The following is a 144,179-nucleotide window of genomic DNA, read 5'->3' as shown; positions in this document are numbered from 1 at the left end:
CTACAAAGTATTTCGTTGTGATAGAGAGCAAGCGAGTAGGCTCTCTGGAGGTGTCGCGATAATAGGGGAAAATGGTGCTGCTACTTATGAAATCAGGCTTCAAACGAAATCTGAAGCTGCAGCAGTGACCGTCCTTGATTTTAAAACAATTAGAATATGTACTGTGCATCTGGAACCACATCTAAATGTTACACTTCATGCTTTAGAAGCACTTCTTAAACAACTAGCAGAGCCATATTTAGTAGTAGGGGATTTTAATGCACGCTCATCTTTTTGGGGGAGTGACCAAACAGACACTAGAGGCCGTATCCTAGAAGATTTTATTTTATCAAATAATGTCTGCCTGCTCAATAAAGGAAAGCACACATATTGCTCTCCGAGCTCAGGAAAAATGAGCTGCTTGCATTTATTTTTTAGTTCTCCATCACTTTTTACAGATTTTAAATGGAATGTTGTTGACAACCCTTACGGAAATGATCACCTTCCTGTAAAAATTAACTTATCATCCCCCCCACAAATCATCCCAAGCAAACCACGTCGTTGGAAGCTACACTTAGCAAGCAGGGCACTATTTCAAGAACAGGCCAGCCTGGAAAAAGTTTTCTCAAGTAATCTAAATGTCGATGATCAAAACAAACTGTTCACAACCTGTATTAGTAATGCCACGCGGCTAGCTATTCCTCAGTCCTCGGCAGTGGTTCGACATAATAAAAAAATCTGGTACACACAAGAATGTAGGGAAACAAAAAAGAAACAAAACAAAGTCTGCGGCATTTTCCGTAGATACCCAACCCATGATAATTTTGTAAATTTTAAAAAGGCGAAAGCCAACGCACGCCGCATCCGTCGAGATGCTGAGAAAACTTCCTGGAAGAACTACATATCATCTATCAACAGCTTAACCACATCCAAAAAATGTGGGAACAAGTCCATAAATTAAATGGCAGCTTCTCCCCTTTCACAATCCCGTTTTTAACAGCTCCTGGGCACACAAACAAGTATAGAGGAACAGGCTGACGTGTTAGGGGAACATTTTTCTAATGTTTCAAGTTCCTCACACTACACTCAATCGTTCCTGAAGCACAAACATACAACCGAAAAACAAAAACTTCCTTCAAGTGGCTGTGCAAATGAGCCCTATAATTCATTAATCACATTTCACGAAATCCAAAAAGTACTGTCTGCAGGTAAACAGACGGCACCCGGCCCTGATGAAATACACTATGAAATGCTGGCTCACCTCCCAGACGCTGCTGTGAACGCACTTTTACAATTCTTCAACAAAATATGGGTATCGGGAAAAATACCGGAAGCTTGGAAAAAAGCCGTGATTGTACCGTTTCTGAAGCCTGCAAAGCCACCAACCAGCCCTGGCAGTTACAGGCCTATAGCTCTCACAAGTTGTCTCGCAAAATCATTTGAAAGTATCCTGAACATGAGGCTGATGTTCACTCTTGAATCACGTGAACTCCTTGACATCCACCAGTGTGGATTTAAAAAACGGGTTCAACAACTGTTCATCTCGTCCGCCTAGAAAATACCGCCCGAGAAGCATTCATAGACAAGCAACACTCCTTAGCAGTCTTTTTCGATATCGATAAGCCTTACGATACCACCTGGAGGTTTGGTATTCTCCGCGACCTAGCAGAACTTGATATTTGTGGCAGGATGCTGAACTGCCTGAAAGATTTCATGTCGGACCGTTCATTTCACGTGCGCCTGGGTGCAACCGTTTCGAAGAAATTCGTCCAGGAGAATGGAGTGCCGCAGAATTGTATTTTAAGTACAACACTTTTCATAGTAAAAATGAACTCCATAGCGAAAATCGTTCCTAGGTCCATTATGTATTCTGTATATGTCGATGACCTTCAAATAGCATGCACATCCTCCAGCTTACCAACATGCGAGAGACAGATACAACTTACATTGAATAAACTCGCGATCTGGGCAGACAAAAATGGGTCTAAGTGTTCACCCTAAAAAACAGTTGCTGTCCTCTTCTCACTCAAAAGAAGCCTGCAGGTCGACCCCACCCTACACCTAAATGAAACCATACTTCCAGTAAAGAATGAACAAAAATTTCTAGGTATAACTTTCGATCAATGCTCACATTCCTGCCACACATAACCACGCTCAAAAAGAAAGCTTCCCAGTCACTACATATACTCAAAGTACTGCCATAGAAACATCCGGGTCTGGTAGAACATGCCTCCTACACATTTACCGTTATTTAGTACGTTCCTCCTTAGATTATGGCTGCCTAGTGTATGGTTCAGCAAGGCCGACATACCTAAAGAATTTAGACCCACTACATAACTCAGGCTTGCGTATTTCATGCGGTGCATACCGAACGTCCCCTATAACTAGCCTTTACGTAGAAACAAACGAGCCCCCACTAGAAACTAGAAGAGCCGCTCTAACCTGTGCATATATCCTTAAGGTACAATCTCTACCAAAACACATTTGCGATCCCCTTGTAACAAAATGCCCTGCACGAGTAATTTTCAACAAGAAACCACAAACTACAAGACCACTGCTCCAGCGATTTGAAGAGATGTGTCGGAATCTTGGCATAGTGGACACATTACCTGGCATTACCCACAGACAAAATCAACTACCCCATCGTTCATCTCTCCGACCGCTTGCGATCTCACTTTACCACAGTTCCGTAAAGCACAAACTCCGCCACAACACATAATTCAGGAATTCCTGGCACTAGAAGAAAAATACAGCAGCTTCACAAACTTATATACTGATGATTCGAAAACGAATGAACATGTTGGAAGCGCAGTTGTACAAGAGAACTGGGAAGGAACAGTAAGACTTCCGCAGTGTACATCCATCTTCACTGCTGAATGTTACGCCATTGCCATAGCCATAGCGAAAATAGTAAAGGAGAACCTCGGAAATTGCATTATATACACAGACTCCCTAAGTGAACTCAGAGCTCTTCATGAGAGAAATGGTCACGCCATTAGTAGGAGACATTATACACAATTTAATAAAAGCCACCACACAAGGACTGAACATTAAATTATGCTGGGTTCCGAGCCACGTCGGAATTAGTAGCAATGAGAGAGCAGACGCATGCGCGGCACAGGCCCGGCACAAACAATTCACAAAAATAAATATACCACCTAACGACTGCATAAAGTTAATACATTAAAAACTAACGAAAAAATGGCAGTCTGCTTGGAACAATGAAGTAAACAAGAAATTACACTTGTTAAAACCCATGTTAGGCGAATGGAAATCTTGCACACACCAGGAACGTTTCAAAGAAGTGATTCTATGCCGTCTTCGCATAGAACATACACACCTAACACACAACTTCCTTCTAACAAAGCAAAACAAACCCCAATGTGAATTATGTGGAGATTAACTAACACTAAACCACCTCTTATTTTCATGCAGAAAACTTGAACCACTGAGGAAGAAGTTTTTTACCATATTTTACAATGAACACGTTCCTTTTCACCCAGCTTTGTTTTTAGGAGAAGATGCGCTTGTTGATGTATCATGTGTATTTAGCTTTTTAAAAGAAGCAGGTGTTCTTACCAAACTTTAAAACCTCGAAGAGTGCTTAACTACACATTACAGAACACCTCTTCCACCTTCTCTTTTCTGAGAAGAAGGCCGAGGTCTTCGGTTAATTTGTTGGGACCCTCCAGGCTCTTGCCCAGACAAGGACTCACTGAGGTGTCCCAACGTTTTAAAGAATATATACCTAGTGTTTGGCGCGTGATAGCCTTAGCTGCTTATGTGCCATTAAACTCAACTCAACTCAACACAACTTATTTAGGCTTGGAGCGGAACAGGGTCTCCTATCACGGCAAGCGCTGAAGCCTGAATGCCTCGTGGTTCTGGCATCTCTGTGATGTCGCCGCACACCAGCCCGAAAGCTAAAAAAATGACGGATGTCGAAAGGCCTTTGCTTTGTGCCACTATGCGTGCCATCGCGGTGGAGAGACAGCAATGTATGATTTCATTTTTTCCCGAAAGAAGCAGGCGCCACGCATTGGAGAATGACTTGGATAAGAAACTTCCGCATCGGGAAAAGGTAACTGACACTATGCTCGTTTGTTCAAAGCACTTCGCTTGGGACGACTCCTTTCGTCTTGGATAGGAGACGATTGCTTAATTTTTGTTTATTTTAAAAAGCGCGATGACGTTTCAAATCGCGGAGTGTTCTTTAGTTATAGGCAGGCGCCTTAATACATAATAGTGATGTATGCCTAAGCTTCATTTCATTTTGTTCGCATATAGTTTTCTGCCTCGGCATTAGTGTTACTAATGCTTTAAGCAGCCAGAAACTATTCTCGCTAATGTTTTTTTTTTTTTGTCTGCAGGCAGGGTAGCAGGAATGATAATGCCTCGCAAGGCCTCAAGTTGATAATGACACAGGCCTAATGGTGAGAGCAGAATGTGCCGCTCTTTCTTGTTCAACGCGATGAGTAGTCAGTTTATTTACTCGCAAGAAATTTGGAAGCAAGTGCAAACAGCAGTCGTTCCAGCTTTGTAGCGTTCTACTTGCAAGCAGCGCCTTAGTTTTCTTTCAGATACTGTGTACATTGCTAAATTGCATTACAGCTGGTTGAGTTCATCTCATGCATTTACAGTAATGGAAGTGGCTTTTCTCAAAAGAAAGCCTCGGTACATTTTTGAAAGCTGCCGGAATGAAGTTAATTTTGTCAGATTGGTTGTTCTTCACTTGCCACGTTTCACCTATGTTTGAGGATCCCTATGCGTGGCAGGAGTCTGTTGTGTTCCCAAGCCCTGGCCCTATTTCGAACGCTTCTTACTGCGACCATAAACAAGTGCCAGACATCGGATCCAGGCATCGTTATCGCGCGTTTCAGCTAACTATATTAAGAAAGGTGCATCCCGACTCAGGAACGGAACACTCATTTGTTCTATCCCGAGACACACTGACTAAATAGCATTACAGTTTTCTACTTCGTTCTATCAGTGCAGAATATCTGTGTTGAATTTCCTAAACCACAGCAAACGTTACGTTCTATTTATTACGAGTTGCTATATGTGATAATTAAAACACGAGTCACAGAACACAGTTGCCTATGAAGGTCGAAAATAGTCAAGTATGATACCTGTACCGTTGGAGCAACGCCACGAACAAGCGATTGCACCTTTCGGACAGGCTCTCTACGCACAAACGCCTTATTTTTTTTACCTCCAGCATGCTTGAAAGGCTCCTTTCCTTGTCTTACAAAAATTTGATGCGGCTCGCTGGGCAGGCCAGGCGTTTACACGCACACTGCAACTCATTCCACGGTTTCGTCGCTGAAAACTTGAGACTGATTTAAACAAGGTGCTTTGGACTAAAGACCCTTCCGACTTCTACTAAACACCTTGATTCGACACCATAAGCTAGAAACTTGAGCGCAGCACCAAGCGGAAGAGCCGCCGTGAACCTGGATGTCGTAGCCACTTTTGTTTATTTGAACAGTGTTGCCAGCAGAAGTCACGGATTCTGGATTTGCCAATAGTGAGCATTGGTTCTGGTAGAAGCCTTTTTGTTGATGGTTTAGCATGCGTAGACTGAAAAGGGAATCTATGATCGTAGACAGAGAAATAGGCAGGCGCTGCTCATGTTAGTGCTGATTGCCTAAAATAAACACTGCGACCAGACGCGGGAAGCGAACGCCGGAAGAAGGTCAAGCTATTTGTGCCACTTTGTAGGCCCATAAGTTAGCAGCGATGGGCATTCAATACAGATGTCTGTGAGAACACTATTATCCGATAGGTTATGGGATAACAGTGAGAATTAACATACTGCTTTAAATATCCGAACCTAAGTAAGATTATTTCTTCCACTTTAACCTTAAAAGTCATTTATTGAAAGAAAAAAAATTCACGCGGGACCAATGTCACTTTGAATGTCGACGTTAATGCAATTCGCATAAAAGCATTGTAGCGAGGCACTGTACTGCCGCCGCAGACGAGCGACGTCACCATATCGCTGCGAACCACAATGCCGAATGTTACCACGACGCAGTATATGTTCATGCAATCACTGTTACCTAGCTGAAACGCCGTAGTATCCCCAGTATCCTGGATATAACTTCATGGTAAATCTAGCGCTCACAAAGAACCAAAGACGCAAAGGAAGGCCTTTGTCTGCCATAGTTTACCTTAAATCACTAACTCGCCCAGTTTTCACTTCTGCAACCTCATTGCAATGGCAATTCATCAAGTTGCCGTGCTCTCCTCGGAGGTGCCTGCTGAGAATGTAGTGGCATTGTTTTAGTATATGGAAAGCTACTTACCCCTCGTATCACCTGCATAACCGTTCTGAAGGATTGGCCAACAATGGACACATACCAATATCACATACGCAGTTCCGAAGTTGTCTCTAGGGGCACATAGCGAGCGATGCATACCCAATGACTCAAGTTGTCTTGAGTCATAATAAGCCTTTAACTTTTTCGCATATTCTCGGGCGAAAATTCATTAAATTCATTTGGCCCTAATTCAGTGTGAGGGGTGGTATAAATATGGAGTAAAATGTTTAACGTGTGGGAAACGGTGCTGTCTATAGCACGCGCTTTTAAGGTTTGCAAGTTTTTGCGACTGGAAAACGAGGCCTTTGCACGTTGTCTCAGTTAAGGTATCTTGTCTATGAAAAAAAAAGTGTGTTGGAGAAATAGTCGCCCTACCGCCGTGTGGAAGGATATTTATGCCTATTATAAAGATTTAAGGGAAAATGAAAACATTCGCCGGCGATTACGACTCTGCCTCATTGGAAATTCGAGAACAGCCTATAGATGTTTTTATTTTGCGATATATTGGCTGGCGCAGACATTGTCTCGTGTGTCCCAATGTAAACGGAGCGAAGAGTGACGCGACTGCATCGTTAATCGGAAGATGGCGAGAGGCAGCACGTGGGCGACGCGTGGGCGACGCGTGGATGCGATTCACAGCAGCCGCCGAGGACAGACCTCTACTCATGCAGCGGTTTGTTTCCGATGTGTAGTTCGACACGCTCACCGCATGCCATCGGTGAACAGACGACGGCTCGCTACTCTGGCGTCATTTCTTGGCGGTCGTCGCCGGAGAGCCCGTCTTGCGCGGAACTATGCTTTTCTTCTCACGCTTTCCCCATAACCCCGTCCTCCGCTTTCCGCCTCATGGTTCTGCTGCGCCCTGCTCCTCCGCTTTCCTCCTCGGGATCTCTTCGCCGTCGCCGTCTTTCATGCGCCGCTGCGCTCCGCGTTCGCTCCTTCATCTTTCCCTGTGCGCGTTCGCTCGGTTACGACGAGGGATGGCGCTGAGGGACGACAATGACGCTAAACGTAGCAGCGGGTGCTAAGAGCAGCGCTTTAAAGTATTCGGGAACGGTTTTGCGACCGTTATGGTGTGAACATACCTAGCTGGCATCATCCTCTACTGCGGCGACATCACGATTTCCCATTAGGCTGATGCATCCTTCATGTGCACAGGGAGCATTTCAGATAACAGATGTGATTTGAAATCAACGCCACAAATAGGCTACCCCGACTTGTCATAAAAGCTTGCTACACGCACTCTCGTGTGCTTCCTATCTCAACATACAGTAAAAATACGGACGCGAGAGCTCTGAAAACTTAAACTGATTTAGTGGCTATAAAAAGGCAAAGAGACAGCCTGAGTCACTTTTGTTTACTACAAAGTAAAAGGAATCAGTTCAAACTTCAATATGAACGTAGTTTTTATTATTAGAACAAGACACAGTGTTGGGATGACCGTACATCAATATTAATGTAGGCTCAAGTTTCTCACCTAAAATAAAATACTGCAAGATGTTTTCGTAGTATATGACTTATGAGTGCTGGCGGGTATTATATAAAATTTTCACAATATTGGGCACTGATTTTTTTTTAGAACGTCAATGTTTCAAATATCCCTGTTTGTCATTTTGCAATTTTTTTTAAACGGAATAAATACAAGGTGCAGTCGCATACATTTTATGTTTTGTTTGTGAAAAAAACAATCTGGGGATTTGTCAGAGAAACTTTTTCATCAAAGATGGTCCAGCTTTATTGCTCCGAAAAGCCTCTGATTTCGGGGTCAGTCATAGGCTCCAGCACAATAGTTTGGCAATTTCTTCAAGAACAGGATGCAGCTGATATAAATTTAAGTTCGCGTGGGCCATTAGCACTCGTTGTGCAGATTTACCGAAAAATATTTGGTAGGGTACAATGGGTCAATTTTTGAGTGATAGGCCTTCGAATTTGTAAAATTGGCTAGTCGTTAAAGCACTCTTTTCTACCTTTATTGAAATAGGAATTATTTTTCAAAAAATCCGTGCTTTGTTTCGCAAAGCGAAGGTTGATTCCTTTCTATACAGACATTCTCCCACTTCACATTGACACGTGTACTTGTCTTTATCGGGCGACACGTTTTGCCGCCTAACAAATGTTATCGCACAGCGCGGGACGCGCATGCATGTATCCGAAGTTTCTGGAAAGTTATCGATGCTTCTATCCGCTGTCTGTTGTCGCCGAACCTTGTATTATCTGATTTCATCGCTTGACATGGATGGTGTAGATCTTTGTAGAAGGCATGCGGGTCCCAACGTTTAGTCTGGAACATTCGACGACTGCTGTATAAAAGCCGACGCGCTTGACCCGCTGATGAGATTTTCGACGATCGCCGACCGTGTTCGCCACTATCGTTGTGCTATAAGTGTAGCCTCTTTTGTGGCCACAGGTTCGCCCAATAAAAGTTAGTTTTGTGTTCCACAGTATTGCTACTGTGTTCTTTGACGACACGACCACGTGACATCTGGTGGAGGTGCTTTACCTTCATGTACCGGACGCCCCCGACAAGCCGTAACTCAAGCCCAGACCGCAAAGACAACACCAGCGCCGTCCCGGAAGATGGAGCAAGCCGCCGTCCTCAACAGCTGCCCCCGGAGCGCGGACAGTTACCTGAGACCAAGAAGATTGTGCCCAAGGCCACTCCAATGGCAGCCCCAGCGTCCCCCATCGTGCTGCAGCAGCCCAGGGAACCACCGACGTTCCGCGGTTCCACATTTGAGGACCCGGAAAGCTGGCTGGAAACGTATGAGAGGGTCGCTAAATTTAACAGCTGGGCAAACGAGGACAAGCTGCGACATGTTTATTTCGCATTGGAGGACGCCGCCAGGACGTGGTTCGAGAATCGAGAAGCCACCTTGACGACGTGGGACCTGTTCCGAAGCGGCTTTCTGCAAACATTTACAAGCGTCGTGCGAAAAGAGTGAGCCCAAGCTCTACTGGAGACCAGAGCGCAGCTGCCGAATGAGACGATCGCGATCTTCACTGAGGAAATAAACCGTCTGTTCCGTCACGCCGACCCGGAAATGTCCGAGGAGAAGAAAGTCCGCCTGCTGATGCGTGGTGTAAAGGAGGAACTTTTCGGCGCAATGATACGAAGCCCACCGACGACCGTAGAAGAGTTCCTTCGCGAGGCCACGAGCATTGAGAAGACACTCGAAATGCGGAACCGGCAATTCAACCGCCGCACGAGCTCGACAAACTACGCCGGAGTTCAGTCACTGGCCACCGACGACCTGCGCGAGACCATCAGGGCAGTCGTACGAGAGGAGCTTCAAAGGATCTTCCCTTCATCGCAACCTCAAGTGGCCACAGTCGCCGAAATTGTCAAAGAAGTTCAGCGATCGCTCGGAGTTCCCGAGTTACAACCACAATCATCGCAGCCCCAGCCAGAAGCGATGACCTACGCCGCCGTCGCCCGCCGTCAAGGTCCCCCTCCACGACCGCGGCAGGGCCCTGCAACGCCGCAATTCCGTCGACCACCGCCGCCGCCGCCAGCGCGACCACCCAGCGCAGCTACCCGAGAAAGACAGACATTTGGCAAGCCCCCGACCACCGCCCGCTCTGCTATCACTGCGGAGAAGCCGGCCATGTGTATCGCCGATGCCCATACCGCGACTTGGGACTGAGAGGGTTCGCCGTCAACGCGCCGCGTCCACAGCTTGGAGAGCGCCCACGTGACATCGCCGACTACCTCGCCGCTACTAAATGGAGCCCTCGACGACCGTCCCGTTCGCCGTCACCAGGCCGCTACCTGTCGCCGCAGCGCCGACCATACATCGGCCCAGCCCGGGGCCGCTCTGCGAGCCCATATCCGGAAAACTAAAAGCAGCAACCGATGGAGGTGCGGTTGCTGTTCGTCGAACTGACGAAGATCCTCCGCCGCCGACGAAGACGACAAAGAAACCATCTCGACGACCTAATGACGACACGCCGCCGTCCCGAAGAAGTCGGGAAGCCAAGACTACACCCACGAAAGACGACTTGACGACGCGACGTTCCAGCTTCAGTTCAACACGACGCAGCCGTGATCCGACGCCAAGACCCAACTGCAACGCCACACAAAGAACCACCGACCTCGACGTGCTTCTCGACGGCCACGCAGTCACTGCCTTAGTCGACACAGGGGCCGATTACTCCGTAATGAGTGGACACATCGCCGCCCAGTTGAAGAAGGTGAAGACTGCATGGGAGGGTCCCCAAATTCGGACCGCTGGAGGACACCTCATTACGCCAATTGGAATCTGCACGGCAAGAATTACCGTTCATGACCGGACTTACCCTGCCACCTTCGTTATCCTCCAACACTGTTCGCGAGACGTCATTCTCGGAATGGACTTCCTGAACCAACACAGCGCAATCATCCACCTGAAGTCAAAGTCCATAACGCTGTCGGAAGATCGAGCGATACCGCCGGAGAGCTCTAGTAGTCACCATGCCTTAAGTGTGCTCGAAAGTCAAGTCAGCATCCCGCCTCGCTCCAGCATTGTCATTTCTGTAGGCACCAAAACGCCTGCCGACGTAGAAGGCGTCATCGAGGGTGACCAACGTCTACTGCTAGACCGTGAAATTTGCGTCGCAAGAGGGATCGCTCGACTGCATGGAGGAAAAACTGAAGTCTTGCTGACAAACTTCAGCCAGGAGTTCAAGCACATCAACAAGGGCGCGACGATCGCGTACATCGAGCAAATTCTGCAAACCAGTAATGCGTTTGTCCTCTCGGATTCCGCCGCATCTACCCCGACGACCATAATTCCCGAACCAGACTACGACATTAATCCAAGTCTCCCCGTGATTAAGCAACAGCAGCTCAGAAGTCTGCTCCGACGATACAAAGGCTGCTTTTCGATGTCATCGAGGATTCGACAAACACCAGTCGCCAAGCATCGCATAATCACTGAGGAGTACGCTCGACCACTCCGCCAGAGCCCTTACCGAGTTTCGCCGCGAGAACGCGAAGATATAAGAGAACAAGTCGACGAAATGCTGCGCGACGACATCATCCAGCCGTCGAAAAGCCCGTGGGCATCCCCTGTTGTCTTGGTGAAGAAAAAGGACGGCACCTTATGTTTCTGCGTCGATTATCGTCGACTGAACAAAATCACAAAGAAGGATGTATACCCCCTATCACGGATAGACGACGCATTAGATCGGCTCTGCAACGCAAAATACTTCTCGTCGATGGATCTCAAGTCTGGCTACTGGCAAATAGAAGTCGACGAGAGAGATCGCGAAAAGACCGCCTTCATCACGCCAGATGGCCTCTATGAGTTCAAGGTCATGTCATTCAGACTCTGCTCGGCGCCTGCAACATTCCAGCGCGTCATGGACACGGTGTTAGCAGGATTGAAGTTGCAAACCTGTCTTGTTTACTTGGATGACGTCGTCGTCTTCGCCGAAAATTTCGACGATCACCTTAGGCGGCTTGCGACAGTACTAGAGGCCATCAAGTCATCAGGGCTCACTCTGAAGCCAGAAAAGTGCCGCTTCGCTTACGATGAGCTTCTGTTCCTAGGCCACGTCATCAGCAAGTCTGGAGTTCAGCCCGACCCGCAGAAGACAGCTGCCATTGCAAAGTTCCCGCAGCCCATCGACAAGAAGGCAGTGCGTGGATTTCTTGGCATGTGTGCCTACTACAGGCGATTTGTCAAGGACTTTTCACGTATCGCTGAGCCGCTGACAGAGCTAACAAAATGTGACGTCGAGTTCAAGTGCGAAACGCCGCAGGCCGACGCATTTCAAGAACTCAAACGACGCATGCAGTCGCCGCCCGTACTTGCGCACTTCGACGAGCATGCCGATACCGAAATCCACACTTACGCCAGTAGCTTAGGCCTCGGTGCCGTGCTAGTCCAGAGAAAAGATGGTCATGAACACGTGATAGCTTACGCTAGCCGGTCGTTGTCAAAAGCGGAAGGCAATTATTCTACAACCGAAAAGGAATGCCTCGCCATCGTTTGGGCTACAGCGAAATTTCGCCCGTACCTATATGGCAGGCCATTCAAAGTCGTCAGCGACCATCACGCTTTGTGTTGGCTAGCGAATTTAAAGGATCCTTCAGGACGGCTGGCGCGGTGGAGCCTAAGACTGCAAGAATATGATATCACTGTAACCTATAAGTCCGGACGAAAACACTCTGATGCCGATTGCCTATCACGCGCCCCCATTGACTCGCCGCCGCAAGATGACGAAGATGACGACGCCTTCCTCGGCATTTTAAGCGCAGAAGACTTCGCTGAACAGCAGCGAGCAGACCCGGAGTTGAAAAACCTCATCGAGTATTTGGAAGGGCACACCGACGTTGTCCCTAGGGCATTTAAGCGAGGATTATCTTCGTTCTCGCTTCAAAACAACCTACTCGTAAAGAATAACTTCTCACTAGTGCGCGCCAACTACCTTCTTGTTGTCCCGTCAGGACTGCGTCCAGAAGTATTGCACGCCCTACACGACGATCCAACCGCTGGGCACCTTGGATTATCCCGAACGCTGTCGAGGATACAGGAAAGGTATTGGCTGCGCCTGACCGCCGACGTCGCCCGTTATGTCAGAACATGCAGAGACTGTCAGCGACGCAAGACACCACCGACAAGACCAGCCGGATTACTACAGCCAATCGAGCCTCCTTGCCGACCATTCCAGCAGATCGGGATGGACTTGTTGGGACCCTTTCCGACGTCAACAACCGGAAATAAGTGGATCGTCGTGGCGACAGACTACCTCACCCGCTTCGCTGAAACTAAAGCACTGCCGAAAGGTAGCGCCGCCGAAGTAGCGAAATTCTTTGTCGAAAATATCCTGCTGCGACATGGCGCCCCAGAAGTCCTCATCACCGACAGAGGAACGGCCTTTACAGCGGAGCTCACCCAGGCCATTCTGCAATACAGTCAGACAAGGCACAGGAGGACAACTGCCTACCACCCACAGACGAATGGTCTTACGGAGCGGCTGAATAAGACCCTCGCCGACATGCTAGCAATGTACGTCGACGTCGAACACAAGACCTGGGATGCCGTCCTGCCGTACGTAACATTCGCTTACAACGCGGCGGTGCAAGAAACAACACAGATCACGCCGTTCAAGTTGGTTTACGGCAGGAACCCGACGACGACGCTCGACGCCATGCTGCCGCACGTAACTGACGAAGAGAATCTTGACGTCGCTACCTATCTCCAGCGCGCCGAAGAAGCCCGACAGCTCGCCCGCCTGCGAATCAAGAACCAGCAGAGGACCGACAGCCGACACTACAACCTCCGACGACGCTTCGTCGAGTACCAGCCCGGCGACCGTGTTTGGGTATGGACCCCAATACGCCGACGAGGACTGAGTGAGAAACTATTGCGACGCTATTTTGGACACTACAAGGTCATCCGACGTATTGGCGCACTGGACTATGAGGTCGTGCCAGACGGCATTTCCCATTGACAGCGACGTCGCGCACGACCTGAAGTGGTCCACGTGGTGCGTCTTAAACCGTTTTCCGGACTCTAACAAACTTTCCTTATTATTTTTTTTTTTGCTACGAGTGCTTATTTATTACTTTCGTTTGTTCGTAGCATCGGGTCGATGCTTTTTAAGAGGGGGGTATTGACACGTGTACTTGTCTTTATCGGGCGACACGTTTTGCCGCCTAACAAATGTTATCGCATAGCGCGGGAAGCGCATGCATGTATCCGAAGTTTCTGGAAAGTTATCGATGCTTCTATCCGCTGTCTGTTGTCACCGAACCTTGTGTTATCTGATTTCATCGCTTGACACGAATGGTGTAGATCTTTGTAGAAGGCATGTGGGTCCCAACGTTTAGTCTGGAATATTCGACGACTGCTGTATAAAAGCCGACGCGCTTGACCCGCTGATGAGATTTTCGACGATCGCCGACCGTGTTCGCCACTATCGTTGTGCTATAAGTGTAGCCTCTTTTGTGGGCACAGGTTCGCCCAATAAAAGTTAGTTTTGTGTTCCACAGTATTGCTACTGTGTTCTTTGACGTCACGACCACATGACAATATAAAAATTTCGTGGAAACCTAAAAATAGTCGGGAGCCCCCTTAGCCTGTCCTCGTCTGAACACATTCATATTTGAAAATAAGCTTGAGAGCACTGCAATTCAGACGCTCACACGCACGTTCCGTGTGCGTGAGTACAAATTCCGCGGTTTTTCTTCAGTGCTCAGAAGTAAGAACTACGTAAAACATAACGATTACGAAAAGCATGTAGGTTGATCCAAATAGGTGGTGAAATTTCGGGCGAGAGGTGTTTTAGAACCACTTGTGACCGACATCAGCAAAGGCAAATATGGATGCACTGATTGAAGCGTGACTGTGTGAGGAGAGAACAAGCGTTCGAAAAGAATAAAAAAAATTAATTAGAAAGAGCCACAGTTTGATTTCATTCAAAAGAAATAAGATTACTAATCAACATTTGGCAATCTATGTATACGTGTGGCGAGGAAGGATAAGTCAACTCTGTTTGTCAGCGCTCGCTTTTAAATGTGGTATTCACGTCACTATCAAATGCAATGCAATGCTGCACATGAAGGCGTGCATCTAAACTTCACCTGCTAATATACACCAATGTTGGGCTGTATCGAAGATAATCGACGAGACATGTAGCTTAGAAATTATATTAGATACTCCTTGGGGATCTTGTATCTGTATTATTATAAGTCTGCCAAGACGTGTATCAGTCTCTCTATTGCCGATACAAGAAAGGATGTATTTTATCAAAACTGAGAGTTGGGCGAGTTGGTGCGGTTCCATCTTTACAAAAACTGCGCGAAAGAGAGGTTGACGAGCGCCTATGCTTTATCGTTTCTCTCTCACCTGTCTATGTATTTCTTGCGTAGTTGTTAAGATGAAAGAATGTACCGTGTACCTTGACATACAAGATAGTGGATATTGCAACATCACCGTATGAAACTATAAACATTGCCTGAACTCAGCTTCTCAAGCTGATACTCCGGCCACTAAGCCGCCTGAATAAAACTGAAGGCAGCGACTTTCCGCCAGATCCATCCAGTGAGGGCAAGCGATGAGATCTGCGCGTCCCTATTGATGGGGCAGAATTACAATACTGCTCTCAATGACAGGCCACAAAACAAATTGCGCGCCTTTTTCAACAATAATGACGTAACTTCCGTTTGTAACGGAAACGGCATGCTATTTTTGGTCCGCCGGAACTGGCGCCTTAACTTAGCCTTAGCTTAAGATATCGACTGTGAAGAAAATGCTTTGGTGTGCAGTCCACCGCTGGAAAAGTAAATGACACCGGTTCAATGCCTGGTTGAGGCGCGTCTGCTCTTCATTAATCTTTTATAGATTTTATTCTATTTTAACAACACTACAACAATGATTACTGCGAAGCAAGCAACGCATCTGAAAAATTTGTAGCAGTTGCCAGCGTAAAAGGAAAGAGGGATCAGCCCGTTCATACGCGACCAAGAATACACCGGCAAAACTACGACTAATGCAGTTGAGGAGAGACAGTGCTAATACATGCCTTCAACTACGGCCTAAAAGCTTTGGTAGTTGAACTTGTGAAGCAGCTTTGCTCTCACAAGCTGTGCCTTCGTACTGTAGGGCCGCTGCGCTCGAAGTACAGACATCTAAATGTAACTGGGCACGTCAAAACCGAAGGGTCCACATCACCGTCGGGGCTGACATCCGGCAGGTCAGCTTCGTCGCCGTCGACGGCGGTCTCACCCGCCGAGGGAAACCACAGGTAGCGGTGCGCATCCGGCAACGAACACTGGAGCCGTGGTAACCACGGGGTCTCGGCTCGGGCGGGAGTCATGTCGGCCTTTTCAGGTATTTCCGGCTGCTCGGCGTGTTCCTCGCCTACCGCAGAGTGTTCCTGCCTGTCGAACGAGGCCTGACTGTCCCCGGGTAGCATATCCGCTTCCACTGCGGCGCTTGGCGCTGTAGGGGTGTCGTAAGTGCTGTCTGGATAGTCTTCTCGTGGTTGTCCATCCAGCAAGCATAATGTTCTGAAAACTACGGGTGGGGAACCTTGGGATCCGTCACTCCCAAGCTGGCTAAGAAGGTCCAGGTCTTCGAAGTCTGGCTTGAATAAATCTTGTAGGTCGCCGTGAGGAGCTGGTGACCAGGCGACTGAGGTGGGTCTTGACAGATTCCAGGCTGACTGTGCGAAGCCCGAGTGAAAGATCACGGTGCCGTCGCTTCGTATGTGGGCGTTCGGTCCCGTCTGCTCCAGTTCCGTGGCCTTTTGGAAAATGCTTTTAAGGAGGACAGAACGTAGTAGACATCGGCGCTGTTCACCGAGCCCGTCTATCTTACTCTGAGTGAACGCGAGGAACAAACCGGCATTTAAGCCTGAAGTCAGGTCCCATTCGACCATGGTTTTCACCTACAACAGCACCGTTAACGGGCCGTGAGCGTGACAGTCTCGTTACGGGCGTCTGACTAGCGAAGATCTTTCGGAAGCTTGGATGCAGGTTCTACCATCACTCTTACTTACGTAGGTGGCATCTGCCTTTTCCACGCACGTGCTTAATTCTATTTTGTGATGTTAGCTCCCGTTTATAAGAAAGGTTGTCACTGCTAGCTCCTTGGGAAAGGGAAACGTTGGAAGCGTGCAGGTTGGATCAGCAAAATTGAGGCCAGTGCCAGAAGTGTCACGCGCAGTGCAACTCAGCTCGATATCGTGCATTGTTTTCATATAGCTAAAGAAGAGAAAGAGCGAAGCAGTGCATTGCAGGAACTATATGGCGCAGAATGCTGCCTACGAACCATAAGTCTCACGTGGCTTCAGGATTTGACAATCGAGCAGATAAGAACAGGGCGATCGCAAACATGTCGTTTCAACAATTGCCTTAAGCGGTCAATCTTATTTGGTGCTGCAATTGCTGACTTTGTGAATAAATTATTTATCGGGGCTGTGGTGAGGCTTGTGCTACTTTTCTTTCACTCCGGCGCACTAGGGCTATTTTTCATGTTGTGGCAAACTTTTCGTGCTGTAATTTTGTTTAAGCGCTGCGGTGTCGAATTTGCCGACGGTAAAGGGGCAAAGGAAATAACAACCATGTGCGGGTTTTACATGACTTACGTAGCTACTCCTCTTATGCGAGTGGGAGTGCTGTGATGGTCTTATACTCCAAGTATTTTGGCCTAATAGAATTCCTGTGAAAACTTGCCCACTCGTTTGTGGGTCCAGCCCAATTGTTCCAACAGCAACTAACAAGCGAAAAAGTCTACTGAAAGTGGGCCTCCTATGCTTGTGCTCCATCAGAGCGCTCAATGCCGGAACAGCCGTGATTGATGTGTCGGCTCCTGCAGGTGCCCATAGGTGCCCATAAATAGGGGCTTTAGGTGCCCAGCGCTGACAGCGTCACCGGGAGAAATTAATGCAGAAGCTCGCTTATTGTCACCATTTTCCAATATTATGGCAATATAAGGAACGAGAAATAGGGAGAAGCGGCAGCAGCTGGCTGAAGTTGTGCTTCTGTGCTATGTGTTACAATACTTCCACAAGTTACAGGCTATAAATTAATTAAAAAACTCCATTGGGCGGTTTTCTAGATGTCTACTGCAAGTGTCTTAATCTTTTCCTTAATTTCTTGCACAAGTTACGCCAGAATATTTAATGTATTTTTAGAAACATGACAGAATGGACAAATCTAGCGCTGCCCAGCAGTACGAGCAGATGTTCGCGAAAGAGATGCAGGCTCTAAGCGCTGCTTGAAACAATTTTGAAGACTATTTACAGTGGCTGTACAAGTAAAGGTGGTTATGTACCAAAATATTTTATTCAACAAGATAAACTTGGTTCAAGTTCAAGTCCGTGAAGTGCGCTGAGCAGATTTTCGTTGAGCAACGTCATAAGCTCCGGCCTCCTAGCGTAGTCTAGAGAGGCTTTCCCTCGGCAGAAACAGTGAGCGACAACCATCGGTTGCAGCGAGATTGAGTTTTCAAGAATCCTCTGTCGGCAAAGCTGGTTCGTTTACGTGCTTTTTCACGTGGGGCTTTCGGAGTGACTACGTCGCCTCGTGTGTAGAAAGCTTACGAAGCGCATTTTCCTGCCGAGCTGAAGCTTCCTTATATTTGTGGTTTTCATACATCTCGTCTTCGTCATTCTTTGGCTCTACTTGTTTTTTGGGTCGCCGCAGTGTAAACACTCTTGGCAGTGTCGGAGGTCATGGATGCAACTTCTGAGAGGGGCACCACAGTGTTTTAATATCGCCTTTCGCGTCTGTTGTACGTGCGTCGCCTTGCGACTTCACAGTCACGACGACATTCGTCACCATGGTACTGTCTGATAGAATAGACGTCTAATTATCGCCAGAGGGGCTCTCACTTTTATCCCATGTCTGGGGCTTAGGTGTAGAAGACTGATTTTTATTTCCACTATCGACAGAAACATGCATCGGTCTCCTCTTCAGCGACGGCGGGATCCCAAGTTCAGCTGGCGCGCTGGGAGCGTTATTTGAGCACCCCAACGATCACTGATTCCTGCAGAAGTTGTAGGAAATCGAAGACGCGTAATAGCCACTGTCGCATAGGAACAATCTCCCGTTTTGCGACGTCACGTGGGGTCTCAGGTCCCCTGTGTTACTCCGTACAGTTTTTGAAATCCTCGTAAGCGTGAGCTGAGAGCTGAGAGACAAGTGATGTGCATAGTACTGGACCAGTTGGACAATCGTCCACTTTCAGAACTGCAAGCTTTAGGCCAATGCTCCGAAAGAACATCCGCGTTGAAGGCCTTACTCGCGCTATTAAGGTTCTTGCGGTCCACGGGGCTTCACGACAGACTCTAAGAATGCCGCCCCCTACCACTCTGTAGTGCACGCACTTTGTTCGTGCTTGTCTCCCTTTCTTTCTATCTCCCCCTTCTACTCTGTTTCTCTTTTTATCCCCCTTAACCCTTCCCCCTGCGCAGGGTATCCAACCGGAACTACCTCTGGTTAACCTCCCTGCCTTTCTCTGCATTATTTTCTCTCTCTCTCTCTCTCGTAAGCGTGCTTGTTGTGCGTTATGAAGTCAGGCAGTGTTCAAAAGGCATTGTCGCAGCACGAACGAGAGGTACCTATCTTTTGATGAGAGCTGATGTGACACTTCTACTTGAACACACGTCCCGCAGGGCACCAGATTAGCGCGTCTGTTATCCACGTGGCTTTCTTAAAATGCGCAAGCATTTCTATGCTTACACAACGAGGAAACCCGTCTGTCCGTCATGTAAGACGAGATCGCTTTCAAGATGGGGCTCGCGCGTCTAGCTTCAAGGCGAATTAAGCGGCGAGAACGCGGCGCACATGAAGCTATCAGCACTCGGCGCACTGTGACCCCATTTCAGATCGCTTTTTATGTATGGTCCGCGCGGCCGCGCCATACACAGCCGCCTAAGTGATGGGAACAGAGCACGCAGCTGTCGCCGGTGTACAGCTGATTACGGGTCGACAAGGATTGATAAAACGCTAAAGGGCGACAATTGCTTACAATAATCGTAGCGTCATCAGCATTCTGGGTGTCGCCACCTGCAGTAGTTTGCTTGCGTCATCAAATCACCGTGCGCCGCCATCCGCAGCAGTTCGTGTCGCCACAGTGCTGTCCTTTATACTGGCCGGATCAAGTTTCATAACATTCATAATGACACCGGGCTGCATGGAGGTGAAGAAGTGGCACAACGCTTACGCATATAGACACCTCCCAGAGGAGTTACTGTGCGAATTCTTTTTTTACCAAATTTTTTCCCCTCAATTTACAAGGCAAGCAGATCATGGACATAGGGCCATCCACATGGAAGGCCCGAATCGCTGCGCATACTGCGGACAATTGTAACACCATCAAAATGACTGCGTCAACGGCCCCCATTGCCCGCCGTGCTTGCTTAGTGGCTATGGAGTTGGGCTGTTAAGCACAACCTCGCGGGATCGAATCCTGGCTACGGCGGCCACAATTCAATGGGGGCGAAATGCGAAAACACCCGTGCGCTTAGGTTTAGGCGCGCGATAAAGAGCCCCAGGTGGTCTGAATTTCCGGGGTCCCCCACTGCGGCATGCCTCATAATCAGATCCTGGTTTTGGCATGTAAAACGCCTTGATTTATTTTTAATAAACCGAAAACTAGAAGACCGATCAAGACAAAATCCACTCCGTGATGTTCTGGAAATGCCCTGTGGTGGTGTACCCTGTTTATATCGGCGCAAGGGCCAGTAATTGTCAAACAGTGCCAAGAAATGGTGCGAGGTACTCGGTTGTGCTTGCAACGACAAACTGTATGGATGTAACTTTGATGTATAGTAGCCTAAAGTATTCGGTGTAAAATGCTTAAGATATAATGTATATGTAATAAAATTGTGACATGTAATGTCAGCTATGAGTGTAAAATATATGTTCCGAAGTGATTATAAGATTAAAATTTAAGAATACTCAGGTAGCACTATAATACCACCTTTTTATGTAAGGGCAGAGAAGCACGTGCTCTAAATATTACAATCACAGCAGTAGTCTCCGATAAGTGTCTGTGCTAAGGATCATTTGTGTGTATAAGATGTAGTAATGCAACATCATTTAAAAAGGCTAAAATTGATTGGCTATCCAAAAGCAGGTCATTGCCAAGGAATATTGCTGGATGAAGTGGAGTTTGCTGACAGTATGGTAAACGAAAGTGTTTTTTCTTTAAGCTTCTATTTCACGACATTCCAGCAATACGTGCAGGCAGTCATCGCAGGTGAACCGAAACCGGTATGTACAGTAAGTGTGCCCGATTCTTAGTCGACACAGGATTACATCGGTTCATCCTGCTTTATTGCGATAACCATTGTATGGACACTGCAGGCGCACTTCTATCATCGTCGTCGGCGTCGCCGTGAAGTTTCGTATAAAGCTCAAGGGCGATAAAATCGTCCCCACGCGCCGTATGGTGTATATGCAAGTGAAAGCGTGCGAGGGTGAGCCGGCGAACGCGGCTCAATGTCGCGTGCGCGACCGATGAAGGCGGGGCAGAAGCGCGCCCTCTTCTGTCACGTGCGAGGCAAGGGCGTGAGGGGAGGTAGGGGGGTTCTCCGGCGGCTGCTGCTGATGGCGCGGCCCTGCGGGCGCCGCATCTTGAAAGCGATTTGCGACGTGGCCAAAATGCGCGCCCGCGCGGGCCTCACCTTCAAAGCGATCTGAGATGTTTGCAGAGTGCGCGTTGTCGCGGTAGCTTCGCATGCACTGTGCTTCCTACTTTTCGTCTGCGTTGAAGTGAGAGATCCACGGAGGTCAATTAGCTCGCTGCTGCTGCCGCGATTCCTATCTCCAGCGTTTTAACAGCGGGTTTCCGCGGTCATCGAGCGAGACACACTCGTGTTTACGTGTGCGCGCATGACACCATGCTTGGTAATTTAGTTAGTAGGCGACTGTCTAGAATTTTATAAGACCAATAAGACTACTATCCTTACTTCCTGTAGCTATCTATTAATTAGCTATCGCGATCGATGCTTCGTCTTTTGACCGACACTGCGACCTTTTGTTATGGGTGGCGAATCCCCTCCCTTAACTGTGGTTTGAATACATGCAGGTTATTAGATGTTTCAGCGTCCCATGAGAACTGCCAATAGCTTCTAAGCTCTTTCCGTAAGAAAGGCTTCAAGTCTATGGCACGGAGAGCTACAGAGTTGATGACGACGAGGGAATGACAATAATGAAAATACCGCGATGGCATCAAAATGACGGCATGACGACGAAGCGACAATGATAAAATGATGACGAAGGCATACCGAGCACGCATAAGGACACAAAAGGACGAAGGCATAAGGAAACTAAAACCCCAACGATGGAATAACGACGTCGTAACGACCATAATGGCAGACGACTGCATGAGGGCCGTGGTATGGCAACGGCCATGTGGGGACGACGGCGCGCTAAAGATGGCGTAGGTGCACTGATGTGGCGACGGTGGTAGGGCAATGGCGTAACCACAACTGCGTGACGACAATGGGATGACAACGCTTGAGTGCCGATGACGTAGAACGATGTTTGTGTGGCGACGATGACGCGACGACCATGGAATGATGCCGATGGTGTGACGATGACAGCATGATGATAACGTAATTCCGATGGTATGACGGCGACGTTATGGCGACGATAGTTTGACGAAGGAAATGACTGAGCTGGAATGACGGCATGGTCGCAAAGGCATAACGGCTATGGAATGACAACCTCGGAAGATCCTACGGCAAAAATGACAACAATGAAATGGCCACTACAGCATGATGGAAACCCTGTGATGAGGAGGCTGCGACGCAATAGAGTCATGACGATGGAATGGCGACAATGACTCGACAGCGAAGGAATGTTAACAATGGCCCGAAAGGCGATGAAATAACGACGGCGTGTTCCTGCTCACTTCCGTACTCACGCGCGTAATTTGCCGCAGCGGGCTGCATTAATTCGCGCTATATCTGGCGCTTGCTTTCCCTACATCGGTACCGGCCAGTCGGGCCACTCTAATTTTCACTATATCCGGCGTTTGTTTTCACAATGTTCGGTTTCGGTGAATCGTAATACACTGTGGCCAGAAGCTAACATAGATGAGAGTGGTGCGAAGGCAACGGCGTGATGACGACATTACTTTTAGTATCACCCACGTATTCGGCCAGAGTTAATCGCCCAAACAGCAGCCAGCAGCAGCAGTAGCGTAGCGGTAAAATCGAAGAGGCAAGATAAGCTTCGCTTTAACGCTTTCAAAGTTGATCCGTCACACCATTGTGCGCCTACAAGCTTGCATCTTGCTTGTTTTCCTTCGAGCAACAATTCATCTGCCACAGAATTTCGAGAAGTTGCGCACGCACAGACGTTTCCGATCTCCTGAGGGCATCTGTACTTGATCTTGCCGCTCCCTATACAACAAGAGCCGCCCTCTTTGTAAATTTTGCGACTAGCGGTGGGCCGGACACGGGTTATGCACTTTAGCAGCAGCGGCAGTGGTGAAGGGACCAACCTATTTTTTTGACAATCGCCACTTTACAGAGCTGCAGCCTACGCCTAGCTCCCTTTTCCCTCGAGCAAAAAGTTGATCGGCCACAGAATTTCGAGACTTCAGCATGTGCCTGGTTTGTTTTCCTTCAACCAAAAGTGGTTCGGCCACAGTGTTTCGTGGAGCCATGCACGCGCAACCGCTTCCGGTGCCCCCTGGGCAGTGACAGACGTCCCCTGTGCGAACTTTGTGACCGGTGGTGGGTCGACACACTGGTTACCGTGGCGGTAGCGGCCGGGGTGAAAGGACCAACCTAATTCTTCACATCGCCACTTTCCAGGTAAGTGCGGTTTTGCACTTACGTAAACAGCAGAGGGCTGCGTGCAACACTCCAAAAGATGACAGGACAGCGAAAGTTGCGTCACACGTTGCACTGAACAAAGATCCCCTTTGCAGTAAACAAACTTTTTGCAAAATAATTTTCTCTGGTGTCTGAGAAGCATAGCTGATAACCGCAGTATACTTTCTAAACTTTTTTTTTTTTTTGCTAATTCAGTGTTTATTCCACACACACTCACCTTCCCTCATAGATTTGCGGTAGGATGCCTCGCCCCGTCCCCCATTTCTGGTAAATATATACAAATTGGGTAACAGCAATCTTTCTGCACATTGGGAAAAGTAGCTCCTAAAGGCAGCGTAACACTTGCGAACACGTGCTTCACGAACTTTTTACAAAAGCTGTATTTGATCCACGAGCAATTAACTTCGGACACACATTTGCCGTATTGGTCTGGCCATGTTTACCAAGCTTCATATTGTTGGCGTTTGTAGTCAGTTCGCAGCGGCTTGCAATATTTGGCGCAGATCGGTAGAAATGTAGGCTCTGGAGCAATTGATTACACATTTCATTGCAAATAATCTGTACAACGAAAGCACTTTTAATTTAGTCTACATATGAGGCTTAAGACGCCCTTTATTTTCGCCAGCCGTTAGCCCTGTGCAACAAAAAGCTCCCACGATACGCGGAAAAATAGCGTAAAATGATAACATGACGCTTTGAAGCACGTGTTCACGAAATTAATTACAGAAGTTGTGTTTATTAAACAGGCAGTTCACTTCGCACCAAAATTTGTCGTACTTTTCTCCGAATGTCTGTTAACTTTGACCTTGGTTGTGTTTTTGGTTGTGTCAGGGCAGAGAATTCAATCTTGCTCTGGACATAAAACACACTCGCATCTCTCCGAAGACCATGCATACGTTATTTATTGCAAAAGCAAGATTTATCTCATCCACATCGAATTTCACGTGCCCATACGTAGCCTTTACGTTTACTAAACAGAAACAAAATGCCTTGTTTAATTCAACGAGGATACCGAGTGAACATCGTGTAACGCATGGAAATATTGAAGCAACGTGGGTTCATACAATATTTGTCACTCCTAATAAAGGCAGGTACCTTAAAATTTCACGAAACGTCGCAATAAAGATGCCTTCCATTTCTACTGAACAGGTTGTGTAAGATGGTATTCTTTCGGGACACAGTGAAACGCAGCCGATAATGGCAGCGTGATACTTGCGTACATGTAAGCGCCTCTTTTTTTCTCAGAAACTGTATTTGACCCACACGCATTCAACTTCACACACAGATTTGCCATAGAGGTCCACCTGTTCCTGCTAAGCTTTATATCTTGGCGGTATTCAAGTTGTGCCGCGGCTGCGTGCAAAAGTTTCCGTCGCTTGTGGAAGTCAATTACATATGCTCTGAATACGCAATATATTGCAAAACAAATGAGAAACCGAAACACTGCCAATTTTCCTGACACATGATCCACAACGTGGCCCTTATTTTTGCTTAATATACACTTTGTGTAACGCAGAGTGTCGTGTTTAAGCAACGAAAAACACCGCATTCAACGCTTGGGCGTCAGCCGAAGCCAACAGGAAACAGCCGCCTTTTCATTTATTTATTTATTTATCATACCCTCAAGGTACAGTTGTACATTGCAGAGGGGAAGGGCAAAGTAAATACAGAGGCAAATCACAAAATAAGGAAGGAAGGCAAACAACATGGCAAAAAACATCGTATACAAAATAATAAGAATGGTAAATAGAAACTGGTGAGCGTGGCAAAAATACATGGCGTAACAAAAACAGAAAGGAAAGAACATACGATATAAAAACACAAGTCATAACTTGAAATTATGGCATAAAAGCAGTTATTATACAGAACAAGCAAACGCAACAATAATTTATAGCATGACGCTTTGAAGTGTGCTTTTAAAGCTATTGGTGTCAGTTATGCTTGTAAGTAATGCGGGTAAGTTATTCCAATCTTTGCTCGTTTGGGGAAGAAAAGAATATGAAAAGCCGACGGTGTTGCAGTGCGGAATGTTTACCTTTTGGCGGTGGTGAATGCGAGATGAAATGAATGGTGGTGGTTGAACAAAGATAGAACGTAAATATGTGTTGTGGTAGTAGATTTCATGGAAAAGACATATGCGAGATAGTTTTCTACGGGTTGGTAACAGGTTCATAGTGCACGTGATAGTATATATGCATGTGCATGTACGTCATGCATGTGTACAACATGCTGAAAGAATGAAAGCACATAGTTAAAAGAAGCCCGCTGTGCATTACGTACAGAAATACCGTAATGCTTTGGTTTTGTTACTTCCCGAGCAAATTGTGTAGCGTATTAACCTGGGATTACGGTCAATAGGACAATATGTTTCTCTTACAGGTTTAGAGGACTTGTGAGGCTGCGCACGTCAGCCCATTTGTTTATTACGCGCGGGCGTTATTAGCGATGATAGTTTTTTTTGGCAGTTTTCTCCGCGAATCCGACAGTTTTCTGGACGCTAGACGGTCAAAGGATATGGTGTGGAAGTCAAAATACGAGCTACCGTATAAGGATCCAGAAGAATGTTGCTGGGCTAGTCGTTTCATATTGCTTAGTAGGCGAAAAACATTGTCGCTTAGCGCAAACAAGAAAAAGATTGAAGGGGACCAGGGGAGCGGCAACTTTCTGTTCATTCAAATTTCGAGTGATTATTCTCGAATAAGCAATCGAAAGCTGGCGCTTGCCTGGTCCCCTTCCGCCTTTTCGTGTTGGAACTAAGCGACCATTATTTTTATGGTCTACGAAACAATACCGTAAAGGAACCCGCGCATTGCCAAGTGCGGTTTATTACCCTGCCACAAATAAGCACAGAGCACTTTGAATTGTATAATTTCGTTTTACTGAAAAAAATTTAAGAAAGGAACATAATAGCATTGCACGTGAAATAAAAAAAATGTACAGTAGATTTCCAAATGCGAATTAAATGAGAGCTGTGGTAGGAAGCTTCGTTCATGTCTAGCGAACGCATCACCAACCACCGCAACATTGCATGCGCGCGCAGGCAGCGAGGCGCAGAGGCGACGCGCGAAATCCGGAATACATTGAAAGGGGCATGAATGCTACTCGAAATACCATTTTCTTTCATACATGCCCCGACTGAACAAAACTGTGACGCCAGTGCTTTTCCCTCCTGTTTTCATGTAGCATATACTGTTTTCCTGCTGCAGGTGGAATGCTGTAAAATTATGGCCATTGTTAGATGCAACTTCCTACCCAAAAAATGTTTAGATTAAATGTCCCGGCATAGCTCGCAGTGATCCTTTTAAACTGTAGTGTGTGGAAAACTAAACAGGCATAGTGTGCAAAATGAGTAAAAAAATACAAAGCTCTGTCATGGCTCCACTTGCCAAGATATGTGGATGTACCTGAAGTTATCTGATATATTATAAACATGACCAGTACGGAAAATTCATAGATAACAGCATTCTACAAGCCTTAATCACGTTGTGCGAAAACTTTCATTAAGGTATGACAATTTTAAATATACTAATTAGTGCGTCAAAATAGTAAAGATCACGCAAGATCGATAAAGGAGAAAAGTGCATTGGAAAGTTTGAAAACTTTTTCTCATCAGTGCTGGCACAAATGCACAAACTTGGGCCATAACGTTCATCAGAACTTGCAAAAGTGTGAGAAGTCACTAAAACTTTCCAGCACTATAAGTTGTGCCTTCACTGACCTTGCGAACAGACTTTCAGGCACACTATGATTTTACCGCACCATGACGGTCTGCTCTGGGTTTTGTTGCGAGGTGACCAGATATCCTCTTAATACGCATCTCATCACTCGAGTTACTGAAGGTAACTAGTCCTTCAGATGGGAGTATGCCCAGCGCATCCAAGACACTCAAAATTACCATGGCCCTTATTATACCACATAATTACAATCGATGAGGCGGTTTCAATTACTCTTAGTGAGACAAACTTTGTTTTTGTGGAGTGTAGCCACATCTTGCTGTTCGGCGATTCAGACGCATTCTGGGTTTCCCTTGAATGCACTGAGCAAGAAGCTTTTTATCTGTAAGCCGTTTATAAATAGGCATAATAGCCAATCCCTGTTCTTCTGTCAGAAGGGCGATGTGGCATGATGCAGGTTCACCTAGTGCTTCAGCACGTTTATGCTTGCACCAGGAATCTGAACTTACTGGGCAGTACTTCACTGCCAGTGTTCTCTGGTGAACAGGAGTGAAAGTACGATGCTCATATCGCAAACGGGGCGCTTGCGCATAGAGTTGTAAGGGCGACTCGTGCCCCGCTTCGACTGCTACTTCTCCGCGCCTGCTCTCGGCAAGCGCTGGAGAGCGCTTCCGTTTTTATCCCTCGCCAACTCTGCCTGCTGCTCGATGGGTAACCAGCAAGCAGAATTTTTTATTTTCTGCTTGCTAATTACCGTGGAGCAGCAGGCAGAGTGGCGTCGAGACAAAAACGGAAGTGCTCTCCAGGGCTGAGACCACCAAGGAAAACTGCCGGACCGTTCTTATTAATAAAGTTTCATTCTTTTCCATTAAGCTAGTCATATGTGTTTCCCATACTGCTCGCAGCAACTGGCTACTTTTCATAACAGACAAGGCAATTGAAGCCCGATGCAGCAAGCATACCAAGCTTGCCCTTCCAACCATAAAATGTCAGCCTATTCAACAAGCGGGAGGCAGAGTTGGTTGGTATCAGTTGCTTCACAATGGGAAAAAAAATTTTAAAAAGCCGGAAGGGACAGCGCTCGCTAGCGCGCCGAGCACTGGGGCCGACATGGAGGAAAGAAACTGGGGCGGAGAAGTAACACACGACGCGGGGCACGAACCGGCCTTATGAATCTCTGCGCATGCTCTGCTTCCAAATATCGGTGGCCGTTAGCGCTCCGCAGACTGCTGAGCCCAATAATGAGCCGATTTGAAATATGTTTGCGGCAGAACACTCCCTCGAGGACACGTAACAACTTCCAGCGTATAAACAAAATTGGCTATGGGGCTTGGTGAGGGTCCCTCTAAGGTGGACATGGCGAGCGTCTGGCTGTGCCCAGTATCTTCTCGTCACACTTCTCGTTAATTCCGACAGGAGGCCCGTGTTGTCCGGTGTAGAGAACGGCACAACAGTTTGCAGGCCATTGCTGAGGGCGCGCCTTGCTTCAGCATCGGTCGTCTCATTACCATTGAGCCCACAGTGTCCCAAGGTACATTGGAACACTATTCGGTGGTTTTTGTTTTTTTGACCGCATGGAAGGAGCTCGATGATCTGCAGTGCCAGAGCCTGGTAGGCGGTGTGGTGCAGGAAGCATATCGAAATTTGCTGCGGGTTTCGAGTCCATGAAGATGCACCACGCTTGAGGTCGTTCCCCGCAGATGTGGCGAATCGTTTCCCGAATGGCCACAAACTCTGTAGTGTTTGGTGTAGATTTATGGTATAAAAAGGAATCTTCGAGTCCTCCGCTGGGCGGGTATAACCACGGCTGCTATCGATGCCTTTGGTGACGCGGATCCGTCAGTCTACACATGAACATAGGTCTGGTGTTCTGACCAGATCTATGCCAGAGCAAATTACTGCAGTCCGCTAACGGGAACCAATCATTTCTTTGGTATGCCGGGGACATGAAGGCACACTGAAGGTTGAACCAATCACTCATGGTGGCTTTACAGGTAGACATGTAAGGAAGGTTAAAACAAAGCGAAAGAATGGCCAGGCTTAGCTTGGTTAAGCCAAGAATGCGTTGCATATTACGCGGTGTTTTTTTTTGAGGGCGAGGTATTGCTTGGCGGCATTCGATTTTCTCGGCGATTCTTGGTTGCACGCTCCTTTTCAAGTCGCTGCTGTCACTGTTCGGGAGTTTCTTGTGCACGCATCTGCGCTTGGTAGCATTCCGCCGTTCCGAACTAGTAGAAGCACTGTCGGGTAAACTCACAACTTCTTCCTTCACTTCCACCGTTGCTTCAGTAGAGGAACGTTGCCGCCGAGCTGCATACTGAGCGCGCCGTTTAGCGAGTCGTTCTTCCCGTTCTTCTTCTGTCTCCGTGGCCCGCTGAAGCTTTCGCTTTGCGCTCTGTCGAACTGCTTTACCCGTGGGCGGCATCTGGTTGTAAGACTGTCCCGGCGAAGGAGCGCAGCTCTTTTATACATATGCCGCGACGTCAATCATAGCGCAGCGCCCCTAGCGGGAGGAGCGGGAGTCAGGTGGTGGCTGCGGCCGCGCGCGACCGCGCGAGTTGGGGCCCAGCTTTTCCTCCGGCTGTCGTGACGTCACGTCACGTGGTTGCGCTAAAGGTCAATGGTGGCTGCCCGGCCACGCCCAAGGGCTGAACCGAGTGATTGCAATATGCAACGCATAAAAACAACCAGAAGCGGAAGGAACGCAGCACACACCACAAGCGCATAACCTGTTGTTATGTGGGGTAGATGGTGGCGGATTGAACTTGTGAAACCGCTGTCCGGCCACTCATGCAGAATCGACGTCAATGGATGGCGATGGTGTCATGTGAGTAAACGTAGATACACACGAAAGGTTTCGTGGGACATGTATAACGATATTGGGCAGACGCGAGTTTTTCAATTGTGCCTTTGTTGGAGGCACGCCGTAGCAAGCCAAGGCATATTTTGAGTACCTGCACTTGAACGCTCTCTAATGTCCATAAACAGGAAATTCTCAAGTGGGAGAGTATCGGGAGGCTGTAGCGAATGTGGCTTATGAATAGACTGGTAAAGCCGTAGTCAACGTTAGTAACGTTGGCCGTAGTAAACAGCCCCCCATGGGGTCCGACTTCCCGTCTGCTACGAAGCGAAGAACATGGCAAAGAAAAGTTAGCTTTTGCTTCAGCATATTAACGTGCCTCCACCTTGGCAAAACCGCGGTCAATGATGATGCCGAAGAATCTGTAGTGGGAAACAAAGTATCACAACGCCGTTAATCGAGATCTGTCTGCTGCTCAACATGGGACGCTTTCGCCCGTTATATTTTGTGAATACATCAAATTCATATTACATATTGCATCAAATACATATTCTCGCGCCCACGTTTTGCCCGACATCAGCGGACTTCCATTCAATTTTTAGTTCATAATTGGAACCGGTTTTTTATACTTGAAAATGAGATTTCTTGTGGAAAAAAAAAACGTTTAAGTATTTTTTTTCTTTGCTTGCGTTTTATGCAGGAGATGATATTTTGCATATATATTGCAAATAGAGCGTTCTACGTTTGACGCCTGTTTCCAGTTTCTGTGTGAAGCAGAAATCGCGCCAAAACGCACCAAGGTTACCGAATTTTTCTGATTAGGGCCATGTTTGGAATTTTTTTACATTTTTGTAGTATATGGCCAGCAGAAAAACGCATGGAAATAATTTACTGTGAAGGGTATAAAAATTTGCAGAAATGTTTTTCGACGTGACGCTTTCAGTTTGCATTTAGTTCGGCCTTAAAATTGGAAAATATTGTAAGAAATAGGAGACCGCTCGCGCCGCCATCTTCAAATATTTTTTTAGCTGCCTGGGAACGCTTTCGGGGAATAAAATTTTCGGTATCATGCAGTATGACTGTCCCTACATGACATATAAATACCAGACAAAACAAAAGTATTAGGAGGACATGCATGTTCGATATCTCGTGCAGCTATCCGTAAGATAATTCTGCCGAAATGCATGTACATGTACTCGCACTTTACGTGTGTGCCAGCTCTGCATGTAATAATAATGATTGATCTAGAAGCCACATCTCATGTTCATCAGGTTGCAGTAAATGCCATCGAGAGATACTTATCAAAAATTTACTGCATGGAGGTCGTCTTGGCAGCACCATTGATGGTATTTTTAGACTTTATTTTCCTAGTGGCTTTCGCCACTAGGAAAACAATATTTTAGAATTAGAAAGCATCTTGGAAAAAATACGCATCTCATTGAAATCTTTACTACTATGTAAGCACACACAACATAAGTGTATCTAAGCGCATCTCTGCCCTGTATTTAACCCTGCTTCATTCCCAATCCCTATCATCAGGCAGGCTCCCTAACGAGAGGAAAAAAAGCAAGGTCGTTCCAGTCTACAAATCGGGTAACCGTAATTCACCCTTAAATTATCGTCCAATATCCATAATTGGTATCCCTTGCAAAATAATGGAACACGTCATATACTCGCACGTAATGAATTTCCTAGACAGTAATAACTTTTTCATCCGTCGCAACATGCCTTCCGTAAAGAGCTGCCATGTGACACTCAATTAGCCACATTTCTTCATGGCCTACATCAAATCTCGATACAAACACTGTGACCGATATAATTTTTCTTGGCTTTGCAAAGGCGTTCGATTAAGTAGCTCATCAACGCTTATTATTAAAGCTTTCTCGCTTGAACTTCCACCCCAATGTCCTAATATGGATAAAAGAATTTCTTAGTAACCGATCACAGTCCGTCGGTGTTAACAATACTACCTCAGAATTTCTTCCCGTAACATCAGGCGTACCCCAAGGTTCAGTCTTAGGTCCCCTCCTTTTCCTAATATACATTAACGATCTTCCATTGCATGTTTCCTCTCAGATTCGTATGTTTGCTGATGATTGCGTTGCCTATCGACCTATCATTAATAGTGACTGCATTTATCCTAAAAATGACCTGAACAACATTACAACCTGATGGGATCAATGGTTAATGGTACTAAACAATAATAAATGTAAATCTATGTCAATATACCGCAGCCGTAATCGACATGACTTTCTCTACACAATTAATGACATCCCAATCGACACTGTAAACTTTATTAAGTACCTGGGTATTGCGATCACGCATGATTTAAACTGGTGCTCGCATATGACTAACAACATATCATCTGCTAAGAAAACCTTTGGATTTCTGAAACGCAACCTCCGCAATGCTCCTCGACAGGTAAAACTACTAGCATATAAAACACTGGTTAGGCCAAAACTCGAATACGCGTCACCCATATGGCATCCTCACCAGAATTACCTCAACAACGCATTAGAATCTATACAGAACCGCGCCGTAAGATACATTCACTCGACATACTCTTGATATCAGCGTATCACCATAAAAAGTAGATTCTGGTTTGGACACACTATAGCGCTGCATCACCGTATTGCGAGCTTATCATTATTTCATAATTTCTACACCAGCTGGCTTCACTACGCACCTGACATTGTACCACCTTCTCGCATGTCGCGGCGCACAGGCCACCCACTAAATGTTGCTCGCCCTAGCGCGCGCACTGTCCCCTGCTCGTCATCATTCTTTCATCGTACAGCTAAAGACTGGAACGGCCTTCCCCACCACGTCGCTGCCATCACCACCACCTCATCTGCCTTCGTGGAAGAAGTAACGAGTATTCTGTCTGTAAAATAACATAGTGGGCAACCTCCTGTATTTTTGTACCACCCACCCCTTATACCCCGCAAGCGGTCTTTAATGTAATGAAATGAAATGAAACACCCGAAACTGTGCAAGCCTAGCCTACACAATAATACACAAGACTCCCACGACCATTGAACATATTCAACGCAACAGAATATAGCTTTCCGCGCTTACTTTTTGTTCAATCAATAAATATAACCTCTCCCCACTTCAAAATCTAGTTCATATGGGTTCTCTGAAATACCGCAAATTCCGTGTTATTTGCAGACTAATTCGCTTATTAGTGAATGACCTAGTTTGGATTATTTTGCTGACAAAGTGTATATCTTAAAACAATTTATCTACGAGCCTGATCATTACGAATAGGAATAGAAAACATTCGCTTGTATTTATTAAAATCTCTTGTAGTTAACTTCTTGCTGGTTTCTGTTCGACCAAATTCTTAAATCCTTTCGTGCAATATTACATTTGGCAATCTGCATCACTCAGGAGCCTGTGTTGATAAAAGTCGTGATAGTCTATTGGGTGATTATGATTACTTTGCAGCTGGACTTGTCGTGCCGAATGGTTGATTTGCGGAGGCTTAGTGATACTGTCATTTCACAGCCCGTTCCAGTGTACGCTTGCTTGGGGTGCTTTCCTTTGTTTATTGGATTTATAATAGTACCACGGACACACCGATATGCAATTCTAAACTATTTAGGTTCTACTTCAAATGGACTTAAGCTAACTACATGGTTTCTCTCCCCGAGCACCTATCGAAACGTTGCTTAAAGTAATAATGTTAGCATATTTTATGCTTAGGTAATCGTTGCAGTATTTCATTAAGTACATTTCCAGTGTCAGTAACTCTGTGTGGGCACTGGCTTTTACAAAGTTTGCACACAGATCTGGCAGACCTGTAGCTAAATGTCAGATTATCAACGATTTCCACTCACTATTGCCACACTCGAGGACAGCTCCACAGAAGATCAAACAACAGAAAAATTCTCATGCGTATGTGAAGCTCTGCTTGTTTTCCTGACGCAAGTGTCGTTTGCTGATCGACTAGGAATAATCGACTCAACGAACCTCCCCTCGAATTTCGCACCGAGCGTACGCTTGTGCTGGTGGTGTCTTGGCAAGGAAGGGTAGCTGGTTTCCGAGAACGAAGTTGGTGTTGAAGAAGGTGCACTTGCCCCTGGCGCAGTAAGAAAAGTGTAAGCCAAGCACCAGAGATGGCAGGGACACTTCTGCTGTCGGCGTCTCGCCAGATGGGTGGACATGAAGCGCTCCGTCGCCTCATATGAGAACACTTCTCTACGAGGCTGTTAAGAAAAATAGAACCATTACCCTTTCTGTAGTTCCGCAGTTTCTGTAATCTCGAATGACACTTCGTTTTGCCGTCTAGCACTCCGCCGCCATTGTGACACTCAGCGAAGCGAAGTATACTCGCTCGAAGCGCCACAATATTTCCTTGTCTGACTGGGGTATAAAATTGCATGGTACTGAATCAAATTCACACTATGTCAACCCACATAACTGGGACTAATTCATACAAAAGGCTGTGTAGATGTCAGAAGGTAATGTCATAATGACAGGCGTATGTGCCATTATTTATAAGGTTTTGCGTTTATGCACACAATTTATTTGCCACGACTATGCAATCTGAATTTGACATTTCGAATATTTGCACACCCATAGCAATGCGATCATACGTGTAACTGAGATATGACATACTTCTACTTTATGTAAGCGACGTCGTCCATGGATGCCACGTGCATTTCGTATACGCGTTGACACGCCGCCTCTTCTCACTAGCTTTCTCTCCCTCGTGGAGACGTGGAGGAATGCCCTAGCAGAATACCCTCCTGGCAAAGCCAGAGGCACGTTTCAGGACGTGCTGCATTTTCAAAGAAAATTTGTCGCAGAACATAATCGCCCCAGCATTGCACATTGTTCTTGTTACGGTAGTGATCAAACGGTACGTGCTGTAAGAACTACTGCAGTGAAAGCAGAGTGATTCAAAAAGTTGCAGTATGCGGGAGATTGCACACGCCTACCACGGCACAACGAAACATGAACGCTGGCCAGGCATGCTCGACCGGTACATTTAATTTGCATTTATCCCACAAATCGTTTGATGCCCAAGAACAACTTTCTCCGAAAAATGCGCGAGTTCGCGCGCACACGCGCGCCTTAGTCGGGCCATGCTGCGCACCGGACGAAGCACGCATGCTGGCAGCGGCTCGCAATGCCGCCTAGCTGCAGGCATTCTAAATCGCAGCGCGGCTTTTCTTACTACGCTGATGCAAATATTTAAAAATCTAAAACGTCATTAGCAAGACAGCCAGCAAAGCCACGTACACGCGCACTATACACGCGATAACATGCACACGGTTAAATCAAGAGATTTCGGAAGCGCTGATGCCCGTGCCTATGTTCGACATATGCTGTGTAGTTGGATCAACAAATGATATACAAAAAATTCCCTTACTTTGATGTCGGCTATCTTATCTTCAGCTTCAGGGGTTGTGATGTCATTGTTACCGATGTAGACCGCAATAAAATATAGCCCCGGACTCAGCCGCTCCATTCATTCCATTAAAGCTGGGTCGTGTGCACACCGAAAACTTAATGTGCACGCGGCATAGTTGAGCCCTAGCTATAACCGATGCTCGTTGAAAAATTCCAGCTGGCTATCGCCAATGAGGTAGCCATAGAACATCTCGATTAGCACCCGCCATCACGTGCTCTCTGTAGTGGAATGGCTTGCAGCAAGTAGTGGTGCAAGCCATCCTGGTCCTGCAGTGTGAACCAAAATGTTTATTTCAGCTATTGTGCCATTTTGCCTCTTTCGGTATGTTTTCAAACATGTGAAGGAAATGGAGGAGCAGCAATTCACTCCTTGACAGCTCATGCCCATGTGTGGGAGGGCATTGTAATGAATTGCTCTGGGTCAGCGGTGTGGCGCAGATTTCCAGCTGGCCTGAAGTCCTTATTTCTTCATTATTTCGTTAGTATTCATTATTGATGCATAGTGGCTCTCAGCTAACAATACATGAATCTCAACCAAATACGTACTTCAATTACCACTTCAGGAGAAACACTACATCAGTGAATACTGACAAAGTATTCGGCCAAAACTATTAATAATTTCGCGATAACTTGCCGTCTAGCAGTAAGCTGCTGAAGTGACACTCGGCGAGGCGATGTGCACCCACTCGACCGACGTGACACAAAATTTAATTGTGTGACTGGGGTATGATATCGCAGAATACTGGATCAAAGTTGCACTAAATCGTCCCACATAGGTTTATGAAATACCATGCGCCAACTTGCCCAACTGACCACTTTTATAAGTATGATTATTACAAAAGAAAATGAAGGTCAATTTACATTTCTTTTAATTTGGAGCCCAAAACCGAACTGCGTTATGGTTTTCGGTGGTGTTACGGTTTCCTTGCTCTTTTGTTCCGATTTTCAGAAAGCACAGGAAAAAGCCACCGCTTGTTCTCCGTGGCTGACGAGCCACTCCTGGTCTTTTCTACCTTGTTTAGCTTCTTGTGGAACTTCTCTCGCATATTGCCCTCTCTATTTGCGCTCGGCACCTTTTAGGACAGTAAGATAAGAAATGATTAAGTGAAACGAGCACACCACAGCCAATCCAACAAGAGTTTAAGGTCAAGCAGAAATAACGCATGTGTCGTGCGCAGTCTGTTCGAGTGGAGATCGCGAAAACGAAGCGTGCCGCCGCAAGGTCACCTCAAAGTATTCAATTTCCTACGTGTACTCCATCACATGATTACCAATCACCAAGCATGTACACTAGCGCATGAACCTTCTACGTGCCGACGACGGTCTGAGTCGGCTACATGGCAGCCACATATAATGATTCGATGTTTCACTCGTACTGCCCATTAATACAGAAGCACAACTCAGTGGCTTTGTTATGCTATTATGTATACAACCGTGCCACTGCATGGCCGCCTTGGTTGGATGTCAGGTGGGCGCTCTTGCACACGGGTTTTCACCTTTGTACACGGCCTCGCTCACCTTTCGAGGTTATTTTGTTATGTGTGCAAATAGCCATGATAATAATAGAAAAAAGAATTATTACTGTTATCATTTTCTACACTATCCTTGTTCGTGGCACTGAGGTACAGATGTTACGCTACGACACAACACGGAATCACTGGCGTAGGAAAGAGCGCTAACATCAAAGTGGCCGATTTGTTCCGGGCAAGGCCTAGCCCGTGGCTTTTAAAAGCTGCCTCTTCATTACTTTCGCGGGCTGCCAAAGAAACTCGTTGCAACTGAATGATCCGTGCCGGCGAAGAATTTTGTTGCCCGCTGTGAAAACAAATCCTGCTCGACGTACCCCTTCAAACATGCGCATGCAAAGTGCAAGTACATAGAAACACATTCATGGAAACATTTCTATACTATTTCTAGAAGAATCTCATTTTCTATTTTAGGAAGGCTGCACCGTATGTGTGCGCGCACATCACAAGTACGCGCCCCACATACACATAGGGTCGCTGCGTGCAAGGTTCTCACGAACACGCGCTTGTGATAATTAAATTGGAGTAATCAATGAGCTCCGTAGAAGGCATGCACATGTCTTCATTATAACCCTGCCCTTAATAAGTGGTTCAGATTTCCATGGTTACCCGCGAAGGCATGTTTCATTCCGATCGCGTCCCACGTGAGTGACCGTTTACTTTGTCTTTGTAATCAACATGCATGTTGTTGAACAAGTGAGCCTGTGACCGCGAGATGAAAATTAATTTTCTATGAGGTCGTTGGTCCAAAGTTAAAAGATTTGAGCAGTCTCCCGTGTCTGCACGATGGGCGTTTCGCTCTCCCAAAAGTGGCCACAATCACCCATCTTCCGACTCGGCAGTTCTCCAGGCTCTGGGAAGCCTGCAGAAATGGTCCTAAAAAATATACCAATTTTACCTCCAACTAGACGGAGCTGCCCATTTTTTCGCTGTCACCGATGTCCAGGCAACAGTTGGGACATGGACGTATGCAACTGAGGAGTTGATTTATCTTTTCTGCATGGTAAGAGCTCATACAGTCAGCTCTTCTGCGAATATGACACCGATTATTTAATTTACTGATGCTTTCACTTCAGTTATGTCAAAGAGAAGATGAGTCATAATATGGTGCAGATGAAACCTTCCTGGGCCTTCTCTCAATGCACTTGCAATCCACAATCAGAAACACACTATCAGTGAGTAGAACATACGGCCTGAAATTACCTCCTTTATATGTTATGGCCATTTTACTTAAATTGAAGACCTTACCAAACTGCGCTCAGTAGAAGTAGTTGCCGAAAAATAGGAACAGCTTTTATCTCACAACCGCAACTTTTAAAGACTTGATAATGGAAACTTTTCAGAGTGTACGAAAAATTTGGACTGACGACCGACGCTACGGGGGCCTGTGTAATCTGAGCAAACTGGGCTTTGTCACCCTCCTGCAAAGCAGGTTGCGTCAAAGCTGGTGAGGAAAGCACAACTTTAGGAAAGTGGTTGGCCTAAGAGCTGTTTGGACATTCTGAAGCATGGCTGTCACAATCTGGCACCACTTATTCTTCCTGAAACAGCATGAAAAATTACCTGGGGGAGCACTTGACACATAATAGTAGTAACGTTGCAGTCAACCGAACAAAGGGCAGGCTACATGACTGCGCCAGGGTTCAGCTCCACAGCATAGACTGACTGTGCAACCCAAATTTAAGCTGGAGGAAGGAAAATATTCAAAGGAATAAAAGGCATGTTGGTCCCCGAAGAGCTAACACCACTGCTATTGCTGCAATGTGCTAAAGCAGCACCCCCCTCCCCCCCAAAGGATATGTAAAGGAGTCTCAACAGAGTAGCACAAATAAAAGCGACCCCAGGAACCCCTCTTCCTAATGCTGCAATATAAAGAAAGCAAAACACATGCAAAGAAAGAAGGAAAGCACAATTCAAATAATTATCAGCATGCATAGGACATCGGGCCTCGGCACAGCCGCCACCGCCATTCTCTTCAGTGCAGCTCATACTACCTCATGAGTGAACCTTGCGCAAGCTGAGAGCAAACGACTCGGCATACCCACCCCATTAACTGTGGTGGATTTACTTGTGAATAGTGGATCAAATGCTTCGGGGAATGACGTGATATTGGCTCAAGGGTGCCTGTAGCTGCGATGAGCTCCTATAGGAGCACTTGTGTGCCAAGGACGCACAGGTGTTGGTGTTCTTTAAACAAACGGCGTTTGAACGCTTTCGAGTGCTCACCACGGCGCGTCTAGAGTGGACAGTTTTCTGCTTTTTCACTCCAGCTCCGCCTCTGCGCCAGCCATGATCGGATACCAAAAATACCGCGAAGAAGTCTCACGTCTGACACGTTCAGAGAGGTGCCTGTCAGGTTAGCGGTCAGACCAGGGTGGTCGAGCCCGAATGAGAGCAGCATGCCATAGGCCTCATATTTTGTAGGAAATTTGTTCGAATCGCTGTCTATATAGTTGTGGAATTTGTACGGCTGCCATCTGGAGGCTCGTCGAGTGAAGGCTGAGAGTGCACCCATGAACCCTACCGAGCCTACTCTTGGGCGAGGGTCTCTCGGTACATGTCTTGTCTACGGAGGCCTTTTATTGCGTCTAGGGAGCGGCGTGTGCAAGTCACCGCCAGGGCAGCGTTGATGAGGCCCTCCCCTGGCAGAAGCGTCACCTCTGTCTCTGCTAATATCCTCATTTGTGCCTCGGTCCACGGTCGGTAAGAGCTGTTTATCGGCACTTCTGAGGACTTCTCTATTTCTTTGCCAAACTTAACCGCAATGACCCTCATCAGGCGGACCACTAGCTTGAGTATGAGAGACGGCAGACAGTCCCCCGGATACAGGAGACATCCTGGCACTGCTTTCAATCGAAGCGTTGTCAGCAGTCGTGACCTCTGTAGGGCCAGAGAGAACATCAGTAGCCAGCCCAGGCGGCAGGTCCCCAAGGGAGCATAGGCCTTCCTGCACTGGAGTGCGGTCCTCTTCCCCCTGAAGGGCTACGGAATCACCTCCCCCCATAAAGCCGGAGGGGGGTTCTGGTGTGGCGAGCGACGTTGATCGGGGTGTGGGCCAACAGATCCCAAGCTCTCCCCTTCCTGCAGAGGGTGGCGAGTGCCAATGTGTTGTGCTCCATTCCGGTGGCGTCGGGCCTGAATCGGCCCTCGTCCCAGTGGGTGGTAACTGGGGAAGCCCCTGAAAGTCTTGCACTGCCACCTTTTTGATCTTGCGAGCCTTTGTTGGCACCCTGGCATCACCGGCAGGGGGTCCCTCTCCATGGATTGACGACTCTACGAAATGACGGTCTCAGGGGCGGGTGTAGGCTCATCTTCGCCGGACGAAGAGGTGGACGAGGAGGAAAGCGAAGTCACAAGGACCTCAGTGGAGCACTTAGTGGGGGCTTGCCGTGCAGCCCTGGGCGCCGACCCACACAAAGGTGGCCACATCCCAGGTAGTCCACCGCCCCTAGAGCCTTACGCAGCGCCAGGTGTGACAATCTGCCCTAATTCAGACTGCATCTCCTCATATCGAGCCGAGGCCACAAGAGCGGCCATTTACCATGAGGTCCTGCCCAGTATCCATGCTAGTCCGATAGCTGGTGGCAGATTTGCCCAGTCTAATCCTGACAGACGCAACGAGGTGAATTTTTTGTGTGCTCCAATGAGGCGGTGAGCGTTTAGCTGAAAGATTAGACCTTGGTTAATTTTTTTAGGTGTGTCCGAATTGTTTCGCTGGTCTGTACGATCTCGAGAAATCTGTTCGATGTTTCTGCTCTTGTGACTTTTAGAAGGCGAGCACTTAAGTGGTGCGAGGTGAGGATTTAGCTAATATTGAGCGTTCTTCGGAACCCCTCGAAAGAGGTGGCCGTGGTGTAGCGGGGTGATTTACCACCATCCCAGCGACTGTGGCGTAGCTGAGCTCGAGGACACAGGTTCGATCCCAGCGGTGGCGGACACATTTCGATAGGGGCGAATTTCGCTACATATCCTTTACTTGGGTTCCGGTGCACGTTAAAAAAAAACCTAGGTGGTCAAAATTATTTCGGAGCCCGCAATTCGACATTTCTTGTAATCCAACCGTGACTTTGAGACGTGAAACCCTGGAATTTAAAGGGGGGATGGCTGTGAAATAAATGATAAATATTTGCATAAGTTTTGTGCGCTACTTACCACGTAAATAAGGGAAGCAAATTGTGAAGGCTCAATCGCTCAATCGGTCGGTTGCTTCTGCACATGGCTGTGCTGCCAAGCATATTCTGAAAATGAAATGTTAGACTGCCAGTGTTGCAGCAGGTCACAAACCATTTTCATGCATTCTGCGTGTAAGAAAGGGCACACCGATGCTGGATCCTTCCTTCCAAACTCTCTCGATACCATTTAAAGAATATCGATACAGTACAACTTTAATTTATCGGAAAAAATTCAACAGTATTCTTGCCATTGAACTGCCCGGCACAAAAAAAAAATGGTGGGGTTTTACGTGCCAAAACCACTTTATGATTACGAGGCACGCCGTAGTGGGGGACTCCGGAAATTTCAACCACCAGGGGTTCTTTAACGTGCACCTAAATCTAAGTACACGGGTGTTTTCGTATTTCGCCCCCATCGAAATGCGGCCGCCGTGGCCCGGATTCGATCCCGCGACCTCGTGCTCAGCAGCCTAACACCATAGCCACTGAGCAACCACGGCGGGTTGCCCGGCGCAAACATGTGTGCTTCGGAGATTTAACTGTGGCCTTATTCGAGAAGAAAGGCCTCTTATAGTTCTGGCAGTCCTTGTACACAATCAGGCCATGCAGTAATATATTTCAATTTAAAACAGGAGGGGTCATAGCACAGTTGTGTTACCTGTGGCTGGCAGATTAATAAAATGGCACACTCGTGCTACAGGTTATCCTTAAAGAAAGGTCCGTCCATAGTATTCTACATTTGTATGTTATTGCCTCTGTGCGGTACATACATACCTTAAACAGAAATGGAGAACTGAACGTTAAAAAAATTTCGCAGCCACAGATGTGGAACAGATGTCTTTGCACCAGCCATGAAGATGCCTAAAAATACAAAGTACATGTGCCTTTAGCTGTTTTCTTTGCTACCGTCTGCCATATAATATTGCATCCTACGGCCCGCACTCATAGTGCTTACATATTTCCTTTCAACTACTGGCTGTCTATAGCGAAGAGTACATAACAGTTAAGTTTCGCAAGGCTTGTAGGAGCCACTTGGTAATGGTAGCGATGCAGTGAACAGAACAAACTACTAAGCGAACAAAGCGTAAGGTTGAATTAGCTGTAATTCGCAAACTGGCCCTTCAACCTAAAGTTCAGCTGGAGTGGCTAACGTAATCAAGGGAAAAATAGGGCCCGTTAGTCCGTGATGTTCGAGGACCCGTGCTATTGCTGTAATGTGCAAAAGCAAGACCCCTGAAATACGCAAGCTGGGACTTAATATCGCGGCGCTTCATTGCATCGAGGTAATTTGATAAGATTCGCACTGCGCGCAACAACCGCAAACAGATGTCGCTGTGGACCATTTTGAGAACCGAACTGACTTGGTTGGTAGCAGCATATGGACTACATTTTGATCGCTCCTCGTGGCTGCTCACTACATAAAAAACTGCTGCCATGCTTTGTGCTTTTTGTTCACTTACCTATTTATGAGTACATTAGCGCTAGTCACGGCAAACAAAAATTTTCTGCCAGTGAACGAGCAGCTGCTCGCGCTGTTTTTGCATGCAGCAGTGCGCAGCCCAAATGAGTCGGCCTTTTTTCTTCTTTGTGGGAGTTCAGCTTAACGTCGCAGCTCGTGAATGTGTTAACTCAGTAACGCAGCGACAGGTGGCACTCAAATGCACGGTCAGGCGTTTCGCGGGCTCTCGATTAGGGGCCGAGGCTTCCGAATGGAGGGCGAGAAGTAACCGCTGAGATATGACTCTACTGCCAGCCAAACGAAAGCTTTTATCGGCGGGGTATAGCCACTGGATTATGGTTGTCGGCGCATGTAAGTGAACAAATGTCGTGTACATTGGTAAATTGAAGACGACATATGCCTGTTGTTCCTGAGAGACGGTTTAAAAACGGAAGCTATATTTCGATTACCTAGGGTGAAGTTTTAGTGTACGCGAAATTCTGAGGTGACAGACCTAACAACGATAACATATGGGAGTTATCGGATGATAGGCTGATATTTTATAGGGACACGAAAATTCGATGTCCCCTAGAATTCACTGTTCTATGGCTTCGTATGACGGAAAGTCGCTATTGCTGTTATTTGGCCCACGTTTATACATTGTATTTCATTTCTCACTGGTGCGTCAAGGCAATGCAGTCCGCGGCTGGCATTACGGGGCAGAAGGCAAGCACAATTCTTTTTCTTTTTTCTTGGCTGCGCCAGAGTTCTCGCATACGTAAGTGCATAATACATGCAAGAAGTTTACAGGGTGTTTAAGCACACACATAGATGTACCTAATAGCAGACCTAAAAGAGTAAGATCAAACATTGCTGACCGGTATAACTAGAGTGCACCATGTTAAAGCACTCTTCACCTATTGAATCCCAGCGGCACATTTAATAATGTGTTTAGCAAGCAAATCCTCTCCGTAAAACACTGTGGTGTTACTTTATTGCAAAGGTACAGCGCAACACTGATGAAGACTAGTTCACACGTACTGGCGGACAGACTGTTTCTCCTGGGTCGTCCGTGTGTTGCGCTGCATCATCGTTTAAGAATGTTTACACATATCACCCAGCAACAAATTTTATTCAGCTTGTAGCGGACACCTATTTTTATTGGCACCGGCTGCAGCGAGGACGACGACAAAGGCACAGGAGAGTGTTCAATGCGTGCCATGCTTTCAAACGCCATGTATCACAGTGACACACTGGAGAACATATGTGCATATTTTAAATACATATTTTGTCCATGTATCGCATCGTGACTGAGTGCCTCAATCCATGTCTTCTACAAGCTCTGTTTTCGCGGTGCTGAACCTTCAGTGTCTCTGCCACTATACGTAATTCTAGAGTCGACAATGATCAGATGCCTCGGAGCCAAGGATATCAACTACTCACGTCCAAGCGGCGCGAGCAGTGTATATGGTACTTTTTCTAAAAGCGGGGTGAAATATCTATTTCAAGCTATGCGAACTTTCCGCTCACGAATTTAATCAGTATTAGTGTGTTTCGCTCTTCGTTCTTTATTTGGCAAATATTTTGAAGCAGTGGCTTGTCACGTTTTTGACTTGGCAAATTTCCTCGGTGTGGTCACTAACTGATTGTTTTCTGCTTAACCGCTCGCGAGTGTGCTCAGTTCCGACAAATTTGTTCTTGGTGTGCGCAATAATTGAAACGTAGCTGCTTTGTACATTGTAATGCCTAGTAGCAGTGATGTATTATTGCTACGAGCTCGCCTACTCTGGTAGGCCGCCACGAAACATTCAGCTTAGACCATTCGTGTGCTCGCCGTGTGAACCGTCACTTATTGTGAGTATATGGTGCGCATATATTCAAGTGTGCGCCCGTTCCCTTATTGACACGTTGGCGATAGAGTAGGCATAAGCATCCGTGTCAGTTGGGGTAGATATCTGAAGATACTGTGCGCGAAACTTACTATGACAGGAAGCGGTGTTACCCTCTTTGTCATCGTTTAACGAGCGGCACTCGCTCTGGCCGACGTTCCGGGGCTGAAGCACTTTCTTTGAAGGTTAGAGACACAAAGCTTGCGGATGAGCAAATTTCTGTATCCTCGAGGAAAGCCGTACATCTCGAAGTGCCCGTGACACGTACGGGCACTTGCAGCAGTGGTCCGCGAACTTGGGCGCACAGAATCATTCGATTTCTTAGTGTGCCAGTGGCTATTTTTGCAACGGACTGATGCACACGTCTTCAATCCACATGATTCAATCCAGCATGATTGGAGCAAAGTGTGCGAGCGAAAATTCAGTTGCATTCCGGACTGCTGATCGCATGGAAGCGAGGTGGAAGCGGTATTGGTTTCCTATTCGTGCGCTGTCACTGACGCCACGTGCACCGCGCCGCCGAAAGCGCCATCTCGTTTCGCTAGAACAAATTGCTCTGCGAGAAGGTACAATTTACAAACTGGGCAATGATACGTGTGACAGTGGTGGCTGCCAAAACTTGTTATTGTTCTTGGGCCAGACACTGGCTCACATCCACTACGGAGGATTAACCAGGAAGGAGAAAGTTTCGGATGTATTATTCTTAGAATTATGACAAAACTGGTTTCAGTTCTTCCATACAATTCGTCTTGTTGGGGAAGAATAACCACTGTTGTTGCCACTCCCCACTGCTTCGCATCAAAATATATTGAGGACAACGATGCAAAATAACAAAAGTGAATAAGCAAGAGGTGGACCTGCATATAAAATATCATCCGAATACGCCTCTTAACGCTTCCAGTGCTTTCGGCCTAAAAAAATAGCTATTATGATTGTTGAAATTGAGGGCAAATCGAAGCACAATATCCCTCAGCTAGTGAGCACTTGTGCTTAAGTCGCACTGCAAAAAGGATTTACCTCTAGTTAATCCTGTCATTTTGTTTTACTTAGACCTTAGACGGCTTAGACCGCATCATCTTGTGTTCTATGAGATAACTGCTTATAAAGCAGCTGTTCGTGTGGAAAAAGTGTTCTTTTTATTGTATTACTAGTCTAACTTATTAGCTGTCGCTTATAATTATACCGGAAAAGTGAAGTGAAATATTAATATGGTCGTGCTGATTGGCCGGCGAGTTTCACAATAAAAATGTATTTGTAAGTTGTGTTCAGCTTGCAACTGCCGTCGCAACTCGTTAATTACAAAGCTGCCCCAAACAGGCATTGTAGAGTGGCCTAAGTTGCGAATGGGGAGGAACAACGTGTGCGGTGGCTCCTTCCAGTCACCGATTAATATCACGACAAATGCAACCATCTTCGACTCTTCCCTGGGCCCGGTCAAGTACACCAATTACAGTGAACCTATGGGGAATGCCGTCTTTGAAAACAACGGGCACACAGGTACGTTGTGCGTCGCCATTTGAGCTGACTTGTATGTATCGGCGGGGCTCTGAATTACGAGCGATTTCCTGCCGTTGCTAGCGCTTTCCATTCAAAACACTTTATAACCCTCATTAAGAGCACCCACCAGCAATTATTACTGGCAGGTGTATTACTGTGGTAGGTGATGGTGGTATTACTTAGTGACCGAAGTTACGAAGTACGTTGATGGCACTGCTCCTTAAGGCGTTGGCGTGACAAGAGTTCATTTGAAAGACGCGCACACTGAGTGGGTTTATGGCGTAGCCATGCAAACAATCGGTTTGCCGTCTCTGAGGACCGCTTGTGACGTAGGTGCGATTCCGCTCACTATCGCAGAAATTTGAGGGATCTTTTTTCGTCACTGTAAAGCTGCACATTCCTAGTCCCACATACCTAGCTACCCAAGCTGGCATCAAAGATGTTGATTGAAAAAAGGTACACATCAAATAGCACATACCGAGTGAAACAAGAAGGCGTCAAAGAGGTTCATTGAAGACCAAGTCTGCGTCAAAGACTTTTTCCGAACAGCGGTACTTACCCAGGCCCGCATCTACAGTGGCCCATATTTACGCGAAAGAGGTTGGTTGAAGAGCGGTACATTGCCGCATACTGAGTGAACCAAGCGGGTCCACGGTTGATTTCGAACCCCGCTCCCTTAGTTCAGCAGCCCGATGCGCTACCCGCTCAGTCACATACTACGCAGTGACCCCATACCCAGGAATTACGAGTACATTTTCTTCAGCTTTCTTTTTTCGCCACCACGGGGCGCATCAACCTCAGAAAAGTCGGAATTCCCGCCATGAGCTATGCCACGACTCACAACTAAAAAAAAAAAAATATAACAGGCATACTGTGAGACTGTCGCCTAACCTTGGTACTTAGAAATGAGTATGCTTATGTATCAGACCTATCGAGAATACAACCAGCTGCTTGCTAGATTGGCAACGAATCGAGGATCTTCCGGGACGTCTGGCCAGACAGGTCGCGGCGTTCCGGATTAGGTATCTGGCCGAGATAATTGTTTCCGCGCAGTTCGCGTTCAATATTTCGTTTTTCCTGAGTGCTTTTCTCTTTTATTTGTGCAACTCTGCGGCCATGGGTTTGCGTGTATACAGGGTTTCCCACCTACCATGCACTAAGATTTAAAAATATGGAAATGCCACGTAGCTGGTAAGAACGAAGGCAATATTGTTTGCCGTCGCTTGCGGATACTCAAATTTCTCGCTTTCCGCCTAATTACATAATTATTCATATTTAATTATTAATCAACCTCTCAAATGTTATATTTAAATGAAAAGTGTCAATGAGAACATTGTAGAGCGAGGTGAAAAACTCCTGATATAGTTTTCTTTTGTGAAAAGTGTTTTTCCGAGCGTGAAAGAAACCCGCGAATATACGCAAAATTTCCGCGCGACTTGACGCTCGAGGCACTTTGCATGCATTCGCGGTCTTCGTCGGCTCAGTCGCATCCTCGAAAAAAAAACGAAATAAAAAACGAAGACTGCCAAGTCATTTTCGAACGACGAGTTGCAGTTCCTAACTTTACGAGAGATGACTCGCGCCACGCACTGTGTTTTGTCTTGAAGCTGTGATCATTTCTTTTTGATGCGAAAGCATCAGATATTGAGCGGACAGACGGCGTCAGTCGTCTGGAGAAGCGAAACGGCACCTAAATTTCCGTCAGCTGTTACGACACATCACGAGCGCACCTCGGCGGAGTTCCCATTGGCGGCGACTCCATGTCACGAACGTGGCTCGACAAAGCACAGCAGGCAGAAAGGCACGCCCGCTGCTACGATAGCGCGCCAGACGTTGCGTTAGCGAGAGGGCATCGCCGTGACGCTACGTCTCCCTCACTCTCGCAAGCTCAAGCCAGTGTTGTCACTGCCCTTCAGTAAGGCTAAATCTAAACTACCCAAGCGTCTCAACGCGCTCGTTTTCCCGCGAGGAGTTCACAACTCGAAGGACCGCTCAGCGGTGCGCAAGTGAACACTAATGCTTTCGCATTCACAATACATCACAATTGCTTAGGTGTCCTCAGACTTTTTTAAACGGTATTTACATTCGTTCTGCAACATACCTTACACGATTGAGACAGATTTAAGAGAACTCACACGCATACTCGTTTATCTTTATCCGGTGACTACGTTTCACCGGATAACAAATGTGGAAGGTTATCACTCCGCTCAAGACCAGCTTTTTCGTACCAGAAGTTTCTCGAATGTGAATGATAGTTCTACCTGTAGGCTATATTATCGCCGAGCGTCGTGTAATCGAATTCTCTGCAGGTGGTAAATACTGGTGTACATTGCAGAACTTGCGCGAGAACAAGCGATTACGCTGGACATTCGTTGAGCCGTGTGTAAATAGTCGACGCTTCTGATGCGCAGATCCGATTTTCGACGATCGCCGACTGTGGTCGCCACTAATGTTGTGCTTCGAGCGTTTGCCCAATGAAAAAAATTTACCCACGATTACGATACTCGCGAATGCGAAATTTCAGCGCAGCGGTATACGGGCTTTCCTTTCGCAATATATATGGAGGCATCGCACCGATCGCCGCACCGACTGGCAGACCCGTCACGTGCGGCGCTATACAATTCGAACCGGCCACACAGTTGCCTCTTCCTGGCAACTGGAGCTCATCCAACCGTAAGCTTTATCGGGAAACGCTTGCGGCGAACGCTCCGTGAGAAGGCGAGCTCTCGATCTGGTTATTATATTTTTCGATCCCCCCCCCCCCCCCCCCCCTCGGCCGGCGCCGCCGCTGCCGCAGCAAAAGGCGTGATTTCTGGTTTTTTAAGATTTTATGTTTTGAGGCCTCGCGGGTCTGAAAATGCGTTGTCCAGCGTTATCGAAAAATTGACCGTCCGGCGTTATGGCACCGAATTTGATGGTGCCACCCACAACCTTTTATTGGTTGTAGTCGGACACACGAACTTTGGTGCCACGTAAAACACTCATGCTCAGCACTTTGGCGGGAGTAGAACTCTCTTTGGTGGCACGAAAACTGAATGGCACGAAATTTGAGGTTGCCACCATTGAAGGTCGAACTATAGATCGTTGGTTGGAGTCTAATGGACTACCTTTCATGTTAATTAAGGCGTAGTTATTTAGACACAGATAATTAAGATATAGTTAATTAAGGCACTTTCACCCACCACCTTTGGTGGGACCCAAATTCAATGGTGCGAAAATTGGTGGCGCCACCATTAATGGTCGAACACATGACTATTCGTAGGAATCGAAACCACGACCATTCGTTTTAATTAGGGTGTCGTTAATAAAGCCATTCAAGTTCACGGCCTTTCGTAGGAGTCGAACCCTCGACCTTTGCTCGGACCAAAAATTCAATGGCTCCATATTGCGACGCGTGACCACTGCTGGGACTCGGACCCATGACGTTTGGTGTAAAGGCACTCGAACCCACCACCTCTGGTGAGTGTCAAACCTTCGACCTTTGACGCTATCAAAACTCAGTGGCACCGAAATTGATGTCCCCACTATTGATGGTTGAACTTACGACCATTGCTGCTGACTAAGGCGAAGTTAATTGAGACACCGACAATTAAGATATAGTTAATTAAGGCACTCAAACCCACGATATTTGGTGGGCGAAAAGAAGCAATAGGAAGTCAAAATGCACTCCAGTGAGAATATCAAGGAATTTAACAAATGTCTCGTGAGCGCGCTTTCATCCTCCTTAGCACATGCTAAAGGGACTAAAGTTCTTTCTCCCCGCTCGGCTGGTGCCGCCGCTGCCACTGAAGGCGAGCTTTCTGTGCTTTTTTTTTTTACTTCCCACCTCTGGCCCGGCGCCGTTACTGCCGCGTATGCGAGGACGTCTTTCATCGCCCACAGCACTCTCCGTTCGCTCTTTTATTCTGCGCTGTGCTCTTTCGCTCGGTTACGCTGAGGGACAAAGCCGATGCTCGAAGCAGGAACGGGTGCCTAAGAGCTCCGCTCTAATTGTTAGTTTTGTGATTCACAGTTTTGTGAGTGTTCTTCACCGTCACTATAACGTGATAATATAATGGCCTCGAATCAGGAGGTGATACTCAGGTAAAGGGTACTATGCACGAGAAAGATGGGCTTGCATATCCTTTTATTTTCGGAAGCAATGAGAATCTTGTGATTTAACGCACAAGAGAACTTCATACACAGTGTTCTGAGAGCGCAGTTCTTCGGCATCCGTTCTTGCAGTGAGCGTCGGCGTCGTCCCTTGCCGTCCCTGTAACCGAGTGAACAAACGCCACGAGGAATGCGGAGGAGGAGGGTTCTGTTGGCCTCTCCACAGCCTGTGTATTTACGAAGGCCTAGCACTATGGCACACCATAAACCAAGACATGCAGTGGCGAAACCTGATATTTGCCCTAAGAACTATACAACTCACGTACTATTCGAGTCATTAGCTTTTGCGCGGACTCAAAATGTTTTTTACTTATTCAATTTACGCCATAGGTGCAGCGGTTTCAGGTCCAGGAGGAGCTTGTAAAGCGTTGCCACAGCGCTTCTTCCAGCCGTTTATCTCGCTGAATAAACCTACGGGTACAAAGCATTCACCAGCGGGCTCCATGGCTAGCCGATGATGACAAAATATGACGGCGCGCACATGTTTTCTAGTCTCGCATGCTGCTTGTTTGGTCGCGAGTCTCGCGTGGGGCGGCTGTCGCGGCGCGCACCGGCGCCTGCAAAGTTGCTTCTCGTGGCCACCGCACGATGGAGCCACGATGCATCGGAAAATGGGGATTGGCATGCTTCCCCTTCAAACACCGTGTTCTTCAGGCTTAGCGCTACCTTAATGAACTAAAAATTATTACTCAGGTTTCTCTTTTTCTTTGCTCCCGGGTTCCTTTCGTCAAACATTGCAGAAAACAGGCTTAGAAACACAAATATCCAAACTTGTTTTCCACTTGTCCTAACACAATACTGAAACACTTAGAGAAGGAACAACTGCAAACTGCAATTACTCGCTGTTCGATTTCAGTTATTAATTTGTCACATGCATTTTTTTCGCAGCAACCACTACTACCATTGTAAACGATAGTCAAGAGTACACTACCGTCGCGGCGTGGGCTAGTTGGTGTCTGCCATTATCTCTTTCGCGCCATAAACTAAGTTATTTCCTTCAGCATGATCCTACGCTTGGCAAGCAGGTTCCCACAGCTAGTCCACAGTGGTAGAATGGGGCTCTTGCATTGCCCAGGGGGCGCTGCGAAAATGGTGCTAAAAAGCGCCCTCTGTCCTGAACTGGGTAGTTCCAAGCTCTGTCGTCTGCTTCGGAAAGCACGTTTACAATATAGACCCGTCACTTTCGGTTTTGTTGTACCGCGGCTTGCAGCGAATATCGGGCGCCAAAGATTCTTTTAAGGGGTGGCACGCTGCGTAAAGGCAATAAATTATGCAACGCGGAATACGTGTCCGCCGTTCAAAAAGTAAGCGGCGTAGTTTGCGGTGTCAATCGCAAATGAAGCGAGTCCGGTACGAAGTTGAACTTCAGGTAAGGTTTGCCCGCTGCTAGATTCAGGCGCACAAATGCGAGGCAATTCTTGCTATAAATGAATTCACTGCAGTGATAAGCAGACATCATGTGTACGGAACTGCTTGAGCGCACGACGGTACGCGCCGCGACGGCAGCGGTCTTTCGACATGCCGCGAAACGGCGGGCCTCCTGCAATCTTTGTTGACTGAATGCCGCTAGACAAGTAGTTAAGCCTGCACTGTAGTAGCGGCTATCTGTCCCTCTAGCAACTGATAAATAACTGATGCAATGCATGTGAGCTCGCAGTAACGTGCGTGCGAATCGCGCTGCAGCGCGAGCTCGTGCGCTACTCGCTTGATGTAGCTTTTAATGATAACGCTCGAACATCGATGTGCTGCAATCAGTACTACCTTGCTGCGCTGCCTCAACGTGCTAGTTTGAGGTCAAGGATGAGCACATTTAACTCTCTAACCTGTTCTGCTCGTTGTGGGGTAGTGAATTGTCACCGAATCAGCCCGACCATTTGAGCTCATTTGCACATACCTGGCCACTTCGCACCGGTGGAATTGTTAATTGTCGCTGCGGCCGGATCTCGAATCGTGAATCACCAGTAATGCCTACTGCTATGTCGGCCTGCCGTCGGGACTGTAGGTGCAAAAGACCGAAATTTAGAACGCAGATAATCAAGCAAGCTTCAAGACAGGCGAAGCAGTCAGCATGGCGCGAAGTTTCGCTTACCCAGCGCGACGAACTGCAGCTATCCAGCGCGCCCGACGCCCCGCTTCGTGGGGCCTTGAAGGAAAACGGTAGAATCTGATATGTTGGGATTCAGGCCTTCTTGTTCATGGAAGCCCATGACGCAGAAGTAACGACGGTGACGCTTTTTCTAGGCTGAGCTAGGTCTCTCCGGATCGGCGTCGCCGATTCCTTCTGCTTCCAGCATTACGTCTCACGGAGAGTCCGTTTTCCTTAAACTATAGTCTGCGGCGAACTCGCAGCGTGGTCGTCGTGGTCTGTGAGAAGTGACCAGGTTTTTCACACTCGCAACAGGGCAGAAAAAAGCGCGAATCAACGCAATACTCTGGCCAGAAATGTGCTTCGCCCCAGCCAGGGCTCAATACTACCCAAGCTGGTACTACCCAGATAACGTTTCGCGCGCCGCCACCAGGCGCCGCTACCATACCTCAAACTCCAGCGCAGGACGCCCATAGATAGGGCGTCGCAACGTGACTGCTTTTATGCGCTCCTATACATTTTCGCAGATGTTTATGTCAGCGTCCTTGCCCGGCCAGGCACCCGCCGTGGTTGCTCAGTGGCCATGGTGTTGGGGTGCTAAGCGGAGGTTGCGGGATTCCGGCCACAGCGGCCGCATTTTGATGGGCGCGAAATGCGAAAACATCCGCGTACTTAGATTTAGGTGCACGTCAAAGAACCCCAGCGGGCCCAAATTTCCGGAGGTTGCGCTACAACGTTCCTCATAAACAGACAGTGTATGTGGCACGTAAAAGCCCATAATTTAGTTTTTAATTTTGACCCAGCCAGGAGAGCAGATGGACCCTACGAGTTTCTAGCTGCTGATTCAGAACATTCGCAGTGTGAACTAGCGCAAGGTCATGCTGGAACCGAATATCACCATCTGGGAAGCACTGTCGGTGTAAGGGAGGAGCACGGTCTCAAAAATCTCCCTACAGTAGCGGTGCGAGGTAAGCGCGTCGTCGATGCTGTGTAGTAGCCCGAGCACGTGCGTTGACACCGCGCCCCACATGCGCACGCGGATGCGTCGGCTCCTGCACGACTCACTGCACATTGGCTGGCTCGTATCTACGTGGAAATTATAATTAATTCAGTCCTTCACCTCAAATAAAGTCCGTTCACAAAAAGTTCTTATGTTTTCCTCTTGCCGCTGCACTCGCACGAGTTGGTTGTGACGTGTTGAAAAAAGTCAGCTCCTCCGAGATTACTCGATCCCAGTTAATGGATCTTCACGAGGCGTGCGCTTCGCCAAATCAGTCGTGACGCCTTGTTCCAAGCAGTGGCGATGGCCTTTCGCCCAGTCACATACCTTTGCGATCCAGCACTCCGAAGGCATATGCTCCATGTGCTTTGAACAGAAGCATCCTCATGCAGCAGCTCCCTCTCTTCCTTCGCGGACTGAAACGACTTCTCCACGACTGCAGCTACCACAAGCGCGTCCTCTTCATCCGTCATTGCACTTGTTTGAGGCCTTTGGGCGTTGTCAAGAAATGCGGCCTTCCTTGCTCAAGGCTTGGATAAACCAATTCATAGACTTTTGCCCCCTCAGGACCAAGGCGCCGTTGGAGTGCTGAGAACAACCCTTGAGCTAAAATTTTACTGTGCCCCACCTTTCTTCTTTAGGAACACGGGCTGTGCTGAGAGGTGCAGCAGTTACTCCGATCAAGATGGTTATGTGAACGAATATACCTTCCACATACACGGAGGGGCCACTGTTACAATACGCTCACAAGTATAATACGCATGCGGGGCAATAGCCTAGCTACATGCAAACATTGATCTTGGGAACATGAGCAAATAATAGCATAGTTTCTAGCTTATTCATACATTGTGTGAACCGTGATTACAAGTACAACATTGTTGCCGCTCTTGACGTGTAGTACGGCTCTGCGATGCGCAATGTGCGGTAATGTAGAATTCTCGCACGTCGCAGGCACGGTGCGTGCGCACTGCTTCTCGGTGCCGGCGGTAAACTGCGCTGGCACAATGGAAAGTCACGCGCTCCCGTTTTCACGCTCAAAAAGATCGCGACACTGCGTGCCTAATCTTGCTGCGAAATTGAAAGGCCACTATTCAAGCGCGAAATAGCCTCGTATTGAATGAATGAATGTTTGATGTTTAACGGCGCAAGGGCCAAGTATGACCAAAGAGCGCCATGTCTGTGGTAATTAGTTTGCAGTGTAATTATGATTTCTATGAAGTTGGTGTGACGTGACTGTAAAGGGACCTTAAAAATAGTCGCTCTAAAGTGCGTAAAGTCTGTACAATAAGAATATGGCGATGATGTATGACGTGTACTATGAACATTAAGATACATTTCAAAAGAATGATACGATGTGTAATATATATCAGGTTATAAGATTGGCTAGAGCACTACTGCCTCCTTAGAGCCCTTGGAACACAAGGGCATGGAGGCATGTGCTACGCAAAACAATTATCGCAGCGGCCTCGTCTTGCGACACTAAGACAGTAGAGAGAATATTGTTACGTTGCAGTGATGGTCTGGAACACAATAGTGACAGTGTAAATGGTGGAACTACCTCTTTGTTGGGCGAACCTGTGCCCAGCAAAACAGCCTACACTCAAAGCACAACGATAACGGCGAACACAGTCAGCGATCGTCAACAATCGGATCTGCGGGGTGAACGCGTCGGCTTTTATCCATGAGTCATCGGAGATTCCAGAATAACCGCTGGTGCCCACACTCTAAAAATAGTTTACACCCTTTGGGGTGTATCTCTGCCACACAATTATCGTCATCTGGCGTTTCGTTTCTTGAAAACGCCGCGCCCACTACTTTCCTGTCAGGAATGCTATGTCATGCTGATAACGCACATGATCTTCGCTACTGGAAAGTACCGGCCTCGCAGCGCTAAAGAAACAAATGCGGGGAAGACGGATGACGTTTATTGTTGTGTGGCAAGATACGACTCAAAGGGTGTAAACTTTTCTTGCAGGCGTCTTCCAAAAAGTACTACGCTCTCACTCTAAAGAATTTAAACGCTTTGGGGCTTATCTTGTCCCACAACGATAATCGTCTTCTGTCTTGCCCGCGTTTCCTTTCTTTAACGCGGCGAGCCTGGTACTTCCCACTCAGAAACGGCTTGCGTGTTATCAGTGTGACACAGCATTCTGGGCAGGAAGTACGTGTATCATTATGTAGCTTAGTGGATCGATATGTAAGCCTCAGTTTTCGTTGTGCTACTGAAGCACAATCAACGGCACCATTCTGTTTGATTCGGAGACAGTGTAGAAAATGATAAATGGTGTTCTGTGGGCGCTGGCATGATCATGCTAAAGCCACCGTACCGATATCGAGCCAAAGCGATTCTAATAAAGTAATATTTCTAGCTAACCATCACGTTGCTTTCCCATGTTACTTCAATTGCTCAAATCTTTTAAGAGAAGGGTCGAAAAATATTCTCACATTATTAAAGCGAAAATTGCAGAAGTAGTTCCGGGTGCTATGACTTGTCTCAACAACAGAGAAAGTCAAGAACTGAACCACGGAAGGCTATGGCAACTGTGGTATGTGTAGCCGAGGACAAGGTCTTCTTGTCGAACTTTGTGGGCGGTACTTAAGAAAGCATGGCGGTTGTAACCTGTCCTCTCTCTTTTTTACAAGACAGGCTGCATTAATACGCCCCTGTGTTCTTACCCAAAATTTCTAATACTCCTCCATGTTTGTCGTGCTATGAGGATATGAAAATTATCAGTATTCCTGGAATTTCAAGAACACGTGTGAGAAAGATTCAGATCAGAAAGCACGTGCGCTCCATACTCCACATAGAATACTTAGGTTTCGAGGTGCCGGTCGAGGTGCCCCGCTTTCACTATATGGCAGCATATGCAACAATACTGTTGCACTTGAAGTGAAGGTTTGCTTTCCGAAGATATAGAAATCGAGATGAACTGTGGTTTGGATTTTAAAGTATGATATTTCGCAAGGGGATACCAAGCGCACTTCACTTCGAACCATATTGGATGCATAAGTGGTTAAGTCCGAATGCACTAAGCAAAAGGTAGATCTTGCTTAGGGCGAAACAATGTGACATCTGGCACCCATATCCGGCGAGCACATCTATGGCTAGAAATTCTATGCTAGAAATTCCACAAAAGCTACAATATAACGCAAATTGCACGGCTGTCGTTGGGCTCTCAGACGCTTTTGCAAGACGCTACCATCTCCCCCTTCCTCGCCCCCTTTCCTGTACTTCTGTTTCACGAAAGCAGTGACGTTGACCCCAGCGAAAGCAAGCAACGCCTCCGTCAGTATAGACGGCTTGCCCAGCACCTACAATTTCAAGCAACTGCACTTCCACTGGGGAGACAAGTCCACAGAGGGCAGTGAACATCATGTTGATGGCAAATCATACGCCATGGAGGTAAGTGATAGGAGAACATACTAATTGTCAGGTGTGCTAATTGTAGGACGTGTTCACCCTGAGCCACAACGCTGGTCTGTTAACGCAATCCATACTTAAATATGCCATAGAACATTTAAGAACAACGGAGAATTAGGTGAGGTATACATGTGTTTACAGAAGCACGGGATAGAAATGTGCACTGATGATTATGCGTAATGTGAACACTTGTTTCAAATTTATGGTCCAATAATAAACTTTATAAACGCCCGTCATATATCAGGCATACATTGTGACAAGGCACGTTCTACATTTATTTGTTCACAAATGACAACAAACTTTACTCCCATTCCTGGTTCAGTTGCAATACCTCTCAGCTGCGTGATCAAAGTTATTATTTCTACTACTGAAGGCACTGGGCACCTTCTGATCAAGCCAGGAAATGCTTGCGGTTGCATCAGCAATGGTTTTCTTCCACTCCATGCGATGCATTCTCTCAGCATCACTACATGCAATCATGTTGACTCTAGACGATGAAAGGGCCAATGGGCCCTATAGCGTAAAACTATTCCAATGTGTTTTTACGCCAATCTCCTGACGTCAGATTTGCGCAACCGCTCACGCAACCACCGATCAGTTAACCGCAGGGTTGTCCGAAGAGACCAATCAAACGCTCTCCTCAATTATAGGAGGTCCCTTTTGTTTGCTTTAAAAACGAATAACATTGCCTACACTGAGCTGCTTCTCGTACATATTTGGCTGACAAGAGGCGAGGAGCACGCTGAAGTGGAGAGGGATTCCATGAGGCCGAGCCAGTGCGCAAAAAACCTATAACCGGATGAAGAAGTTGGCGCCGGTGTCTGCGACAGGTCCGCTTTCCCTTACGTAGCTTGCGGTTGATGGTCGAAAATTGCGGCGCCATGCAACGGGAGATTAGAAATGCCACTAAAACGAATCGTCAGCAAATAAGAGTTGGCAAAGCGAGGTCGTAAATGTGCCGAAAGTGTTCGAAAACGTTACGCGGCCACGGAAAAAGCTTTAATATACTCAAATAAGCCCGTGCTCCCCGGCAGGTTCGAGGAGCCAGTACTTGAGCGATCGGCCGCAGCCATCTTTTATTCCTTTCGGAACGAGGCAGCCTGCGGCTACTTAGAAGAAAATTGACTTTTGTGCGGCATTTTACTGCTTCTTTATCACGTACACGTCATTTTCACGGCGTGAGTTCTCGCGGTTTACAGACGTCGCATGAAAGGCAGGTGAAGTGGGCGCAGCCCGAAAACTTTTGACCAATAGTCGACGTCTAATGGCAAAAAGGCATCGAATAAGAGATAAATATTTTTCTTTTGTTCCGTCCAATAATGCATAATCAGTTTGTGCAAGTCATATCAGATGGGGAGCTATCACGGTTTTCGTAACGTCGCGTGGCAGACAGGCAAAGCGGGGGTGGTCCAAAAATATTTGACCAATCGCAAAGGACTGACTGCAGAATTCGAAAAGAAAAGTTTGGAATATATTTACGTTATAGCGCCAGTAACTCACATTCTGCGGTTTGGCTGTAGCGTCTGTAGGTTTACTTTGAAATTGAAAACAGTTGTCAGTATCAAATTGCGGAACCATAATGTACCAAAACCAAAAATGGAAATAGTGTCATGGACGACCATTAAGCTCTCATTAACAGATGGATATACATGACTGTCTGAAGATATTAAAATGTGGCTGCATTTGCCACTGGTGGTGTGAGGTACGCATATAATTTAATATTATTCCATGTCCTGGGTTTCAATTTATTTGTGCTTGTCTACTGAACTATTTGGCTATAGAAATAAATGTATACTTCTATGGCACATGATAACTATGGTAGATAGTCCGTGGTAAATAAAATTTTTGACGTGTCCTTTGTCGATAACGCATACAAGACACCTAGAAGCAGAGTAGCACGACACGTCTGATATGCCGGGGAATGTCGTTCCCTTACTAATTTTCGAATTTCGTTCAATGATTGAGTCACTGGAGTGTCAAAAGCTGAAATTTCACAAAAAGAGTTATTTTTAATGTTGAAATCCCGCTAGAGGATAACCTAGAATGCCAGGGGATCTGCCTTTCACGTAAATTCAAAGAGTGCCGATGCCAAGTTATTTGTGCAAAGCACTGGATGAGGTCGTCCGGAGACGACGGCGAAAAAAGTTGAACACGCGCGAACTGGTGTAAAACAAAACACTTGTGGTTGGCCATCCAGTGGAGACACGAGGAATGCGGGATACAGAAATTTCAGAGGATGTGCAGGAGCCAACATTTAGAACAAGAAACAGAACACGTTGAAAGCAGCAGCTAAAGTTTAGACCTGTAGTTGCCTTCTTCAAGGCGACTTATTCTATCCTCGGCACAATATATTGTGAGCTCGGCGAGGTCCCTCAATCCACACCAGCTGGCCCCAGTCCTGCAGGCCGCACCCAAGAGAGCCCAGGCGAGCCCCAAATCACTGCTCGCTCACGAGTCACTTTCTCCTCTTTTTCTTCGACTGCTAGTTCCCAAAATATAAAGATAAGGTTCTTGTAAAGGAGAGAGAGATAAGGGGGCTGGGTGACGCCACTACAAGAGGGTAGGTTGGCGGCGAGGGTGTTGAATTGAAAAAAAAAAGGACGTGCTACTCTAAAGCAGGCTCATAACCTTGACCTTCATGAGAAAAAAGCACATTTACTTGTGAAGGTCAACATCGTGAGCCTGCTGCTTCAGATGTACTTTGCGAATTCAAAGATTGTCGCCACTTGTCCTGACGCATGAACTACCGTTGGAGGCCCGGTTGAGATTTAAAACTTGCGACTTAGCTTCTTAGAGTCAACCTTTTCCTGGATGCGTGAGCTCCGAGAAAAAAGAAACACTGTTGTCTTATCTGTCAGCCCATTCCAAACTGGTAAGACAGGGCATTGTGAATCTTTGCTTCACAAATGTCCTAAATAAGTCTTGCTTGCCACTCTTTAGAGTATAGTCATCTTGTGCAGGCTTCCCACTTGACATGTGCTGGGTATCCCGGGCAATTTTTAGTTTCTGTAGCACAATATATGCTACAGAAATCCAGAGAAGAAAACATAGCGCCAGAAGACTGTACTGCCGGGGACCAGAAATGACTGACAGCGGATAAGCGAGCCAATTGTTGCAACGCCTTGAACATTGCAACCAATGGCCATAAACGTTTCCATAGGAGCTTTACACTCTATTCGCTATACAAAATTTCTTACTGTACTCAACATCACTGTTATTATTCATTGGGTTGCTTAGTTTTACTACTATTGTTATTGGGTTGTCGATAATATTCTAACATTCCCAGCTCACTTTCCATTATTTCATTCCTTTCTTTCGTTTATTTCATTATTTATTTATCTTTAAATTTTTTTTCACGAGCACCTTTCGTCTCTTAAAGAGAGCCGATATTTCACCGACTTCCATCGGAGCAGATAATCCCCCCCCACCTCCATTGTCCAGGTCACCTCCACCAAAGGAGAAACCTACAGTGACACGTCAAACGGCTCATACACGGCGCTACAACACTTTCGTCCACCGACATTGAGTAGCACATCCTTGTTTTCGATTCTACACCCTCGTCGCTAACACAGCGTGGGTCGTTGCCTCGCCCACCCGCCTTACTCTCTCACGCCTTCAGAATAGCCTTACTCATATATACTGTGCCGAGCAGTTGCCAAAACGGCGGTTCCAGCTTTCATTTTGTTCTCGTTTTTAAGCACGAAATGCTGTTAGCTCCTGTTGCCGGCGACTTTCAAGTGATCTTGAGCCAACAGTCAAAGCCGTTATCCGGGCAAGTTACGGGAACGCAAATAAATTATCCTGGCAGCCGTTCAAAAGTTAAAAAAATGCGCCCTCTGGCCCTCAACCCTCCGTACGGAACGGCATTACATAGGCTAGTTACTGCCCAAACAAAAAATATTGCTTCGAGTTCTTCCGCAATCAGGTGATAGAGAAATGTGCGGAATATAACCAACCCTTATGTATAGCTTTCATTGATTACGAGAATGCGTTTGATTCTGTCCAAACCTCAGCAGTAATGGAGGCACTACGGAATCAGGGTGTAGACGAGCCGTATGTAAAAATACTGAAAGATATCTATAGTGGCTCCACAGCCACCGTAGTCCTGCATAAAGAAAACAACAAAATCCCAATAAGGAAAGGCGTCAGGCAGGGAGATACGATCTCTCCAATGCTACTCACAGCATGTTTACAGGAGGTATTCAGGGACCTTGATTGCAAAGAATTGGGGATAAAAGTTAATGGAGAATACCTTAGTAACTTGCGATTCGCTGATGATATTGTCTTGAGTAGTAACTCAGGGGACCAATTGCAATGCATGCTCATTGACCTGGAGAGGCAAAGCAGAAGAGTGGGTCTAAAAATTAATCTGCAGAAAACTAAAGTAATGTTTAACAGTCTCGGAAGAGAACAGCAATTTACATTAGGTAGCCAGGCACTGGAAGTGGTAAGGGAATACATCTACTTAGGGCAGGTAGTGACGGCGGATCCGGATCATGAGACGGAAATAATCAGAAGAATAAGAATGGGCTGGGGTGCGTTTGGCAGGCATTCTCAGATCATAAACAGCAGGTTGCCATTATCCCTCAAGAGAAAAGTGTATAATAGCTGGATCTTACCAGTACTCACCTACGGGACAGAAACCTGGAGGCTTACGAAAAGGGTTCTACTTAAATTGAGGACGACGCAACGAGCTATGGAAAGACGAATGATGGGTGTAACGTTAAGGGATAAGAAAAGAGCAGATTGGGTGAGGGAACAAACTTGAGTTAAAGACAACTGAGTTGAAATCAAGAAATGGAAATGGGGCATGGGCAGGACATGTAATGAGGAGGGAAGATAACCGATGGCAATTAAGGGTTACGGACTGGATTCCAAGGGAAAGGAAGCGTAGCAGGGGGCGGCAGAATGTTAGGTGGGCGGATGAGATAAAGAAGTTTGCAGGGACGACATGGCCACAATTAGTACATGACCGGGGTTGTTGGAGAAGTATGGGAGAGGCCTTTGCCCTGTAGTGGGCGTAACCAGGCTGATGATGATGATGATGAGTTCTTCCTAATGTTCGCAATATCACTCAAGCGGTAACTTCTGGTGGGCTGAAGTATTATTTCTCAGTTCCAATAGCGACGTTGAAAAGGCACATAAAAGGCACATAAAGGGCACCATACACTTCATTGTAATTTTTAGGCACGGAGACAGTTACCTGTGCCCTTTTAAAGGTCAGCGGTCCGTGAATGCCGCAAGGCGGGTCTTGCGTCGCATCGAGAGATGGCGTGACGCTATGTGGCCGCTCCTTCAGGTGCTTTCCATCTTCTATCTGGGCAGTGCGCTCTGTCTCCCTGGTGTCTTTCGCTGCCTGTGCTGCGACTTATTGCCGGTATTCTTCTTCACGCTGGGCAGCGCGAATATGTACCCGTGCACATCATGGCGTGGTGCGTTGTAGTGTTGTGACGTGTGCCGTCGCGACATGCACTACATCTATTTTATGATTGTGGCTAGTATCATCTTCAAGCATTCGGTTGTGCAGGTTGCCATTTCATGCTTGCATCGTCTCTCGATTACCGGAGAGCCAGCAATTATTTTAATTAGTTGGTTGGCAAGGCACTTAACCCCATGATTACGGAAGAATTGACGGCACCACCCTTTTTTATATCCCCTAACAAATAGGATCGCACGTACACTCATGCGGTTATTTACCAATATTCTGCCAAAGCCTTATGTATTTTTTCTGATCGCGGGAGCATCGGCCGTACGGCGGATCAGCCGACTTGTAGCCACGCGGGACATTCGATCTTGAAGCGAACAGTGCAGCAGAATGCGTATGAACTCGACTACACATTAGTACGGTAGCTAGTTAGGCTAGTTGGTACATCTGCATTATTATAGAATTTTAATCTGTTCGATAATCCGACCAAGCGCGGTTGGTTAGCTGCATAAGCGGGGGCGTAGACGTGAGCGGCCAGATTGGTGGCGCCGGCTGGAAGGTGCAAAGCTCAACCACATAAACAGAGAGCCAATTACAACGTTTTTCTTAGCTGGGGTAATCGTGTTCACAATTACGCCGCTGCCGGAAATTTGCACCACCAACGAAACAGAATATACTAGGTTACTGCAATTTTTGCTCTGTTTCTCTGGTTGAGCTCTACTGCACCAGGAGGCTGCACCACTCCGACCGCTCACGTGAACGCCCCCGACCACCCAGCAACCCGCCCAAACCGCCCCCGTTTGCTGAAGTAAAGGACAAGCTAAAAGTTTCTATTATTAGTTAAAGCACGCACTAAAAACATGGACAAAGAACAAATCCCTTAAAAAATCATTGCAGACTTGCTGCAGAAGTTCTGCAGACCCCGAGTCAGCCATGATGCAGAATATCTGAAGACAGCTTACAAACTTTCTGTCACACCCTGTCACCTCCCTTTGCCCAATTGGTACATCGTTTCTGAGGAAAGTCTGCTCAATCTGTGTAGCTAAAGGATACAGCATTTCTGCATAAAGCCTGTCGAGATTGTGTTCACAGGATGCAGCATTTAAGCAGACATTAGAGAGAACTTTTGTAGCCCCCCTACCGGGAAGTGGCATGCATGCACGCAACGAAATAACAGACACAATAGTGTTACTTGCTCTTTTTATTCGTCTCCGATTTCTACCTGGCTGCTTGGTTGGGACCAAAAATATCTCTTCCAAGGAATGAAGTAGTGAGTAAGCAAGGTAAGCAAAGCTTAAAAAGGCTCTAGTTAGTGTAGCTTTATTGGTACATCGTGACACACAGATTTAGAACTAAAACTCACAAGTGAAGCACGAACTGTCAGCTGAATTTAATCAATAAGAAGGATTTATACCTATAGCCGCTAGCATTAGCTGGAAGTTACATGCACAAAAAAAATTGGAGAAAAGAAACTCGGAATGAATCAAAACCGAAAAGGCAACTCACTTGATGAGGTAGTCACATATACGGCTCGCTCATGTAGGCTTCAGCACCATTCGCAAGCCCACCAAATGCTTCCAATATCCCTCTCGTCACTTTGCACTTTTTTCTGAGCAGGATTTTCGTCCCGTCAAACGACTGTGCAACCGCATCTCGTGCGGTGTGGAGCTAAGCTATAATGCATTTACTAGGCTGAGTATGTGTGTCCCCAGAGCCTCTGATTCATGCACCAGCCCGTTCATCCAACGTAAGCATGGTTGCTGGTGAGCAGTATCTTGTAAGCGACTGCCTCTTCGTACACGACGAATTTGCGCACCTGTAACGTAAGAGAGGGAGTGATTTACAAGCTAATGCTTACATGCAACTGCGCTTACGTTGTACAAACGGGCCAGTGCTGGAAACAGAGGCTCAGGGATCACAGATATGCTCTCAGCCTAGTAAATTCACCGGACAACTTGAATGCACACTGCACTAGATGGGGTTGCTCACAATCGTTTGACAGTGCGAAAATCCTGCTCAGAAGCAAGTGCAAAATGATTCGAGATATGGGAGCATTTGCAACATCGCGGCTGATGATGAAGCCTGCGTGAGGGACTTTGTGTGTCACAACTAACCATCAAACAATTTCTAACATATCGCCTGGATATGATAAATGTTGGTGACCTTGTCCGTTGTGATTTATTCTGATTATCTTTATCTGCTCCTTTACCATATGTAAACTGCAGCAGATTATAGTACCTACGGGTATAAATCCTTCCTCCTTGTTCATCATACTTGGGTGACAGATTGCGCTTTACTTGTCCTGTGTTCTTGTGTCCACCAAATTTTTGTGTCACAATGCCTGTCACAGCACAACGAACAATGAATCAGTAAATAGGAATCTTTACTGGCCACTTGATTCCTTGGAAGGCGTCGCTTTTGGGCCCCTTTTTCTGCAGCATGGAATCTGTGCTCCTCTTCAATTTGAGGCCTGCGCACTTTTACTTGCTGCATGCATATTTTGTAAAAGAATGAACATTTATTTTTGAAAGGACAAAACCCTCGTTACAGGCCCTCGAAAGAGCTCTGTAATTTAATCTCTGTAATCGCTGTAATCACTACTTCTGTTTCTGTACATACAGCACCAATTTACTTCCAATGTGCATACACAAATTATTCAATGGAACGTCAGAGGTCTTCTTAGAAACCTTGGTGATGTGCAAAAACTTATCCACGAACACAATCCAAAAGTGCTGTGTTTACAAGAAACACACCTAAAATCAAAACACACAATCTTTCTCCGACAGTATGTTACGTTTCGCAAAGATCACGATGCATCGGGCGGTGTTGCCATTGTTATTCATAAAAACATAGCGTGTCAACGTTTACAGGTACAAACTCCCCTTGAGGCAGCGGCGGTTTGAGTTGTTCTCCTAAACAAACTCATCACCATTTCCTCGTTTTAATTACCCCCACATTACAAGTTAAACAAACATGAATTTCAGTCCTTTATAGATGAATTGCCCGAACCTTATGTTGTTCTTGGCGATTTTGATGCGCACAGCTGCCTGTGGGGCCACTGTCTTATAGATGCGTGGGGCCGTCTTGTTCAACAGTTCCTTTTTTTTCTTCTGGTGCGTGCCTACTGAATAAGAAGGAACCCAAATATTACTGTCTTGCAAACAGAACGTTTTCTTCAATTGACCTTAGCATAGTTTCCGCGTCTACACTGCCTGACCTTGATTAGGAAGTTACGAACAATCCTTACTGAAACGACCACTTCCCCACACTATTAAGAACACTTAAAGAAAACGAATATCCACCACAGGCTCCTAGGTGTAAGGTTGACACAGCTGCCTGTGAGAAATTCCGAACCCTAACTAGCATATCATGGGATGACATGTCCTCGTTAGGAATTGATGCTGCTGTGGAGTATTTTACAGCCTTCATAATAGATGCCGCAACTAAATGCATACGTGAAGTGGCTCGGCATGCAAACGGCGTGTCCCGTGGTGGAACGATGAATGCACAATCGCACGTAGGAATCGGAACAAAATGTGGGGGTTGCTACGCGCTTCGCCCAGTGCAGAGAATCTCGTCAACTTTAAAAAAGTAATGTCCCAAGGCAGGAGAACCCGCCGACAGGCCAGAAGAGAAAGTTGGCAGAAGTTTCTATCGAGTTTACTGCTCGTTTACAGATGAGGCGAAAGTCTGGAACAAGGGTAAATAGAATTAGAGGGCGACAAACATACTCACTCCCTCTGGTAAATACACAGGGCGATACGCTGCAAGATCAGGCAGACTCACTTGGGGAGCACTTTGAGGGCGTGTCAAGTCCCAACCATTACTCGCAATCCTTTCCGAAACATAAACAAATACAAGAAAGTAAGCCAGTCATATAAAAATGTCAACAGAATGAACCATACAACTGTCCTTTTAGTATTGCGGAGTTGAGAGCTGCCTTGAGCTCATGTAAGAGCTCTGCTTCGGGTTCTCACAGAATCATGTATGAAATGACGAAAAGCCTACACAATGACACCCAAGTTACACTACTAACAATTTTCAACACCATTCGGCTGCTGGATACCTTCCAACTGCATGGAAACAAGCAATTGTGGTCCCTGTTTTGAAGCAGGGGAAAGACCCATCCATGGCTGCAAGCTATCGCCCGATATCTCTTACAAGTTGTCTGTGTAAGCTTTTTGAAAACATGATTAATCGCAGACTCATACATTTCCTTGAACTCAACAATATACTTGATCCCTATCGGTATGGCTTCAGAGAAGGCCGGTCGACAACAGATCACCTTGTACGCATTGAAGGATATATTCTAGACGCATTTGTACATAAACAGTTTTTCTTATCAATATTCCTTGACATTGAGAAGGCATATGACACAACATGGCGCTACGGAATCTTGCGAGACTTGTCGGGAATGGGCATCTGTGGAAATATGCTGAAAATAATTGAAAGCTATTTGTTGAATCGCATCTTCAGCGTGAAAATCGGCAAGGTATTGTCGCGACCTTTCACACAAGAAACAGGTGTACCGCAGGGAGGCGTGCTTAGCTGTACGCTCTTCATCGTGAAGATGAACACGCTTCGTGCTTCGCTACCGCCTGCCATTCTTTATTCAGTGTACGTGGACGACATTCAAATCGGCTTCAAATCCTGTAACCTCGCAGTGTGTGAGCGACAGGTACAGCGTGGCCTGAACAAAGTGTCAAATTGGGCAGAGAAAAATGGATTCAAAATTAATCCTCACGAAAGCTCGTGTTCTTTTTACAAGAAAAAGAGGCCTGGTCCCCGATCCTTGCTTATAACTGTGTGGACAACGAAGACCTGTCAGCAAAGAGCACAAATCTCTAGTTATTATACTTTACTATAGGCTCACTTTCATTCCACTCAATAAATATCTTAAAGAAGAATGTCTAAGAACAATGAACTTAATGAAACGTCTACCCCATACTACATGGGGTAGTGACCGGAAGTGTCTAATGAATCTCTACAAGAGCCTGATTCGGTCACGATTAGATTATGGTGCCGTGGTATATAACTCTGCCGCCCCGAGCGCGCTAAAGATGCTAGACCCTGTTCACCATCTAGGTATCTGCTTAGCCACTGGCGCTTTCAGGACAAGCCCGATTGAAAGCTTATATGCCGAATCGAATGAGTGATCGCTCCACCTGCAGAGATCATACATCACATTTACATATTGCCTTAAAGTGCACTCTAACCTCGAACATCCATGTTCTAATAACGTTACCGACATGACATGTGCTACACTTTTCCGCAATCGTCCCTCTATAAGACAGTCTTTCTCGCTACTTGTGAAGGAGCTTAGCGATGAAATGCATGTTCCACACCTCGAGCATCGCTTAATGCCCCTAACCAGGCTCTTACTTCCTTGGGAGTGGCACGTGATAGAATGTGACGTATCCTTTCTGAAATTTACAAAGCATGCTCCAGAGGTCAAAATCCGAATGCATTTCTTAGAACTTCCGTACAAGCACTCGTGCAGAGAGTTGCTTCCAAGTCACATGCCGGAGTGTCGTATGCAGCCGTCGGTCCATCCTTCTCGAAATCCCATGTACTACATTAAGAAACAAGTATCTTTATGGCTGAGGCCTGCGCACTATTGTCGGCAGTGAAGCATATAAGGAAATGAAAACTCCAAAAATCAGTTATATATACAGACTCCCTAAGTGTTGTGAAGGCATAGATGTCATTCTGTAAGCATAAAAATCCAGGAATTAAAGAACTCTATTCCGTGATGTGAAAAGCGTATATATCTAGCCAACATGTGATTATATGCTGGGTGCCTGGCCATAGGGGCATCGATGGTAAAGTTCTAGCAGACCAGATGGCCACATAAATTTCATTGCATGCAGTTAATCCTACTGCTTCGGTCCCTCTCACAGACCTGAAGCTCTTCTTAAGAAGGAAACTACGAAACCACTGGCAACGTATGTGGTACGCAGAAATAAATAAACTGCACGTGATAAAGCCACAGTTAGGTTCTTAGCCCTCCATAACAAAATCACGGGGAAGAGATGTCCTATTCTGCCGTATCAGAATAGGACACAGAGTTGGCACACATACCTTTTTACTCACTGGAAATGATTCTCCAACCTGTGGTAGATGCGGGGAGAGGCTGACCGTCCTCCACGTCCTGCTGGAGTGTCGGAAAGCCGAGTCTGAGAGAAACATTTTCCGCTAGCATGCAGGCAGCACATCCCCCTTCATCCTGTAATGTTGCTCTTGCCCAGAACCGCTCCTTGACATCAACGCAGTCCTAGGTTTCCTGAACGATGTTGTATTACATGTTATTAGCCCCACACATTTGTAGCGTCTCCTTTATTCAGAGGATGCCGCTGTGATAGCTGTTTCGTATACCACATGCCTCTAGGCCCTTGTGTTTCAAGGGCACTGGGGAGGCAGTAGTGTTCCGGCTAATTTTGCCATCTAACATAATTTCTATATTGCATCATTCTTTCACGATGGATTTTATTGCACATAAAACATGTCATTTGTCATCGACATAATCTTATTACAGATAGATTTTACGTACTGTAGAGCGACTATTTTTAAGGCCCCTTTACAGCCACGTCACATCAACCTCATACAACGCATAACTACATTGCGAACTCATCACCACGAACCTGGCGCTCTTTGGCCATACCTGGCCCTTGCGCCAATGAACACCATACATTCATTCATTACTATTGTCGATATTGCACTAGTGCCATTCACTAACTTGTTCGAGTTTTAGATGAAATCCGTTATCTACATCAACTTTAAGGTAAAGCAGCTATTCTTGCCTTAACATTGGATCTTATACTGTCCTGTGACTGGCGCAGCATGGCCTTAGTCTCTTTTGCGCCATTAAACCCGAAATAACTAACACTTAAAGAAAGAGCAGCTGCGTTACTTGAAAAAAACCTAGTGCCTATTGTTTCCAGTACAGGGGAGTAGCCGCCAGTAATTCTTTTGTTCCTAAAATTTTATTTGACAATTACAATAAATATCTAATGCGAGAAGTACTGTCCTAATTATCGAAGTGTGTGTGTTGCGACACCACGTACCCGAACACACGAGGGCTGGCCCCTCCCGCGTGTAGCCATGCGCGGCTTAGCCGTGTCTGGGGAAAGAGGGATCCTGGGGGTTGAGCCAATGGCGGGTGTTAGGACCTTTAAGGCCCCACGGCGGAGGCAACACACCTCTTTGGCCTGTGCTTCACATAGACATCAGCTCCTGACTTACCCACCTGGAGGAAATCGGCAGTCGCCTTTTCCTGTCCTCCTCTCCCTTCTTCGTCTTTTTCTCCCACTTTTCCATCGTTACTGTCTTCTCTTCACTTCTTATTACTTCCGAATTTCCTGGCGGCAAGGGTTAACCTGGTGTTCTATGATCTACCTTGATTATAACATATGTTGTCATAGTAACAATGTACAGGGCAGGGCTTGCTTCACAACAATCTCTTCAAGCAAGGTGGTGCAGCAACCACCTAAGGAGCGGCGAAATTCTTCGGACCGCTCCAGAAAAGACAGAACCAAATTTACAGGGTAGGCTAAACACATTCTTTTTTTACGCACAGCACCAAATTACCTTAATTATGGACACGCTAATAATATGTGGAACGTCAGAGGTCTCCTCAGAAACCTTGATGATGTTCAAGAGCTTCTCTGCGAACTCACTCCAAAAGTGCTGTGTGTACAGGAAACCCATCTTAAGTGTAAACACACCAACCTTCTTCGTCATTATGTCATTTTTCGTAAAGATCGTGATGATGCCATAGCGTCATCATCTGGCGGTGTAGCCATTATACTTGACAAAGGTATAGCGTGTCAAGATCTACAACTACAAACGCACCTAGAGGCAGTGGCCGTTCGAGCAATACTCCTAAAGAAACTTATTACCGTCGGCTCTCTGTACATACCCCCGCATTATCAGCTCCATAAACATGAATTCCATACATTAATAGATCAATTACCCCAACCATATTTGGTTCTAGGAGATTTAAATGCACAAAGCAACCTATGGGGTGACTCTCACTGCGATGTGCGATGTCGACTGATTGAACAGTTTCTCTTTTCTTCTGGTGCATGTCCTTTGAGTAGTAAGGCACCTACATATTATAATACTGCAGATAAAACCTATTCCCCTTTAGACATCAGTATTGCATCTCCCAGCCTTTTATCTGATCTTAAATGGAATGTTATTAGGAATCCGTACGGGAGCGACCATTTCCCAATAGTTCTGTCGACACCGAAGATGAATGAATGTCCCCCACAGTTTCTTCGGTGGAAAACTGATTCAGCCGACTGGGAAAAGTTCTCATAAATAACTCTCATATCGTGGGCTGACAACTCTGCTCTAAGTCTGGAAGCTGCGGTCGAATACTTCACCTTTTTTTCTGATTGATGCCGCAACCAAATGTATCCCAGAAACAAAGGGATCATCTAACAAGCGCCGTGTTCCGGGGTGGAACGAGGAGTGTCGTAACGCGCGTAAAAAGTAGAACAAGACATGGGGGTTGCTCCGCGATTATCCGACCGCAGAAAACCTTGTTAATTTCAAGCATATCAAATCTCAGGGAAGGAGACCGCGCCGACAAGCTACAAGAGAGAGTTGGCAAAAATATATATCGGGAATTAACTCTTACACGGATGAGACGAAGGTCTGAAATAGAGTGCACAGAACAAAAGGTCGACAACCTTACTGGCTACCTTTAGTAAATACACAGGGAAATAGCATGGAAGACCAGGCGAACTTTCTAGGCGCACCTTTTGAACGCATATCTAGTTCGTCGCATTACTCTGACACATTTTAAAGACAAAAAACATGAATAGAACGGCAGTCATTAGTACGAAAAAGTGCAAAATGTGAGGTATAGAATAGACCATTTGGCATAGCAGAGCTTCAAGCAGCACTAAACGGCTGCAACAAATCTGCCCGAGGTTCTGACTGCACATTATATGAAATGTTAAAGCACTTGCCATCTGAAACACATAAAAACTCTTCTTTTTCTTTACAATGGTATATGGTCTTCCGGCCAGATTCCCTCTGTCTGTCTGGAAAGGGACCCTTATAATTCCCATTTTGAAACAAGGTAAGCATCCTTCCTTGGCAAACAGTTATAGACCGATAGAGTTGACAAGCTGCCTATGCAAACTCTTTCAAAAGATGGTGAATAAACGCTTGCTCCAGTATCTTGAAACCAACAAAATATTAGACCCATACCAGTGCGGTTTGACGGAAGGTAGGTCGACGACATACCAGCTTGTCCGCATGGAAATGTACATACGTGAAGCCTTTTTCCACAAACAGCTTGTCGTATCTGTATTCCTTCATATGGAAAACGCATATGACACTACCTGGCGCTTCGGGATCCTTCGGGATCTTGCTGGAATGGGTATACGTTGCAACTTGCTGATTATTATTGAGAGCTACCTGTCTGAAAGAACATTTCGCGTTAGAGTTGGCAATGTGCAGTCTCGATCATTCTCACAGGAGGCAGGTGTACCGCAGGGTGGAGTGCTGAGCTGTACACTCTTTATTGTGAAAATGAACTCCTTGCATACCATCATACCTCGCACACTCTTTTACTCTGTTTATGTGGACGATGTACAGATAGCTTTTAGGTCGTGCAATCTCAGCATCTGCAAGAGACAGCTACAGCTTGGCCTGAACAAACTCTCAAGGTGGTCAGAAGAAAATGGTTTTAAATTTAACCCTCAAAAATGCACGTGTTCTCTTCTCAAACAAGAGAGGCATGTCACCGGAACCCGCCATTGAGCTTAACGGAGAACGACTATCGGTCGGTCTTGAACATAAATTTTTAGATATTATTTTGGACAAAAACTTAATTTCATTCCCCACTTGAAATATCTGAAACCTAAGTGCCTGAAGACTATGAACCTGCTGAAGCTGCTTTCTCGAACAAACTGGGGCAGTGACAGGAGGTGTTTGCTTAGCCTGTATAAAAGCTTTGTACGATCACGCGTCGACTAAGGAGCCGTGGTGTACCAATCCGCATCAGACAGCGCTCTCAAAATTCTCGACCCGGTCCACAATCTAGGTATACGGCTGGCAACCGACGCATTTAGGACAAGCCCTGTGGAAAGTCTATGTCGAAGCGAACGAATGGTTCCTACACCTACGCAGAACATATCTGAGCTTCTCCTACTTTTTAATATGTAAACCGAATGACGAACATGCGTGTTACTCAACTGTACTTGACTTATCTTCTGCAAGACTTTACCGTAACCGCCCATCCGTTCGAGCTCCTCTATCTGTGCGCTTAGAACAACTGGCTAATGAAACCGGCATTCAACATCAAGAAACAGTCCTAATGACTCCCACTAACCTTGCACCACCTTGGGAATGGCAGTCTATCCAGTGAGATATGTCTTTCGTCACAATAACAAAACATGCGCCTGAGGTGCATATACATTCACACTTCGTCGAACTCCAGACGAAGTACTCCTGCGCGGAGGTCTATACAGACGCTTCAACGTCTACTTATGGTGTAGCTTATGCAGCGCTCGGACCTTCATTTTCAACGTCTGGTGCAATAAATCCAAACAGCAGCATTTTCACAGTGGAGGCATACGCAATCCTCTCTGCTGTGAAACATATAGAACAAGCAGGTATAACAAAGTCTGAAATATTCACAGACTCAATGAGCGTTGTTAGTTGCATGTCAAGTCTATGAAAACAAAAAATTATATCCTTAATGAAGTCTACAACCTTCTATGTTCAGCACACATGTAGAAGCAAATGATTTTTCTTTGTTGGATGCCTGGCCATAGAGGGCTAGAGGGCAACGTAGATGCTGACGAAAGGGCTACATCCGTGCCTTTTTGTGATGCAAACATTAATATACCTGTACCCTACACAGACCTTAAGCCATTTTTACAGTATAAACTACGGAAATATTGGCAACGGCAATGGGACACTCAGGTATCTAACAAACTGCATCTAATCAAACTAATAATAGGGAACTGGATCTCTGAGAAAACAAGAAACCAGGAAGTACTGCTCTGTAGGTTAAGAATTGGGCACACCTATAGTACTCTCGTATATTCTAACTGGAACTAACCCTCCGACATGCACTAGGCGTGGAAGTAGACTTACAGTCCTTCATGTTCTCGTTCAGTGCCCATTATTAGAAAAAGAGAGAAAAAAGTTCTTTCCTTTCTTATACCGTCATAATGTACCTTTACACCAAGTCTTCTCTTTAGGCATGACCCTCTATTTAATTTTAAATTAGTGCTCAAGTTCTTAAAAGAAACGAATACCATAGAAACTATTTGGCCAGGCTATTTGTAGCACAACCTCTTCCTTGAGGCTGTAGCTGCAATGAAATCACTTATAGAGCACATGCCTCGCAGCCCTTGCGCTGAAGGGCTCCGCAGAGGCACTGGTGCTGCTATAAATTAACATGTTTTAGTATCTAAGCCTTCACAAGGTGCTTTTAGAACCATAAGACTCACTTCTCATTGACAATATTTTAATGGATACATATTTTACACCATTAACAATGAATATTTTAGGCCAATATACAGCCACTCGATTCCCACCATATTCAACTATCCTCATTGTCATTAATCACCAATTGTCATGGCGCTCTCTGGCCATTTCTGGCCCTTGCGCCAAAAAAGAATAACCATCAATCAATTATTGAAGCGTCAATGAGGCATTTGTAGGTACCCCTAAATGACATCTAACTGCTGTGTTTTCAGCGACGTATTAATTGAGTAATTTTTTTTTTTTCAACTGGAAAACAAACCTCTCGAAATGTGAAAAATGCCCCGTGACTGCGATCCGATCCGCATATTAAAGCAGTGACCTCAAATAAGCTGATTGAAAGCAATTGCACTGCCTGTCGCAAACCCGAAGAGAGAGCGCATCACCTTGATAAAGGTACGGAAGGAACACCAACAGCAGGTTTCGCGGCTTTGCAGCTATTCCTTCCTCTCTACGCCACACTTCTTATCCGTCTCTGAAGGCCGACTGATCACATTGATAACAAAAGCTCCGCTTGATAACATGGCCAAAACGCCGCTCTGACCACGCACGAAATGCGAAAAGCAATGTAATTGGCATAGAGCGTTTCAAGAATCCCAGCTTTGCTCGCGCTGCATGGAAAGAGTGCGCGCGCAGCTATAGTTCGCGCCAGAAACTTGCATTGGACCACAGCCAAATTAAATTGATTGTTTTATTATTCATGAGAGTATACGTGCTGCAAACAACTATTCTATTGCGTAAAGTAAAAGTGAAATAAACAGAACGGGAAGCGACCCAGGTATTGAGAAAAGGCAAAACCGATATGTTCAAGAAGTAAATAACCACTTCTGAATGAGCCGAATTTGCAAATATTTAAAAAAATACATCAGCTTTCAGTGTTCCCCTATTATCTGTGAATTTGTAAGCGCCGTTGCACACCAGCTGCTGCCTAGAGGACGTGTTGGAATAAGTCTCCTTGTGCAGCTACGCAGTACTGAGTCCGCTTTATCACATCTTTAGTGGCTTTCTTGATGACCGCCGCTCGAATTCTACGGCAGACCTCTGTTGTTCTTGTTTTGGGCTACTCTGACGTCCTTATCAATCATGCAAGCACAATCTTTCACATAACCCCAAAGAAAGAAATTGATTGGAGAGAGGTAAATTGGCCGGCTGGGTCACCTGACAGCTCCGTGCCTTCCACTCTATTGAGCATGAAAAGTCGCATCCAGCTAGTTTCGTGCTCGGCTGCTGCTGTGCGCTGGTGCTCCATCTTGCTGATACCACAGAAGTGGAAGACGTGACAGCTTATCGCCACTCCTTCAAGGATTTCGTCCACGTAAAGCTATCCAGTCAGTTTGCGTTTCAAATGAATGGGACAGATTATAGCACCGGCGTAAATTACGCATCACACATTAAATGACCACTGGTAATGGTGCCGTTTGCGCTTTACCTAGTATGCATTGTAGTACTCACTCCAATAGTGCGTATTATGCAAATTTACCTGGGGTTTTCTGGGAAAATTGGCTTCATCTGTGCACATGATGTTGCTCAAAAGGTCCGGTTACTCATCGGCTTTTGTTAGGACCCGATACGAGAAATCTAGACAATTCTACAGGTCCCTATCTCTCACACTTTGGTGATGGTTAAGGTGGTACGGATGAAAGGCTGTCATTTAGAATCCTCCAAACTGATTACTTGGAAATTTATACCTTGGCAACCACGTGCCGCACGCTAGCATGATGTTTTGAGGCCATAAATGCTAGAACATCCGTGTGTAGGCTAGGACTCAAAGATGGAGTCCTACGCCGCTGTTCCTTGAAGCTCCAAATTCGTCTCCGATTTTTATCATTTCTGACGATAGTTGACGTCACACGTACATGACTGGTACATATTTGCGGCCTTCCTCTTGTTGTCATGCGCAGTTCCCAAGGCAAGGATCATTTTTACCTTCTGCTCCTTAGAGAAAGACATTGCGACTGGGACGAAACAAAACGCATCTCTAAACATATGCAATGACGTTGCCAACTAGCTTTTGTGGTGATAGGTATACTGAGGCAGGGCAGATAAGGCACTAGCTCGATCACTGTTTCACAGTGAAGCTGCGTATTTCTAGCCGATTCATCCGTCTGTCGCCTGTACGTCGAAAACTCCTCCGGCGCAACCCAATGCGAATGCGCAAAAAAAAAGCGAAAGAGAGGTGCGCGATCGACTGCGCCAGTGGTGTCGTAGTTGCTCTCCGTCACAGCCAAGCGGGCGCGCAGCAGTTTCTTCCCGGCTACGATATGTGTAGGCCACGCGACATATCGACTCCTCAAGAGCAGGCAGCTTTCCATCAGCAACGCCGCGAGCAGAAACGGGAACGAGCTCGTTAGCGCCGTCCCGATGCTGCAGCCCTGGCACAAGAACGGCCTCGTGCAGCAGAGTGCAAGCAGCAATAGCGTACCGAGGATCCGACAGCCTACCAAGCCGTCATTTAATGAACCGTCAGGGTTAACCAAGTGGTAAACACCGGGGCCACGTTTCAGCTTCGCTGGTTAACTGTCGGTATGGAGTGCTTGGGCGGATATTCTTTTCTTTATTTCCTTCATTTCGTTGTGGCTAACTCTGAAGAAGCCTGTACGAGGGCGCTGCTTTATGATGCGGGTGGGAGCGCAACCACGTGGTGTTCGTCATATCTTGCAGGGTTTATTTACCAGTCGGAAAGAATTCGTACGCAATTAGTACGTCGCTGAGTATACCGCAGTTCGATGTCCCTTGGCTGGGCCTTCAAATGCCTCATTGACACGTTGATAATGTTGATAGTACACCTCGAGTTCCATAATTAATTTCAATTACCTAATTACATCACAGTAATGAAAAATTTACTGACAGCTACTCCACTGTACTGGAAACAATATGGACTAGGTTTCTTTCGAGTAACGCATTCTTCTTTTTAAATCTTGGTGCCTGATAGTTAATTGGGACACCGTGCATATATTTACAACCTCAGCATTCAATTGATGATGTTTCCATCCCTAATAAATGTTGCAAATTATTAGAAGTTTATTAGTGAGTCGTTATATTTGCATACTGCAAACAGAAAGAACCCTGAGACAAATATCATTGAAGTGCATTTCATACGCCATCGATCAAAGACTCCGCCTAAGGCGTTACTTAAGTCTACAGGTTTTCTTCTCAGTGTCAAAAAAGCACGCAGAGCATTTTGAAGCGAGGTGACCATACAGCAACATATTCATTCTATAGGCATAAGCCATCCATACCTTTAGAAATAATTGTTAATTGGCTACGTCCTTCTCTTTAAAGATATAATGAGCTTTGTCCAGTGAATATATTCAAATATATTGTATGCGTGCCTAATGTTTACAGTAGAAACTTAAATCAGTGTTGATGTGAGAATTCGCGGGCGCTAGTTGGAATCGGTTGGCGCACGACAGGGTTAATTGGAGATCACAGGGAGAGAGACCTTCATCTTACAGTGAACCTAAAACAGGCTGCGATGATGATGACGATGATACTAATTATGATGCAGTGAAAAAATATGGATGAAGCAGCCGCCGCTGGTACTTCTAATGCACTCGTTCTCTTATTGTTAGAATTCGCAGAAATAAAGCAAAGTATGAAGTGAAATCCGTGCACAATGAGGCAGTAAGCTATTAGCCATAACAAAGCTTTAAGAGAAACGGGCTAGGGAAGTCAAAAGATACCTCAAATGATGTGACAAAACTCTCGCAATGACACGTTAAGGGGGGAGGGGGGTAGGCTTTGGCATCGGGGGAAGGGCTCAGTCCCCCCCTCCTCCCCCCCGGAATACTCCGGAGGAGGCGCGGGCCGCGGAGGCCCCCCCCCCCCCCTCCCCGGTAGTCGGTGCCTGTATTTGTAGGTAACCTATGCCTCAAATTGTATTTTGTATTGTCCGGTGGAGAAGGCGAGGAACGAATGTACTGGTCACGTTGAATTTCCTTCTGTGTAGGCATAGCAAGCTTTAGCTGGAACAGCTCGTTAACATGAGTAGATTAAGCGGGGAGTACAAGCAATTGGTGTTTTTTATTGGTCATCTAAGTCTTATTCGGCTCAGGTTTATATGTGTCTTTTTTCAGATGCACCTGGTACATATCAACACTGAATATGGCAGTGCCAGAGAGGCTTACAAACACCCCGACGGCCTCCTAGTTGTCGGTGTTCTCTTCAAGGTACGACCTTGACTCGTAGTCAGCGCAATTGTTCTCCGTACTCAAAAAGGTTACCTGGAAATCCTGCTAAAGGTTAATGAAATACTTGTCGAGTGGATAAAGCTAGTACGCGGACTAAGTTAAAGGAAGACAAGGCAGATGCAGGTTCAAAATTTATGAAGTGGGGAATTCCTGGGTTTCATTACATTGTAGATAAACGAGGTAATTGACACTCCCTACAACTTAATTTAAGAAGCTGTTACGCGGCGGACATAACCTCTTATACAGAATTGGGTTAACCTCGCCAATGAGTTTCATGGAACGCAGGAAATCGGTGGCTGTGGAGCTGCACTACCGAGCATGAGGTGACGGGTGCGATTCTCAAGGCCGGTGAGATCACGTATCCTTGGGGGAGAGATGCAATAATGCGATTCTAACATGTTTGCGTCCGACATTGAAAAACCTCAGGTTGTCGAAATAAATATGCAACCGTCCGCTACAGCGAAACGGGAAGTTATAATCCCTACTCGTACTATTATCATCCGTAACACTGGGCCGACAACACAGTGTTAAATATAGTAATTCATCGGGCGTACTTGACTAGACATGCACGATATTCGAGCGTTTGGGATCCTCATGACGACACGGGGGACCATGAGACTTAATTATTCAAAATTCTGCCAATTCCTAAACCGGTGACGTGGAACATTATGTGCAGATGCTGAGCAAGCCTAAGACAATAAAAAATAAATGCCATATTGCGTGGTTGAAGCGGTTCCGCTTAAGAGGAAGCTCTATCTCGGGCCTACTCCGACACGGCCTATTCAAATACATGTAAAACAAAAAAGACGTTTTTCTGCAATAACCACTGGACCGATTTTAATAAAATTCGTTGTATTTGAGAGAGAAACTTAAATGATATTGACTCTCGAAAGCGCAATTTCGATTTAGGCCAGACTTTTACAAAAAGGATTTTCAAAAATTTGAAAGCTTGAAAAAAAGAGACGCACGAAGCTTGTGAATTAATAGCTGTGCATGAAAAGCAGATATCGCGGTTCTGTGAATGGTAACCAGTAGATCACTCAAAGCGAACAAATTGGATATGTCAATTTATATCTTACATGAACTTGTCACGTTGGGCACAAGGGTTCTGCATAAGCTGTATTTTCATATTACTCAATTACTCATCATCACATGCAATTCCCAGAATTATAATATCATCTTTGCTTGCTGTGTTACAGAGTTTAAACTGGATAGTTTCGTTTTCTGAAAATGTTTTATTTTTGACACTTTTTAATAAAAGATTATCAACCTAAATCGAAAATTGGAAACCAACAATCACTAGATTTTATGTTTTTCTTTTAAATGCAAGAAACCTCGTCAAGTTTGGTAGAGTGGTTGCCAAGAAAAACGAATTCTCATTTTACATGTATTCAGATAGGAGCACCCGAGCTAAAGCTTCCTATTAAGACAGCGCTCAGCGGATGAGAGCAACGCTGCGTGGCTGTCACAGAACTCGTTCTTGAGGAGTGCGGACATGCTGTGCCTGCGTATACTACTGTGGTGGAGCCAGAAGTGCTAATGTCTGCTTTTCTTTCTTTATAACGCGAATTACTTTTTGCCTGGTAGAAAAACACTCTTAGGCTTCGCTTGGGGACTCCTAAATATTGTCGGGGGGTGGCGGTATTGAAGCTCCGTCACCTAATTTCCTGCAGCTTGTGGTGCAGTATAGACGAGATGAAAGTGCTGGCGTGACATATCTTAGGCAGCTTCCTCTTTAGAGTTATAGTGTTTGCGCAAACACATCAAACGTCTACGTTTTGGTACTGCTGCCGAGCCCCCAGTGTCTGTTTACCATCGCTATGAATAGTATTCGTGTCTCACGCTCCTTGCTGCTACTCTCGGGCGACATAAAAACTAAGCCCGGTGCTGACTTTGACGCTGTACTAACTGAACTAAAGAAGCTGTCCGCGGAGGCAATCGCAGTTAATTAACCAGATTAAAGGTTTAAAAAGCGAACTAGTCGAGACTAAGAAATCGATTTCCGAACTAAACAGAAGAATGCACGCCGTCGAGAGCCACTGTCAAAAATTGAAGACCTGCAGCAGCGGGTTGAAACATCTGAGACTTCTGCGGATGTGACGACACGCAATCTTCAATATAGAAGCGCGCATCGATGACGCCGAAAACCGGGCCCGCCGCAACAACCTTATATTCTTCGGTATGCCCGACCCAAGTGGTCTGAATCCGCCGCTCAGGCAGTGGAAAAAAATCATTCTACTTTGCGCAGACCAATTAAGCATGACCGTGAATCCCGGGGAGATTGTATACATGTGCGCATCGTCTCGGCCGCCATTCTGATAACCGAAACCGCCCTATAATCGTAAAATTCTTCTTTTATAAAACAAAAGAAGAAATTTTGTCTAACGGACGCAAGTTGAAAGGGACTAACTATAGCATTCGCGAAGACTACTCTCGTACTGTACAATATGCCCGGAAAAATCTCTTGGCTTTCGCGAGGACCAAATCAGTTCCATTTTCATTACGCTACAAAACTCTATTTGTAGGATCTGCTAAGTACATGTACGATGAAACTACGAAATGTACAAAAAAATCTAATAGCAATGCTGCATCACCGTCATTCAACACACCGTTCGATAAGGACAACCCGCCCTAACAACACTATTTCATCAATATATTCTAACATACGTAGCTTACCTTCCAAACGTGACGCTGTATATAATCTGATTTTACTATCTGGATGTATCTTGTTGATGCATACCGAAACCTGGCTAACCACTGACGTATCCGAGGCCGAGGTCATGGATAACCTACCCGGTTCCCATGTTTTCCGTAACGATCGCCAGCACTCTAGAGGCGGCGGGGTGCTCATCATCGTTAGTAATACGATACCCTGCTCTGTTGTCCACAACCCAAGGGACCTTGAAATATTATGGCTACTCTTTCGTGCAACCCCGCAAACTATTTTGGTGGGCGTTTGCTACCCCCCCCCCCCCCCCCGCGAGCAGACACTAGCTTTACTGACAAGCTCAACTGCGTCTTAGATGTACTAATGAAAAAATACACGAACGCTCAGATTTTGCTCTTCAGAGGCTTTAATTTCCCTAATATCAATTGGGATAGCTATCCAACTTTGTCGGCTAGTACAAGCGGAAATAATTTCCTCGAAGTCTGCTTTAATTTCCACTCAACCCAGCCAGTCTTAGAACCAACACGTCTAGTGAAGGACTCGGCCAGCATTTTAGATCTCATTTTAACTAACAATCCGTCTAGCCTATCTTCGATATCTTATCTCCGGGCAATTAGCGACCATAATGTAATCCATACTGTCTTTAACCTTACCTTTCCAAAACGAGAATCATGGAATAAAATAATACGCCTATAAGACAAAGGCAACTACGAAGCCATTAACAACGAACTTATGTCCTTCTACGCCACGTTCAGTGCTGAATTCCACAACCGCCCACTTCAAGCAAATTGGTCGATCTTCTAACAAAAAATGACTGGCCTTGCAACTAACCACATTCCAGTTATTCCAGTACGTACTAACAGCAATAAACCTTGGTTCACAAAAAAAAATTATCGACATTAGAAAACACGAAAAAACGAATTTTTCGTTCGCCAAAGAAAAGCAATTGTGCTGTGCCCTGGGACAAACAATACGAGGCGGAGATTCTTTCTCTCTCAGCCATACGACGCGAAAAGCACTCGTTTTTCGATGACAGTTTGCCTTGTGTACTAAGCATCACTATCACTATCGCCGACCATAACGATACAGTAATCCCCGAACAAGAGTGTGCCGATGCATCTAACCACGCGTTTTCATCTGTATTCACCACTGAACCTGATGCTCGGTTGCCTATGCCACCTTCACATGTGCAATCTGTTATGTTACCCATCGAATTCACTGAACATGGCATAACGGCAATAATTGAAAAGCTAAAACTCTCATCTTCACTAGGGGCGGATGGCATCAACTTTAAACTGTTAAAAAATACTAAACTCTTCTGCGCAGCATACTTTAGTATAACCTTCTCAGAGTCTTTATCTTCCCGTAGCATCCCCGTCGCCTGGAAGAAAGGGCAGGTCGTTCCAATCTACAAATCAGGTAATAAAACCTCACATCTTAACTACCGACCGATTTCCCTAACCAGCGTACCCCGCAACATAATGGAGCACGTCATTTTCACCCAAATTATGCACTTCCTTGACACTAACAATTTCTTTCACCCATCCCAGCATGGCTTCCGTAAGGGTCTGTCGGGCGAAACGCAACTTGCTATGCTCGTTCATGACTCACACGTTAATCTCGATGCTAACACCCAAATCGATTTTCCTGGATTATGCTAAAGCATTTAATGAGTTACCTCACCAACACCTGTTACTCAAGCTCTGCCAGCTGAACTTGCACCCTGACATATTAAATTGGATTATTGAATTTCTCACTAACCGATCACAGTCAGTGCATGTCAATAATCCACTTTCGTGCCCCTCTCTGTAACATTTGGCGTCGCACAACGTAACCTTCTAGGCCACCTACTTCTTCCTATTTATATTAACCACCTCCTTCTTAATGTTTCCTCTCAAATCCATATGCTCGCTGACAATTGTCATCTACAGCATAATTACTGAGGACTCTGACCACAGTATTTCGCAAAATCATCTTAACAAAGTGCAAGACTGTTGCAACGACTGGTTAATGACCCTTAACCCCAATAAATGTACACTAAGGTGCTTCACTCGCCGCCATCGGCCCTTATACTCACCGTATATTATCACTAATACTACCTTAGAAAAAGTGGACACATTTAAATACTTTGGCATCACCCTTTCATAAGACTTAGACTGGTCTGCTCGTGTAACGCGCATTACTGCCTCCGCTAACCAAACATTGGTATTCCTAAAACACCACCTGCGTGATGCACCGGAACACGTGAAAATGCTGGTATTCTAGACGCCCGTACGTCCGAAACTTGAATACGTATCCCCCATCTGGTCACCACAACAAACTTACCTTATCAATGCACTAGAAGTAATTCAGAATCGTGAGGCAAAATTCATTCATTCTTCGTATTCTTGCAACACTAGCTTATCACCACTAAAAGCACCGTCCGCCTTAAACAAGCTATCGTCCCGGCTTCACATTGATTCGTTAATCCTCTTTCATAAGTTTCCTTACAGCTCGCTCTATGATGCACCATATGTATTGGTTCCACCCCCTCGCCATCCCCTGCGTACAGGGTATTCCTTGCAAGTAACCCGTCCGCGCAGCCGTACTACAACCTTCTCTGCATCTTTCTTTTGCCGATCATCAGCCGACTGGAACGGCCTGCCCCATCACATAGCCGAAATCACCTGTTATCGACGTTTGCTGATTCGCTTAATACTAATATTCTTCATTGAACTCATGTGGCCACTAATTAGAATAAAGGTGAAATAATAGTGAAGTAACTGTCATATTCATGGTAAGTAGACTTTATTAGCCAAAGCCATCATATGCATTAATTGTGATAAATTAACATGGTAACTTTCTGGACTAGTAGGCGCATAAAGAGTGCATTGGACAACATATCATTACATTGGGACTTGTTTCTTGCCGTAGACCCTGTGGTGCATTGTTGTTACCGAACCGGCCAGTGTGGATTTCCACAGATATTATCCGGAAGGTTTAGTTTTCTAACGGAGCTCCTTTTGCAAGCTTTCTCATGCGACACCAAATGGGAACCGCTGCAGGTCGATGGGCGTGAAAACTGGGCACTGAGGAGCGTCGTAACAGCACTGCGTCAGATGAATAAGCGAGCTGCAAGGCGAGTGAGAGTGCCTCACCTCGCATCACTGGTGGACCTTCTCCCGCTGAACCCATCGCTGTCCTATCTATATCGAGGGTCCCTCACGACACCGCCATGCTCCGAGGCAGTCATCTGGGCTGTGCTAAAGAACGAGGAGAAAATAGGCAAATCACAGGTGAGCGCAAGACATTTCGCGATTACAGTTCCTTAAAAGCTCATGCGTTGCTAATTGGGCGAGCACGGGCACGCACATGTCTCTGATTGGCACATCATGGTCTTGTAGCAGCTACTGTCTCAATGAGTAGCTTTATTTTTCTTGCACCAGTTCAGTACAACAACTACATTTAGCAGCTCTCGAATAACCAGCACTTCAGGTGTTGCGGCACTAACTCAGTTCGATGGCGTTTTATGAAGACGCGTTTGAAGGTTAGCCGGGAGGTCACTTTTACAGCAAAGCTGGTAAGGGCTAGTTAACCCCGGGTCCTGCCCGTGTGTTGACACAAAACTTGAGCCTTTTCCTCCAACGTCTGCATCAGACGCCACCAGCATTCATGACGTTGAGTGCCCGCCGTGATTGACGCGGCTCGACCAGAATAAAACGTCCTTATGCGGGCCGATCCCGAAGATAGTACAATGCAAGGCCGACCCTGCGGCGAAAGGGAAGCAGGCTTTACGTACTCCCCATATGTGGGCCGATACCGAAGATAGCGGAATACGGGACGGACCAGCAGCGGAGGTGAAGCAGGCGTTAAGCATTCACCATACGTGGGTTGATACCGAAGAAAGTGCAATACCCGGTCTACCGGTCGCGGAGGGGAAGCAGGCATTAAGCACTCCCCATAGGTGGCGCGATCCCGAAGATTGTGCGATACCGTGCCAACCCGCGGCGGAGGTTCAGCAGGCGTTAAGCACGGGATAGTTATGAACGGGATCGGCCCATACGTGGGCGGATCCCGAAGAAAGTGCAACACCGGGTCGATCCGCGGTGGAGGTGAAGCAGGCGTTACGCACTCCCCATACGTTGGCCGATCCCGAAGATAGCGCAATACAGGGCGGGCGCGGAGCGGAGGTGAAGCAGGCGTTAAGCACTCCTCGTACGTGGGCTGATCCCGAAGAAGCTACAATACTGGGCCGATCCGCGACGGACGTGAAGCATGCGTTAAGCATTCCCCATACGTGGGCGGACCCCGAAGAAAGTGCAATACCCGGCCTACCGGTGGCGGAGGCGAAGCAAGTATCATGTACTCCCCATACGTGAGCCGACCCCGGAGATAGTGCGATACAGTGCCAACCCGAGGCGGATGTGAAGCAGGCGTTAAGCACTCCCCATACATGTGACGATCCCGAAGTTAGTGCAATGCCGGGCCGACCCGAGGCGGACGTGCAGCTTGCCATTAAGGGGCCCAAATAAACAACTTCGTTGGTAATCCTTCTTCACAAGGTGTAAGGGCGCTGACATTTTTTTTTTTTTGATGTAGAAGGTGCGGAATCCTATATTGAGGTTTTTACGTTGTCCTTTAAGCTTCATATGTTTTGATACATTCAGGTAAGGACATAAAGCACTAGGGACCCCCAAATAGGCTATTTTATTTCTTTAGCCGTTGTACCACTCCATGCAACGTTTACATTCTCAATATTCCAACACTCTTGGTGCTTAATTTCTTTGTTGAAGTAAGTAAAGTTGATTTTTATGAGCCGATGTCATTTCGGTCAACGCAATTCTAGAGAGCAGGAAGGCAGGTTCTATCTATGGCGATGACAATTTTGATTCTGAGTTATTTCTGTACGGCTATTTGCTAATGCAGTAATAGAGAGGTTTAGCTTGTACGGTATTCCGGTAAAACGCAGACGGATGGGGCGTTGGGACGGAGGCGTAAACGTGAGGGTCTGCGTGGTGCAGTCACCTGGTGGCGCAGTGCTCAAACAGACAGAAGCAGCTAATATTGCATTAACCGAGGGTATTCTTCGCTGCTAGTGTAAATTTTCGGCACTGGCGTAATCGTGTTGCTGCCAAAAATTTACACCCGCAACAAAGTAAAATACATTTGGTTAATGCAATGTTAGCTGTTTCTCTCTGTTTGAGCACCAGGTGGCTGCACCATGCAGACCGCTCAAGGTTACGCTTCCGCCGCAACGCCCCAACGTTCATGCCGTCCGCCTGCGTTTTACCGGAACACCGGACGAGTTAAACCTTTCTAATGTCTCTACTAAGCGGGCACAACGTATCTGTTCACCAATTAAGCTAATATCTCCTTCCCTTATATACTGTAGCAGCTACAAACAACGAACAGATCAGATTTACTGCAGAGTGAAATTAACTGTCGTTGAAGCTGCAAGGAACTGAAGCGACACCTCCTTATCTTAGCGCCATTGAAGCCACTTCAATAAAAAAAAGGAATTTCTCGCTCTTTATGATGATATTGCTTATCTGCCAAGGTGTCTTCTTCATTACAGCTGGAAGTCTTCCGCCACCTAGAAGCCGAACGTAAGCGTCAGAACCGTACGGTGCACCTGGTGAACAACCTTCGCCCTAGCATGCCACTAAATGGACGACACGTCTACAGGAACTTTCCGTAATATTCAGGCGAGGTACAGCACTACGTTGGTACCACGCGGTCGTCATTATCCTCATAAAGCCTGTAAAAGCCAATGCTACTGTTTGTCACTTGTCTTGCTCTGCTCTTCAATGTTAGTTTGACAGATCTGAGAAGTCTCTCGTAAAGACCACCCCACCGTGGTGCATTATCGGTGATGAATTTCCCTTTTATGTGATGGCTAGCGATGCAGTTACAAACTTCTTCGTTTCTTGATGATTGCCAGGATCTTGAAAGTTCTCTCGCTCTTCTTCAATGTTAAAGTGCTGTTTGAATATGCAACAGAAGGAAGCCCCCGCCGCGACAGAAAGCGCAGGAAAGGGTTGAGAAATCTTGTGGCGGTCATGCCTTTGACTAGCTCGAGGTTTACAGCTCGAATCATGGCGCACATGAGCAGGCAAATATACACTATGACGTAGTCATCTGCATCTCCGACGTAGAGGGGACCGGCGAAATCTAGCACGGTGCCGTTACATCGGAGGAAGGTCTGATGTAGCGTTCGCAGACGATGCACCTTCTGATGACCTTCTTGGCTAGCTGCCGTCCTCGTAATGTCCAAAATCTTTCCCTTAGTTGTACAAGTGTATCCCGAACTCCAGCAAGAAGAAGTTGTCGATGGTGTTGCACGAAGTGGAGCTCGTAGTAGTAGTGGTCCTTTGGCGAGACGATTGGATGTTCTTCATGACAATATTTTTTGCTCAAATGCAGGCGCCATGCGACTCGAAGAAGTACATTGTTGAGGAAGCAGGTCACTTCTCGAAGTGTTCAATAATTTATATGCTGTGATCCTTTATACAGCCGGTCTGTTTCTTGCGAAAAGGCTGAGCTTTGAACCTTCTTTTCCAGTATAGTTCGCAGGTTTGTATTTCTTCTGCATTCAGGGCTCTCCCGGGACAGACTTTTCCACTTTACTTTCCAGGAAAATCGTAGTACCCAAGCTGTAACACGGTCTAGTCGCACAAGATAACCGCATTTGTGGATGGCCATAATTGGCGGTTCTCTCTACATGACTATTTGCACGAAGGCTATCCGATGAGCAGGTTCCTCCATGACACTCACCTGTGGAATATCGGTAGAGCTTGGTCGACGGTGTGGTGGCGATTCATTCTCTTCACATTTAAGTCAATCAGGTCCTGTCCATAATACTAAGTTTGTTGTTAATTCATTGGCCGACACTCGTCTTGTGAAAAAATCAGCAGGGTTCTGCTTTCTAGGGCAATGCCTCTACAATGTGACATCTGTTTTGCTGTGAATCTCTGTTACCTTAAGGCGAATGAAATCTTTCCATTTCTTGTGGTCCCCTGTAACTCAGCACAGCGTAACCATTGATTAATTCCAAAATTGCCTGCGTGTGATGTCCTCGGCCAGCTCTTGCCGCACGTAAACTTACGTTCGTGCTGAGGCGAGACAAGCTAGCAGTTCTAGTCTGGCAAAAGCTTGTCTTCTTCTTTGTAGCCAGCCTGGACTTGCATAAGACTATCACTGAGCATTGGTCGGTCGTATTTCCTGCTGTACAAATTAGCAGATGGTGCTGTAGGGTGATTTACTCGCGTCAGCGAAAAAATGCAGCGCGTATTTCTCCCCAAATTCGTTTACGCTCTGTCGGTAGAACAAGAGAATTTTAATATCACAGAGCTGCGGAAGTTTATTGCATCTATTCTTCTATTCGCATAAAGCTTCTATTGGCTGCTGTTCTTCCAAGTCAAGGCCTTTCGTCGAAAATATTCGAAAACAGATTTTCTTCTTTATTGTGAAAGGGTCGGCGTGCCGAGGCGGTCGTATAGGCGAGAGGTCGTCTGTAGCATGAACCACTTGGTATCGGTTCTTTGTTGAACAAACTCTATAGCTATTCCTGGGACTAAACAACGGTACGTCGCTGTCAGGATGCCATACCAAATCTTAAGAGTTTAAGTACTGACAGTTCAAGAAATTACTCCGTCAGTTGCGTCGGTTGTGTGCCGAGGACGCGGGAGTCGTTCGAAGCTCACCTGTGTAGCTTCATAGTCACATGCGAATGTCGCGATTACTTCTGACCGCTGCTTTGACGCGTCGTCGACGGAGTCTACTCTGGTTAAAATGGCATCACATCTGGAACATCACAGCGGTTTTGTAGTTTCTGGATAAATAGGCGATATTTGCTCAAGATGATGATGAATGGTCGCCGCCAAAAGAAAGAGACCACAGGTGGTGCCGAATGGTTATCTGGTATGCAAGATACCAACAGTAGATAACGGTTGACCTATCGTGGGTGCTTTTTCCAACCACAGGTGGCGCAAAGCGTCTCGGTCTGTGCTAGTAATTCTTATTTGCAGAAACGCATTTCTGATGTCTGTTACTGAAGCAATGCGATGTCCTCTGAAATCAAGTAGCAGCCCTATGAGATCGGCATTGAGGTTTGGTCAAGAGCACAGACCATCGTTGAAGGAAATAATTTTTTTTGTGGGAGGAAGCATCAAAGACCACCCATACTCTTGCTGTAAGGTCCTCGCGGATACATTGTGTTTTTTGTTTTATTGCCAGTGACCTCGGCTACACTATTGTTGGCGTATTTTCGTATGGCAGCATCACATCTTTGCAAAAGCTAAAGCACTTGGCGAAGCTTTCGAAGAAGTTGATTTAAACGCATCTGTGAGTTTGGTCGATAATTGTGATTCCGAATTGTCAATTTGCAAGGAAGTTAAACTAGGTAAGCGCAATTCTGCATCTTGACTGTGCTGTTGAAGAAATCTAGAACTGCGTGTGTGTCCTGGTTCTCGCTATGTCCTCCGAATTTTATCCACATAAGTTTGATGTCCCAGTAGTTACCTGTGGTGATGCTACGGTCTGTCACTGCTGCTTTCAGTGCAATGGTCTCGTTACAGTGCGTGAGTGTAGCGCAAGATGCTACTGGTCCGTGCAAAGTCAAGCCTAATGAAGTCTCTACGGCTTTGATTCCGTTGTCCAACTTTCGTACGTGTCCCGGGAGCAATGTTCAGTAATAGTCACTGCCGATTAAAACGTAGACAGCTTTTGGGCTGTCAGCTTGATTCATGCCGGCGAAGCAATCTTCCTGCCCGAGCTTCTCCGCAGACTCTCTACACGGACGTGGAATAGATTGGTCGCAGATCTTGGTTGTGATGAGAGCTTCGATCCACAGGGACTTGCAAGTACACACTGAACTCACAATGACTAGCACACGCTGGGAAGTCTTCTCGTCATGACGATCTCCAGAATACCGTACTGTTAGACACTCGTGATCCAGTACATGACAATTTATTTTCTCAGCCAATTTCTCAGTCACGAAACTACGCTGGCTGCTTCGGTCCAATAAAACGCGAACCATCACTTCTCTTCCCTGCACGTGTGCACAAGCAATAGTTGTTTGGAGGTATACGAGCTGTTTGGAAGTGTCTGTCCCAGTCACCTCGGGCTGTATCTTTTAGGGAGCGTCTGGGGCCCGGTAGCCGTTTTCATCAATGTAGAGTCGCATATTTCACGCATGGCGCCGATTGCACTTTCCACGTTTAACCTATCTTATGCAAGTTTTTTGCTACGCCATGCTCCAGGGTACAACAACAGTAGCAACGTCCACCAAGTACGCGTTTGTCCTTTTCCTCGAGAAGACTTGCGGAGTCGCATTGTTCGGCTAATGGGTCGTTTATTCGCACAAGAAGCAGGCCTTTTTTTGACGAATGGGGTTGGCGAATGAGGGCGAAGATACCGTGGTTGAGCGGTATGCAGGATTCTTCGTTCTCAGGATCCTATTTTTGTCTGAATGAAAAGCAGCAATGACTTACTGCACGCCTTCGGTTGCTGGGTGCGCTGTCTGTGATATCCAGTGCGTTCACCTAATCCCCTTTCCTCCGAGCTCTGGCGTACAATGGTGTTGTTAAAATCGGGTACAAGATGGGGGGAAGCGATTTCAGGAGGATGGGGTAGAGCATTGAAATATAATTATCTTCCGCTACTCTGAGATTATTAAGGGCACCTGTTCGGGACTGCACAACGTCGTAAAGTCTTCAAAGTCATCAAAGGTCGTTGGGGGATCGAACCAAGTCGATAAGTCGCCTCGTGTGATCCTGTTTGATCAAGGCGTCCTTAGCAAAGCGCCGTTTTAGAATGTGCAAGTCATCACTGTAGCAGCTTGTAGTTGTGGAAGCGCCACGATTGCCAGTGACGCGTCGCCGGTCAAACGTGATCCTAGATAGGTGTACTTTTCTACGTCGGTGAGGCCGTCGTTGTCGTGGATCAGTTGCTTAAACTGTTCCCCAATATATTGTCACATTTATGGTCAGTCATCGAACTTTATAAGATCGACATTAGGAAGGTGACGGTGTTGGAAAATGCTGCGTTCGTTAAAATGAGTTGTTTCAGGTCAGCAATGACGTACGACTTGTCAATTACTGAAGCCGACCTATACGGTATTTAAGCTTCACAGACGTCGCGTTGCCTGGATTGTTGTAGTCCAAAATCCGCTCAAACTTACTCCGACATAGCCGCTCTGCTACCTACACCGAAGCTGAAACAATGTCGGAGTAAGTTGCCCTCGAGTTGGCATGAAGACGATTGAGGCGTCCGCTCATGACTCAAAGCTGCTCTTTCGCAGCGTTGCCTTCCATAAGCGTTGATTCGATGTTGCTAATAAGCCGCGTTAGCGGCGATCTTTCGGCTTTGCGCTCAAGCTTGAGCCCGTCCATGCTTAGACTCCGCGGTGCGAAGCCTAAGGTCGGTACGATGAATCCGTTGGCAGGAAGGGGATTACTTTGGGGCCATCAATGTGGCTCGCTGTTGCGATGAGTTTCCGCACCACTTGTAGAGAATGAAGCCTCCTGGCGCATACAAAAACGATATTATTACGCGTAAGCCATAACCCGACTCCGTGGCAAGCTTCTCATAAGCGTAATCCGAAGCACAAGAACGCTTCGTCTGCTTCTTCATCGTTCTTGATCCAACAGTCGTACTCGATCCAATCTTTTAACCCTTACTGATTTTTTTGAACCTTCTCGCGCTCGATCCGACCCTTGTCACCCCTTATAGGTCGTTATCAACGTTATCGATATCGATCTGGTCATTATCAACCTTATAGAACATGATGCGCCCCGTATCAACTCGAATGGCTCTTTAATATTCTTACCAGGCTTGATCCGACCCTTAAATGTGCTTAATAACTGTAGCAGACCTGCTCCAACGATTATAAACCCATATCGCTCTTTAGCACTTTATGCAACTGCGTCGAACCATTATGAACCGTGAGGAGACCCATATACCTCCTTATCACTCCATATAAACTATTGACGGCATATCTGTCTGCGTTGCGCTTTGTGAAGCGCATGAGCCCTCAGACTCAAGGGAAGTGGCCGTTCCCACGTCCACCAAAACGCGTCGGGAATCGGCCCTGTTTAGCATTAAATTTCCGCAAAACCGGAAATGTTCTGATAGTTGTAAGGTTGTAAGTCGGCTACATGTGGTCCTATACATGCTTTTTATTCCACCATCGCCAAATATTTCAGCAACGCCTTCATAGAAACTGCTCTCCTTGGACATTCGTTTTGTACCGCCGGTTGAACACATTATTATGTGATTTATGTATTTACACAATACTGCAGGCAGCAATGCTCCCAAGCAGGAGAGGGTTTACAAAAGGTGCTTGTTCAACATATTTTCAAATGAAACATAAAATATACATTGAACGACACATTCCGGTAAATGTTCTCATTCCTCGCTCGTAAGTGGAAACCATGATTTCTGAAAGATTCTAGTGCGGGCAAAAATGACTGGGCTACTTTAGAATGAAAAATACGCGAGGACCCTTGTGCGGCATGGGTAATAATTGTGGCATTTGCTAAACTTGTTTGATTATGAAAAACGAGTGACAAACATTTAGCCTGGAGATTTTACGGCGCACGTGAAGCGGATCCAGTCCAAGTTGGCCTGGCATGCCAGAAACTGATGATGTTTTGTAATCGGAGCAAATAAACCGTGCAGCCAGGCACTGAATTAATCAAGTTTATCAATTTCCTTATTAATGAACGGGTCCCAAACTACGGAAGCATACTCTAGGACTCGTCGTATGAGGGTGCGATAAACTTGTAGCTTGACAGATGAAGGTGACTTTAGCTTTCTGTGTACAAAGCAGTCTTTTGAAGGCTTTGTTGCATATGTTGTTAATATGGGTGCCCCATTTGAGGTTACTGTTAATTCTTAAGCCTAAGTATTTCACAGAGGTAATAGATTCAAGGTTCCGATTGCCAATGTGGTAAGCATAAAGTAGTGGTTTTCGTTTCGGTGTAATTGTCATTGACACTGTGTTGGAAAAGATTAGTTGCATTCCTGTAGTCGCACCAGCCAGCGAGTTCAAAAAGTCTATTGCTAAGTGTATCCTGGCATGCAGAACTCCTGACAGCAGAATAAAGGACGCAATCATCAGCAAACAATTTCACCTTGACATAAGGATCCAAATTTTTAGCAACTATTTTAACTGTTATGGTTCAGAGATATTCACATTCTGCATACCTGGGCATTTAACCCACACGCTACGCAGTCCAATGAACGTTCAAAAATAGGACAAAGAAATACAAGCGGCTATCAATCCATTCAGAAACAGGAAGAGCGGTTGCAACCACAATACGCACTTGAGCAGCCTCTTCTGTAAAGACAGAGGTTGTCGAAATAGTTTTTCACTCGTGTGTAAATGTAATGTCTAATGGCCTAATAAGCTTCGCAAGAGAAATCAAAGCTCCATGCAATGAACAAAAAAATGTGGATGTTTAGCCCCGTGGGAAAAAAAACTCTGTTTCTGAGCGAGCGTCGAGTCGAAACTTCGAAACTGACCGCCAACGTTTTTTTTCTTTCGAACTGATTCCATTTTTATTTTATTTTGATTTTTCCTTTATGGAGCGCATCGTGTTACGCGTAACGAACAGAAAGACAGACCTACGGGCAGGTTACCTCGCTAAGTGGTCTAAGAATGCTACGCATTAAAAAGGCACCACGTACCTTGCTAGGATGATATCACCTGCGAGAAAACAAGGGAACTTGTGGCCAATATTTCGACAAGAAGACGTGGCCTTGTCAACTACTCTGACCGCTACCAAATATTTTTTTTTACCACAGGAAATGTAGGTCTGCCACTGCTGCCCAAATATATCACGATCAATAATTTAAAAGCTACGAACTATAGACCCTTTCAGCAAATTAGGTGGAAATGGCGCGCGGCGAGCTTTTCCTCCTCTGTGTCTTGTGCGAGGTTGCGCGGGGTGTGGTGTCGCAGGCTGTAGAACGAATTAGAGATGTTGTAGCTCGTTCTCCGCGGAACTTAGGTGGTATCAGTCCATACGAGGGCGTCGAGGCACCACTCTTCAGCTTTTAGGTGCGGCGGAAACTATACACCATGAGGGAATTTCTCTTGGATGCCCAAACATGCGACGTGCATCAATAGCTACCGTGTGTGTGCGTGTTGTAAACTATTTTGGCTAAACTAGTTTTCATTCCATGAAGAGCAGTGGCGCCCCTGAATTATCAGCGGCAATTTGGAAATCTTCCCACTAAGCGATCACTTGGCGTGGGAGGTAAAATTATAGTGCTTTTCTATGGTAAGTCCAATGCAATCGAGACACATCTAAGCGCCAATGGTTATAAAACATTTCCTCGACCACCAGCAGGCGGCCGTACGCCACCTTCCATCCCGCGTCGCATGCCTCTTCTTGGAAATACAAGTGGCAGATAGAGGGACGGCGGCCGCACCGCCGCACCACGCGACGCGATACGACGCGTCACCGCTGCTTCCAGGTTGCCTAGACTGCCGAGGGACACTTTTCGCATTAATGTCAGACCACGCGACGGCCTGAATGTTAACAAGCTCAGTAAAATACGCTTTGAGCAAGCCTTGGCCATGGCGGCATCCTTGGCTCCGGCCGCAATCGAAGAGGACACGATGTGTCCCAATGGAGTTCAGAACATTTTTGCCGTGTGTACTCCTCACGAGAAAAACGCGGACGCGTACGCCCGAGTGCAACAAATCAGGCTCGATGAAGGCACGTTTGCGGTGGCGGCGTACCTGGCCCCATCCGAGGATACGTATAGAGGAGTCATAAGAGGAGTCGACATGGAAGTCAGCGAGGCTCAACTCAGAGCGAGAATTGTAAATAATCGGAATCCGGGCGCTTTGGAAGCCAGGCGGATCAAGAACACTACAGCGGTGGTGGTACTTTTCGAGGGAATGAGGGTGCCCAACTACGTGACATGCGGCGCGAGCATGTTTCGCTGTACGCTGTACCGACGCCACACGGAAGTCTGCTACGGTTGCGGAGGACTGGGACACCGGGCTGACGTGTGTCCCAACCTGGGAAGCAAGTGGTGTCGCACCTGCGGCAGACGATCGCCGGCGGAAGATCACCAGTGCGATCCGCAATGCACGTTGTGCGGTGGCCCGCACCCCGCTGCGGCCAAAGAGTGTAGGGACAAATTTCAAGTTCCATATTGACACGTGTACTTATCTTTATCGGGCGACCTCGTTTCGCCACCTAAGAAATGTAATCGCACAGCGCGGGACGCGCCTGCAGGTATCCGAAGTTTCTGGAAAGTTATCGATACTTCTACCCGGCTATCTGTTGTCGCCGAACGTTGTGTTATCTGATTTCATCGTGTAACGCGAATGGTGTAGAACTTTGTGGAAGGTACGCGGGTCCGAACGATTAGTCTGGAACATTCGACGACTGCTCTATAAAAGCCGACGCGCTTGACTCGCTGATCAGATTTCCGACGATCGCAGACCGTGTTCGCCGCTATCGTTGTGCTATAAGTGTAGCCTGTTTTTGTGGGCACAGGTTCGCCCAATAAAAGCTAGTTTTGTATTCCACCGTATTGCTGCTTTCTTCACCGTCACTACCACGTGACATCTGGTGGAGGTGCTTTTCTTTCATGTACCGGACGCCCCCGACAAGCCGTGATCCAAGCCCGGACCGCAAAGAGAACACCAACGTAGTCCTGGAGCATCGAGCAAGCCGCCGTCTTCAACAGCTGCCCCCGGAGCACGGACTTCTACCTGAGAAGACCAAGAAGATCGTGGACAAGGCAACCCCAATGGCAGCCCCAGCGTCCCCCATCGTGCTGCAGCAGCCCAGGGAACCTCCGACGTTCCGCGGATCAACATTCGAGGACCCGGAAACCTGGCTCGAGACGTATGAGAGGGTCGCTACGTTTAACGGTTGGGACAGCGACGACAAGCTGCGGCATGTCTATTTCGCACTCGAAGACGCCGCCAGGACCTGGTTCGAGAATCGAGAAGCCACCTTAACAACGTGGGACCTGTTCCGAAGCGGCTTCTTGCAAACGTTTACAAGCGTCGTGCGAAAAGAGCGAGCCCAAGCACTACTAGAAACCAGAGTGCAGCTGCCTAACGAGACGATCGCGATCTTCACGGAGGAGATGGCCCGCCTTTTCCGGCACGCCGACCCCGAAATGTCAGAGGAGAAAAAAGTCCGCTTCCTGATGCGGGGCGTCAAACAAGAACTTTTCGCTGGACTTATTCGTAACCCGCCGAAGACCGTAGCTGAGTTTTCTGCAGAAGCATCGACGATCGAGAAAACTCTGGAGATGCGCACCCGGCAATATAACCGCCAGGGGCTCACGCCGCAGTACGCCATCCAAGGACTGGATTCCGGCGACCTTCAGGAGACAATCAGGGCCATTGTGCGTGAAGAACTGCGCAAGGTCCTGCCTTCGTCGCAGCCCCAAGTGGCTTCGATCGCCGACATCGTGAAAGAAGAGGTGCACCGATCGCTTGGAGTTCCCGAGCTGCAACCACAATTACCGCAGCCCCAACCAGAAGCGATGACATACGCCGCCGTCGCACGCCGTCAAGGTCCCCCTCCGCGACCACGCCAGGGCCCTGCAACGACGCAATTCCGTCGTCCGCCGCCGCCGCCGCCAGCACGCCCACCCGTCGCCCAGCGCACCTACGCGAGGAAGACGGACATTTGGCGAGCCCCCGACCACCGCCCGCTCTGCTATCACTGCGGAGAAGCCGGCCATGTTTATCGCCGATGCCCATACCGGGAGATGGGACTGCGAGGTTTCGCCGTCAACGCTCCGCGCCCGCAGCAAGGTGAACGCCCTCGCGATATCGCCGACTACCTCGCCGCTACTCAGTGGAGCTCTCGACGACCGTCGCGTTCGCCATCACCAGGCCGCTACCTGTCGCCGCAGCGCCGACCATACACTGGCCCAGCCCGGGGCCGGTCAGCGAGCCCGTATCCGGAAAACTAAAAGCAGCAACCGATGGAGGTGCGGTTGCTGTTCGTCGAACTGACGAAGATCCTCCGCCGCCGACGAAGACGCCGAAGAAACCATCTCGACGACATAATAACGACACGCCGCCGTCCCGAGGAAGTCAGGAAGCCAAGACTACACCGACGAAAGACGACTTGACGACGCGACGTACCAGCTTCAGTTCAACACGACGCAGCCGTGATCCGACGCCAAGACCCAACTGCAACGCAAGACAAAGAACCACCGACCTCGACGTGCTTCTAGATGGCCACGCAGTCACCGCCTTAGTCGACACAGGCGCCGATTACTCAGTCATGAGTGGACACATCGCCGTCCAGTTGAAGAAGGTTAAGACTGCATGGGAAGGCCCTCAAATTCGGACCGCTGGAGGACACCTGATTACGCCGACAGGAATGTGCACGGCAAGAATTACCATCCACGACCGGACTTACCCTGTCACCTTCGTTATCCTCCAACAGTGTTCACGAGACGTCATTCTCGGCATGGACTTCCTCAACCAACACGGCGCAGTCATCGACCTGAAGTCGAAGTCAATAACGCTGTCGGAAGATAATGCGATACCGCCGGAGAGCCCTCGTAGTCACCACGCCTTGAGTGTGCTCGAACATCAAGTGAGCATCCCGCCTCGCTCCAGCATTTTTATTTCGGTCGGCACCGAAACACCCGCTGACGTAGTAGGCGTCATCGAAGGCGACCAACGTCTACTGCTAGACCGTGAAATTTGCGTCGCAAGAGGGATGGCTCGACTGCACGGAGGACACACGAAAGTGTTGCTGACAAACTTCAGCCAGGAGTTCAAGCACATCAACAAGGGCACGACGATCGCATACATCGAGGAAATTCTGGAAACCAGTAATGCGTTTGTCCTCTCGGATTCTGACGCATCTACCCCGACGACCGTAGTTCCCGAGCCAGACTTTGACATAAATCCAAGTCTCCCCACGATTAAGCAACAACAGCTCAGAAGTCTACTTCGACGATACAAAGAGTGCTTTTCGACGTCATCGAGGATTCGACAAACCCCAGTCGCAAAGCATCGCATAATAACCGAAGAGTGCGCTCGACCACTCCGCCAGAGCCCTTACCGAGTTTCGACGCGAGAACGCGAAGCTATAAGACAACAAGTCGACGAAATGCTGCGCGACGACATCATCCAGCCGTCGAAAAGCCCGTGGGCGTCTCCAGTCGTTTTAGTGAAAAAAAAGGACGGAACCCTGCGTTTCTGCGTCGATTATCATCGTCTGAACAAGATCACGAAGAAGGACGTGTACCCCCTCCCACGGATAGACGACGCACTGGATCGGCTCTGCAACGCTAAATACTTCTCGTCAATGGACCTCAAGTCTGGCTATTGGCAAATAGAAGTCGACGAAAGAGATCGCGAAAAGACTGCCTTCGTCACCCCAGACGGCCTCTACGAGTTCAAGGTTATGCCATTCGGACTGTGCTCGGCTCCTGCAACGTTCCAGCGCGTGATGGACACAGTTTTAGCAGGATTGAAGTGGCAGACCTGTCTCGTTTACTTGGATGACGTCGTCGTCTTCGCCGGAAATTTCGACGATCACCTGAGGCGGCTTGCGACAGTACTAGAGGCCATCAAGTCATCAGGGCTCACTCTGAAGCCGGAAAAGTGTCGATTCGCTTACGATGAGCTTTTGTTCCTAGGCCACGTCATCAGCAAATCAGGAGTACGCCCCGACCCACAGAAGACAGCTGCCATCGCAAAGTTCCCGCAGCCAACCGACAAGAAGGCAGTGCGCAGATTCCTTGGCATGTGTGCCTACTATAGGCGCTTTGTCAAGGACTTTTCACGCCTCGCGGAGCCGCTAACACATCTAACCAAATGTGATGTCGAGTTCAAGTGGGAAACGCCGCAGGCCAAGGCATTTCAAGAACTCAAACGACGCATGCAGTCGCCGCCGGTACTTGCACACTTCGACGAGGACGCCGATACCGAAATCCACACTGACGCCAGTAGCCTAGGCCTCGGTGCCGTCCTAGTCCAGAGGAAAGAAGGACTTGAACGGGTGATATCGTATGCTAGCCGGTCGCTGTCAAAAGCGGAAAGCAATTATTCTACGACTGAAAAGGAATGCCTCGCCATCATTTGGGCTACAGCTAAATTCCGCCCTTACCTCTATGGCAGGCCATTCAAAGTCGTCAGCGACCACCACGCGTTGTGTTGGCTAGCTAACTTAAAGGACCCTTCAGGACGGCTGGCGCGGTGGAGCCTCAGACTACAAGAATACGACATCACTGTAACATACAAGTCCGGAAGAAAACACTCAGATGCCGATTGCCTATCACGCGCCCCCATTGACCCACCGCCGCAAGATGACGAGGATGACGACGCCTTCCTTGGCATAATAAGCGCGGAAGACTTCGCCGAACAACAACGAGGGGACCCGGAGCTAAAAGGCCTAGTCGAGTATTTGGAAGGGCACACCGATGTTGTCCCTAGGGCATTTAAGCGTGGATTATCTTCGTTCACGCTTCAAAACAACCTACTCGTGAAGAAGAACTTCTCACCAGTCCGCGCCAGCTACCTTCTTCTTGTACCGTCAGCGCTGCGTCCAGAGATACTGCACGCCCTACACGACGATCCAACCGCTGGGCACCTCGGATTCTCCCGGACGCTGTCGAGAATACAGGAAAGGTATTACTGGCCGCGTCTGACCGCCGACGTCGCCCGTTACGTCAAGACATGCCGAGACTGTCAACGACGCAAGACACCACCGACAAGGCCAGCAGGATTACTACAGCCGATCGAACCTCCTCGTCGACCATTCCAGCAGATTGGGATGGATTTGTTGGGGCCGTTTCCGATGTCAACGTCCGGGAATAAGTGGATCGTCGTGGCGACGGACTATCTCACCCGCTTTGCTGAAACTAAAGCTCTACCAAAAGGCAGCGCAGCCGAAGTGGCGAAATTTTTCGTCGAGAACATCCTGCTGCGACATGGTGCTCCAGAAGTCCTCATCACCGACAGGGGAACGGCTTTTACAGCAGAGCTCACCCAGGCCATTCTGCAGTACAGCCAGACAAGCCACAGGAGGACAACTGCCTACCATCCGCAGACGAATGGTCTCACGGAGCGCCTCAACAAGACCCTCGCCGACATGCTAGCAATGTACGTCGACGTCGAGCACAAGACGTGGGACGCGGTCCTGCCGTATGTAACCTTCGCTTACAACACGGCGGTGCAAGAAACAACACAGATCACGCCGTTTAAGCTGGTTTACGGCAGGAACCCGACGACGACGCTCGACGCCATGCTGCCCCACGTCACTGACGAAGAGAATGTTGACGTCGCTAGCTATCTCCAGCGCGCCGAAGAAGCCCGACAGCTCGCCCGCCTGCGGATCAAGAACCAACAGAGGACCGACAGCCGACACTACAACCTCCGACGACGATTTGTCGAGTACCAGCCCGGTGACCGTGTTTGGGTTTGGACCCCTATACGCCGACGAGGACTGAGCGAGAAGCTCTTGCGTCGCTATTTCGGGCCGTACAAGATCATCCGACGTATTGGCGCACTGGACTATGAGGTTGTGCCAGACGGCATTTCGCTGTCACAGCGGCGCCGCTCACGACCTGAAATTGTCCACGTTGTGCGACTCAAGCCGTACCACCAGCGTTGACGAACTTTCGGACTTCGCGTAACTGACCTTTGGACTTGATTTCTTTTCGTTGTTTTGTTACTTATGTTTAATAAGGGTCCTTTTGTGTTTCGCTCTCTTATATTTGTAGCATCGGGACGATGCTTTTTAAGAGGGGGGTATTGACACGTGTACTTATCTTTATCGGGCGACCTCGTTTCGCCACCTAAGAAATGTAATCGCACAGCGCGGGACGCGCCTGCAGGTATCCGAAGTTTCTGGAAAGTTATCGATACTTCTACCCGGCTATCTGTTGTCGCCGAACGTTGTGTTATCTGATTTCATCGTGTAACGCGAATGGTGTAGAACTTTGTGGAAGGTACGCGGGTCCGAACGATTAGTCTGGAACATTCGACGACTGCTCTATAAAAGCCGACGCGCTTGACTCGCTGATCAGATTTCCGACGATCGCAGACCGTGTTCGCCGCTATCGTTGTGCTATAAGTGTAGCCTGTTTTTGTGGGCACAGGTTCGCCCAATAAAAGCTAGTTTTGTATTCCACCGTATTGCTGCTTTCTTCACCGTCACTACCACGTGACAATATATTGTCAGAAGAAGATGGTGGCAGCGGCGTCGACGCGCCGAGCAGCTGAAGCTGGGAACCGACGTCATCACGGCGGGCGGCAGGAGCCGCTCGCGCACGCCAGCTGTGCAGGAGCGCAGCACCGAAAGAGGCCGCTCTCGCACGCCAGCTGCGCAGAAGCGCGGTGCAATCAGGCAGCGCTCCAGATCAAGAGGGCGCTCGGTGTACAGCGTGCGGATCCAGGAGGAGCCTACCTGGGCGGATCGTGTCAAAGGGAAGAAGAAGAAGGAGCTACAGAGACCCACGGAGATAACGCGGTCGGCGTCGCCAGAGCATGGTAGTAGGTCGCACGCGGACGCATTACTTAAGGAAGTTAAGGAGCTTAGAGAGGAGGTACGCCGACTCAAAGCCGCCAAGGCAAATCCAAAGTCCATTGAAATAGAGGCGAGCGGCCAGACGCCGCAGGTAGTTAAACATATACCCCGCGCAGGGCTCACTAAAGCAAAGCGTAAGGCCCCCCTTCCTAACGACGAGAGCGACTCGGAAACGTCTGAGGGAGAGGTCCAGCAGAGAAAGATGTTGGAGGAACTACTTAGGATAAGTAGAGAAAATCAGGAAAGCGTAAAGCTTTTGGTCCAAAGACTGACCGTACTAGAAAAAAAGGTGGCGATTAAGGCCAAAGCCAACGTCCGAGCGCAAAGCAAGGCAGTGAATCACTCCGAGGTTGCTCCGGCTGTGGAGCAAGGTATGTTGTTTTAGCATCATGGCGGGCGATCGCAAAGAGCTGGTAATATGGCAGTGGAACTGCGCTAGTTTTCAAAGGCGCAAGGCTCCATTACGGCAACTTTTGGCGAATGAGGTGGCAGAACCGCAGATTTTGTAATTACAGGAGACACTATGTGACGATCCTACCCTCTCTGGCTTCAACACTGTGTCGGTCAGGAACGAGGGAGGCAGAGGACTAGCCACGATGATCAAAAAAATGTAGCCTTTATTGACCATCCAATCCAATCTGGACGGGGTAAGGTGGAGGCACTTTTCGTGGAGGTTATACCGCACGGGCGTCTGAAGCAGAGCGTCTTTGTGCTTAATGTCTATAGCCCGCCGTCGGACCAGAGACAGACGTTTAACTCCCTGCTTAGGAAGGCGACTTCGATAGCCAAACAATCTTCTCTGATAGTTGCTGGGGACTTTAACGCCCCTCATAATGCGTGGGGCTACGTCAGACGGTGTTGAAGCCTCTCTGGCTTCAACACTGTGTCGGTCAGGAACGAGGGAGGCAGAGGACTAGCTACGATGATCAAAAAAATCTAGCCTTTATTGAACATCCAATCCAATCTGGACGGGGTAAGATGGAGGCACTTTTCGTGGAGGTTATACCGCACGGGCGTCTCAAGTAGAACGTCTTTGTGCTTAATGTCTGTAGCCCAACGTCGGACCAGAGACAGACGTTTAACTCCCTGCTTAGGAAGGCGACTTCGATAGCCAAACAATCTCCTCTGATAGTTGCTGGGGACTTTAACGCCCCTCATAATGCATGGGGCTACGCCAGACGGACTGTAAAAGGAGAGAACCTGGCGAGGTTCCTGGATGATCTTGCATTTTCGGTAATTACTGACCCAGGGTTCCCCACTAGGCTGGCCACGTCCGTTGCGCGAGATACGCCTGATTTGGCCTGTGTAAGGAACGTAGGTAACGTAACGTGGGCCAATAAGCAGGAGAACCTGGGCAGTGACCACTTCATAGTAGCCGTAACATTAACGGTGGAAGCCCGACCGGCCAGGGTATTTCGAGTCACGGACTGGGAGGAGTTCAGGAAACTTAGGATGGAGCGAACGAGCACATTTTCCTCGTTTGACGAGACTATCGAATCGCTAACGGAGGACGTCGAGAGGGCTACTAAGGTAGTACGAACAGAAGCGGAGGTCCTAAGAATGGATCCGCACCTAGCGCATCTGTTGGAGGCGAAATCGTCAATTCTGATGAGGTGGAAAACACAAAGGTGTAATCGTAGGCAGAGGAAAAAGGTTGCGGAGCTTAACAGAGAGATTGAGAGATATTGTGCGGAGTTCAATAGGCTACAATGGGACGAGGTCTGCGCGGCAGTAGACGGGTCCATGCGCTCAGGAGGTAAGTGGAACCTTCTCAAGCACCTCCTGGGTGGCGCGCAGACAAAGCATAATCAAAGGCAAACACTTGGTAAAGTCATACACCGGCACAAACAGGAGGGAGGTACTGAAGAGTCACTTTTGAATGCGATCGCGGATAGATACCTTCCTATAGGGCCGACGCAGGAAGATTATCCGCAGATCGAGTGCGCGAGGGTAGAGGAACTGGACGCGCCTTTTACAGAATCAGAGATCAGGGCGGTGATCTACAATTTAAACAGCAGATCGGCTCCTGGTCCGTATAAAGTTTCTAACAGGCTATTACGAAACCTGGACGATAAAGCAGTGGAACTACTTACTAAGGAGGTCAACAGGGTATGGGAGACAGGACAGGTGCCTGACGGATGGAGGTCGGCTATAGTGACACTCATCCCTAAACCAGGAAAACCCCTTAATTTTGACAACATGAGGCCAATATCACTAACTTCGTGCATAGGCAAGGTAGCGGAGCACGCCATCTTGAACAGGGTTTCCGGGTACATAGAGCGCAGAAACCTCTTCCCACATACTATGGTTAGTTTTCGGCCCGGCCTATCGACGCAGGAGGTTATGCTAATGCTAAGGAAGCAAATCTTTGATAGCGGCACCCGAGACGTGAGAGCGATTCTCGCCCTGGATCTCGCTAAGGCGTTCGACACAGTGTTTCATAGATACATTCTGCAAGCCACGGCCGGGATAGGCCTGGGAGTCAAATTCCAGGCCTTTGTCACGTCGTTTCTCATGAATAGAACTGCTACTATTCAGGCGGGGCAGATTCGGTCGAGCGTGTACGGATTGGGAGCTCGGGGTACCCCTCAGGGATCAGTCATCTCGCCACTGCTCTTCAATATAGTCATGAAGGGTCTATCAGACAGGCTGGGCGGCCTCCAGGGCATAAGTCACGCACTTTACGCAGATGACCTCACGATCTGGTGCCCAAGGGGCTCCCTAGCTGAAATGGAGCAAGCTCTACAAGCAGCATTGGACGAGACGGAGGCTTACCTCGCGGACACGGGTCTCAAGCTGTCTACGAGTAAATCGGAGCTGTTGCTTTACAGACCCGCAAGGCAAGGGGTTCGGGATCTAACACCCCTCAACCAGCTACCCGCGGCATTATAAGCGAATAATGGGCAGAAAATTCCTAGAGTCGACTCAGTTAAGATCCTAGGCCTGCTTATAGACGCGAGGGGTTGCAATGCCAGAACAATTACCGACGTTACAGCCAAAACGGAGAATATGTTGCGGCTAATTGCTAGGGTGTCCAACCGAAAGAAGGGGTTAGGTGAAGACAACCTCCTTCGGATGTACAACGCGTTCCTCATGAGCCATATTAACTATGTGGCGTCAGCTCTAGTGTGGACAAAAACGGAAAAGACCAAATTAAATACACTCATGCGCAAGAGCATCAAGAAAGTGCTAGGCTTGCCTATTGCCACGAGCTCCGACAGGCCAGATCAACTCGGTATGCACAATAGAATAGACGAGATCATAGAGGCACAGGTCCTGCCCAGGTGGTTAGGCAATCGTCGACCCAAGCTGGCAGGCGAATTCTCGACGAGCTTGGCATGGCTCCTAGGATATTGGAGGACCGGCGTATAACATTGACGCGAGAAACGAGGGCGACCTACCTAATGGGGCCCTTCCCGCGGAACGTACATCCGCAGCATAACGAGGGTAGACGTAAAGCCCGCGCACGAGCCATATTGAAGAAAGTTAGACATGACAGAGACTCCGCGGTCTTTGTCGATGCGGCGCAGTACGGGAACAGGAGAGTGTTCGCGTTATCGGTTGTAGACGTGCGGGGGGTGCTTCGGTCCTCCACCTCGGTCAGAGCGGCCACCGCGAGTATAGCAGAGCAAATTGCGGTTGCGCTGGCCTTGTGTGACGCAGAGCGTTCCTACATTTACACCGACTCGAGAGACGCAATCAGAGCTTTCGAGTCGGGTAACCTCGCACGAGAAGCGGCCTTTATTTTAGAAAAAAGGGCTTGTCCCTGTTTTCATTATATCACGTGGTTCTCCGCACATATGGGGACGAACGTTCTCGAGGGATTCCCAAACCTCAACGAGCTTGCCCAAGACCGTACGCGAGAACTCACGCGCCGCGATGGTCTGGAGGCTCCGGAGGGGCAGGAAGGGACTAAGCAGAAGGATCCACTCCTCACATTTAGTGAAATTACTAAACATTAACAACTTGGTCGGAGAATTTATCCTCTGCCTCACCCGAAGCTCAGTAGAGGTCAGTCAGCTACACTTAGAATGCTGCAGACGGGATCTGTCCCGTCGCGGGGATTCCTCAGTAGGATGTACTCGGATGTGGACCCTAGTTGTCCCGACTGCACTGAATCCTTTTGCTCAATGGCTCACATGCTCTGGCGATGTCCCGCGTTGCCTAACGACTTCCTCTCCAGCGAGGCCGAATGGGAGGAGGCCATCAGAAGCACGGTACTCCGAAAGCAAGCCCAGGCTATCCAGAGGGCCCAGGAAAGAGCGGAGCGTCACGGCGTTCTGTCCTTTACGTGGGCGCGGCCAGCGGCTACAATGGCGTCCCGTTAGGAGGTCCTGACAGTAGCTCCTCAGGATTAAATAAAGCTCGTTGTCTGTCTGTCTGTCGACCACCGGCATGGTTCTCACGCATTTCCAGCCTAGATGGCTTGAGATCACCATACTATGTCTACGTCAGCCTCCTGCATGAGGCCGATGGATCTGCTCAACGCAGCGATCACTGCGGCTGGTAAACTAGCAAATGATGCGAATAATCTTTGTGCTTCTACATTGCCGTTTTGCCCTTTAAGGCATAATATTCCAAGGGGATCGTATGAAATGGCTCCAACAGCTATTTGTGAGGACACAATGTCAGTAATCAAGGTGAGTGCTCACCTTCACCACACATTAGCTTGAAGAGTGGTGCCACAACGCGCACCAACCCAGACCTCATCGCTGCAGCACCACAGCACATAACACATTTTGTTATGGACAAATGACCTTAACGACGACCCTGGTGACCGCACAGTTAAGCACATGAAAACGCTCTTAAATGATTTGTACACCAACAGACCAATCGTAGATATCACCCTGACAACAGTACTTCCAAGGATCGCAAACAAACACAGGCCACTTAACAATCAGAGACACTCCTAGTTCACGCACTAGGGACACGTAAGCTCAATGATTTTCTTCTGGGCATTGAAAACGAGCACGAAAACCTCGATGTCATTGACCAGACTCAAATACACCAGGACTTTGACATTGTGCTCGCCCGGGACGGGCTGAACCCCAATTTTTATGGCGTAAAGGTAATTGCTAACATTAAGTACAGGCACAGGCACTCTTTTAAATTGACGCAGCCAACAACACCAGTAATGCTTGCGTCTCAGTTAGCATCAACAAGGAAACATAGGCCCGAAATCTTCAAAACCATCTCGCACGCACGTACCGCCAAAGCTAGAATTCAAGAAGCATCTACACAGAGGGTGGACGAGGAACCAACGCCACCTGAACAACATCCGCCCATACGGAAGCCCACAACCGCCTGCGGAGCCTTCACACAAACAGCTACATACACTCATAAGCATGCAGATGCATAGACAGACATTAGTGCAGGTCTCGACAAGAAAATAAAGCATAAAAAGACATCGCCTGAAGATGTTTCGCCCCGGAATGTCTGCCCGAACCAAACAGAGAGGACTACCACGCACTGCGGATTGCACACGCCACAACAAATCTCGGACCTTTCCTCTAATCCCGCGAAGTCTTGCCAACCAAAGCAATTACAGATTTCACCTAAAAACTTACACTAGGTGCATTAAACACAAGAAAATCCCAAAAGGTCTCAGAAGTAAGGTTAGATATGCCCGCGGCTACTTACCCTCCAGGCTGTTATTTAAGTGGAATGCTGTCCTAGAAAATGTATCGCTCTCTTTAATTGGTATTATAGAAGAACACTGCAAGGAACAATTTACGATAATTACTGATCGCCTCGACAGCATCTGAACCGGAAAAAAAGGAATTGAACAATTCGTCCAAACTAGGGAGGAAAAATTACTAGATAAATAGCAGCACAGAGATATTAGCGCTGCAGATCCACCCAAGAAACTAATCTAGCTTCACCGATAGTTCTACAGGCGAGCATCGAGAGCACTGCAGCAACGTAATACACGTATCCCATAATCTAAGCCCCGAAGAAGTTGATCTGCTAAAACGTGGTATAACATTTTGTCCCACGAAAAACGTAGTAAACGAATAGGAACTCCACAAAGATATAACAGTTTCCAAGACGCATGCACATCAAAGTTCTTTTCCGATAGGCCAAACGTAGGAAAACAAGATAGAGACTCTCTAAGTTCGTGGACCTAACACATGGACACCGGCAGCGCAACAGTGTCTAGACCTGGATTTATACATAAAGCCGACTCAAAGGAAATTCTAGAGGCAGCACGGCATTGCCGTAAACCGAAAATTGGTCCCCCACTCAGCAACAAATCCTTAAACAACTTGCGCAAATTAATGATATTGTAATTTAAACCAGCACACAAATGCGGCAGTATCGTAATCTGGCCCATATAAAAGTACAAGAATGAGGCCTCCAAACACCTGTGCTACCACACCCATTACAGAATACTCGACTCTAGCCCAGCATCTTACAACTGAAATATTGTGAAAAACAATAACGGAGCTCCTGTGCAGGAAACTCAACATGCAATCTGAATATCGCTTCATGATGCCCAAGAACGAAAAAGCAGGCCACTTTTATCTTCCCCCTAAAATATAGAAAGTTCACGTCGAAAAAATATTTGCAGCAGAAATCCCACGTTGGCCTATTGTTTCTAATAACAATATATCCACCAGTCACTATCAAAATTCTTAAATCACCACCTAACAAACATCCCCACCACCCTCCCATCTTTTGTTCAAGGCATGCCACACTTCCTTGGAATTACCGACGGCATCAACGCAAACTACATCATTTGCGACCGCACTATTCTTGTCACTTTGGATGTTTCTGCCCTTTACACTAACATACCCATGAGGGAAGAAATTGAAGCAGTTTCTAAATCCCTCGCAATCAATCCCTAAGCGCACGCTCCTGAAGTTTACCTGTCACTCCTTAGCTTAGTTCTCACGCTCAAGTGTCTCGAATTCTATTCTATTCTAATCACTATCTGCAAACTTGAACAGCTTGAAGCAGACCTGTTGCGATCCTACTCTCTTAAATCGCATACCTATCTTCATTACATTGACCACATATTTAAAATATGTGAGTACGGCACAAGCGTGTTAACCGACTTAATTAGCCATTTCAATCACTTTAACCCGACTAATAAATTTAGTGCTCACCACTCACCTAGTCAGATCAACCTCCTCGACACGACGGTCTGCATAGAAAACAGAAAACTGAGAGCGTCACTTTACCGGAAGCTTGCGGATAGCCAGCAATATTTAGACTACAAAAGTCATCACCCGTGATACTGCAAGCAAGGAATTTTTCTCGGACATACGAAACGAATAAGAAAAACATGCAGCGAAGACCACAATTATATCTACCACATAAATGATTTTGAGACAACCCTAGCAGAAACTATCCACAAGCTGCTCTCGATAGAGCATGTTGCCACGTGGTGGTGACGTTGAAAAACACTATAGCAGTACTGTGAAAGACAAAACAAACTTTTATTGGGTGAACCTGTGCCCACAAAAACAGGCTAAACTTATAGCACAACGATAACGGCGAACACGGTCGGTGATCGTCGAAAATCTGATCAGCGGGTCAAGAGCGTCCGCTTTTATAGAGCAGTCATCGAACGTTCGAGACTAATCGTTCGGACCCGCGTGCCTTCCACAAAGTTCTACACCATTCGGGTCAGGCGATGAAATCAGATAACACAAGGTTCGGCGACAACATACAGCGGATAGAAGCATCGATAACTTTCCAGAAACTTTGGATACATGCAGGCGCGTCCCGCGCTGTGCGATAACATTTGTTAGGCGGCGAAACGTGGTTGCCCGATAAAGATAAGTACACGTGTCAATATGACGTCGCGTCAAGAGTGGAGAGACAGTCGGAATTAGCTAGCAAACAGCGGAAACCAGAATCTGACAGACCGCCAGCCTTTATAACAAAATATTCTAACGCACTCTCAAAGATAAAGAATATCCTACGAAAATACCACCTAATATAGTCAAGTAACGAGCGTCAAGAAAAGCGTTCCCGGATGTACCAACAGTTACCTGTCGCCGCAACAGAAACATTAAGGACATCTTAGTGCACACAAAAGTAAGCCAAATTCATTCCCCCGTAATAAAGGCATATTGTCGTCCCAGGTGCAGGTACTGCATACACGTTCAAAGTGACATTAAAATTAAAAGCACCGCAAATAGTTATAGACACGAAGTCAAAATTAGCTTTAGTTGTGCAAGTTCGGATGCGATTTATATGCTTGAATATTCGTTCTGTAAGGAACAATATATCGGTGAAACAGGACAATCAATCAACGTCAGATTTAACGGATATCGCGCGCACACAGATAAAAAGTTTCCCAACGCCGTCGCCGAGCATTTAAACGAACCAGATCATAACTTCGGTGAACTTAAACTCTATCACCTTAGAGTCAGATTGTCGTTTTCAACGAGAAAGAAAATACATAGAATCATAACTTATCCATAAGTTCAAAACATTGCAACCAATAGGCATAAACGTTTCAAATGGAGCGTTGGAATCTATTCGCTATGCTGAAGTTCAAACTATAGGCAACAACACTTAGTTTGGTTGCCAAGTGTTTTTTTTTTCGTTTATTTGTTCGTTCCATTTCAGTATTTTCGTTTATATAATTTTTTTTTCACGAGCACCGGTTTCTGCCGTTCCTTCTATTATCTCTTTCAGAGACACGGTAGCCTACGACCACTAGGGAAACATGTAATAGAGGGGTGCTGTGCACGCCGTTCACATGCAGGCAGACACACGGCCGTTGACACATGATTGACAGACGCCCGTGTCACCGGTCTTCTGCACAGCACTCCTTTATTCTCAATTGTACACCCTCGCCGCTAACACACGTGCGCTCGTTGCCACACTGACTCGCCTTATGCCTCCTCTGCTTTAGAATAACCTTACCTATATATATACTGTGGCGACGAAAATAATGTCGCCTGGAAAGAGACAAGCTCACTTGTCGAAACGATGGCTCCCGCTTTCTCCTTGTTCTCGCTTTGCTCATAGTCACAATGAAAGACCGGTTTTGCCACGTAAAACTCCATAGGTTAGCTTTTCCATTCTCTCGTCATTGGAGTGCGATTTAATTCTGACTACATGTACATATGGTTTAGACAGAAGGAGGAAAGATACGAAAAATGCATGTTTAGGTGCCCACATTTCAGTCTTGGCACGGCCTTCGTGATATTATAACGCCCCGCAGGGGCATCTGGGTCTGCAGGCGTTTGGTGTGTTGCGACACCACGTACCAGAGCACACGAGAGTTGGACCCTTTCGCGTGTAGCCGTGTGTGGCTTAGCCGTGTCTGGGGAAAGGGGGATCCTGGGGGTTGAGCCGATGCTGGATGTTTGGACCTTTAAGGCCCCCCGCCGGAGGCAACACACCTCTTCGGCCTCGGCTTCACATAGACGGCACCTCCAGACTGACCCACATGGAGGAAATCGGCAGTCGCCTTTTCCTGTCCTCCTCTCCAGTCTTCGTCTTTCTCTCCCACTTTTCCATCTTTCCTGTCTTCTCTTCACTTCTTATTACTTCCGTATTTCCTGGCGTCAAGGGTTAACTGTGTGTAATATATCCAGTCTTGGGTATACATATATATATATTAGGTTATAGCGGCGATGCATGGCTGGCGTCTGCAGGTATCATTCCCAACCTAGTAGCTTCCCCTAGTTGGGCTCGGTGGTGGGTGGCTACCATCGCCGCCGAATTTTCCAGTGTTTAATGGCAAACGCTTTTGCCCCCCCCCCCCCCCCCTCCAAGATCGCCCTCAAAAACGAGGATGCACCGAAGCAACATTTCAGTTCGAATTGAAACCAAACCATGACGCCTTCCCACAGTTCGATGTCCTTCAAAGTGAAGGCAACACAACTATTAGAAAACTATCGCCTTCCTTAGTTTCCAAATGCCTATCAAACGCGATTAGATCTGGCTACAAAGCATCAAAAATGGCAAGCGGAGACCTCCTCCTCGAACTAACAAAGAAAGAACAAATCGAAAAAACCAGTGAACTCGCAAGTATCGGTGACATTATTGTCACAATTTCCCACATCGCTCGCTCAACACCAGCAGAGGAGTAATATCAGAAGAAGAGCTCTTGAACCTCAGTGACGAAGAACTCCTTGGAGGATTCCACGAACAAAATGAAAACAAGGTACAAAGGATAACACTTCGGCGAAACGACCAACAGACCCCACAAAACATGTAGTACTCACATTTGTTTCCAGTACTGTGCCAAGCTCCCTCGACGGAGGCTACCTGAAAATCAATGTCGGACCATACATACCGAACCCAACGCGGTGCTTGAAGTGCCAGATTCGGACATGCATCACAATCATGCAGAGGAAAGTAAACATGCGCAAAGTGTAGTGCCAACGACCATCCATCTGAGAACTGCAATGCTCCCGCACAATGTGTCAATTGCGAGGGCGATCATCCAGCTTACTCGCGGAGCTGCCTTTGCTGGAAAAGAGAAAAAGAAATAATTGTAATTACTGTAAAGGAAAAGATTTCATTCTACGAAGCGAGAAAAAGGCTAGCGCACTTACCTCAAGTAAGCTATGCCAGTGTGACGAGGCAGGGGCCAGCGCCACACCGGTCTAAGGAATCTACAGGGTCCACGTCCGGTACCCCTGTAGAGACCCCAACCGCCCCCTTGGTGGATGCAGCCTGTGCTGCTCCATCAGCAAAGAAGACGGGCCGGCAGACCACACTGGCGCAGGGCCCGAAATTGAACCGCACCCCACGACCCGTGACGCACGTCTCGGCGCCTGGCTCTCGATCGTCCTGTGCCTCAGAAAAGGCAATGGAGGTCGATCCGAAAACCCCGGCGTCATTCACGCCAAAAGACCAGTGCTCCTTGGAGCGCTCACAGAAGAAGCATATTATAACTACGCTGAGAAAGGGAAAGGTAACCTGAACGGTTACCGCCCTTTATAAGAGTAATCAGCTTTTAAGTATATGTCACATACGATTTCTAAGCTCACACACATAAGCTACCTTTCTTTTTCAATTCCATTAAGATGGCTTTCATCATTCATTGTAATTACAGAGGACTAATTCACAATCTAGGTGCCATCAAAGACATCATAAATAAGTTATCACCAGTTGCATTCTGCCTTCAAGAAACGAACCTGGGACCCAAACATGCACATTTTCCTAAAGGTTTTACTGTCCTAAGGAAGGACCGCGAGCACTCCAGCCGGCTATCGGGAGGTGTCGCTATTGTCGTCCAAGGCGGCATCCCTACACGGAACGTTTTATTAAATACTGCGCTTGAGGCAGTAGCTGTCGCCGTTTTATCTTTAAAGACTGTCACCATATGTTCTTTGTACATCCCTCCCCATACTCATTTCTCAACTCGAGACATGGAAAATTTAATTATCCAGCTGCCGGAGCCTCTTGTTTTAGTCGGAGACATTAATGCTCACTGCACTCTTTGGGGCAGCGATAAGAATGACCAAAGAGGAACACTTCTCGAAGATCTTATTTTGACAAATAACATCTGTCTTTTAAATTCAGGCGCGCCAACTCATTTTTCACCGAGTTCACGTAATTTTAGCTGCATTGATTTAGCGTTTTCCTCTCCCGACATTTTTACCGATTTTAAATGGGATGTACTGGAGACTTCATATTGCAGTGATCATCTACCTGCTATAATCGTCACCTCAACGCTACCCATTATATCTCAGAAACCGCGCCATTGGAAACTACAAATGACAGACTGGTCTGTTTTCACAGAAAGTGCCAGGCTGGAGGAGCTTACTTTAACAGACTTAGGCATTGACGAAATTAATAAAAATTTACTAATTGTATTATTACTGCAGCTGAAAAGGCCATTCCACAATCTTCTGGCATTGTTCGGAAAAAGCTGAATCCTTGGTGGACACATGAATGCACCGTAGCAAAGAAGCAGCAAAATAAGGCCTGTGGAATCTTACACAGATACCCAACACATAACTTTCTAAATTTCAAACAAGCCAAAGCGAAAGCTCGATACATTCGAAGACAGGCGGAAAAATTGTCTTGGCAGAAATATATATCTACAATTAATAGCACCGTCACATCCAAAAGGATGTGGGAACAGGTCAGGAAGCTTAAGGGACACTACTCATCATACACGATACACATACTTACACCTTCAGGCACTCAGACAACACTGCAAGAACAAGCGAATGTACTTGGAGTACATTTCTATAACATCTCTAGCTCAGCTAATTATTCAAACACGTTTTTAAAATACTAACTGTCCGTAGAAAAGGAGGAGCTACCCACTGCTTGTATGTTAAGGGCTGAATACAACACTCCATTCACAGTACAAGAACTTAACAGGGCCCTCTGTGCTGGCAAAAAAAACTGCAGTAGGTCCTTACCGGATCCATTATTCCATGCTTGCACACCTGTCCCAAGCATGCGTAGATGCTCTCCTTAAATTGTTTAACAAAGTATTGAATCTGAAAGCATGCCAAAAAGTTGCTAAAAGGCAATAGTTGTGCCTTTTTTAAAAACAGCTGAATCCCCCACATCCCCAAGCAGCTTTCGACCCATTGCCCTCAAAAGCTGTTTGGCGAAATCGTGCGAAAGTGTCGTAAATGCGAGATTAACTTTCACGCTTGATACACGGCACTCCATTGATTTTCCCCAGTGCGGCTATAAAAGGCGGTGTTCAACGACAGACCGTCTCATCCGACTTGAACTCGAAATACGTGAAGCATTTTGACACAAACAGCACTGCCTGGCAGTGTTCTTCGTCCTAGAAAAAGCGTACGACACAACGTAGAGATTTGGAATCTTGCGTGACCTCGCCGCGTTGGGAATCCGTGGCAAAATGCTAAACTGTCTCGCTGATTTTATGTCCAAAAGAACATTCTAAATCCGTCTAGGCACTGGGCTCTCGCGCACATTTAGCCAAGAAAACGGCGTGCCACAAGGTTGCGTACTTAGCACAACACTCTTTATAGTAAAAATGAACTCTGTCAAGAAAGTCATTCCCACCTCGGTTATGCACTCCATATACGTCGATGATCTGCAAATAGCGTGCCGTGCCTCAAGCTTAGAAACATGTGAAAGGCAGCTCCAGATAACAATTAATAAACTAACCGAGTGGGCTGAGAAAAATGGCTTCCGCTTCTCTACTCAGAAAACGGTTACAGTGCTTTTTTCGCAAAAACGAGGGTTGTACATAGACCCGGATGTAAAATTGAATGATGTCGCACTGCCGGTAAAACAAGAATATAAATTCTTGGGAGTAATCTTTGACAAAAAACTATACATCCTAGCACACATTAAAACACTAAAGATTAAGCCAAATAAAGCATTGAATATCCTGAAAATTTTATCTCATAAGCACTGGGGTTCCGACCGAACGTGTCTTTTACGTATTTACCGGTCTCTTGTTCGTAGCCTTTTACACTACGGCTTCATTGTTTACGGCTCAGCCAGACAGTCCTACATCCAACGACTTGATCCAGTACATAACATTGGACTGCGACTGGCAAGTGGTGCCTACAGAACTTCAACTATTCACAGTTTATATGTCGAGTGTAATGAATCCTCCTTGAAGCAGCGCAGAGCATTACACACTTTTTCCTACGTACTCAGAATTGAGTCACCACCGCAACACATATGCTACAACATCCTCACACAATGCAACTCACGCTTACACTATACATATAAACCGAACATGATTAGGCCACTTGTCCGGCGGTATAAGCAATACTTTCGGGATTATGACACTCCCCACGAAGTCCTCCAGGTTGCCAAAAAACCACAACTGTTGGCCCCGTGGCACGATTTTGAACCGTTGTGTGACTGGGCATTGACAAACACCCTATGCGAACACGTTATACAAGAATTCTATGCCCTTCAGGACAAATATCAAAATCACATGGAATTCTACACTGATGGCTCTAAAACGAAAGAACACGTAGGTGTGGGGGTCATAACGGAAAATTGGGAAAAAACTATTAGATTGCCACAACACGCCTCTGTTTTCACGGCCGAAGTTTTCGCTATATGGGTTGTTGCTAAAAAGATTATCGTTGATAAACACAAAAATGCAGTCATATACACAGATTCTTTAAGCACACTGACGGCTCTACATCTGAAATCTGAGTGTGAACCCCTAATAGGAGACATTTTAGACATGGTGGCGCATAACAATCACGGGAGGTCTATTCGTTTCTGCTGCGTCCCAAGCCATGTTGGGATACCAGGTAACGAAGCAGCTGATAGATATGCATCGATGGAAGCGTACAAAGACATTACAAACACAACATTCTCGTATAAAGATAGTATCCGTGCTATTAGAAAAGCCTTAACGGTAAAATGGCAACGCGAATGGGACCGTTGTGCCGACAACAAGCTACATCTCACGAAACCCCTAGTTGCCGAGTGGAAGACATGTTATCATCAGGAACGGTTCTTCGAAGTCGTTTTATGAAGACAACGCATTGGGCGCACACACCTCAGCCACAATTACTTACTTACGAAAGAAGACACACCAACATGCGAGAAATGCCAACAGCCACTAACAGTTATGCACATATTACTCACATGTACGCAGACTGAATCAACTGCCCATACCTGTACACCCTGCTCTAATTTTAGGTGATCCGCTAGTCCCAATATGTGACGTTCATAAATTTCTAGACGACACTGGATTTTTACATAAGATATAGATTACTAACACAGTCTTTTCATTCATAAACTGGATTTTAAAACACCTCGTGTTTGGCACAGCATAGCCTTAGCTGCTTTGCACCATGAAACCCTATTTAACTAAATAACTATATTAAATAACGGCCGTGGCTTAGCTTGGTTAAGCCTGGTGATTGCGAAGCAATAGTGTGTTATTCTCGAATCAGCTGCATACTGGGCACGCCGCTTAGAAAGTCGTTCTTCTCGTTCTTCTTCCGTCTCCGTAGCTCGCTGATGCTTCCTCTTTGCATTCTGCCGAGCTGCCTTGTTCGTAGGCACCATCGTAACATCTGGCTGTATGACTCCCTTGGCGAGAGGAGCGGAGCTGTTTTATACAGCTGGTGTGGCGTCACTCTGACCGTAGCGCCCCTGGTGAGAGGAGCGGGAGTTAGGCTGCCGTTGGTGGCTACTGCCTCGCCGCGCGACGGCATGAGATGGGGCCCCGTTTTTACACAGCTGGTGTGACGTCACTCTAGGTGACGTGGTGTGACGTCACGCAGCGAGGTCACGCCAAAAGTCAATGGTGCCTACCACCGCCTCGCCAAGGAACGGGCTGAAGTGCGACCTAAAGTAGTATTGCTTCGCTATAAAAGACGGCATGGGTTTTACTGCGGCAAAGGCCGTGCGACGGCCGAAACGTAAACAACTAAACATGAATTTTTCGCATGTGTGCTTTTTCTTTGTAATCTACGTGCATACCGGACCTACATAACAATGTGTATGAAATTATATATATATACCAATGAAGGAATTCGCAGAATGACATTTACATCCGTACCAGCTACTCGTTCTAGCTGGGCACACTTCTTTGAGTGACATTAACCCACCTTTAACCAAAACGCCTTCATTACATTATTGGGCTTATCCAGATGCAAGAAGGCATTTGAGCGAATGTGAAGTCGAAGATGTTATGCATAGGCAAGGAAAACGCGACAACCAAGGCCTTATGTTTTAATTCAGGAACATTTCAGGAGCAAGAATGCAGGGTGCCAATATTGAAAACGTGCGTGTGGGTGCCGCGTGTCCCGTCTGCACAAAGGAAGCCTGTAGGTGAGCGCCCTCATCATGCCACTTTGGGAAGAGATACTTTCATTTATTGAACGTGTCTACCGTTTCACTTGCGCGTTACGGTGTTCCTGTTTGGTATAATATTAATTCGTATCGTGCGCCGCAGATATTTCTCCTTGTGGAGAAGCGCTCACAAACTATTTGAAGGATCCAATTACATTCAGGACGAGCTGCTGGCAATGTTGGGGCCCATTACAAACAGGTGATTCGCACTGTTCATTGGTAGATGGCTGCGTGGGATTTTCCCCACCATGCGGTACTTTAAGTAAGGCGGACTGGCAATGCCAGGGTGCTTCAGACTTTTTGTTTTGTTTGTTTGTGTTTTTTGCCGTGTCATATGCCTGGTGCGTAGAAGGGCCAAAGAGCTAGTCAAGAATCTAGAAAACTGTGTCCACACACATTAATATATTTGTATTGTATAACAATGCAATGCTACATTCCTGGTATGGTACGTAGAAGGTTCTATGGTCTATCCAAGAATCTTGAACGCTGTGGCGAGGCCTATCCATGCGACTTTAATGTGAGGAACGGTGTCCATGCCACATAGCTGAAAGCAAAGACTTTTGCGTAATAGGCTCTTCAACACATCCGTAGTCTATGCATCGCTCGTCAATATTCTAGTGCAACGTTGCTCTACCATTAATCAGAGTTACAAATTATATGTGACACATCCAGAAATACGATGCATCATAGGTTAGCTGGTACCTTCCAAATATGCAGCTTTTGGAAATGGCAGTGGCTAAAGGTACGTTCGACGTCTCTCTTCATTTTCATTTAACAGGAACGTTAGACGGTGGAGTACGTAAGCCGTATTGCGTTGATTTCTGTATTGTTTCAGGTTAAGATAGGTCGGGCATGAGCAATTTAACATCTCAATACATACTTCCCTCCCGTCAGGGCTCATACTGTTTACATTACGATGTAGCGTGTCCAAGACTGTGCAGGCAGCGCACATCCGCGTGCTCGTATCTGCTGGAACAACTGCCACATCTGCTTCGTAACGTTGATGTGCGCTTTCACTGCAACAAATCCCGTTCCAACGTGACAACGTTGCTTCTTGTAAATTGAAGAATGATGCAATTGTGCCCGAATGCCCGTCCACTTAAGTGAGTAATGCAAATACATCCGTGTATTTCATAATTACGCGATTGACGAAATCGGAAGAGTGGCACACAAACAAACAGAAACGTTACCTAGCTTAAGCAGACAAGTGCAACTCCTCTCTGAGAAGCTAAGTCTCACTGACCGCTTATCGTGCCACCTTCAGATTTCGCTCGCTAACAGGTGCGAGTAACCCTTGTCGTATACATTGCTTTGTCGCTCAAAACAATTCATTATTGACGCTTCTTCAGCAAGCTCCTTTGAACATACCCCTACGCACACCACTATTATAACTTGAAAATTGGTAGCGCGAGTTATGGTGTCGTATGGTACTTCCTAGTTCTGCATATTGTTACCGGCAGAAAATATATGTATTTACAATATATACAGTTACAAGGTTGTAGCTCAGTAGTCAGGGTAATAGCATGTACCGATCGTCGAGAGAATTCAACCTCATCTTCATGTCCCAACGTCCTTTTGTCGACAGCGGCCCAAACTCGTACGTGAAATTGACCCCCGGCGGCAAAATCATCTTCTCGAGGCGGCTTCCTTGGGTGTCAAATCAGCGTACGAGTTATAGGGCTTTAGTCGTGAAACGCGCACGATATCAGTTCCTGGTGGGATGGAAGACGTTCAAGACACAGGTGATATTTCATATGTGAGGCTGGTGACTCAGCGAAAAACTCGGTATGGCCCGACGTATCGCGGCAGTAACTTGCGATTCGCTGATGATATTGCCTTGCTTAGTAACTCAAGGGACCAATTGCGATGCATGCTCACTGACTTGGAGAGGCAAAGAAGAAGGGTGGGTCTAAAGAATAATCTGCAGAAAACGAAAGTAACGTTTAACAGTCTCGGAAGAGAGCAGTAGTTTACGATAGGTAGCGAGGCACTGGAAGTGGTAAGGGAATACATGTAGTGACCGCAGATCCGGATCATGAGACTGAAATAATCAGAAGAATAAAAATGGGCTACGGTGCCTTTGGCAGGCATTGTCAGATCATTTACAGCAGGTTGCCATTATCACTTAAGAGATAAGTGTTCAACAGCTGTGCCTTACCAGTACTCACGTACGGGGCAGAAACCTGGAGGCTTGCGAAAAGGGTTGCACTTAAATTGAGGATGACGCAACGAGCTATGGAAAGAAGAATGATAGGTGTAAGGTTAAGAGATAAGAAAAGAGCAGATCGGGTGAGGGAACAAACGCGAGTTAACGACATCTTAGTTGAAATCAAGAAAAGGAAATGAGGCATAGGCCGGGCATGTAATGAGGAGGGAAGATAACCGATGGTCATTAAGGGTTACGGACTGCATTCCAAGGGAAGGGAAGCGTAGCAGAGGGCGGCAGAAAGTTAGGTGGGCGGATGAGATTAAGAAGTTTGCAGGGAAGACACGGCCACAATTAGTACATGACCGCGGTAGTTGGAGAAGTATGGGAGAGGCCTTTGCCCTGCAGTGGGCATACCCAGGCTGATAGGGATGATGACGATGATGATGATGATCGCGGCAGTAGTTTGTCGCAAAGGCCGACGCGATGGGAGGGTAACCAAAGCAGGACAAGTGACCCAGGGCTGAAATGAACATCCCGGCGATGATTGTCGTAACGGTGCTTTTGGATAGTCTGAGACCCCAGAAGACGGTCACGTGCAATGGGACGTGTTGTGGCCGCGTGAACATTGGCGTCGTCAGCATAGAACGTGGTAGTGGTAGCATCGGAAAAGAGCAGCGAGTCAAGAGGCAGGAGCGGGTCACGGCCATATAGTAGATAGAACGAACAGCCAGTAATATCGTGACACAGTGAATTGTATGCAAGCGTCACGAAGGGTAAGGTGCAGTCCCAATCAGGGTGATCATCAGACATGTACATAGAGAGCATATCCGTGAGTGTACGGCTGAGACGCTTCGTTTGTCTGTGGGTGGTAAGCCGTCGTGAACTTGTAGGACGTGGGACAAGAGCGAAGAAGGTCGTCGACAACCTTGGACAGAAAACACCGGGCCCTATCAGTGAGAAGCTCACGTGGGGCACCATGAAGGAGAAAATCAGACACATCAGCTGCACAGCTCATAGGGAGGACCCGCGTTATGGCATAACACTTGGTATAGTCCGTCGCAACGGCCAACCACTTGTTGCCCGAGTCTTGAGCTTGAAATGGACCAAGGAGGTCCAGGGCAACGCGGTAAAATGGCTCACTGGGCATGTCTATAGGCTGAAGGTGCCCAACGGGAGACAATGGAGGCTTCATGCGGCATTGGGGAAGTTCGCAGGCAGCGACGTAACTTCGAACAGAGCAATATAGCCCAGGACCGAAAAATTGCCTGCGCACACGGTCGTACATACACATACGGGAGACACTCAAATGACCAACGGTGGGCACATCGCATAACTGCGAGAAAATTGTCTAAAGCAATGCTGGGGAACGACGGGAAGCAGTTCAGCACCATGTGTATTCATATTGCATCGGTATAAGGTCTCGTCCTGGGGAGCAAGCATACGAAGGGAAACGTCCTCTTGCTCCGAGGTAACGCGTTCGATGATGGATCGCGAATATGCGTCATGACGCTGCTCCTCGGCTATGCGTGAGAACTCAGAGATCGACAAAACTCAGGTATCTGTATCGGTTTCGGTGCCATCGGGAGGGTCTACAGGACAGCGGGATAGGCAGGCGGCGTGCTTGTGTAGCTGCCCAGATCTCTAAGACACGGAAAAGGTGTACTCTGGTAAGCGTAAAGCCTAGTGGCCAAGACGGCCAGTCGGGTCTCTGAGTAAGAATAGCCAACATAAGGCATGATGATCTGTCACGACGGTGAAATGCTGACCGAACAGGTAAGGGCGAACCTTACCTGTTGAACAATGGACCAAACAAGGGCCAAGCATTCACATTCTGTGATGGATTAGTTTCACTCTGGTGCTGAAAGAAGACGGCTAGCATACGCGATCACGCGATTGGTGTTCCGCTGTCATTGGCACAAGATAGCGCCAATGCCATGACCGCTGGCATTAGTGCCAACTTCTGTGTGTGTATGCGGGTCAAAATGACGCAACACGGGTGGATTGATAAGGCGACTGATAAGAGTTGAAAATGCTGCAGCCTGGTCGGGTCCGCAATAAAAATTGGTGTCCTTTTTGAGGAGGTCAGTGAGAGGACGAGCGATTTCGGCAAAGTCGTAGATTAATCGCGGAAAATAGGAACACAGCCCTATGAAACTTCGGACATTGGTGGAAGAACGGGGAAGTGGAAACTCACCAACTGCACAAACTTTACCAGGATCAGGTTGGACGCCAGCAGCGTCAACCAAGTGACCAAGTACTCTTATTTGGCGGTGGTCGAAATTACATTTTGTAGAATTAAGTTGCAGGCCAGCTCGCCGAAAAAGAGCAAGGATAGCTGACAGTCGGTGGAGGTGGCTCTCCAACGTCGGTGAAAAAACAATGACGTCATCAAGGTAGCAGAGGCATGTGGTCCATCTGAATCCCAGCAGAAGAGAGTCAATCATGTGCTCCAAGGTTGCAGGGGCATCGCTTAGTACGGAAGGCATCACATTAAATAGGTAGAGACCATCTGGGGTGACGAAGGCGGTCTTTTCGTGATCTCGTTCATCCACTGCTATCTGCCAGTAGCCATAGCGCATATCAATCGACGAAAAATAATTGGCACCGTGTAAGAAGTCCAACACGTCATCAATACGCGGAAGCGAATAAGCGTCCTTCTTGGTAATCTTATTGAGGTGACCGTAATCGATACAAAATCTCTAGGGAGACTGGATGTCCATGTTTGCAATTTCTTGGCGGACGACAGCTTGGATGAGCGAGATGGTCATGTTGTCATGCGTATGGGGGCAGTGAGAACTTGGAGCCATAGCCTCAAGTTCGCGACGGATAACCTGTGTCAAGCTTGCCGTTGTAGGCAGATGTGACGTCGGAGGGCCGTTATGTGACGCCGGAGGGTCCTTGCAGGAGGAAGTGGCAGACGTGTTCGGAAGTCGGTCCAAGTGTTGTACGATGCGATTGCTCTTCGCTTGCTCAACATTGCGGCATTCCTTAATGATGGACTCAACCGTTGAGCAGTTCCTACAAAGCAGGAGGTTGAACGCTTCGTCCGCGATGCCTTTCAGGATGTGTCCAACCTTATCGGCCTCCCGCGTGTCCGCGTCCGTTTAAAGGCAGAGAGACATAACGTGTTGAATATACGCGACGTGCGATTCGGTTAAAGTCTGGGCTTAATGTCTTGCTTGGCCTGTATTTCACGTCCCGCAGGTCTTCCGAAAAGATCGCGTAGATTTTCCTTGCAGGAGTCCCAGCTTCTAATGTCAGCTTCATGCGCCTGGAACCATACATTTGCGGTTCCTCTCAAGTGAAATATCACGTTGGCCAGCAAAAGTGGGGCATCCCACTTGAGCTTACCGACGCGTTCATACGATGTCCGCCAGTCTTCGACGTCGACCTTGCCAATGCCGATGAAGATTCCTGGGTGACGTTGCTGGGTTAGCACTACTTCCACTGGTGTGTGAGCGGTGGAGGCAGCGTCAGTAGCCATAACAGTCGAACCGATGTGACGCCCACTGCGAAGATCCATAGCCGGCTTGTGGCGAGAGTACCCCGCACCTCCACCAAAATGTTTCGGGGAGAAAATATACATATTTACAATATATGCAGTTACCAGGTTTGTAGCTCCGTAGTGAGGGTAGCACCATCTACCGATCGTCAAGACACTTCAACCTCCTCTTCAACTCCCAACGTCCTTTTTCTCACAGCGGCACAAACTCGTACCTGACAATATGTTTAAAAGCATTTTCAGATGTTTCCGGATGGTATATGCCTTGCTAGTTTGACGCTGTTTCGTCTGCTTGATATAGTAAGTACTCTGTAAATTGGGTTCTGCGAAGACGTTATGCAAAGTAAACGTGAAGTAGCCCACTCCGACAGCAGTTGGTGTGGAGCGGCTGGAGCTCGTTTCTCTGCCGAACCGGGATGCGGCTTTTTCTGTTCAACGCTTGTTAGATGAAGGTCTGGTGTATAACGTGGGAAGAGTACAGGAGTTGGTTATAAACAGCGCCGAAATCGACAAAAGTTATGCGGAGGAATCCTGAACAGTTGATAGCCGTCGGTTAACATTACGAAAACACATAGAATCAGAAGTTGACCTCCGAGTACTCGAGTAAGTCGAGAGTTGACCTCCGAGTAATCAGAAGACCTCCGAGTACTGCGCTGGGTACCTGGGTTGGAAACAAGTTCCCAAATATTTTATATTCCTTTTCTACGTCCTTAAAGATTTTCTTTCAAAATTGTTTCCCCAACGTCACAGAGGCTGCCTCTAAAACAAAACAAGAATGAAAACACACGAGAAAAAATTCACCACTTGTTACGATACTCCATAACATTTTGAGCGCAGCTCTATAGGTGTTTTCATTTCACGATATATATTGGTTGGCGCGAACAACTTGCTTCGTTCGACACAGTGCAAACGGACCGAAGACTGGCGGGAGTGCATCACTAATCGGGAGAAAGTGAGAGGCAGCGTGTGGGTGAAATTTGGCGTGATTCACAGCAGCAGACGCAGAAGGACCTCAGCTCATCAAGTCCTTTTTTCCATATATGGTATCAATCGACAAGGTCGGCCTATGCCATCGGTGAACAGACGATGGCGCGCTACTGTGGCGCCATCTCGTAGTGGTCGTCATCGCCGCAGAGATCGTCTTGTGCGGCACTACGCTTTTCTCACGCTTTCTCCATACCCTCCTCCTCCGCTTTCCTTCTCGCGCTATATTCGCTATCGCAGTCTTTCATGCACCGCTGCACTCCGCTTTCGCTCTTTCATCCTTCGCTGTACTCGTTCGTTCCGGTACATCGAGAGAGGACGCCGAGGGGCGGCGCCGACACCAAACGCAGGAACGGGCGCCTAAGAGCTGCGCTCTAAAATCAGGAAGGAGGCGGAGTTCAGCACAGTATCGCAAATATACAAAGCCATAGATGCTACCACTACGCAACCGAGGATGCTTGTCTGATCCTGTTTCCAGTGATATATTACAATGCATTAAAACTGTTCAGGCATTCCCCGCATTTCTTTCTGCTGATTTTGGCCTTTCAAATGCCGATTCTCATGTGCTTATCGTGTATTCGGTTGTGGCCATTTCTGCTATACCGTATTTAGCTCTTAAAGCCACTTTTAAAGGTATCTTTACTTAGAATGGCGAGCCTTCCGCCGTGCTGGCATTGATTGGCGTCGGGGTGTACTGCTGACCGTAGATTGTCCCGCTTATTTGTGCGCGATTCCGCCTAGCGCACTTTATGACCAAAATATATGCGGGCGTCATAAGAGCCTCTGTGCGTACTCTAACCTCTGTAGCTTGAAGATTGCGCGCAGCTTGGCGGCATGCAATTGTGCAAGGGCGTTCTCCTTATGTATCGGCGCTATGGTTAGAACGACAAGCTGGATTGTTCGTGCTTAATTCCGACGCAGCTTTACACATCATCATCATCATCATCAGCCTGGTTACGCCCACTGCAGGGCAAAGGCCTCTCCCATACTTCTCCAACTGCCCCGGTCATGTACTAATTGTGGCCATGTTGACCCTCCAAACTTCCTAATCTCATCTGCCCACCTAACTTTCTGTCGCCCAATGCTACGCTTCCCTTCCCTCGGAATCCAGTCCGTAACCCTTAATGACCATCGGTTATCTTCCCTCCTCATTACATGTCCTGCCCATGCCCATTTATTTTTCTTGATTTCAACTAAGATGTCATTAACGCGCGTTTGTTCCCTCACCCAATCTGCTCTTTTCTTATCCCTTAATGTTACACCTGTCATTCTTCTTTCCATAGCTCGTTGCGTCGTCTTCAATTTAAGTAGAACCCTTTTCGTAAGCCTCCAGGTTTCTGCCCCGTACGTGAGTACTGGTAAGACACAGCTGTTATAAACTTTTCTCTTGAGGGATAATGGCAACCTGTTGTTCATGATCTCAGAATGCCTGCCAAACGCACCCCAGCCCATTCTTATTCTTCTGATTATTTCACTCTCGTGATCCGGATCAGCAGTCACTACCTGTCCTAAGTAGATGTATCCCCTTACCACTTCCAGTGCCTTGCTACCTATCGTAAACTGCTGTTCCCTTCCGAGACTGTTAAACATTACTTTAGTTTTCTGCAGATTAAGTTTTAGTCCAACCCTTCTGCTCTGCCTCTCCAGGTCAGTGAGCATGCATTGCAGTTGGTACCCTGAGTTACTAGGCAAGGCAATATCATCAGCGAAGTGCAAGTTACTAAGGTATTCTCCATTTACTCTTATCCCCATTCTTCCCAATCCAGGTCTCTGAATACCTCCTGTAAACATGCTGTGAATAGCATTGGAGAGATCGTATCTCCCTGCCTGACGCCTTTCTTTATAGGGATTTTGTTGCTTTCTTTATGGAGGACTACAGTGGCTGTGGAGCCGCTATAGATATCTTTCAGTATTTTTACGTACGGCTCGTCTACACCCTGATTCCGGAATGCCTCCATGACTGCTGAGGTTTCGACTGAATCAAACGCTTTCTCATAATCAATGAAAGCTATATATAATGGTTGGTTATATTCCGCACATTTCTCTATCACCTGATTGATAGTGATTGACAGTTCGTTTGCGAATGCAAGTTTTGATTTACGTCTACGCTGATATTTTGTTCTACTTGTTTGTTAGCAGGCTGCGTCTTAATTGCAGAATATACTTTGTACAATGGCTTCGCAAACAACCTGTGCCGTATTGACTGGAGGTTGTTAGAGCCATTGATATGCATATCAGCATTTCAAACCTGGTCGTAAGAAGGCGCGATCAATTCTGCATCTTCACAAAAAGAATGAAATGCCTGTACTTGAGGACAGAGGTTAACAGCGACAAAGGTAGCTTGAGCTACTTCATTGAATTTGCCAATCGCTAACTGCTGAAGCTTCCCCGGAGCAATGTTCAGCCGTAGAATCAGGGACGTAGAGTTCTAAAATGTAATGCATAATGAGCGAACTATCAGTTTGCAAAACTGCACATAGTCCCTCGTGTCTCACACCACCGGCCTCCCAGTACACGCAGTCATTACATCCTAAAGGCGTTTGCTATACAAACGGAAGAATTCCATAGTTTTCTCAAGCGTCGACATAAATGGAAACCTTCCAGTATTACGACCATAATAAAGCGTTTCTTACCACAATACTCTCGATGTATTTCTTCGTCGTTATGTTGCACTGGGGGAAATCACCCTGCATTAAGGGAGACGACATAAAGTTAGCTCTCCGAAAACGGCGCGTATCAAATTACGTACAGAGCAGACAAGATTAATTTCGGAGGAATGCTGCGGGCCTTGTAAAGATATTCGTTCGACTTTGTGTTCATTTATTTAATCTATTTTTGTTTATTCACCCAGGCCGTTTTATTTTTATCATCAGTTTCTTTTGGCATAGGACATTTTCTCGTTTCCCAATGTACTTCCTGGAGGCTGAGCGAGTGAATAAACTTTTATTTGGTCCAGCAAAATGCGATAAAACGCGCACCCGGCTAATCCCACGACGCGACTGATAGTTCTAGCCTGCCGGCCCGATCGTGTTCGCGCTGGAAGGCCAGGATTTGGTCCCAAAATACGGCACTTCGCAGTAGCGTGTCCCACTCTTCCTTGGTGAACTTCGGGCCCAGCGACCCGCACTCCCAGAGCATATGAGGCACAGTAGCAACCTCACCACCAGGCCACGCAAGAACAATTCGAATAAATCTCGGGATATATGCTGTTAAGGGACGCCGGATGTGGGTCGCAGTTCGTGTGCAAGAGTCTGCACTTCCTCCTGTGTTCGATCTGACGACACCGCTTGTTTTTCACTTCACTGCTTGTTACTCGCCTAATGGTTGCGCTTCGGACTGCTGTGCCGGGGCGAGCGGGATTTCATCCCATTCTCAGACCCCTTCTTTTTATAGGCGAAACTTTCTTTGCCTACCATTATATGGTTTCACCTGTACTGGTCGGTTAGTTGGTGGTCCAGTTCTTGCTAAGTAGATTCGCGTTCACTTAAAGAAAAAGAAGCGCGAGTAGCGGCGGAATACGAAACGGCGGGACACTGCGCAGCAGACCAATGCTTTTAACATTGGGCTGCAACCGCTCGTACGCGTCTCTCGTGTGAACAATACCTATAGCATTTTCAGATGATCGCAACATGTTGATGAGGATGAGTTCCATACTGTGGTACAGACACACAACGGAGGATTGGGCAGCAAGCGGGCCATACTTATCACGCCAACGCTAACTAGTTCTTTGAGATGATCACCGCGTGCAGCTGAAGCGACAGTATGAATTGAAGCAAATGTAAGCTGACTTAATAGAAACGAGGTATTGTGCTGTGACCGTCTGCATCTGGCCATGGAACAATTTCGTTTCTGATTTATTTAAAGCCAGCTCCTTCTTTAGCGACTTTACCACCACTTTTCCGTACCGCATATGTTTCAAACCTCATTCCTGTGCCGATCACGGAGGTAGTGCACAGACGCGGCAATTAACTTGCAACACTTTGAACTCGGTTATTGTTTTTCGCGTGTAATAATTAAGTGTGAGAAAATTTAAGATAAAAAGCATGCGCTGTCGGTGTTTTGGTTCATGACACTTGTTTGTGGGCTGCCATTCTCAGTATTGTGACAAATATGTTTGTGAAGAATGTAAGACCAGTTATAGGCAAGTTTACTTATAGAATGGTGTGGCAACATAACCCGCGTATGCTCCATGTCATGTAGCATTTCATGGCAGATAGCTTACATTTAGTGAATGTAATCAACCTCACGGCGAACCCACCGACGAAAATTCCTCAATAAGAAGAAATACATGCCTGTGTAAGATTTGTCACATTGCATAACATGGCATGCCGAGAGCAGATGCATTGAGAGCAGCGCAGGTAATCAATAGAAAACACGCGTCACGGTGGCTTAGCGGCTATGGTGTTGTGCTGCTAAGAACGAGGTCGCGGGGTCAAATCGAGGCCGCGGCAGCCGCATCTTGATGGGGGCGAATACAAAAAAAAAAAAAAAAACGTGTGTCCTCTGCATTGGAAGTTATGTTAAAGATCCCCGAGCGGACAAAATTTTCCTCCTTCCCCGACTTCAGCGTGCCTCTTAGTCAAATCGTGGTTTTGGCTAGTAAAACTCCAAAATTCAGTTCAGTGATTTATAGAAAAAGGTGACGATACGTGATGTTAATGTGCGAAGTATCACGTGTCGCACTGGAAACAAAATTAAAATATAGTACGTGAACATTCAGACATGTACAGATAAGGTGATGTAGTGTCAAAGACAAGCACGTTTGCTGCACGGTTTCATGCATTGCGCACAGCATCCGAAATTTAAACGCTTCGTAGAGCAGTGTGCATTTTATCGAAAGCGGCGAAAATACACAGCCAAAAGAATTTACACAGAAACTTCTCTGGGAGTTGTCTAAGTAAAGCATTATGCAACTTGCTCGTACATTGATGACTCAAGCAAACTGCTGCGGGGGGCGGCGCCAAGGGCGCTGATGACGTTCTGATCATTATAAGCCATTACCGCTCTTTAGCGCCTTAGTCATGGGCGTAGAACCATCTTAACCCTCATAAACAGAAAACCGACTGCGTCTGGCACCGCCGCGTGGGCCGCACCTTCAAAGCGATCTGTGAAGGCGACAAGAGCGCTGACCGCTGATGGTCTTGTACGTTCTGTGTTCTCGGCGCTGGGCTCTTGTTGAAGAGAGACGCGCACGCCTCTATCATGAAAGCAATCTGTGACGGGGGCTAATAGAAATCCTTATGTATTCAAAAATAAATGTCCTTTGATTGCGCAGTGGAGGCCATAACGTGAACACTGTCTTTAAATCATTTACGTTTCTTAAAGAACTAACCGCACTTTTCTTCTGACCGCTTACCCGTTTTCATGGAGCTATATTGAAGATAGTACAGTATCACACAGCGGTAAAAACTGCGCGGTGGTACGGTACCGGCGGCGCCGTGTGATACCCAACGGTAGAACCGTGCGGTGGCACGGTAGTCAGGGAAGCATTCTCGCATTCTCCTCTCGTCAGAGCTGGCGTTTGGTAGACAATGCGCAGCGCCTCAGATCGAAGACAGACGCTGTTATTTGAGACGCTGTGCTTCAAGTTCCAGGCGCTGCACTGGGCCTTAATGAGGGCAATGAAATAGTTCGCGCAAAAGGAAAGGAAAACGAAGTGCGGCAATCGAGGGGGCGTGGCACGGAAGTTCTTCGTCTCCTTGCTGGAATAAACGACAGCGTAGGACGCGCTGCTCTTGGGGAGTATTGTCCTTTACCGTAATTGAAGTCTAGACTACCTGACAACGAGGTCTTCGGACTTTACACGCGTGCAAAAACCAAGGACCGCCATTCGTGGGGGCCCATAATACGCCTGCGACCTGCGAAAGCTGCTCGGCAACGGCATAGCACTAGGACCATCAACGACGTTGATCTTCCAGCTAGCGACGACTTCTGTCTCACGGGACTTCATAGCATTCTTCAACGCCTTGACAAAAGCAACGACGAGCTTGCCAAAGCCAAGGAAGCATTGCGCGCAGAGATGACGAGATGGCTGCAGAAATTGACTCTGTGCTGTATTGCGTGACCCAGACTGAGGGAAGAATGGGTCTTCTATGACATCACATCCAGGAGCTGACCCTCCAAACTTCGATGTGAAGGCCCAATCTTTGTTGCCCGAGAGAAGCTTCCATCGTGCCCAGAGCGACGATTCCTAAGAACGCGATTCGACGGTGGCCCTACGAAATGGCTTCCATTTTGCGACCTCTTTCGTCCGTCGGTACACGAAGATCCGCAGCTTAACAACGTCATTCGGGTACACAACCTCCGATTTCTTCTAGACGGCCCGGCTGCAAAGGCTTTTGCAGGCATACTGATGACAGACAGCAGTTACGAGGACGAGTTACGAAGTTCGGAAGCGTGCGCATTCAACAAAAACACTTGGAAACCCTCCGCACTACATTCACCACCCCACCACTACATTGGCGAACGTTAGTGCGCTGAGAAGCCTATACGACTTTATGCAAATAAACACCAGGGGCTCAAAAGGCTGGCTGTCTCGGAGTAGATCGAGCTAAGCCGCAATGCTTTGCGATGTGTTGACGAAGTCCATTTCACGAGAGATAAAGGAGTAATACTACCGACGGCGCTGGCTCGAGGCGTCAATTGCGAATGACCAGCCGAGCTCGGAACAAGAACCTCAGTAACTGGTAAAGCACCTTTGCATCAAGGTGGAGTGCAGGGAGCAGACAGCCTACCAGCGACGTGTCTCGTACGGAAGTCACGAGGAGCCTTCCAGCAGCCGATGGAGTCAACCAACGGCATCAGATGCAGCCCTCAATAACAAAGCCATCACGAAGGAACAGCCGTGCGACTTCCACCAGAAGGTATTGACTTCCGCCAACACAAGATTACGAAGCACCGATTGATAACGTAGATAAAAAAATCTCAGTGCGTGTACCTCCACCCTGCGAAGGAGAATGACCAGCGAAGCTGTGTATGTGCGCCCCTTAATGACAAACTGCACCTCCACGTCGGGTCGGCCTGGCATTGCGCTATGTTCGGGCTCGGCCCACGTATGGAGAGTGGCTAAAGCCTGCTTCACCACCGCTGCGGGCTGGCCCGGCATTGCACTATCTTCGGCATCGGCGCGCGAATGGGGCGTGCTTAACGTCTGTTTTACATCCGTCGGGGGTCGGCCCGGCATTGCACTATCTTCGGGATCGTGCCACGTATGGGGAGTGCTTAACGCCTGCTTCATCTCCACCGCAGGTCGGGCCGGCATTGCACTACCTCCGGGGTCGGTCCAGATATGGTGACTTTTTTGCTCACCAGAAGGACCTGAAAATTTCGTAGGACGGTACAGGTATACAGGCCCACTGTAAAAATTCGCCAACGACTGCGACACTCCCTTATGCGAAATTTGAGCGCAGCTCTATACATTTTGTGATTTCCCGATATATGATGGCAAATGAACTTGAGAGCGACATGTAGCAGAGTCGTCGATGGGTTGGAAATCTTATCTGCAGGTCAAGCGCGTCAGCTATTATACATGACTCGTGGAAGGCTCGCGTGTAATCGCTGCTGGGGCGTGGATTCCACAAATTACTACGTAATTCGCGTCACGCATGCAATAAGATTACAAAACAATCGCAAACCAAACCAATCATAGCGAACAAGCGCGAGCGAGAGCTGACGCAAGCAGACGATAGTGCAAATTGAGCGGAAGGGCACGTCCGCACGACACCAGATTCCCCGCGCCCGTCACTAAAGGGGCCGCTCACATCGGTCGCTTTTCACGGCTCGCGACCGGCGCTCGCCGCAGGAACGGGCACGTGTGAGCTGCGCTGGTGGTGGTGGTAGTGGTGGTAACAACATTATTTCGTCAACAGAAATGATTTGGTTGACTTTAATGGGTTTCCAGGGTGCGTGACGTGGCCGTCGGATCAGTTCCTCTAGTGCCATCTGTTATGGTCGTGAGGATCTGTCTGTCGGCGACTTCCAAAGCCTAGCTGACGGCCTGCAGTTGAACCGCCGGGTCCGAGCTGGGCACCGCATCCTCCCAGTTTTGCTCGTTGGAGAGTTGCCATTCTCTTTTCGGTTTTAGCTTGTCGCACTCGAATAAAATGTGCTTTAAATCTTCCTTTGTGACCCCGCAGAGCTTACATTCGGGGGTGTAGACTCTTGGGTAGGTCTTGAAGTATAGATAGGCGTTGGGAAGGTGTTAGTTTGTAGCTTCCGCCAGGTCACTTGTTGATGCTTTTGTCGGGCGGCGGGAGCGTCCTTCTGTTGTTTCTGTAATATAATGTTATCTCGTGGTAGGTGGTCACGGTCTCTCTGGCCGACCGCAGGACCGGCTCGCCCACTGCGCGGTTGACGAAACCTCGGGCTAAGTTGTCGGCCGCCTCTTTCCCAGGATGCGACGCATAGGCCGGAACGCATATGATTATACTGGGTCTAGCGTTGAAATTTTGCGGCTGTAATAACTTTCATCGTCGGCTGGCTGCTGCTTCAGGTGTACGTACAACCGAGGGACACCGAGAAGGGGACTATCGGCGTAGGGTGATCGACTCGCTTTGTCAAAAAAGACACGCTTCTACGGTGTGTTTATTCATGCGCGCTAAACGCGTTCACGTAATGACGCCATCAGAACAGGCAACGGGCAGTACTTCCATGTATGCGGCGTCAGACGAAAATAAGCGAACTAACATAGACAGCATATATCTGTAAACGTTCAGAGCTTGCGTAAAGGGCTCCAAGAGCCCATGCTACATGAGGGGTATCCGGACAACGGATAGCGCGTTTTCATTAGGGAGATCTCAAGAAAAATTAGCCTCAAGGTGTTAAGAGGCATTAACCTTACCGTCAACTTTTTGGGAACAACGGTGGGAGTCGAATTACTCGTCAAGGACTAGTGGAAGTAGCCTTACAAAGTCAGTTCGACAGTGCTCATCACGAGATCGAAACAATAGAAATAGGATACATCTGTGAAGCCCTGTTTGAAGTGCCAAAACAGCACGAATTCATCATAGACCCCCCGAATCGCACCTCACGACTGGCTGAAGCCTTGTGCTTGTCGAACGTTCACCAAGAAGAAGGCATTGGCTTAATAACTGGCGAGACCAGCTGGGAAAATGCTCGGAAAGGATGTCATCTGGGTTGATAAACACAAAGACCTCCCTTCAATTGAAATTGTACTGGTCTGGAAGTTACAAGGACCATTAAACAGTGGTGAGCCCCTTCACCCACGCACACAAGCAAATGTTCGTGCACTTCAGACTAATTGCTGCATAGACGACGACGGCGTATCCGTAGGACTGCAGAAGGTTTCCCAGATCTAAAGCTTTCGGATCGCGGATGCTACTGAACCATCCTTCCAGGACTAGCAAGTTGTGAAAGTTGTCAACGAAGCCATGGATCTGCGTGATAGCAGATATGAAGTTTGCCTTAGAAAGACCGGCATGCAGACCTGCATGATAATCGTCCGTAGCTATCACACTGCTAGGATGCCTCTTTTATCGACTATCGCAGAACAAACGCTTAGCTGTGATGCAGCAGTCAGGCAATATCATGAGCGTGGTCATGCGGAACCAATTTCCGTCAGCGAGGACGCGGCCACCATGAAGTGCTATATGGTCTATAGTGAAGTAATCAAGAAATCGTGCACCAGACTGAACTCCGAGTCAGCTTCGATGCTCGGTCCCATGGCATTGGAATGACATGGCTGAACGGCTGTGTGGAAAAATATCCCAGCCTCAGCAACGATATGTTGAAAGCGTTGCTGCGCTTTTGCGAGCACTATAGTTTGGAGTCGCGGCAGACGTCCAGAAGGCCTTCTTGCAAATTGGAATCAAGGTGCGCGAGGGCGAAAGAGACTCCTCTGGTTTCCCTTCGTTTGAAGAAACACAAAGATCAATATATGACATGCATCAGGTTGGCAATTAGCGCATTATCCGCATGCATATTGGCACTACGGCAAGCCCCTTTTTAATGATTGCGACATTGCAGTATCCCTTCCAGCACGTACCTGGGAAGCGCATTCCAACCGCGGAGAAGCTGGCGAGTTATTTTTAATTCGATAATATGGTCAGCAGCGTTCCTACTGCCCAGGACACCTGTGGACTTTACAACCACGCTGCAGAAATATTCGCAGAGGCTGGAATGAAGTTGCGGAACTCGGCACCTAACTGCACTAAGATGGCAAGACGCAAAGAACAGCAGGAGCAAAAAAAGTTATTTTGATCGTCGATCCGCTTATTGAGTGTCTGCAAGCATCCCAGTCAACGAACCGGTTCATTTTGTAAACCTTTGCTCTTTTGTTGTGCTCTCTAGGCCTTGCAGCTCCATTTCTGATGGATGTCAAGATTCTCTCAGGGAATTTTGCAAATGTGACTTGATTGGCATAACGAGATTCAGACAGAGCTTGCCCAAGAATTGAATGCGTAATGCAGATAAGTCCCTGATATCAAGCACCCGAGACTGCTTTCCGGTGATCACCGCGCCACTCAACTCAAGGCGAAGTCCTTGTGCCGTAGGTTTTTTTCGCCCTGCAATTGCAGCGCGATCGCAGAACTTCGAGAGCGCTTCTGGATAAACGAAAGTGAAGCAACGTGTGAAGAGAGTGATCGGGCGATGTACTTGGCGGGCACGCTTAAGAGGAAGCTTTAGCTCGGGCCCAACTACGACGCGGCTTATTCAAATACATGTAAAACCCAGAAACGCTTTTCTTAGATAACTCCTGGACCAATTTTAATGCAATTTGTTGCATATGAGAGAGGAACGTAAATTCTAGTGACTGTAGGAAGCGGATTTTCGAGTTAGGGCCTCAATTTTGTTAAACAAGTTTTCAAAAAAACTCAAGTTCGGAAGAAAATAGAAACGTGAACTTCACAAATTAATAGCGCTGCATAAAGAACAGATATTGCGGCTCTGTAAACAGAATCCATTAGATCATTCGAACCGGACAAATTCGATGTGTCAATTTAAATCTTACGGGAATTCGTTGCGTTGTGTACAAGATTCCTGCAAAAGGTGTATTTCGATATTATCAAATTTCTTTACATTCATGTGTAACATGTCAATTTTGCCCGTTTATATTGTAACGCAGATTGAAGACGGAGTCTTGCAAAATAGACGCTTCTCTTTAATGGAGGGCCAGAAGCAGAACGTGCAGCTTATGCGCTTCATTGTCTTTCATGGCGTCGACCTTTGTGCGTGCCGTCCCGTAATGCGGGAGCCCCCCATCATTGCGTCAAGTGCCTCCCATGCGAAAAGTGACCGCCTCGGTCGCGTCAAAAAGTTCTTTTAGCAACAAGAAATGTAGCTCCGCAGGTGCATGTCGGCGTTCACGTAGGCGGATTGTATGGTCTCATGCACACATCAACTTCAGCGCGAGGACGACGACGGAGCGAACCGGGGTCAGAACTGCAGAGGTCAACTTCCTAGGTTACGTCACTGAGGCGGTGTGTAACCTTGTATGGACCAAAATACCGGCGAACAGCTTTTCCGAGAGCTCACAGTGACTGAAGGGCGTCCAGATCCACACGCAGGCGCCGGCATTGTAATCGACGTCGCGTCGACCCTGGTTGCATCGAAGGGTGTCGGTATGCTGTTGGCACCGGATACGATGCCGAGCAAGCTGGCATGCTTCTTCGGCTCTTTGTACGAATTCTTCCACGTGTACGCTGGTCGGGCTATTACCAGCCAGAGGTAGCACGGCGTCAAGTGTTCACGTGATGTGACGCCCGTATACAAGTTCGAACGGCGTAAACTGCGTAGTCTCCTGTACAGCAGTGTTATACGCGAACGTCAAATAGGGTAAAATGTCGTCCCAAGTCTTGTGCTCTGCGCCGACATGCATTAAGAGCATATTAGCCAGAGTTCTGTAGAGATGTTCCGTTAATACATTGGTTTGAGAGTGACATGCAGTGCTCTTGCGGTGAGAGTTATGCGTCAGCTGGATAACGTCCTGCATAAGTTCCGCTGTAAATGCTGTAGCGCAGTCGGTGAAGAGAACAGACGGTGCACCATGTGGTAGGATGATGTGACGTACAAAGACCTTGGCCTCTTCAAACGAGTTTGCTTGCGGAATAGTTTCGGTTTCGGCGTACCGGGTTAAGTAGCCGGTAGCGACGACTATCCATCTGTTGCGCGAAGAGGTCACTGGGAATGGCCCAAGTAGATCCGTTCCTACTTGTTGGAACAGTGCTTGAGGAGGGTCGACAGGGTGGAGAAACCTAGCCGGTTTAACTGTTGGTTTATTGCGACGCTGACAATCGCGGCAGGTCTTCACGTACCATTGCACAGAAGAAAAAAGCCGGGGCCAGTAATACTTGTCGTATCCTTGCGAATCTTAGAGAATCCCACGTGTCCCGCGCATGGCTCATTATGGCAGGCTTGCAAAATGTCTTGGCGCAGTGCCGACGGAACGACAAGGAGGTACGTATTTGGACCACTTCCGGAGTTTTTCCTGTAAAGGACGCTGTTGTGCAAATAGTACGATGATAAGCCGCTCACAAGCGAACGGGGTAACACCTTCAACTCCTTGAAGGCGTTCGATCAGTGGCAGCAGCTCACGGTCAGCGCACTGGTGCTCAGTCATCTTTATGGCGTGGATAACTCCGACAAATGGCAAGTCATGGTCAGGGTCTGATGACGTCGTAGGGAGTGGTGCGCGCGACAAACAGTCAGCATCGTTGTGCGTCCTTGCAGATCGGTAGACAACTGCAATGCCGTACTCTTGTAAGCGCAGGCCCCAACGGGCTAGTCCGCCTGAAGGATCCTTGAGTTTGGCAAGCCAGCACATGGCGTGGTGATCGCTGACAGCCTTAGAGAGTGTACCGTACAAGTAGGGTAACAATTTACTCATTGCCCACAAAACCGCGGAGCATTTTTTTTTTTTCAGTGGTTGAGTAGTTTTTCTCAGCCTTCGTGAGGCTGCGGCTTGGATAAGCAATGGTGCGTTCCACACCAGCTTGCCACTGCACAAGAACTGCGCCGAGACCCGCAATGCTGGCGTCAGTATTAATTTCAGTGTCAGCGTGTTCGTCGAAATTAGCAAGTATTGGGGCCGCTTGCAAATACTTCCGCAATCCATTGAACGACTGCTGCTGCTGGTCCGCCCAAATGAAAGGCACATCGTCGCGTGTAAGCAGTGTCAGAGGCTCAGCTATTGGCGAGAATCCCTCGACGAAGCGCCTATAATATGCGCACAAACCTAGGAAGCCTTGGACAGTTTTCTTATCTGTGGGTGGCGAAAAGTCGGCGACAGCAGCTAACTTGTCGGGGTCGGGTCGGGCGCCTTTAGGACCAACGACATAGCCAAGAAATTTGAGCTCTTGGAACTCGAAGTACCATTACTCAGGCTTGATGGTGAGGCCGGCAGTACGGATCGCAGCGAGGACACTATTGAGTCATGCGAGATGTTCTTCAAACGTGCTCGAGAACACGACCACGTCGTCCAAGTATACTAGGCAGGTTTGCCATTTGAGTTCACTAAGCACGGTATCCATTATACGATGAAAGGTGGCAGATGCGGAACTGAGACCAAAGGCGAGAACTTTGAACTCATAAAGCCCGTCATGTTTGACAAACGCTGTTTTTTTCACGATCCTATTCATCAACTTCGATTTGCCAATACCCTGATTTAAGATCCAACGAAGAAAAAAAACTTGGCATGTTGTAGGCGATCCAATGCGTCGTCGATGTGTGGCAATGGATAAACATCACGCTTGGTGACACGGTCAAACTTTCTGTAACCTACACAGAAGCGTAGTGTGTTGTCTTTCTTTCTGGCTAACACTACAGGGAAGGCCCACGGGCTTGTGGACGGCTCGATCACGTCGCTTTGGAGCATCTAATTCACCTGATGCATGATCGCTTTCCTTTCCACTGGAAACACTCTGTAAGAATTCTGACGAACAAGACGTGCGGACTCGTCCGCAATAATGCGGTGCTTTGTCACGGACATGCGCCGTACTGTAGATGACTTTGAAAAACATTCCGCAAATTCATTCACGAGATTCAGAAGACGGTCTTTCTGATGGTCTGGCAAAGCAGTGTGAACGTGATTCCGTTCTTTTCGGCTGGGTACCTCAGATTGCTGAGACAATACGATTTCCAATGTGAATGGCAGTAACATCAATGATTTTGCGATGAAATGCGATTGTCTTTGCTCGCGGTTCATGCCGATACTCGTTGCTAAAGTCTGCTAGCAAAATGACTGAACATTTGTTTCGCGTATTAAGAAGCCCTCTAGCTATGCAAATATGGCGCTCAAGAAGCAGGGGGGTGTTTGCCTCAGTAATTCTTGCGGCCTCCTCCTCCATGTCGCATCGGACAAGGGTAAGCACGCTGCTCTTGGATGGCAACGTGACGTGATTATTAGCTACACGAAGCGCGATGTCACGGTCGGTGTTAATACTGTTCGCTATGGCTTCCGTAGTAGCGAAGCTGACTCTAGACTCATGCAGGTCGATGATGGCACCGTTCGCCCGAAGGAAATACACGCTGAGTATAAGGTCCTTCGAACATTCAGGAAGAATGACGAAGTCGCCGATGTACGCGAAGCCTCGAATGTTGACACCTGTCGTGCACCGGCCCACTGGATTTATGAACGGCCCTCCTGCAGTACGAATCTGAGTATCGGTCCATTGCGTCGAAACTTTGTTCATGATACGCGCGAGATTCTGGCTCATAACAGACGTGTCCGCACCCGTGTCGATTAACGCCGTGACTTCGTGGTCATCTATGGTAACTCGTACGTCGCACGATTCTGACACCGAACTACATTGCTTTCTCTGCGTCTCAATAACGTCATATCGCGGTCATCGTAGTGGAGGATCTTGAGCGTTCGCAACGTCAGCGACCTCACCACCGCAGGTCGCTGGACTCTTATCCCGGGAGGCAGGGCTGGATGAGCGACGCCTTGTCGCGCTCGGCGTGAAATTGGGGCTTGAAGACCTGTTTCTGGCGGGTGATAGTGACCGGGCGTCACGGAATCGTGGGGCAAACGAGTTCCTGGCTTCCACGAGGTAGGCTTCCATCTGCAGGGGGCATTGACCATTGCGCGGGCACGGCGCATTCAGTCAAAATCTACGGAGCCCAGCTGGGCGGTAAGGACAAGGACACGCCTTGTAGCGGTGATCGGCTTCACCGCAATGAAAACACAAGAGCCTCGGGTCGGCAGTGCGCCATACGTCGCTCTTGCAGGTTGGTTGTGTTTCAGCTATCAATGGCGTGTGGTGAGGTCTGCAGTAGCCAGCTGCTTGTTAAACGGAGCGCACTCTAGGAAAGTGCGGGATGTAGCTCACATCGTGAAAAATCAGGGACAATGATCTCCATGCAGCTTCCGCGTACGGCATGCGAGGCTGTCGCTGCCGTACGTCAACCTGTGGTGTCTCGCTTCGCTCTGGGACTTGGACTGCCTGCTTGATTTCTTCCCGGACGACCTCGGACAGAGCGAGGCGCAGTACCGATGCCGGAGCCACCTGAAGCTTTTGGAGCTGTTCTTTAACAACAATCCTAATAAGCTCCCGCAAGGCGTCGAGATTGTACAAGGGTATAGCGAGAGCGTCACGCGATAGGGTCGACACGTCATGGTTGTACTGCCTTGTTCGCTGCTGCAGTGCCTTTTCCATTGATATGACTTCCGCGAGAAACTCTGCAACGGTCTTTCGTAGGTTGCGTATTAGGCCACGGAATAACTATTGCTTGACACAGCGCATCAAGTTCCTGAGCACCTTTTCTTCCCGCGTGGATGGATCCGCGCGTCGGAAAAGTCGGCACATGTTCTCGACAAACATTGCGACGCTTTCGTTCGGCCGCGGTACTCTCGCCTGTATTGCAGATTCAGCTCGCTCCTTGCGATCGAGGCTGGCGCATGTGCTAATTAGCTGCCGTCGGAATTCGTCCCATGTCGATAAGGCCGCCTCACGGTTCTCAAACCATGTCCGCGCATAGTCCACGAGGGCGAAGTAGGCGTTGCGTAGGTTGCGCTCTGCCCTCCAGCCGTTGAATTCTGCGACACGCTCAAATTGATCGAGCCAGTCCTCAACATCCTCGTAAGTGTCCCCATGGAAGGATGTGGGGATTCGAGACTCGTTAAGGACGACCTCGGTCGGTGCGGTTGAGGAAGAAGACGGAACTGGTGTACTCATCCTTCTGACTCGATTGGGTACAAGCTCGTGCTCAAGCGGCTGTCTTTGAAGGCTTTCTGTACGTGAACAGGAGTCAGCTCAATCGGACTTCGTACTGGGCTTGTAGACGGTGTTCGATCTAGGAGTGGTAGCATGTACCCAGAACCTCCACCAGAAAAATATAACGTATATTGAAGACGGGTTCTTGCAAAATAGACGCTTCTCTTTAATTGTGGGCCAGAAACAAAACGTGCTGCTTATGCGCTTCATCGTCTTTCATGGCGCCGACCTTTGCGCGCGCCGTCCAGCCGTGGTGCGGGAGCCCTACATCATTGTGACATATATTTTCCTTCCTGAGTTAGAGTTTTAAACATGATAACTTCCAATTCTAAAAATCTGCGATTTTCGCCAACTTTTAATAAAAAACTGACATTGTAAATTGAAAATTCGAAACAACAGTAACTAGAGTCTAAGTTCTCCTTTTAAACGCAACAAACCTCGAGAAGTTTGGTGCCGAGGTTGCCGAGAAAAACGAATTCTCCTTTTATATGTATTTAGATAGGAGTACCTGCGACGCCTCCAATGGCGTCACTAAGTGCGGGCCGAGTGAATCTGCCGAAACCCTTTGACGTAGTCGGTGTGGATTTTATTGGATCAGTACACGTGAAAAGTGTGCCTACACAAAAATCCTATATCTTGTTGTTCCCTTGCGCCTTAGTTCCTGCTATTCACGTAGAGCTTGCCTTGCGTTCAACGGCCGACAGTTTCTTAGAGGCTTTGTGGCTTTTTGTTGCACGCCTTGAATTTCCCGCGGTGATTTACTCTGGCAATGCTCCGTGCTTTTAGGCGTGTTGTTGCGAACTTCGCGCTGTGTATCACACTGTTCGGGGAAGAGCGTCTACCATTACCTGTCAGCTGATTGTATTACGTGTGGAGTCTCTGCTTACCGGGCTCCTTTGATGATGTGTTTTTGGGAGCATATGATACGATCAAGTGAAGAAAGTTTGAGGAAAGCACCAGTATTGCCATTTCTAGGTTATGATCACATGAACAAGGTATTAACACATATCTTGCCCCAGAGGAACCAGAAGTTTGGATACCCGCCCATTTTTTGCATGGAAGGCGGCTGATGGCATTTCCTGAAATACGAACCACCGTGACTGACTCTCACACTTAGCAGATTAAAAGATGGATACTTCATCATGAGATGCAACAAGACTCCTGTAATCGCTGGCACAAGGAATATTTATTCCTTCTCAGAAGCGCTCATAGTAGGTGACCGTCAGACATCACTAGCATTGCTGAAGGGAATATTTTCACAGCACGAGGACTCCGTGCCTAGACTGCGGTGGAAACTCCCACGTATCCTAGAGAACAATACGGGAAACGACGGAATTGTGCACGCATGTCACTTAAAGCATGGCAACGACAAACTGGTCACGTGGCCTATACAACAATTGTGCTTCCTGGAAATGCACTTGTAGCACCTAGTGGGCCGGGAGTGTTCATGGGAGCTAAAAAATAGCTCCCGCACAAAGAAAGAAAAATGAAGTGCGGCGATCAAAGGCGCGTGTCGCGGGATTTTACCCCCGTCGTCGTCCACGTATATGCGCATCGTAGAAGACGCTCCACTGGGTTCTTCGGGTGTACTGTCCTTCACCGTACTTCAACCCTGGTCTACCGCACAATGAGGTCCTCGACCTTTACACTGGGTTCCGAACTGGCGCTTGATGAAATGTCGCTCGAAGTACCGGCTGGCTCAAGCGAACCGGTAGCGAAAGGGAGCGCCATCCATATCACATAATGCAACACATAGCTTAAAATAGCAACCTCTCACTGCATGCTAAACACACCCTAATATAGCAGCCGGAGACGGTTTCTTGCACTTTATTGTTGCATATAGTACCGCGAGCACTGTTGTATTTAAAACGACTTGTGTGAAATATTCTTGTTTGAAGAAAATGGATCAATTCAATTTATATTTAAAGATATAGGCAGACGTTCTTTACCTCTTTGGGGCGCTGAGCTCAGACTTGATTAAAGTTCTACTCAGTTTCCGTATATTAAATAAATGTTCACTCTAACTCAATGATATGCTATTGCGGTAATTATGTTATTATTATTATTACTATTTTTATTGTTGTTGTTATAATTATTCTAATTATTAACTCTTCTTGATGTCATGCGATGTCGTACTGATATTTCTTGTTTCAGTGAGATGAGACTTTCAGGGAATGTAATTTGTAGGCGTAGAAGCATAAGCTCTACGAGTTAAGTTCTGCAAGTTTTGCTGTTTACAGTCATGGCATAAAACCAGGACATAAGGCCCATTCTACTGTGTCCTTAAGCAAGTGGAGACTCGTCTGAAAGGCTACAATTCATGAAAGAGAGGGGGTTTCTGACAACTAACACAACGTTAAAACTGGCCAACAACAAAGGTAAGCAGAACGGGACTTACCCATTTCGCCCAAAGTCTTGGCTGAGCGCAATCAATGATTTCCTGAAATAAGGAACAGCCTGTATCTTTGGGGATACACTAGCCTGAATACAAGAAAAATATTCATTTCTGATTCGACACCTTTTTTGGCCATCAGTTTACCGCTATAAGTCAAAAGATTGCGGTCCACGCCTATTTCGCCTTTCTGTTGGGAGGCATCACAAAACCACGAAACGTCGCCACCTCAAAGTGACGTGCACGCATTAAAGATTCAATTATATGCCATGGAGAACTGAACTTTTTTTTTCGGCATAGCCAGAGGCTGCCCTGTACATAAAGGAATTGAAGGCGTTTGCCTACCAGTCTCTCTGGCGCTGGCTGCTCGAAGCTGCTGAGGAGAATGCATATTTAATAGGAAGCTTTCTTCCAGAGTTCCAGTCACTTTTCTTTTACGGAGCTGGTAATCGATCAGGGCTCGAACGCCGAATGACACGGACGCATGCTTCTACAATCGGCATAGAACAACCTTTCACGTGGGCAAGCCTGTACCTTTAGACGCTTGGCGCATTTCGATCCGGACTTGCGCCATAGTCCATCTCACAAGTTGGTTACAGCACTGCGAAAGCTGACCAGATTTCAACCAATCGGGAATGTGAGCTCCTCCACGTTGTGTTAGCCCGCGTTCGCTGACAGCCATGGCGTAATCATCATCGTACTCTAATTTCTGAAACACTTCACATAGTTTACTCAAAGTTTCAGCAAAGTAGGAGTTTGCAGTTTTCACATTTATATCATAATTCCTTACAGCCGTGCGGTTTCTCCAGATGCTGTGAAGGCTGAGACGAAAGAACATGTAATAAGGTTTACTGTCTTGCCCTGTGGCTAAGTAACAAATACCGTGTTATGGTAGTTGTTTTTTAATATCTCTTTGCATAATATACCAATAGAAGACCGCACTCCAATAGTGTAGAAAAACGTGTTCTATAGGTTCTGGCTTCTTTCTTGCAACTCAAACAGTTAGCCCCCCACGGTAAATAGTCCCCTTCTTCTTCTAGCCGTGTTTTTTCAAAAAAGAATGTTTTCACTCCTCCTGATACCATCCTTCGTTTCACACGTTTTAGCACATATTCTCACCTTCTCGGTACATTAATCGATATAATGACTCTGGGAACATAACGTCTATTAAATATGAGCTCGTCCACTTGCGTGCCACTGTGGCTAAATATTCTGTGGAAAAGTGGTAGTTTAAAAATCTAAATGCCCCGACCACCTCACATGGAAATTTACTCGTTGCGTCACACCCACGCTCCCTCATCGAGACAACAAAGTTTAGGTAAGACATTGCTCAATGGGACTTGAATAACTATTCGCAAGAAAGGATTTGTCATGTCTCGCAAGAACAAAAATCTAGATACCAGTTCCTTAAGTATAATTTCGGTAATGACAAGCCCCACTGACCCAACTTGCGCCACAAGTTGTTCCTGCTTGTTCTTTTATATTCTGACTCCCACACAAACACAGCGAATGCACTGTAGAATTTCTTAAAATTGAGTCGAGAACAGCTGAGGACTTGCATGAGATAGCACAGTTTGCTTACCAAGAAGACTGCAGATAGCCGCACGTGCGAAAATGGAGAGGTCACGCCCGGCCCATTTATCAGTTTGAGCTTTTAATTCCTGCACTCTTCCATTCCATTAATCTTTGGTGTCTCGATATGTGCCTAACGATACACCAAGATAAATCCCAGGTTTGAGCGGCCACTGCATACCTTCAAAAACAAGCGGTGTGGTTTGTCACCGCTCATGCCACAAACCGACACACTAATTTCGGTTTATATTGTGTTCCATCATGTCACAAAATTCATGCATTATTGCCATAGCAGCTCGAACACTCTCCTTATCAGCGCAGAAAACGGCATCATCAGCGTAAGCTAACAAACGAACTTCACACCTTTCTAGGCTGAAACCACGCACAGCCGGACTATCGAAAAATTTTTTTACAGTGAGCCACTAGATATATTTCGAACAAAAGAGGTGACAGGGGCCACCCCTGACGAACAGAGGAACGCACTTTAGTACTTTAGTCATTTCAGTTATCTAATGGTTGATAATGAGGTTAGTTGTACAATTATTGTATGCCATTTTGAATCCCTCTGTTATGTTTGATCCAACTCCGACATTACCAAAAATTGAAAACAGGAGATTATGACATGCTCTGTCGAATGCTTTTTCTAGATCCACTAGTAACATAGCGACTTTCCTAAAATCTGCT

The 144,179-nt window shown here is 47.2% G+C and overlaps 1 long non-coding RNA gene across 1 annotated transcript; it reads left to right on the top strand.

Annotated features, from left to right (window-relative positions):
* Nucleotides 1-23,206: 23,206 nt before the first annotated feature.
* LOC129383033 (uncharacterized) lies at nt 23,207-86,208 on the top strand. The gene is made up of 4 exons (XR_011893177.1): nt 23,207-23,567; nt 77,677-77,769; nt 83,503-83,733; nt 86,013-86,208. It is a non-coding gene; the product is annotated as an uncharacterized lncRNA (long non-coding RNA).
* The last annotated feature ends 57,971 nt before the right edge of the window (nt 86,209-144,179 follow it).

This window comes from Dermacentor andersoni, chromosome 3 (assembly GCF_023375885.2).
Source record: "Dermacentor andersoni chromosome 3, qqDerAnde1_hic_scaffold, whole genome shotgun sequence".
Taxonomy (NCBI): domain Eukaryota; kingdom Metazoa; phylum Arthropoda; class Arachnida; order Ixodida; family Ixodidae; genus Dermacentor; species Dermacentor andersoni.
This window is presented reverse-complemented; position numbering and strand designations above follow the sequence as displayed.